We start from the raw sequence: 132,663 nt of genomic DNA, 5'->3' as shown, positions 1-132,663 counted from the left end.
TTTCCTGTTAACATTTTCTCTGTTACAGTCTTTTGCTACCCTTTTTGCTTCTCTCCAATCCACATCCAGGTAATGAATTGGCAACACAACTTCTTTGGGACACCCTTGAACCAGAGCAGAGATTAAGTAGGATACAATTTGATTTTTGTCAGGGCCCTTTCTCTCTTTATTTCCAGACCCAAATGGATGCATTTTCTTGCTCTCTTAGATGTTTCCCTCTGTGCTTGGTGATCTAGACCAAATATCTTCTCCACAATGTCATAATCTGCATATCAAGATCCACCATAACATATTATTCTATGTCAGAAAATAAAAGAATTGAAAAGATGTTGAAATTTCTATTACAAATTTTTTTAAAAAAAAGAAAGAAGAAACCAAAGTCCCTGTTTAATTATAATCAGAGGTTAGAAGGCTTTGAGAAAACTGTTAAAAGCCTGGACCTGGGCCCAATATTCTGAATGACTGGCAGTTGGGGAGTCATCGAAAGAGCCTCTTTTCCATTTCACAGATCTGTTGAATTTTTAATTTTTCTCAATTATCTCTGCAATGTATATTTAGAAATGAGATCTGCATTACTTGACAAACTTCTGCAGAATAATGGAGTTCCACTTCAGTGTTTTTATAATGCACAACTCATCATTGAAAAACTCCATGATCCTTCCCTACATCTTCACACCTGCTTCATATTCCCTTTCCTGACTTTTTCCACCTTGATAATCACTGGGTTGGCAAAGGATTTGGAAAGATTATCCATATTATGGACTAAGGTCAACCTTTTACAAGAGAACCAGGTGAACACTTAGATAGAGAGATAGGGTAGAGGTAGGGAAATGTTCAACAAACTTAGTGTCAAGGGCTCTGCCATGGGCTCTATAACCTTATGTGATTAATTGAACCTCAGTTGTTCATCAATAACCACTAATGTAGGGATAATTGCTATAATCTTTTTCTTTACTGACTGTTGCAGGATTGTTTGAGATTATATACAGAGAGGAATACATGTACGCTGTATAGAAGATAGACATATAATATATATATATGTGGAACATATATTATAACATGTAAAACCCTCCTGTATTCCTCAGAAGCTCAACATAAAGAAAAGTGCATCCTATAGACAGAAAGTTTCTTAATGTCTTATCATGAACCTTTATTCTAGAATTTTTATTGACAGAAAAAAGCAGCTAAAATAATTAACTGATTGCTCAATAAATGGGTTATTGTGAGCATAGATAAAACAATCACTAAGAAACCAACAAAATAACAGATGTTAGTTCTTATATATCAGTATTGCTCATGATCGTAAAGGGATGAAATCTCCCAATCAAAAGATACAGTTTGAGGCCAGCGCCGTGGCTCAATAGGCTAATCCTCCACCTTGCGGCGCCGGCACACCGGGTTCTAGTCCCGGTTGGGGCGCCGGATTCTGTCCCGGTTGCCCCTCTTCCAGGCCAGCTCTCTGCTGTGGCCAGGGAGTGCAGTGGAGGATGGTCCAGGTGCTTGGGCCCTGCACCCCATGGGAGACCAGGAAAAGCACCTGGATCCTGGCTCCTGGCTTTGGATCAGCGCGGTGCGCTGGCTGCAGCGGCAGCCATTGGAGGGTGAACCAACGGCAAAGGAAGACCTTTCTCTCTCTGTCTCTCTCTCTCACTGTCCACTCTGCCTGTCAAAAAAAAAAAAAAAAGATACAGTTTGGTCAAAATTGATTTAAAAAAAACACCAAGATCTAAATGTATGTCACCTGCAAGAAGTTAACTTCATAGGTAAGTATATGTAGGCTGAAAGTGAAGGGTTGGGAAAGACATACGAATCAAATGGAAATCAAAAATGAGAGGGAGTAGTAATACATGTATCAGATAAAATTGACTTTATATCAGAATGTACAGAGATAAAAGGAAGGATATTATATGTTAATAAGAGGATGAATTCAGCAAGAAGAAATATAAAAAAATATAAATAATAAATAAACATGTACTCAAGATAGGGCCAGATAAATGTGTAGAGCAAATATTATTATACCTAAAGAGAGAGATGGACTTCAATACAATCATAGTGAGGGGCAGAATACACATTCTCCTCATTAGCATTTCCAATATTTTCCAGGATAGATTAGGATACAAATCAAGTTTCAGAAAAATTTTTTAAAAGATTTACTAACTTGAAAGGCAGAGTTAGAGAGAGAGAGAGGGTGAGAGAGAGGGAGAGAGAGAGAAAGAGATTCTTCCATCAGCTGGTTCACTCCCCAAATAGCTGCAATGGCTGGGGCTAAGCCAGGCCAAAGCTAGCAGTAGGACCTTCTTCTAGGTCTTGCAAATGGGTGCAAGTTCTCAAATACTTGGGTCGTGCTATGCTGCCTTCCCAGGCGTGTATGTAGGGAACTGGAAGTGGATCAGCTGGGACTTGAACTGGTGCCCCATATGGGTTGCTGGCACTGCAGGCAACACTTAACCTGTTACACCATAGTGCTGATCCCATAAAAATTTGAAAAATACAAATCATACTGAAATTTTCTCATACCACAATGGAAAAAAATAAAACTAGAGAAAAACGAGTAGGAACAATAGAAAATTTACAAATTAATCAAAATTAAAAGATATGATCTTGAATGATCAATGGGTCATTGAATAAATTAAAAAAGAAATAATTTTTTTAAAAAATCAAATGAAAACAAAAGCACATTTACCAAAATTTGTGGGATACAGCCAAAGCAATAGTAAGAGGATTTTTATAGGAATAAGTACATACATTACAAGTAAAAAGAATTCAAATAAACAATCTAATGGAGCAACTAAAGAAATAGAAAAGCAAAAACAATCCAAACCCAAAATTGGCAGAAGGCAAGAAAAGTAAGAATCAGAGAAGAATTAAATGAAATTGAAATGGAAAAACAATACAAAAGATCAGCAAAATGAATGGCTTTATTTCCCTAAAAGATAAGCAAAATAGACAAATATTTAGCAAGACTAACAAAGAAGAAATGACAAAAACAGAAGTAAATAAAATTAGAGATGCCAAAGGAAACATTACAACTAATAGCACAGCAATACAGAGGGTCATAAGAAACTACTGTGAGCAGCTGTATTCTAAAAAACAAAAACAACTCAAATAAATGAATAAATTCATGGACACATAAAACCTATCAAGGTTAAATCATGAAGATATAGAAAAATCTAAATAGTTCAGCAACAAATAATTAGATTGAAGGAGTGATTAAATGTCTCCCATCAAATAAAATCTGAGTACTTCATACTTTTACAATTGAATTTTTTCTTTTGTTTTGTTTTCAGATCTTCCTTCTTCTGTTTCACTCCCCAGATAGCTGCAATGGCCAGGGCTGGACCAAGTCAAAGCCAGGAGGTAGAGCTATTTCTGGGTCTTTTATGTGAGTGTAGCACTTGGACTCTGCTGCTTTCTCAGGCTCATTAGCAGGTAACCAGATCAGAAGTGGAAATGCCAGGACTCAGATGGCACCCATATGAGATGCTGACATTGCAGGAGGCCTCGTAACCTGTTATGCCACAATGCCAGCACCTATGCCTAAATTCTACAATACATTTAAAGAGGAGTTAACTCCAATACTTCTCAAATGATTCCAAAATATTGAAAAATATGAAACTCTGCCAAATTCTTATGAGGCTAACATTATTCTGACACAAGCCAAAGACAACAAAAAATATAGACCCATATCCTTGAATAACATAGATGCAAAAATTCTCAACAAAATAATAGCAATCTGAATCCTACATTGTATAAAGAAAATCTTATATCACAATCAAATGGGGTTTATCCCAGAACTGCAAAGATAGTTCAATATTTGCAAATGAATGAATGTAATAAATTAGATCAACAGAATGAAGAACAAAAATCATATGATCGGCTGAATAGATGCAGAAAAAGCACCTAATGAGATGAATCCTGGGGTACTTTAGCAAGAGCTTCAAGATGGCAGAATAGGGAGGGAGCTCACTGATAGTCCAGGAAAAGATACTTAATAAAAGTGGAGATACTGTAGTCCCAGGAAAGAGTTAGGGAAAGACAAATCTGAGAGCCTTAAAAACAGAATCAGTGAGGTAGAAGAGAGAATATCAGACTTAGAATACGATACTAATCAAAATGCCAGATATCATTCTCAGATCTTGAAAAAATGATGCTGAAATTCATATGAAGGCACAGGAGACCTCTAACAGCTAAAGCAATCTTGTAGAACAAAAACAAAGCCGGAGGCATCACAATATAAGATTTCAGGATATACTACAGGGCAGTTATAATCAAAACAACATCGTACTGGTACAGAAACAGATGGTTAGACCGATGGAACAGAATAGAAACACCAGAAATCAATCCTAACTACTACAGCCAACTTACGTTTGATCAAGGATCTAAAACCAATTCCTGGAGCCAGGACAGTCTATTCAACAAATAATGCTGGGAAAATTGGATTTCCACGTGCAGAAGCATGAAGCAAGATGCCTACCATACACCTTACACAAAAATCCACTCAACATGGATTAAAGACTTAAATCTACGACCTGACACCATCAAATTATTAGAGATCCTCGGAGAAAACCTGAAGATATAGGCACAGGCAAAGACTTCTTGGAAAAAACATCGGAGGCACAGGCAGTCAAAGCCAAAATTAACAATTGGGATTGCATCAAATTGAGAAGTTTCTGTACTGCAAAACAAACAGTAAGGAAAGTGAAGAGGCAACTGATGGAATGGGAAAAAATATTTGCAAACTATGCAACTGATAAAGGTTTAATTACAAGAATCTACAAAGAGATCAAGAAACTCCACTACAAAAAAAAAAAAAAAAAACACCAACCCACTTAAGAGATGGGCCAAAACCTTGATAGACATTTTTCAAAAGAGGAAATCCAAATGGCCAACAGACACATGAAAAAAAGTTCAGTATCATTAGCAATCAGGGAAATGCAAATCAAAACCACAATGAGGTTTTACCTCACCCTGGTTAGAATGGCTCACATACAGAAATCTACCAACAACAGATGCTGGCGAAGATGTGGGGAAAAAGGGACACTAACCCACTGTTGGTGGGAATGCAAACTGGTCAAGCCACTATGGAAGTCAGTCTGGAGATTCCTCAGAAACCTGAATATAACCCTAACATACTGCCCAGTCATCCCACTCCTTGGAATGTAGCCAAAGGAAATTAAATTGGCAATCAAAAAAGCTGTCTGCACATTAATGTTTATTGCAGCTCAATTCACAATAGCTAAGACCTGGAATCAACCTACATGCCCATCAACAGAAGACTGGAAGAATAAATTATGGGATATGTACTCTATTGAATACTATACAATAGTAAAAAAATGAAATCCAGTCATTTGCAACAAAATGGAGGAATCTGGAAACATCATGCTGAGTGAAATGAGGGACAAATATCATATGTTCTCCCTGATCAGTGACAATTAACTGAGCACCTAAAAGGAAACCTGTTGAAGTGAAATGGACACTATGAGGAACAATGACTTGATCAGCCATGTCTTGCCTGTTGAGGAACAACTTACTACTTTATCCCTTTTAATATTTTTTTCTACTTAATACTACTGGTTGAACTCTTTAATCAACAGACAATTATTCTTAGGTGTTGAAATTTAACTGAAAAGTGATCCCTGTTAAATACGAGATTGGGTATAAGAGAGGGAGGAGATGTACAATTTAGGACATGCTCAATCGAACTTGCCCCAAATGGTAGAATTAGAAATGAGCCAGGGGATTACAATTCAATCATATCAAGGTGGCATGTACTAATGCCATCTCACTAGTCAAAGTTATCAGTTTCAGTTCATAACTGATCATAATGATAGGGTTAAGTGTCAAAGGGATTGCATAAACAAGACTAGTGTCTGCAAATAATAATTGATTGAATTAAAAAGGAGAGAATGATCCTACATGGGAAGCAGGATACACAGCAGACTCATAGAATGGCAGATATTCTGAACAGCACTCTGGGCTCAGAATCAGCCCTTAAGGCATTCGGATCTGGCTGAAGAGCCCATGAGAGTTTCTCAGGCATGGAAAGCCAAGACACTCTGGAAAACAAAAACAAAAACAAAAACAAAAACAAAAACAAAAAACAAAAACAAAAAAACCCTAAATGAAAGATCTCTGTGAGTGAGATCCCAGTGGAAAGAATGGGCCATCAAAGAAAGAGGTACCTTTCTCTGAAGGGAGGAGAAAACTTCCACTTTGACTATGGCCTTGACAAAATAAGATCAGGATTGGTGAACTCAAGAGGCTTCCATAGCCTTGGCAGCTCATGACAAGAGCTTCGGGTGTTTCCTGATGACATAAATAAGTTTCAATTGTTAAATCAACAACAGAAGTCACTGTGCACTTACTCCCCATGTAGGATCTTTGTCCTTAATATATTGTACTATTGAATTAGTGGTATAACTGGTACTCAGACAGTACTTTACTCTTTGTGTTTCTGTGTGGGTGCAAACTGTTTAAATCTGTACTTAGTATATACTAAATTTATCTTCTGCATATAAAGATAATTGAACATGAATCTTGATATGAATGGGATGGGAGGGAGATATGATGGGAAGGTTGTGGGTTGGAGGGAGGTTATGGGTGGAAACAGCCACTACAATCCAAAAGTTGTACTTCGGAAATTTATATTTATTAAATAAAAGTTAAAAAAAAGAATCCCAGGATTTTCCCTCCTGTGTGTTTTCGTTTTGCTTCTTCATGGTCGATGATGCCAGCTGAGGTTGTCAGTACAATGAAACAAAACTGGTGGGATGGAAGCTGATTATTCTGCCATTATTCTAGATCTTTCAACTGCACATCAAATCTGGGGCTGATCACTCCACACTTGTTTAACCTGCCGGTGAGGTTCACAATGATCTTTCCAGCACTGTGAACATCAATGATTTCGTATTCACCAGTGTAATCATGCTTCATCATCATAGCCAGAAACCTGATGATGACTTTGGAGCACGGCCTAATATAAAGAACCTGGTGTTTGCCTCTCTTCTTGACACTGTTGATGCTCTTGAGGGCATCGGCCAGGATGTTCATGTACACCATCGTGGTGGCATGAAAGATGGCGAATAGAGGATGGGAGGAGCGAGAGCATGGAGTTATGGGCGAAAAGGAAACTCTTATATACTGTTGTGGGAAGGTAAATTAGTATCGCCCCTATAGAAAACATTGTGAAAATTCCTTTAACAACCAGAAACAAAATTAGCATATAATTCATGAGTTATATAGACAGAGACATGAACACGTTGTATCAAAGAGATACCTACCCCACTATGTTTGTTTCAGCTATTTGCAATAACCAAGACCTGCAATCAACCAATGCATCAATTATCAAATGAATGGATATTGAAAATACACACATCCATAAAAAAGAATGAAATCTTGTCATTTGCAGAAAAATGGATAGAATGATAGATTAAGTGAAATAAGACAACATAGAAAGAAGAACACCACACATTCTTGCTCCTATGTAGGCACTGTAGAAAACCTCAACCAGAACACAAAATGTTGAATCTTAGAGAGGTGGAGAAGATAAAGTTTGGATAATGAGTACCAAATTTGAGTTAGACAAAAGGATAAATACCTAGTGTTACAAATCATAGTGAATAGACTATAGTTCACAATAATCTAGTAGTATTGTATGAACAAATAGAATATAGAAGCTCCAAGTTTCCAATTATAACATATTGTCAAAGAAGGTGGAAATATTGATTACCCTGATTTAATCAGCACATATGGTATACAGGCGTTAAAATCCCACAGTGTAGCCCATAAACATGATAGCTATTAATAATACTTTTCAAAATAAAAGTACTACTAAACTAAAATGAAAAAAAAAAGTATACATATGCACAATGGAATACTCCTCAACTTTGAAAAGGCAAGAAATCTCATCACTAGCAACGACACAGACTGGAGATGATTTTGTTAAATGAAATAAGCCAGGCTAAGAAAAACATGTGCTGTGTGATCTTATTTATATGTAGAATCTAAACAAGTCTAATTCATAGAAACAGACTGGTAGTTACCTCAGATTGAGGTTGGGGGATTAGGAAGATGTTGCTCAAAGCATGAAAAATTTCAGTTAGACAAGATGAATAATCTACTGAGATCTATTGTACATAATGGTAAATATAGTCTATAACAAGATGTTGCATAATTGATAATTGCTAAGAGAGTAGCTTTTTAAAGAAAATTTTTATTTAATAAATATAAATTTTGAAAATACAACTTTTGAATTATAGCGATTTTCCCCCCATAACCTCCCTCCCAGCCACAAATCATCCCATCTCCTACTCCCTCTCCCATTCCATTCTTCATCAAGATTCATTTTCAATTATCTTTATATATGGAAGATCAATTTAGTATATACTAAGTAACGATTTCAACAGTTTGCACCCACACAGATACACAAAGTATAAAGTACTGTTTGAGCAGTAGTTTTACTGTTAATTTTTACCATTAATTTGCATAGTACAACATATTAAGGACAGAGATCCTACATGAGGAGTAAGTGCACAATGACTCCCGCCGTTGATTTAACAATTGACACTCTTATCGATGACATCAGTAATCACCCAAGGCTCTTGTCATGAGCTGCCAAGGCTATGGAAGTAGATTTTAAGGGTAGTTACCACAAACAATAAGTATGTTTGGTAATGCACATGTTAGATAGCTTGATATACATATTTCAAAACACCCTGTGGTACACTGTAGGATATAATTTTATTTGTCAATTAAAATTAGAGATAAATGAAGGATACTCTGTATTGGAGGAGGATGGTAATAAGTCACTACTTCTGAGAGATTTTTCTAGGGTTGAGGGTGAAAATGGAAGGAGCAGACTCTAGTAAGCAAATATTCATGTAGTTGGTGTTGCTGCCAGCTTGTCAAACAATGGTAAAGTTGCTAAGAACATGGGCAGGATGACAGAATGTCTGGCACAATCCTACATAGACTGAAGAAAATGGATGAGAGATAGCAGTTGAAGATGTATGGGAACGACAAACTAGGCAAAGGAATGAGATAAATGCTGACAGAATAATAGTCATAGCTGAAAGTATTATCTGGGTATAGGGTGAAAACTTATATTCTGGGTCTGGAAGGAAAAGAGGAAAATGTTGCAAATGTATGTTGGTTTATGGGCTTGAGGACAGAAAGGTGTGGGATCAACATTTGCTCTTGGTTTCCTTGGTAAGCTCAGAGAAAGTCATCTGCAGGTGAGGGAGTAAGTTTGAAAAGCAAGTAGATTTTTAATAGTTGCTAAGAGAAATGGGAAGCAGATTAAAGAAATAGGAGTAGCATGTGAAAGCATGGACAAGACAAAAACCTCAAAATTTCTGGTAGCACCAATTCTATGGGCTAGTAGAACATCTCCTACAGTACAGAGTAGATTAGATACAAGGTAAGAGAATACAAATTGCAGGACTCACTCACTTATTGAGTAAATATTTCCTAAGCCTACTACATGTCATGTACTATTCTAGGTCCCGTGGGGGGGGGGGGGGGCAATGAACAGAGAAGTTAAAGTTCTATGATCCTGTAGAACTTACATTCTGAGGGGGAAATGCAATACATAAATAAGGCCTATGAGGCCGGTGCCACGGCTCACTAGGCTAATCCTCCGGTTGCGGCGCCAGCACACCAAGTTCTAGTCCCGGTTGGGGCGCCGGATTCTGTCCCGGTTGCCCCTCTTCCAGGCCAGCTCTCTGCTGTGGCCAGGGAGTGCAGTGGAGGATGGCCCAAGTGCTTGGGCCCTGCACCCCATGGGAGACCAGGATAAGTACCTGGCTCCTGCCTTCGGATCAGCGCAGTGCACCGGCCACAGCGCGCCAGCCGTGGCGGCCATTGGAGGGTGAACCAACGGCAAAGGAAGACCTTTCTCTCTGTCTCTCTCTCTCACTGTCCACTCTGCCTGTCAAAAAATAAAAAAAAATAAAATAAATAAGGCCTACGAATAAAATTATAGTATGCTACTGATAAGTACAGAGATCAGGGATAGGGAACAGAGATAGGAAGGACTGGTGGAAGAGGGATTGTCATTTTAAATTAAAAATTTATTTGCTCAATTTATTAAAGAGAGAGAGAGAGAGAAAGAAAGATTGAGTTCCCATCCATTGGTTCACTCTCCAAATGCTTACAATGGCTGGGGCTAAATATCCAGGAACTCAATCTAGTCCTCCCAAATGGATGATGGGACCCAATTATTTAACAATCCCTTACTGCCTCTCAGGGTGCACATTAGTTAGCAGAAAGCTAGAATCAGGAGTAGAACCAGGACTCAAATCTATGCAATGCAATATCGAATGTGGGAGTCCCAAGCTGTGACTTGATTGCTACACCTATGCTGGCCTTGGAGTTTTCATTTCAGAAAGACATTTTGGAAAGGCCTTTTTGAGGAGGCACCATTGGAAAGATACTTGAAAGAGCTAAGAAAAGGAATTATGTGGATATCTGTTAGAGTATATTCCAGGCATTGGGAAGAACCAATGCTAAGGTCCTAAAACAGGAATATGCCTGGTAAGAAACCCAATGACTGAAACAACACAAACAAGTGGTAAGGCAATATGAACTGGGGTCAGAGAGATAGTAAATCATGTAGCCCATGGCATTTCAATTGATTCTGTGCAGGAAGTTTCAGAGATGAGATATGAGACAAGGAGGTAGGGATAGAGGATGTTGGTGAAAGCTTGCTTCAAATAATCATTGACAAGTGAGAGAAGTGAGTCCAATATTAAGAAGATAAATTAGGAAACATATTAAGAATTGGAAGAGATCCAAAAGTAAGAAACACAGAGAAGGCAAGGAATAAAAGAATTTCAGTTAGAAGGTAGACTTTTCAATGGTAAGTACCATTCATTTAGCACTTGTGCTGAGTAATTTACGCTATCATTTAAATTTCTCATCCATCTAATGTTATGATAAATATTAAAATCCAAATTTTGCAGATGAAGAAATTGTAAGCCTAGATTAAACTACTTTTTTAAATACGGGATATGTATCAGTGGGAGAGCTAGGGTTTGAATTCCAGCAGTCTAACTCTTGTGCTTCTACTCACCTTTCTTTCCCAGTTTTATTGACATGTAATTGACAAAAAAAATTGCATGTATTTAAAATGTACACCTCAATGCTTTCATATACAATAAGTTGTGATTTATTCATCATAATCAAGCTAATGAATGTGTCCATCACCTTACATACTAAACATTTTCTTCTTTTCTACTTTTTCTTCTTTCTCTGTGCCTCAGTGATTGTACTTGAAATCTACCCTCTTAGAATGCTACAGAAGATTCATGTATGATAGAGATGGATACAGGTCCATGAAATTGGTTGTCACAAGGTCACTAAAGAAAGTAGGTGATGATATAGACAGTTCTTTTTAATAGTTTTGAGTGACTCAGTAGGTGGCAAGTAAGTGAGGACAGTAGTAATTAGATTGATGAGAAAAAGGAGATTATTGATAATGTGTTAATTCATTTTGCATTACTATAATGGAATATCTGTATTAATCTTGTTAGCTTAACAAAGAAAAAATGCTTATTTAGTTTTAGAGGTTCAATGGCCTGAATGTGGTGGTGGTTTGTTGCTTGCACAGTCCCTGAAACAGTTTGGGATGTCACATGACAAGAGACAGGGGCTGTGAGTATGTATGTTCTGATCTCTCTTCCTCTCATAAAGTCATCAGTATTCAATGGTGGACTCTCCATCCTGATGAGTTTATATAATCCTAATCATCTCCTAAAAGCCCTACTTCTAAATACTATACTCAGATTAAGTTCCACCTTTAATAAATCGCAACAGTGAATAAATTTCAATACATAATCCCTCACAGAACATGCTAACCTATATCCAACCCATAGCAGATAGTAGCACCAAGATGATGTCAAATTGAAGAACTGGAAGAGGCTTACACTAGTTTAAAGCCTGAGAGGAAGATGCCAAAAGAAAACAGTACAAGGAGAATAAAATCTGTTGAACGAAAATTGGAGCAGGTCAGAGGACAAGTTTAAAAGTTTGGAATTGGGAAATAGCCTTGGAAAGGAAGAATTTCATTTTACAGAAAAATAATTAAGGCATGAAAAGTAAATGGGCATCCAAGGTCATAAGAGCCAATTAAACAGTAGCCTGGGGGACCAGAGTCCAGGTTTTCTGATTGCCAAGACAGGGCTTTTCCTCCAGTCCACCCACTCACTCTTGCTGAATCATCGTCTGCTGGTTACTTATCCCCGATCCAAATGCAGTTATTGGAGTTAATGAATAAATACAGAACATCAAAACCCACTGTGAGTGCATAGCTCTACAGAAACACTGAAGACATGTTGACCTTTGAGTTTCCTTTACAATATCCCCCTCTGCCACACACACACACACACACACACACAGAGCTATTAGACATGGGGTACTGACTTTTCCTGATTAATAACTACCTTACAGATACTACAGGTGCCCACACTGATGCTGAGAATAGGCACAAATGGAGAGACTAAGGTCATCCTCAGGATATTTCTAGCCAAATTGGTCTCCATGGAAGCCTTGGAATCAAAATGGGATACAGATAGGTGATACGTCAGTGTGTAACTGGGTGTGATTTAGAGCAACTGTTACTGACATGACAGATTTTAGCAGGCAAACTCCTGAGAGCCTGCATTTTAGTTGCAGTGTAAGTAGGTGAAATGAATAATTGCTCAATTCTCTTGTGAATTTTCTATACCTTTCCAGTGATTATTGCAACCATAATTTGGATTATGCATATTTCAAGAGAGGCCTTGGATTTAAGAACCTATATTCTTGGAGGAATAATAATAGTAAACATATCACCTATGAATGCATAAGATTTGATGTAAATTATTTTTGATGATAATTTATAACTTAAATATTATATAAAAAGCATAGATTTTTAACTCTAGAGGAATGACATTGTTCTAACACTTAATATTATCTTGAGCAAACATTGAAATTCTTGATTAATATTTAACTAGAGAAGTTTACTCAGTTCAAGTAGAGAATTAGTTCAGGGTTCATACTGAAGTGTCTTGTTACTAGATTTCAGGCTCCAAGAAGAATCTCCCAAGGCCAAGGATATCAATTATAACAGAAAGTGGGAGCTAGCTGTACCTGACCTTCAGAGAATGTGGACAGGATATAAGTTTTTCATCTTCTTTTATCTTGCCAAAGAAATCTGGACAGAGAAGCAGTTTCAAAAACAAGTGGACCTAGCATCTTATTCCTCTAGGAATCATAGCATTTTAGAAGGTACTCGATTCAAAAGGTCCATTTTCCAAGGGCAATACTGTAGAAGCTTTGGTTGTTGTGAAGGCAGAAATGATAACTGTGTCACTCAATTCTATGAGGCAAATGCATTATGTTACTGTGATAAATTCTGTGAAAGGGAAAATTCTGATTGCTGTCCTGATTACAAGTCCTTTTGCCAAGAAGAGAAAGAATGGCTTCCTCACACACAGTCTTGGTATCCAGAAGGTAGGTTTGGGATGTGTTGGAACATTGTCCTACTTCATAAATACATGCCTGACAAACTCTCTCCTTCCCTTTCTTCTTCTCTCCTTCCCTTCCTCCCATCCTCTTCTCTTCTTCCTTCCTGCATCTTCCTCCTGCTCCTTCCCATCTTCCTCTTCTTCCTCCTTCTCCGTTCTCCTCTTGCTTTCAATGAAATGAAAATTATTATTGTGATTGCTAAGATAAATGTACTTGGATTATTAAAGTGTTTTGCTCAAATGTGAAGGTATCTGCTTGCATGTTAGGAAAGCTCTTATCTAATGACAGGAATGCTTGTCAGAGTCCAGTTTTGAATAATCAGCTTCTATAAGGATTATGTAAAATCCTTAAAATCCTCCCTTCTTCCCCTGTCCCTCCCTCCCACCCTTCTCCCTTCTTCCTAACTTCCTTCCTTCCTTCCTTCCTTCCTTCCTTCCTTCCTTCCACTCTCCCTCCCTCCCGCCCCCCTCCCTCCCTTCCTCCCTTCCTCCCTTCCTCCCTTCCATTTCTGGAGTGTAACCTCTTGAAATAAAGTCTTGAAAGTCACAAGCCTAATGATCTGCAAATTCATGTAATATTTTACTTGTGTCAGGAGGCTAAATGATCAGGGCCTGTGGGGCAGCAATGTCATTCAAACCAGGAAAAAAAGAACACAAAACCAGTCTCCTTCATTGACTAAGTATTACAAAATAGATTCTTTCATATGCATCGTTTTGTTGTGTTTTGTTAGTCTGGAATTTTAAAATTTATTTTTAAGAAAGGATTAATTCACAGAGTAGTTATAAAAATCTTAGGTTGAGTTCATAGATGCAAATGGCTCATAAGTAGAATGATAGCATTTATTCTATTGATCTAATTATAGAATTGGTATTGATTTTTAGCATTTGGTAAACCAAGTTTTGGAACAACAGAATAAAACCCCATGTATGCACTTCAGTGTGCCTCTATCTTTATCCCATTTCATCAAATCACCTCAGCATACATTCAGGGTTAATTACAGCTCTGTCACACAACTGTGAGTTGGTGATGGTGACTAGAAATTATAGTTAGAAAACAGCCTAGGTACATTAGGGACTTAGAATCTTTGTTTCAAAGCCCACATTTTATTTATTAATATTATTTGCTTTTTTATTTTTTTAAAACATTGTATTGAAATACATACCAAGAAATAGACATGTGTGTACAGAGAAATCAGGATATTTTGTTCTCTAATCACATAACCAACACCCAAATTAAGAACAAACATTACTAGTTTCAAATCACATTTAAAAATCCAGATAGATGGCTTTGCTGTCACTCCTCAAAATGTCATCTTGTTTGTAAAATTGAGGAAATGTTCTTTTTTTTTTTAACCTAGAAACCTTTTATTTAAGGTATACAAATTTCATCCTTTTTATATATAGAAATCTAGGAACATAGTGACTCTTACCACCCTACCCTCCCTCCTGCCCACACGCCCACCCTTCTTCCTCCTCTATCTCCTATTCCCATTCTTGTTTTAAAAAAGATCTATTTTCAATTAACTTTTCACTATAAGATTAAATCACATATTTATTATTTAAAATTTGCCACCTAGCTGGTATTTATTGCCTCCGTTTTCATTTCACCAATAAAAAAGCTCAGCAAACTTTTATCACATCCTATAAAGTGACGGATAACTGACTAGGCAAGGGAGATCGAGTCATTCATCAGTAATTATCATTGAGTAATCTCTGCCATGACAAGCATTATCTTCAGTGCCAAGGGAAACCATGGGGAGCAAATGACAAGGTTTTATTCTCGTGGAAATCACAATTGAGTTTGAAAAGCGCTGTCAAATATTTAAGAAGTCGTCTGTACATTGCAATTTGTGATGAGTTCTCTGAAGGAAACATTTAGTGTGTGGTGAGAATAGAACATGAATATGTAACATGTTAGATACCATTAGCTTGGTTGACAGGTTGAGGAGGGAAGACTTGAGGAATGAGGAGAAGAAAGATGAACTGGGGAAGAGTTAACAGAAGAGGCCTGCAGGCCTGCAAAGGAGGAAGCTGACAGGATCCGGGAACTAGAAACAGGTCATATCTAGAGAAAAATGAACAGCATGGGATGACATGTGATGAGATTTTCAAAAAGTAGGGGTTATATTATACTGAACATTACACACCAGGTTGGGGATTCAATAATTTATTTCAGTGTAACTTATTGTAAGAGGTTAAGTAGGAGCAGGGTTGGCTCTTTGGATGCATAACAGATATGTTCACAGTGGACGCCCCTCAGAAAAATTGATGCTTTGTTTAATGCTCTGCTGCTGGTATTCTGAAATTCTTAGTGATTTTCAAACAAAGGTCTCCACATTTTAATTTTCCATTTGCCCTGACAAATTATGCAGCTGGTGCTGAGTAGGGGGTTTAGATTTGCATTTTTTGAAGACCATGCTGAAAGCCAAGCTTAGCAGCAGGAAAAAATGAAAGTAGGGAAATAAAGCAGTCAAAAATTGCAGTAGTCTGGAATGTGTGCCTCAGGTTATTGTGGTGAATAACTAGCTTTTTCTCTTTCCAATCTCTCAGGGGTGAATACTTATTATAAAATGAATATCATGTGCTCAGATGGGAACAGCAAATTGCTATGAAAATTTCGATATGCTTATTGTCACTTTTCATATTTATTTTTTCATAGACCAGTAGCAAACACTTCTCAAGCCTGCACTGGTATGTAGACCACAATTTGTGTGGAACTAGAGGGTCAGAAAAGCTTGGAGTAGTTTTTCAACAGTGTAAACCTTGATGAGGTGAAAGCACAAACTTCCTAAGACATGCTCCTGCTTTAGAGGAACTTATAAAGGAGAAGGACCCGTAGGAGGTAATATTTGTAAGATGAGATAATAGCCAGGGGAGAAATGTACCCAGTGTAGTGGACCTTAGGACATTAGAACTTACTCCTACCAGAAAAATGAGTGTTAGAGTTCACAATGAGTGAACAGAGGTATGACTATTCCCAGATGAAAAGGCAACATGCACAGGGTAAGTTTGTAAGAAACTACATGTGGTGCAGAATCAGTAATTAGGTAGGTAGGAAAAAGAAATGAAGAAGGATTAAATCGGGGAAAGTCTTGAATGTCAGCGGAAGAGGCTTATGTGTTAGTGGCCTCATATTGTTATCTGGTCAATCTGAAGATATCATTTGTCTTACCCACATAGAAAGTAGGTTTCAAGAATTAAATCTTTTGGGTATTTTCCCCTTACTATCTCTGTGCAGAGAGGATTGAGTTAATTAAACTCTGTTTAGGGTACACTGTCATCATTGGACTACAAAGTTTTCCGTCTTGTTTCTAGATGAATTTCTTTGTCTCCTCTCCTCCCCTTTTCTCTCCCTTCTTTTCCCAAAACAAAATAAAATTACCTTTTAAATTCTTTTCCCACTAACCCTTCTGAAGAACATGCTATTTGTTGAACTTGATTGAATTGATATCTCAAATACTTTTATTTTTTGAAATTCTATAATTATTAAATTCTATAATAATTTAATCATCTATTATTTTTCACTTTATGTTTCTGTGTGGGAGCAAACTGTTGAAATCTTTACTTAATGTATGCTAAACTGATCTTCTGTATATAAAGAGAATCGAAAATGAATCCTCATGTGAATGGAAGGGGAGAGGGAGTGGGAAAGGGGAGGGTTGCTGGTGGGAGGGACGTTATGGGGGGGAAGCCATTGTAATCCATAAGCCGTACTTTGGAAATTTATATTCATTAAATAAAAGTTAAAAAAAAATCAATAATAATTTTATTTCTGTGTGATGTTAAAAACATTTTCAGAAGCGTGGCTTCTCATAATAGAGTAGTTTTACAAAAGTACTTGTAAAGCATTCAACTATTAATGTTTGCTCATAATTTCAACAGCTACTCTTACATTCTTTTGGAAGTTGACACTTTTATAAGAAGTGATAAGGTTTAAAACTTGTTAACTTATCTGTTACCACCATTTTATTGAGCATTGAGGATGATAGGAAAATAGCATCTTACATTCCTAAGGCCTTGGGAAACTTTTGATCTTTGTGATAAGGAGACTTAGGTATGGAAGTAACTTATAATTCACTATAGATAATATATAATGAAATGGAACATGCACATTCAGTGTAGACAACACTACAACCCTAGAGAGTTGAGTGTATTACAATGGTTAATATTAATTTAATAAATATCATATGCAAGATAAGTCTTATGAGATTGAAGTGTTAACATACCTTTATTTATTTATTTATTTATTTGACAGGCAGAGTGGACAGTGAGAGAGAGAGAGACAGAGAGAAAGGTCTTCCTTTGCCGTTGGTTCACCCTCCAATGGCCGCCATGGGTGGCGCGCTGCAGCCGGCGCACCGCGCTGATCCAAAGGCAGGAGCCAGGTGCTTCTCCTGGTCTCCCATGGGGTGCAGGGCCCAAGCACTTGGGCCATCCTCCACTGCACTCCCTGGCCACAGCAGAGAGCTGGCCTGGAAGAGGGGCAACCGGGACAGAATCCGGCACCCTGACTGGGACTAGAACCCGGTGTGCTGGTGCCGCAAGGTGGAGGTTTAGCCTATTGAGCCACAGTGCTGGCCAACACACATATTTTTAAACACATAGGGCTATTTTGCTTGGATTCAATTTGTCTTTAGAGAACAAGCTTCATTTCCCTTCCTGCTTCACCATTAATAGAATATAGCCCTTGTATTGATCCAGTTTGGTGCCTCATGTTAAAAAAATCATATTTAATCATATTTAGTGTCAATCAATTAAATTGAGAAATGGAAGTATGGTTCCTACATTTTATGGAGACTATTTAGACTGCAATGAACACCTCTATTCCTATCTGTTTGTCCAGAACATGATCATCTGGCCATGCCAACCAACAAGAGATGATGAGCACCAAAGTTTGTTTTCTTTTGCTTAGCTGTTTGACAATGTGCCTAGCTAAAATGAGTTTATTTTATAAAGAAAAAAAGTAAGGAATGATATTTGGAAAACCCCGAAGACTCAGCCAAATAATAAGAATGCAGAATCATTTAAAAAAACAATGGCTATCCAGCTATCTATATTCTAACTAAAGTTATTATTTTTGTTTGATGTTATCTTGAGTGTCAGTATTATAATATGAGATGAAGTACTTTTTCTGTGCTAAAATTTGTTTGAATATTTCCTATTTCAGACATATATTCTGTTCAGAAAAGTTGCTGCTTTTTCAATATCCATTCTTACTTGAGAGTTATAATTTTGCTAAGACTTTAATTTAGGGTCATATTTTAGTTAGAACTGTTTCCAGGTATAATTTTTACTCCATTCATTATGTAAGGAAGCAATTAATAATCTCATTTAGCAGCAAAAAGTTCACATTAGACTATAATTGCTTGCATAAGTGTAATTTTTTTCTTTCGTTTTATCAAACATTTTAAATTAGATGGTTGAAATGATAAGAATACTATGCAATATTGAGAAAGAGTACAGAATTATCTAAAATAGAAAGAGAATGGTATATTTTTACTAATTTTTTACATGTATAAATCAACTTCTTTCTACTTCTCAATGATTAAGTTGCATGGTATAGTCTAATTATTTTTATTCTGCCAGTTCTAAGTACCCTTTAAATCAATAACAACTCTATGTACATCATCTTTAGAATTTGAATATAAATATGTATCTTTGTATAAACTGGACATAGAATATATCAATAAATACCTTCCTTCTGTGATTCTTCCCTAGGTCTGATGATAACTTCCATTAACTGGAGAATTTCAAATGTTAGATACAGAAAGCTATTGAACAAGTTTGTAATGGATCCAGAGTAGATTTTTCTAGACATACTAATTGATACAGTAGATCTCAAGGGAAGATTCTGGGATACTAACTTTTGTGATTAGAACTAAGGTAATTTGATTATACAAAACTTGTATATTTGCACTGTTCAAAATATATCACAATCATTCACTCTTTCACAGCCTTATTAACAATTTTATACTGAAGATAAATCTTAGTCCAAGAACTGTCACATATAGTGATGGTTATAAAAATATTTATTGGCAAGGAGACACAAACCAATTCATACAACCTCTGTTTGCATCATAAAGTCTCAGGTCCCTGTGCTTTTAGGTATTTCCTATGTTGACATTGCATGGAAAATTTACTGGAGGCAAATATTATAATATTACAAAGCTAGGATGATATTATCCTTACAGAGCATATCTGTAAATGATAAATCCTCCTACCAGTGTCTAGACATGGGACAATGATCAATCCGAGGGCTACAGGTCTAGGACTACAGGTGTATGACTTTTATATATATATATATATATATATATATATAAGCAGTAGTGTAAAATGGTGGGGCATGATATTGAAATATTTTAGCTAATCTATATAAACCAAATCCTGCTAATTTCCAATGAATACTGTATGTATCCATTATGCTGATTACCAAGCCACTAATTTTTCCAGTAAAAACTCATTTCTGACATTCATTACACTAACTGTAGTGCTGAAAATATGGATAATGGAAACACTTGTAGCAGCTTCCCTGATGCCTGGAATGTAAGAACCAATACTATTGACCACCCCTGGGGTGTGGACTCCTGATTAGATTCAGTAAAAGCTTTTTCCTACAGTGAAATGTAGATCAGCATAGATGTTGAAAACACACTGTGATGAAAGTATTTTCAAATAAATTACAGACATAATATTATCATTTTTTCTCAAATCAATAACAGCAACTATTTTTCCCTCCAAATATTCTATTTGCCTCATTTCCTTTAAAGGATGTTAAAGTTAGAAAATTCCCTTTATGTCAACAATGATTAGATTTTTGTTGTTGTTGTTGATCAAGATGCCATATATGAAATAAATTTTGCTAACTTATTCTGGGGTGTTCAAACATATTTTACTGAGAAAATAAAACTGTCCAGCTAGAATTTTCTCATCTGATCAGCATCACTGTTTTTAACTTACTGCTATCTGCATTACTACAGCTACTTCTTTGATTCTCAATCTTTTAACTTCAACTTCTCTTGTCTTCTTAAGATCTTCACCCTTATACCTCTGTCCCTCTTAGTTTTTTTTCTCTTTCCTAGATTAATTTACAGGCATGTTTTGATGTCAAAAAAAAAAAAAAACACAACCTTTTAAAACTCTTCCCTTTGACTCCATCTTTAATCAGATCATCCCACTTCTTGTTTCCTTTAATGTTGAAACTTTGAAAAAGAAACTTCTTTTCTTTGCTTCCAAGCTTCTATCAGCCTATTCCAACAGGGTGTTAGGTCTCAGAAACTTTGCTGCAATATCTCTTGGCAGTGTTATTTAGAACTTCCATTTTTACCAAGCACAACATTCTAATGTCTGTTCACTTGTTCTTGACCTCTCATTATTGCTCTAACGTCGGATGACAATTTCACATGCATAAAACAATTTCTTCTGCTTTTTATGACACCAGGCTCTATTCACAGCTTCTTTCCAGGCCATTCTTCCTATTTTCCTCTTCTATTTAAATACAATTTTATTTATTTATTTTCATTGTATTTCAAAGGGGAGAGAGAGAGAGAGAGAGAGAGAATCTTCCATATGGTGGTTCACTCTCCAAATGCCCATAACAGACAGGGCTGGGCCAGGCTACAAACAGGATCTTGGCGCTCAATCCAGATCTCCCATCTGGGTGACAAGAACCTAAGTATTTGAGCCATCACCAGCTGTCTCCAGGGTGTACTTTACGAATCAGGAGTAGATCTGGGACTAGAACTAAGCACTGTCTTCATTGCTGTGCCAAATGTGCATCCCCTCAAGGTTTCTCTTCTGAATGTCTGTCATGTGGAATGTTTTAAAATCTGTCCTGAACCACTGTCTTTCCCACATACACCCTCTCCAAAAGGCATTTTATTTAGTCTCAGGTTTTAAAAAATATGTATGTAAATTTTTATCTTCCAAATCTATTCTTCATCCTTGACTTAACTCTGGACTTCCATAAACTACTGTCAACTTGACATCTCCATTAGGATATCTAATTTAGATTTAGTCTAAATATAAAATATACAGAATGGAACTCTTGATTTCTTTTTCCATAAGATTACGCTTCATGATGCCTCTGTTTTTCATGTCAAAATCTTAATGAAACATTCTTAATCCTCTGCTAACTTATTTTCCAAACTCAATTAGTGAACTAATTCCATTCACTTTAACTGCAAATTATATCCACCTCTCTGTCCCCTCCTCATTACAGTCATGTTAATACTTTCTTTTTCTGGGAACTCCTGCTCTTATCAGCACAATAGGAATGAGAAGGGATATATTTTGCGTAAGGTCATTTAGGTCATATTAGAAAGTTTAATATTCTAAATTTGATGATAAACAGCTTAAAGATTTTAAATAGAAAGCACATGATGTGTACTTTCAAATATTTTTCTCATTACTACTTGTGGAATAAGGATACATGGAGTTGGAAAGCAGAGGAGTAAATGAACGAGTGGGCTTTATTTAGACTGTAAGAAACCAATGTTTCATTGTGTTAGTCACCTTGACCAATGTCAAAAGCAACTGAGTAAGGTTTTTGTTCAAAAATCAATTCTAAAGTGGTAGTTCTAAACTGAAAGTAGTTTCTGATAGTTAACTCTGACTTGACACTGAAGAAAGATGACCAAGAAACAGAACTTTTGTTAACATTAGATTTAGTGTTAATGATTAGTGAAAGCGTAGTTATGGTATTCTCTTAACTTTGACATTCTTACTGGGAGTACAAGTTCTTTTGGACTTTTGTGATTTCCTATATGAGTAACATATAAAATATTAGCAATTAAACTAGCTTCCTTAGAATATTTTATCAACATATATTGTAAATGTTGACTATGAGATAGGTTTAAAAATGAGTTTTTTTTTTTTCTCTCCAACTCTCTATGAAAATGATCAATGAGGTATTTCCCTTGCCTTTGAGTGGAAAACTGGATTATTCTATGAATATTATATTGCTCCCAAGTAATAACAAATTTGACAAACATGGTGTTATTTAAGTTGTTAAGTGTAAAATCCTGTGTAATAATTAAAACTCTGTAATTCTCTTTCAATGCTGCATCTTTTTCCGGCTTAGGAATTAAGGTGATGCTGGCTTCATAGAAAGAGGATTCCCTCTTTTTCGATTGTTCTGAATAGTTTGAGAATAATTGGAGTTAGTTCTTCTTTAAATGTCTGGTAGAATTCAGCAGTGAATCCATCTGGTCCTGCACTTTTCTTTGTTGGGAAGGCCTTTATTACTGTTTAATTTCTGTCTCAGTTATGTGTCTGTTTATGTTTTCTATGTCTTCCTGGTTCAATTTAGGTAGGTTGCATGTGTCCAGGAATGTATCCATTTCTGATAGGTTTCCCTGTTTGCTGGCATACAATTCCTTGTAGTAATTTCTGATGATTCTTTTTATTTCTGTGGTGTCAGTTGTAACGTTTCCTTTTTCATCTCTGATTTTATTGGGTATTTTCTCTCTCTCTTTTTTTTTTTTTTAGTTAGTTGGGCCAATGGGGTGTCAATTTTGTTTATTTTTTCAAAAAACCAGCTCCTCATTTGGCTGATTTTTTGTAATGTTTTTTTGGATTCAATCCTGTTGATTTCTTCTCTGATTTTAGTTATTTCTCTTCTCCTACTAGATTTGTGTCTGGTTTGCTGCAGATTTTCTAGATCCTTGAGATGCATTGAAAGCTCATCTATTTGGTGCCTTTCCAATTTCTTGATGTAGGCACCTATTGATATAAACTTTCCTCTTAACACTGCTTTTGCTGTATCCCATAAGTTTTGGTATGTTGTGCTGTTATCCTCATTTACTTCCAGAAAATTTTTGATTTCTCTTTTAATTTCCTCTATGACCCATTGTTCATTCAGGAGCATGTTGTTCAATCTCCATGTGTTTGCATATGCTCTAGGGATTCCTAAATTGCTAATTTCCAACTTCATTCCTTTATGGTCTGAGAAGCTGCATGGTATGATTCTAATTCTTTTGAATTTGCTGAGACTTGCTTTATGGCCTAGTATATGGTCAATCCTAGAGAAGGTTCCATGTACTGCTGAGAAGAATGTAAATGCTTTCTGTGTAGGATGAAAAGTTCTGTAAATATCTGTTAGATCCATTTGGGCTATAGTGTTGTTTAAATCTACTGTCTCCTTGTTGATCTTCTGTCCTGTTGATCTGTCTATTTCTGAGAGTGGAGTATTGAAGTCCCCCAGTACTATTGTATTGGGGTCTAAGTCTCCCTTTAAGTCCGTTAATAAATCTTTTAGATAAACCGGTGCCCTGTAATTAGGTGCATATACATTGATAATCGTTATATCTTCCTGTTGAATTGATCCCTTAATCATTATATAGTGCCCCTCTTTGTCTCTCTTAACAGTTTTTGTGTTAAAGTTTATGTTGCCTGATGTTAATATGGCTACGCCTGCTCTTTTTTCATTTCTGTTGGCATGGTATATCTTTTCCAGCCTTTCACTTTCAACCTGTATGCATCTTTGTTGGAAAGATGTGTTTCTTATAAGCAGCAAATAGATGGGTTTTGCTCCTTAACCCAATCAGCCAATTGGTGTCTTTTAACTGGACAGTTCAGGCCATTAACGTTCAATGTGACTATTGATACGTAGTAACTTTGCCCTGCCATTTACCAAAGATATTTTCTAATATATGTTTTGAATTCCCTGTGATCTTTTGGTGTGAGGTTTCCTTCCTTTACCTTCTTTCATATTGATGACCGTGTTTCTGTGTTTCTGTGTGTAACACATCTTTAAGCATCTTTTACAGGGCTAGACAAGTGGTGACAAATTCTTTCAATTTCTGTTTGCTGTGAAAGGTTTTATTTCACCTTCATTCACAAATGAGACCTTTGCAGGATATAATATTCTGGGCTGGCAGTTTTTCTCTCTTAGTACCTGGGCTATGTCTCGCCATTCCCTCCTAGATTGTAGGGTTTCTGATGAGAAGTCAGCTGTGAGTCTAACTGGAGATCCTCAGAGAGTAATCTGACGTTTCTCTCTTGCACATTTTAGGATTTTTTCTTTGTGTTTCACTGCGGTGAGTTTAATTACAACATGTCGTGGTGAGGATCTCTTTTGGTCATGTTTATTAGGGGTTCTATGAGCTTCCTGTACTAGGATTTCTCCGTCCTTCTCCAAACCTGGGAAATTTAGATGCAAAAAATCCACAATAAAATTCTGGCCAATAGAATGCAGCAACACATCAGAAAGGTCATCCACTCAGACCAAGTGGAATTTATCCCTGGTATGCAGGGATGGTTCAATGTGTGCAAGACAACCAATGTGATACACCACATTAACAGACTGCAGAAGAAAAACCATATGATTATCTCAATAGATGCAGAGAAAGCATTTGATAAAATACAACACCCGTTCATGATGAAAACTCTAAGCAAACTAGGTATGGAAGGGACATTCCTCAATACAATCAAAGCAATCTATGAAAAACCCACAGCCAACATCCTATTGAATGGGGAAAAGTTGGAAGCATTTCCACTGAGATCTGGAACCAGACAGGGATGCCCACTCTCACCACTGCTATTCAACATAGTTCTGGAAGTTTTAACCAGAGCTATTAGGCAAGAAAAAGAAATTAAAGGGATACAAATTGGGAAGGAAGATGTCAAACTATCCCTCTTTGCAGATGATATGATTCTTTATTTAGGGGACCCAAAGAACTCTACTAAGAGACTATTGGAACTCATAGAAGAGTTTGGCAAAGTAGCAGGATATAAAATCAATGCACAAAAATCAGCAACCTTTGTATACACAAGCAATGCCACGGCTGAGAAAGAACTGCTAAGATCAATCCCATTCACAATAGCTACAAAAACAATCAAATACCTTGGAATAAACTTAACCAAAGAGTTAAAGATCTCTACGATGAAAATTACAAAACCTTAAAGAAAGAAATAGAAGAGGATACCAAAAAATGGAAAAATCTTCTATGCTCATGGATTGGAAGAATCAATATCATCAAAATGTCCATTCTCCCAAAAGCAATTTATAGATTCAATGCAGTACCAATCAAGATACTGCAGACCTTCTTCTCAGATCTAGAAAAAATGGTGCTGAAATTCATATGGAGACACAGGAGACCTCGAATAGCTAAAGCAATCTTGTAGAACAAAAACAAAGCCGGAGGCATCACAATACCAGATTTCAGGACATACTACAGGGCAGTTGTTATCAAAACAGCATGGTACTGGTACAGAAACAGATGAATAGACCAACGGAACAGAATAGAAACACCAGAAATTTATCCAAACATCTACAGCCAACGTTTATTTGATCAAGGATCCAAAACCAATCCCTGGAGTAAGGACAGTCTATTCAATAAATGGTGCTGGGAAAATTGGATTTCCATGTGCAGAATCATGAAGCAAGACCCCTTCCTTTCACCTTACACAAAAATTCATTCAACATGGATTAAAGACTTAAATCTACGACCTGACACCATCAAATTATTAGAGAGCATTGGAAAAACTCTGCAAGATATAGTTACTGGCAAAGACTTCTTGGAAAATAACCCAGAAGCACAGGCAGTCAAAGCCAAAATTAACATTTGTGATTGCATCAAATTGAGAAGTTTCTGTACTGCAAAAGAAACAGTCAGTAAAGTGAAGAGGCAACCAACAGAATGGGAAAAAATAATTGCCAACTATGCAACAGATAAAGGGTTGATAATCAGAATCTACAAAGAAATCAAGAAACAAACAACACACTTAAGAGATGGGCCAAGGACCTCAATAGACATTTTTCAAAAGAGGAAATCCAAATGGCCAACAGACACATGAAAAATGTTCAAGATCACTAGCAATCAGGGAAATGTAAATCAAAACCACAATGAGGTTTCACCTCACCCCAGGTAGAATGGCTCACATTCAGAAATCTACCAACAATAGATGCTGGAGAGCATGTGGGGAAAAAGGGACACTAACCCACTGTTGGTGGGAATGCAAATTGGTTAAGCCACTATGGAAGTCAGTCTGGAGATTCCTCAGAAACCTAAATATAACCCTACCATACAACCCAGCCATCCCACTCCTTGGAATTTACCCAAAGGAAATTAAATTGGCAATCAAAAAAGCTGTCTGCACATTAATGTTTATTGCAGCTCAATTCACAATAGCTAAGACCTGGAACCAACCCAAATGCCTATCAACAGTAGACTGGATAAAGAAATTATGGGACATGTACTCTATAGAATACTATACAGCAGTCAAAAACAATGAAAACTGGTCATTTGCAAGAAGATGGAGGAATCTGGAAAACATCATGCTGAGTGAATTAAGCCAGTCCCAAATGGACAAATATCATATGTTCTCCCTGATCGGTGACAACTAACTGAGCACCAAAGGGGAAACCTGTTGAAGTGAAATGGACACTATGAGAAACAGTGACTTGATCAGCTCTTGTCCTGACTGTTGATGTACAATGTAATAACTTTATCCATTTTAGTATTTTTTTTCTAGTACTATTGGTTGAACTCTGTAATTAACACACAATTATTCTTAGGAGTTTAAATTTTAACTGAAAAGTGATCCCTGTTAGGAATTTGGAAAACATTATGCTGAGTGAAATAAGCCAGTCCCAAAGGGACAAATATATGTTCTCCCTGATCCGTGACAACTAACCGAGCACCAAAAAGGAAACCTCTTAAAGTGAAATGAACACTATGAGAAACGGTGACTTTATCAGCCCTTGCCCTGACTGTCGATGAACAACTTAATGTGTTATCCCTCTTAGTGTTTTTTTATGTTTGTTCTACTTAATAGTTTTGGTTGAATACTGTAATCAATACACGGTTCTTCTTAAGTGTTGAAACTTAACTGAAAAGCGATCACTGTTAAATTTAAGAGTGGGAATAAGAGAGGGAAAAGGTGCAATTTGGGACATGCAAATGAATTTGGGACATGCACATGAATCTTGATGTGAATGGAAGTGGAGAGGGAGTGGGAAAGGAGAGGGTTGCAGGTGGGAGGGACGTTATGGGGGGGTAAACCATTGTAATCCATAAGCTGTACTTTGGAAATTTATATTCATTAAATAAAAGTTAAAAAAAGAATATTTGTCAAAGCAGATTATCCTAATTAAAAATAAAAATCTAGTATCTATAAGAATATTTGTATTTTCCATTTAAACTATTAAAACTGAGACTGTATTTCATTTAAAAAATAATTAAAACTCTGAAATTGAATTGAAGTTAAATCTTCTGCCTCTACTGAGTTTGCTGTATTAAGAACTTTGTGGTCAAGCGAGGGTGGTTTCATTTTCCTCTGTTACTGTAGAGTGCCAAAATTCCCTGGGAAAGGAATGAAAATATGCAAATACCTACAGCTTAAATAAAAAATTTAAATAGGAAATAAAGTATTTAATGAGGATGTGTACTTGTAAAATGCTTTCTATGAAATAATATCTTTTTCAAATCAAAGCATAGCTATTTCATAAATGGCTGTTTTGCCATTGCAGCTAGAAGCTAAAATAGGTACCCTGGAATGCTTTCTCAAGATATATTTTCCACTATGATTTTATGAATCAAATTTATAATTCATTTTATTTAATCAGAGTCATTGATGTCATCCATCAATAGTATGTTTCTTTCAAATAAAATTGAATTATCAAAGTAGAACCCCTTCTGATAATTCAATGTTAATTTAAAACTTTGTGTGGATTGCATTTTCAGAAGAGACTTAAATTGTAATCATGCTGTTATTTTTGTGATATTTTACCAATGTTTTTTTATACAATGATGACTAACTGTTACTCTGTTTTGAGTAGTACATATGATCTAGTAAATCACTTAGAAAGCAGTTTCAGTTAACATTTAAGAAATATTTGAATCTGGAAGACAAATGACTATGCTCTTACTGGTTGTGTGAATTATTCTTTTGATCCAAATTCTTAAGAAAAAAATAGAATTTATCTTTTCTTTGTTTCCCAAAGAAATTTTTATTTAATTAGGACAAATTTCATGAGTACAACTTTAGGAATATAGTGATTCTTCCCATCATACCCACCCTCCTATGCCCACTCCCACCCCACCTCCTGTCCTTCTCCCATTCCCTGTCCCATTTTCCCCACTTCTTGTCCCTCTATCATTCCCTGTCCCATTTTCCCCACTTCCCGTCCCTCTCCCATTCCTAGTCCCTTTTTCCATTAAGATTCATTTTCAATGAACTTCAGATACAGAAGACAAACTCTTTACTAAGTGAAGATTTCAACAATTTGTGCATACATATAAAAAACTGTTTGAGAACAAGTTTTACAGCTAATTCTCATAATACAACTCATTGAGGACAGAATTCCTGCATGGTAAGTAAGTACACAGTAACTTCCGTTTGTTAATTTAATAATTAATACTTTTATTTATGATGTCAGTGATCACCTGAGGCTCTTGACATGAGCTGTAGAGGCTATGGAAGCCTTTTGAATCCATAATCTCCGTCAGTATTTAGACAAGGCCATAAGCAAAGTTAAATTTCTCTCTTCCCTTCAAATAAAGTACCTCCTTCTTTGATGGCCACTTCTTTCCAGATCTCTCACAGAGATCTTTCATGTAGGACATTTTTTTTGCCACAGTGTCTTGGCTTTCCATGCCTGAAATGCACTCATGGGCTTTTCAGCCAGTCAGATGTCTTAAGAGCTGGGTCTGAGGTCAGAGTGCTATTTAAAGTGATTATTATTCTACGAGTCTGCTGTGTGAACTGCTTTCCATATTGGAACATTCTCTCCTTTTTATTCTATCTATTATTATTACCAGACACTTGATTCTATTAATATGATCTTTTTAACAGTTAATCCTCTCTGTATGATCATGTTAAACTTAATATGGTCACTGTAACACTTAAGATGGCATTTTTACCAACCAGTTTAATGTGATTTCAGTGGTAAGTTTTTAACTATACCCTTAGAAGAAAGTATGTAAGAATGTATGCAGAACTATACAGCTTTACAGTTACAAACTTTCTCCTTCTTCCCTTATCCCACATTTATTTTTTTACTGAGATCTATTTTTAATTGACTTTATACACATATGATTAACTCTATGTTAAGTAAAGAGTTCAACCAATGGTATGAAAAAGAAAAAAAAAACTGTTCCTCTACAGTCAAGAAAAGGGCCATTCAAGTCATTGCTTCTCAAAGTGTCAATTTCACTGCCACAGATTCCTTTAGGTGCTCTATTAGTTATCACAGATCAGGGAGAACATACAGTATTAGTCCCTTTGAGACTGGCTTATTTCAGTAAGTATGATGTTTTACAGATTCATCCATTTTGTTGCAAATTACTGGATTTCATTTTTATTGCTGTGTAGTATTCCATAGAGAACGTATACATACTTTTTTTTTTTATCCAGTTTTCAGTTGACAGGCATTTAGGTTGATTCCATGGCTTAGTTATTGTGAATTGAGATGCAATAAAATTGCAGGTGCAGATAAATCTTTTATTTGTTAATTACATTTCCCTTGTGTAAATTCCCAGAAGTGGATGGCTGGGTCATGTGGGAGGTCTATATTTAGATTTCTGAGGTATCTCCACACTGTCTCACACAGTGACTATACCTGTTTACATTCCAATCAACAGTGAATTAGGGCACTCTTTTCCCCACTTCTTTGCCAACAAATGTTGTTGGTAGTTTTCTGTATGTAAGCCATTCTAACTGGGGTGAGGTAAAATTTCATTGTGGTTATGATTTGCATTTTTCTGACAGATAGTGATCCTGAACACTTTTTCATGTGTCTGTTGGCCATTTGGATTTGCTCTTACAAAAAATGTCTGTTTAATTCCTTTGCCCATTTCTTAACCGGGTAGTTTGAATTGTTGTTGTGGAGTTTTTTGATCTCTTTGTATATTCTGGTTATTAATCATTTATCTGTTGCATAGTTTGCAAATAATTTCTCCCATTGTGTCAGTTGCCTCTTCACTTTCCTGACTGTTTCTTTTGCAAGACATAAGCTTCTCAACTTAATGTAATCCCATTTATTAATTTTGGCTTTGATTGTCTGTGCCTCTGAGGTCTTTTTCCAAGAACTCTTTGCCTGTGCCAATGTCTTGTGACATTTTCCCAATGTCCTCTAAAATTTTGATGGTATCAGGTCATAGATGTAGGTCTTTAATCCATTTTGAATGGATTTTTGTATAAGGTGTAAGGTAGGGGTCCTGCTTCATACTTCTGCATGTGGAAATCCAGTTTTCCCACCACCATTTGTTGAATAGACTATCCTTGTTCCAGGGATTGATTTTAGATTCTTTGTCCCATATAAGTTGGTTGTAGATGCTTGGATTAATTTCTGGAATTTCTAGTCTGTTCCATTGCTTTATCCATCTGTTTTTGTACCAGCATCAGGATGTTTGATTATAACTGCCTTGTAGTATGTCTTGAAATATGGTATTGTGATGCCTCTGGCTTTGTTTTTGTTGTATATGAGTGCTTTTAGCTATTTGAGGTCTCCTGTGTTTCCATATGAATTTAAACATCAAAGAGATCATTGACATCCTTGGTTAGATTTATTCCAAGGTCCACTGTGCATGCAGGAGCTTGTTGTTCAGTCTTCATGTGTTTGCATCTGTTCTAGAGATTCCTGAGTTGCTGATTTCCAGCTTAATTTTGTTGATTTGAGAAGATGCATGGTATGATTTAGATTGTTTTAAATTTGCTGAGACTTGTTTTATGGCCTAGTATGTGGTCAAATCAAGAGAAAGTTCTGTGCACTGTTGAGAAGAATGTGTATTCTGCAGCTATAGGATGAAAAGTTCTGTAGATATCCATTAGGTACATTTGGTCTATAATATCAATTAACTCTGCTGTTTCCTTGCTAATTTTCTCTGGTTGATTTGTTTATTGCTGATAGTGGAGTATTGAAATCTCCCATTACTATTGTATTTTAGTCTATGTCTCCCTTTAGATCTCTTAATATTTCTTTTAAATAGCCAAGTGCTCTGTAATTAGGTGCATATACATTTATAATAATTACATCTTGTTGAATTGATCCTTTAATCATTGTATAGCACCCTTCTTTATGTCTTTTAATAGTTATTGTGTTAAAGTCTAGTTTTTTTTTTTTTTTCTGATATTAGGATGGCTATACCAGCTCTTGTTTGGTTTCTGTTAGCATGTTATATCCTTTTCCATCCTTTCACTTTCAGTCTGTGTGCATCTTTGTTGGTGAGATGTATTTCTTGTAGGCAGAAAATAGATGAATTTTTTTTTAATCCATTCAGCCAGTCTGTGTCTTTTAACTGGAGGGTTGAGGACATTTACATTCAAGGTGACTATTGATAAGTAATGACTTTACCCTACCATTTTTCCATAAATATTCCTAATTTTTACTTTAAATTTCCTTTGCACTTTTTTCTGGAATATTTCCTTCCTTTCATCTTCACAATATAGTATTGAAATGTTATGTTTTTTGGGAACATCATATTGTCTTCCTTATTCTTGTTTCTTGAATTGGTGCATTTGTTATTCAGCATTTGTGGAGATACTTGTTGGTTCTTGTTGGTTTCTATGTTTGTTTTTTTTTTTGGCTGTGTCATTATTTATCTTTGGACTATGTCTGTGTGAATTAGTGGAGTGTCTGCTTTCAGGGAATACTTAAAGGTATGTGGTGGGTGTGGTCAAGGAACTCTGTTTAGTGCTCCCTAGTGAAGGGTGTGTCTGAGACTACACACTAAAGTTTGGGGTGGTAAATCTCTCTCTCTCTCTTTTTTAATCAAAAGGGAGGTTTGTTCTCGTCTATTGGCATAGACTTAGCTGAGCTTCTCTCCTCAAAGGAGACCCATTCCTGGGCACTAGCCCCAGTAGGTATATTATTCATCTTCTCTGTGTAGGCTCAGATTTCCAAGCTATGTATCCAGGGAGTCTCCCACAGTGACTGCCCAAACTCCCATCCACACCCTGAGTTCTCCCATGTAGCCTCAGATTTCACAGTCCTTGCACATGAGCTTCTCACAATGATGAGCACCCAGCCCCCATATCATTTCTCCCCACCAAATGGAGTCTCCATTTGACTGATTGCTGTGTGCAGACATGAGCTGACTCAGCTGTTTTACTTATGTCCAAAATGGTGCAAGCTCTCTATACTCTTGTTACAGGACACAGTTGCAGGCTGATTGGAGAGAGAAAATGTTCCCTTTCCTTTGTTTTTTTTTCTCCTCTTGCTTGGCAGGTACACTATCTCCCATGGGGTTCCAAGTGAGATTCCTTCTAGGCTCTTTCTGCAGCTTTTTCACCAGTGGCTTGGGCTGCTGCAGTCTGGTCTCACCTCACTCTCCAACTTGGTGCTGAGTCTATTGCTTGTTGATGTCCTGAGTTGTGCATGTCTTCGCCCTCCACATAGGTCCACTGTGTCCCTCAACTTGGTTAGTTGTCTCCCTAACTCTTCCCTGAGACTACACTGTTTCCACTTTTTTGAACTATCTTTTCCTAGGCTAGAGCAGAAAGCTCTTTCCCTATTCCACCATCTTAATCCCCTGAATTTATGTTTTCTTAAAAACAGAGGTATTAATATCACAAAATAAGGGATGTATGAAAATGGTTATAATGTGTGGGAAAAGAGGTATATTGTCATGAACATTGTGTGATTCAGTGAAGCAATATTTATAAGTGAAGCAATATTTATAACTATGTACTGAATGATATGTCCACAAATTTTTTATATTCAATGTATATATTAATTTCCACAAATAAGAAAAAATGTGATCTTCATCTTTCTGAGTCTGGCTTTTTTGACTAAGTTCCATCTATTTTGTTTTAAAGTCAGGATTTCATCTTTCTAGTGTTGAGCTATAGTCCATTAAGTATGTATACCACATTTTCTTTATCTAATCATCACTTGCTGTATATCTAGGATGATTCCATATTTTTGATATTGCAAATTGAGCTACTATAAACATGGGTATGATTTCACTTTTTGGATATATTCCCAGTAGTAGGATACCTAGGTTGTAGGTTAGATCTAATTATACTTTTCTGAGCTAGGAAGCTTCTGTACAGCAAAAGAATCAACAAAGTGAAGAGGATCCAATAGAATGGGAGAAAATATTTACAAACTATGCATCTGATAAAAGATTAATATCCAGAATATATACAGAGTTCAAGGAACTCAGCAATAACAAAACTAAACAACCCAGTTTATAAATGGGCAAATGATATAAGTAGATGTTCTTCCAAGGATAAAATATAAATGACCAACAGACATATGAAACGATACTCAAAATCACTAACCATCATGGAAATGCAAGTAAAAATTGCACTGAGGTATTACCTCACTCCAGTTAGAATGGCTTTCATCTAAAAATGAAAAAATAAATAAATAAAATCTGTAGGATTGTAGAGAAAGGTATCCTAATACACTGTTGGTGGGAATGCAAATTGGTACAACCATTATGGAAAACAGTATGCATATTCCTTAGAATTTATTGTTGTAAGATTAATTCAATGAAATGACTTTGTATTTTAATCTAAAACTATTAAGCTATTTACTTTAGTTATATGCAATAATTATATTCACTTACAAGATTTGATTAGTTCTTTGAAAGAGAAATACTATGATTGGTTTAAATACTGTTATATTACTCACCTATTTAAGCATATTAATTATATTTTAGTATAATAAGTCATTAATTCCTTCAGAATCTAGTTTTCATGTTTTACAAATCATCTATGTTGGAAATAATATGCAGGTAAGGACAAAAACTCATAGAACAAGCCAAGAATAATTTGATATATGAATGTTGACATAGATAGGATATGGATTTATATAAAATATCTTCACATATATGAAAAACTAACCATATTTTTATGCTAAACATTATGCTGATGCAATTTACTAGATGTATAATTTTCATTTGTTTTCCTGTTATGTTGACAGGTTGCATCAGAGATGGTCTACATTATGAAGAAGGATCAGTAATAAAAGAAAACTGCAATTCGTGGTAATGAACTTAAGTGACACAGAACTGAATTCTATTATCTGTGTATTTGTTCCTCAGTAAAAGCAATAATTCTGAAATAAAGCATATATTTGCATGCAAATATATAAGTACAAAATCACATGTCATATAACATCAAATATCTAATTTTTATAAGCATATTTAGTTTTAATGACTATTGAAAAATCTAATCATATCTTTATATTTTAAAAAATATTTCCCATATCATTTTGACTTACTTATTTATTTTTATGTATTTGAAAGGCAAAGAAACAGATATGGACAGAAAGAGGTTTTCCATCCACTGGTTTATTCACCAAATTCTAGCAACAGCAAGTGATGGGCCAGGCTGAAGCCAGGAACTTAGAACTCACTTTGGGTCTCCAGAGTAGATGACAGGGACCCAACTAGTTGAGTCATCACATACTGTCTTCCAGAGTATGCATTAACAGGAAGCTAGATCAGAAGTAGAGCCAGGACATAAACCAGGCACGCCCCAATATTGGATGTGTATATCCCAGTGGCATCCTAGCTGTTGTACAAAGACACTAATCCATCAATGTATGTTTTCTTGCTTCAATTTGGTGTTTTTGGTAATGGGCTTTCAACAAACAGTAGTCTTGCCTTAAGTATACATTTTTATTATAATTTTTTTGAGCAAAGCAACTTTATACAAAAAATGGGCTGCTTTAAAAGGATTAGTTTGAGAAAATTTTCAGGTAAAAGTTCACTGAATTTACTGTCCAAATTGTATTACATTTTAAAGCTTTAATGAATATGTGGTCATATAATTTATTAATTACCTAGAACAGAGGGTAAGAACATAAGAGGATATTTAAAGTATGTTTTATAATTTATTTTTAACAAGAATCAAATAGCCACATGGCTAATATTAATTAAGAAATTATATTTTATGCCTTAACAACGCATAAACCTTGTTCCTAATTTTGAAATATATACTCCATAAAGGCCAGGCCACTTCTTTTTTTTTTTTTGTATTTTTGCAGCACATGCTCAGGACAGCACTGGAAATGTTCCCAGCATGTATGCCTTGTTCTTCCAGAATTAATTGAACACATCAATAAAGGAGACTATGGGTGAGAGAAATCTTGCTTTCTAGGCATTTGGGCACCACTATTTACCATCAGGTTTCAAAAAATGTATACCCTGTTATTTATTTCTAAAAATAGTTATTATTTTAAAATAAAAGTGAGAGAGAAATGGGAAAAGAGAAAGGTTTACAACATCATAATGTACAAGAGTAAAGATTAAATAATTAAAATGCACAAAGAAAAAGGAAATATAGTCTTATGTCATCTAAGAAAGGACAGTATACATTGGGTAAGTATTTAGACAATACCAGGGAGTTGATTTACAGGAATTGGTTTATTCATGTTAATCTTTCTCTCTGCTGCTGCCTTGAACAAGCCAAATTTACATATTTGAGTATCCTGAATAGAATATGACCTTAAAAAACTGTAATTCTATCTTGACCCAAATAATAAGTGAAAGTTAAAATTTCGCTTATAGTTGAGTCAAAAAGCAAGTTGAGACACTTTGCTAGTAAGCTAAGGACAGGGATAGTTGGCAATAGACTTTGGAAATAACTCTTTGATGGCGCTCATATATATGATTAAATTAAGTGTTTTCTACACTTTCATTGAAGAACTGACAGTTGTTTTCTTTGCACAACTGAAATAAAGAGGGATAGGCTGGCTGCTCTCTGCCTCAGGTTTTCTTTACCACTATTGATCAAATCTCTATATATCCTTGATAACATTTTGCACCTTGGGAAAATATTTCACGTAAAAAGGTATGTTACAAGCAAATAGAAAAGTGATGTATTCCTGAGATTTTTTTTTTAAGAATAAATGTATTTCCTTCCACAGATAAGATGTTATGTTCCCCACAATGGGGACACTGAATTTCCCAAAGCATATTCTTGGAAGACATAAAATATAGAAAATCATATTAGTTGACACTAATATTTTTAAGCCCTTCTCAGTTCCTGTGTGTGCATGGGTGTGTTTAGTCAATATTTTAAGTGATAATCTGGTGACATCTTAAGTGTTTCTAGGGAAAACAAAATTTTCAGTGGTGAAGTGATATTTAAATCATTCAACAAACACAAACAGATGTGTCATTTTAAGAAACTTAAAAAAAAAATGATTCAAATGCTAAACCTAATTAGAGCACCCTCTTAAGAAACTTAATAGAGAAGTCTAACTTTCCACTGATTCAGAATATAAGAGAAACAAGCCTAACAGAATGTGTAAAGAAAATACACTGAAGATACAGAGGTTGTTGGGAATGCTGCCTTGTTGGAAGGAAGAACTTTCCATCATTTGCTTATTTGGGGCATGATGTAGGCTTACTTAGGAAGCATGGGTTATGCATTTTAATAGCAAACAGAAAAAATATGACTTTAAAAGAGTAAAAAGTGAAGTATAATTGAAGCAGAGGAAGCATTCTAAGACCCTGAAAAATTTAAATGAAAGAAATAAGCTAAAAATAAAAGGCATAAATTTGAAATTATTTGCCAGAGGAAAAATGGGAGAAAATTCCTGAATTTAAAGAAAGTTCTAATTATTTGGTCATTCTGTTCGAATTGTTCTCATGTATGAAAATAATATTTTGACATTAAATATTTAGTAAGCACTTATTGAAATAGTCTACCTATTTATACCTTGTTTACAACCTGCATTTTAAATATTTTTCCTTCTTCTTAGCAGTATTTTTAGATCCAAATTATGTTGACTTTATATTATTTTATGAATTATTTTATAATGCAGTTAATAGTAATAAAACATGTTTTGAACTTGTAATATTGTTCAGCACTCAAATAATTTCTGTGTTAAAGAAACTCACCCCCTTGTAGAAGACTCAACGTTTGTACCTTTACAACAGGCTTTTAAAGATTGGGCAGAATATAAATGTCAAATTAGTCACAGAAGTTCTAATTAGCTAGTTAGTGGAACCTAGGGAGGTTCATAATAGGCTCACATATCTGCTTTTGTGTAATAAATAATTCTAGAATTTAAAACAACTAGATTTTTATTTGCTTTAACAATTTGGAACCGACTCAGTTGAGGCTGTTTTGCTGGTCTCTTCCAGGGTTACTCATATGCCTATAGACTTCTGGAGCCTCACTGAGGTGAAATTATGTGAGATGGCCTTATTCTCATGTTTAGTGATTGGTGCCTCTATTAAATATCACTTAACTGGGCCATGATTCTCTAGCTCCTATAAAAACTGAGAGTATGCTAATAGGGCTCTGCCTTGAGACCTAAGACTGAAAAGTTACTCATCGGTCAATTCTGCTACATTTTACTGGGAACAGTGTTACCAGGCCAGCCCACATTCAAAGGGCAGAGAAAGAGAATCCACCACTCATGGAAGGAGCAACAAATAATTTGTGGTCTTTATTTTTCATTTGTTTAAACGTTTATTTTTGAGATGTTTATTGCTATTATTTGTTTGAAGTGTTTTTTGACAGGTTCTTTTTTACTTTTTATTTTTGATAACATTTTAAATTTGCATTGTAGTCAAAGGTTTAATGCCCCACTAAATAAAAAAAAAATAAACACTTTCATTTTATTTGAAAAGAGAGGTAGAGAGAGAGGGAGAGAGGTAGAGAGACAGAGATAGATAAAAGGTTTCCCTTTGCTGGTTCACTCCCTCAAACACCTGTAAGAGCCAGGGCTGAGCCATGCTGAAGCCAAGAGCCCAAAACTCAATCTAGGTTTCCCTGGTGGATGGTAAGGATCCAAGTTTCTGAGCCATCACTGGCTACTTCACAGGGTGTTCATTAGCAGGAAGCTAGATTGGAAGTGGAGCCAAAACTTTAACCCAGGAATTCCAATACGGAATTTGGGCATTCCAAGTGGTAACACAACCACTATACCACATGCCAGGATGATGTGGCTATTTTTAAGTTTATTTACTTGAAGGTAGTGTATCGTCTATCCCTTGGTTCATTCCCTAAATGCCTGCAACATTAAGGGCTAGTCCAGGCTAAAGTCAATAACCAGGAATTCCATCTAGATCTCCCATGTGGGTGACAGGAACTCAAGTACTAGCACTATCATCTACTGCCTCGGGCACATTAGCAGGAAATGGATCACGCAGCATGGAGGAGTTGAGATTCAAACCAAGTACTTCAATATGATGCAGGTGTCCCAAGTGGAAACTTAATCTGCTGTGGCACAATACCTCTTCCCTTTGTTTGAGGTTTAGAGAGCAAAAGGGGGGGTAGAGAGAAGGAGAGAGAGAGAAACTCCCATCTGCTGGTTATCCCCAAATGCTGAAATTGGGGGCCCAGGATGCAGTCAGAATCTCCTTTGTGGATACAAAGACTAAACTACTTGAACCATCACCTTTTGCCTTCTAGGGTCTGCATTAAAGCAAGAAACTGTAATCAGGAGTCAGGGTCAGGGCTTGAACCCAGGCACTCTGATGTGGGATGTGGGTGCCTTAACTGCTAGGCCATAGGCACACCCTCTAAAATAAAGCTTTGCTACTACACTCATGTTCTTAAAGATATTTAATGGTATCCAATTGCTTGTGGGATATAATTGTTCTCCTTAGCATAAATAATCATCTGGCCCAAATGCTTCTTTACTGTCCCACCTTTACACTCTTTATCTTCTGTATCTCTACCCCCTCATAATTTAGACATCTGACTAATATGCTATTCTCTATGTGTCACCCAATTCCTAACCTGCATGCTCTACTCAGTAGTTGCCCTTATTTTGAATCAATGTATTCTTCTTCCTATTCTAGCCATCAAATTCATTCTCATCCTTCCAGACTAAGCATTAAACTCACTGTTTGCAAAAGATGTGCCAACTCCTTCAGGCAGAGTTATGTTTGACTCCTCTAATCTAATCTAATCATGTTTTGACGTGTTGCTGATAAATGATACAAGCTCAATACATTTTTATCTTTGTAGTCGTGGTTAATGTACAGACTACTTGAGAGTAGAGAACTTTATTCATCTCTATGTTCCAGAGAATATGATACATAAATTAAGAAAGTTCAATAAATGGTAAGTTGTATTAAAAGGGAAGTGATGAGTCCAGCTCAAGGAGGATCGTGTGTAAGGTAATACCACCTTTCACACAATTTTGAGCATAACTCAAAATAAAGCATGCATTTTACTTTCTAATTCATACACATTCCCACACACAGAGCTACATATAATCAGTACTCACTCTCACTATTTGCAAGGAACTCTACTATTTCTGATTATTTCTCCTATTTCTACTTTATTTTTAAAAATACTTTAATACCCCTACTCTCTAATTCATTGACTCACAGATATCTCTGAATTGGTGTTTGAAAATTACTAATTTAGCGTACCAAAAATGCATTGTAGAATATAATTGTGCACAAGTCTGGTCCTGTTAGTTTCTGTAACACTGCAATGTCTAATATAGTCTAAGATTTCCTTACTAAAATTCCCTGGTTGATATAGATTGTATTTGAAAATTATAGCCAAGAGTTGCTGGAGATTTTATGAACAGATCTTATGAAAGAAAAGCATTAACTTGTCAGGCATATTATTGAAAATTGAGTTGTATTTTCAATCTTTCAGAAGAGCCTATCATATTATAAACAACTTTGATGATAAACAGAATAGGATGAAGTTTAGATTTGACTTAAGTACTGAAAATATATTGCTTTCCATTTGCAAAAAAGTCAAGTAAGTAAGATAAACTTACATTTATCTTTTTCACTTTAATCTACTATCAGCTCTTAAATTCATTTCTCAAATTTTAATGTTAAATGTTGAAAACAAGCTATCTTTTCCTTCCTGTGTTAAGAGCATAAAATGTGTCTCTAGGAACAGTTTTTAACCTAATTGGACATCAAGTATGTTCATATTATAATTAATAATTGAGACTACTCTGCATTTAACATAAATTAATATAAAATAAATGTTTGATGTCTAATTATCACTGATATAGAATCTGAAAGTATAACTGTTTTGTACTCAGTTTTTCATGGATACTTCTTTTTAACTGGTTAGCTTCCTTTCAAATCTAAATTATAAAGAAAAAGGATTTCCCTATTTAATCTACAGGTACATTTTTATATATTCAAGCTTCCTGTTTAAAGAAACTATATATGTCAGCCATATTGTCACTTAATGTTTTTCAGAGATATAAATATTCTACATGCTTAGTGTTGATCCACACTGATGTGGTCTTAGGTTTCTTTTGTGAACGGTTAAAATAATTGAAATGGATCTAATTTAGGATGAGTGTCTCATATTCATATTAGAACAGCCAATAATGCATCTATCTATCTATATGTATTATCTAATTTTCAGGAACAGTTGCTTTGTGAGATTTGCTGCTGCATAATTTCAGAAATATAAATAAAGGTATTTATGAAATGATATCTCATAACATATACATATTTTACTTCATTTGCAAGAAAGATGGACAGCACAGAACTACAGCCAATTCTGGGGAATGACTTTAGAAGAAGGTTTCAGATTTCGCCTTGGCACCTTGCCACCCAGCCCTGTGCTTCTGAGCATGAATGAAATGAGAGTAAGTGGTGTTCCTGATTCATGTATGTGAGGTGTTTGCATTGCTATATTCATGTATGTATGTTCAAAGGAATTTCAAAGAGCTAAAATAATGAGGTTTGAGCTTTCAGAGTCATGAAGTTAAAAATTTATTATATAAATGCTAAAATGTTTTCTCAAAGTGTTTGATATATCCCTCAAAATTTTATGTAGATTCAGTTTACCAATTATACATAACCTCACTGAAAGAATGAAAAACATCCATTTCCTTCATGAATGATTTCAAAGAAATATGTATTTGAGATTACTGGTAGTCTAGTGTAGTATTGCTTCAGCAAGTGATGATTTTTTTTAACTTTTATTTAATAAATATAAATTTCCAAAGTACAACTTTTGGATTACAGTGGCTTATCCCACGCATAACATTCCTCCCACCCACAACCATCCCATCTCTCACTCCCTCTCCCATCCCATTCATATCAAGATTCATTTTCAATTATCTATGTAGAAAAAATCAATTTAGTATATACTAAGTAAAGATTTCAGCAGTTTACACCCACACAGAAGACAAAGTGTAAAGTACTGTTTGAGTACTAGTTATAGCATTAATTCAGACAGTACAACATATTAAGGACAGAGATCCTACATGGGGAGTAAGTGCACAGTGACTCCTCTTGTTGATGTAACAATTAACACTCTTGTTTATGGCGTCAGTAGTCACCCGAGGCTCTTGTCATGAGTTTCCAAGGCTTTGGAAGCATTTTGAGTTTGCCGACTTTGATCTTATTTAGACAAGGTCATAGTCAAAGTGGAAGTTCTCTCCTCCCTTCAGAGAAAGGTACCTCCTTTTTTGATGTCCTGTTCTTTCCAATGGGATCTCACTCACAGAGATCTTTCATTTAGGTTTATTTATTTATTATTTATTTTTCATTTTTTTGCCAGAGTGTCTTGGCTTTCCATGCCTAAAATACTCTCATGGGCTCTTCAGCCAGATCCAAATGCCTTAAGGGCTGATTCTGAGGCCAGAGTGCTGCTTAGGACATCTGCCATTCTATGAGTCTGCTGTGTATCCCACTTTCCATGTTGTATCATTTTCTCCTTTTTAATTCTATCAGTTAGTATTAGCAGACACTAGTCTTGTTTAAGTGATCCCTTTGACTCTTAATCCTATCATTATGATCAGTTATGAACTGAAACTGATCACTTTGACTAGTGAGATGGCACTGGTACATGCCACCTTGATGGGATTGAATTGGAATCCCCTGACATGTTTCTTACTCTACCATTAGGGGTAGGTCCAAGTGAACATGTGCCGGCCTGTATGTCTCCTCCCTCTCTTATTCCTACACTTATATTTAACAGGGATCACTTTTCAGTTAAATTTAACACCTAAGAATAATTGTGTGTTAATTAAAGAGTTCATGCAAAAGTATTAAGTATAACAAAAAAAAGTACTAAAAAGGATAAAGTATTAAGTTTTTCCTCAACAGTCAGGACAAGAACTGGTCAAGTCATTGTTTCTCATAGGGTCCATTTCACTTCAACAGGTTTCCTTTTTGGTGCTCGGTTAATTGTCACAATTTGTATTCCTTTAATTTCTTTTTCTTGCCTAATAGCTCTGGTTAAAACTTCCAGAACTATGTTGAATAGCAGTGGTGAGAGTGGGCATCCCTGTCTGGTACCAGATCTCAGTGGAAATGCTTCCAACTTTTCCCCATTCAATAGGATGCTGGCTTTGGGTTTTTCATAAATTGCTTTGATTGTATTGAGGAATGTTCCTTCTATACCCAATTTGATTAGAGTTTTCATCATGAAATGGTGTTGTATTTTATCAAATGCTTTTCTGCATCTTTTGAGATAACCATATCGTTTTCTTCTGCAGTTTGTTAATGTGGTGTATCACATTGATTGATTTGCCAACATTGAACCATCCCTGCCTATCAGGGATAAATCCCACTTGGTCTGCATGGATGGTCTTTCTGATGTGTTGTTGCATTCTATTGGTGAGAATTTTATTGAGGATTTTTGCATCTTTATTCATCAGGGATATTGATCTGTAATTTTCTTTCAAACTGGATCTTTCTCTGGCTTAGGGATTAAGGTGATGGTGGTTTCATAGAAAGAATTTGGGAGGATTCCCTCTTTTTGATTGTTCTGTGTAGTTTGAGAAGAATTGGAGTTAGTTCTTCTTTAAATGTTTGGTAGAATTCAGCAGTGATTCCACCCAATCCTGGGCTTTTCTTTGTTGGGAGGGCCTTTATTACTGTTTAATTTCTGTCTCAGTTATGGGTCTGTTTAGGTTTTCCATGTCTTCCTGGTTCAATTTAGGTAGGTTGCATGTGTCCAGGAATGTATCCATTCCTGATAGATTTCCCTGTTTGCTGGCATACAAGTCCTTGTAGTAATTTCTGATGACTCTTTTTATTTCTGTGGTGTCTGTTGTTACATTCCCTTTTTCATCTCTGATTTTATTGATTTGGGTCTTTTCTTTTTTTAGTTAGTTGGGCCAATGGTGTGTCAATTTTGTTTATTTTTTTTCATCAAACCAGCTCTTCGTTTGGCTGATCTTTCATATTATTTTTTGCATTCAATCCTGTTGATGTCTACTCTGATTTTGATTATTTCTCTTCTCCTACTAGTTTTGGTTCTCATTTGCTGAAGTTTTTCTAGATCTTGAGATGCGTTGATAGCTCATTTTTTGGTGCCTTTTCAATTTCTTGATGTATGCACCTATTGCTATAAACTTTCCTCCTTTTTAAAAGATTTATTTATTTATTTGGTTTTTTTTTTTTTTTTTGGACCAACAGAATGGACAGTGAGAGAGAGATAGAGAGAAACACACTTTCCTGTTAACATTGCTTTTACTGTACCCCATAAGTTTTGTTTTTTTTTTTTCTTTTCTAACTAAACACAGGTATATTGTGAGTTCTCAAAATTATGTTTTGATGGCTCTTGATCCATTTCTACATGAGAATAAAATAAATACTGGTAATTTCAGACTTAGCACCCTGTGTAGGGTTTTTCTCAGGCATAGACACCTGCCAGTTGAGATGTTAGTTTGATTCAGGATAGGGCAGGACTCCAGGCTTTTAGAGTGTAGCCTTTCCAGTCTGCATGGAAGACATCAGGTCCCATCTGCCTGGAAGGTCTCAGTATCTTGAGACAGCAGGATTGTTGTTTGCTACTGAATGAATTGCAGACCCACAGGTCTCTCATTCTACGTTTAACATGAGCATCCCAGTTTTGTTTCTGAGAGATGCAATCAGCTGAATGTTTTTCAATTCTAATTCCAACAGCTAGGACTGCTAAATCATAACTGGTATCAGAGAAGTTTATAGTAACTGGCATATATTGAGTAGTTGCGGGTTAAGTAAACATGTTCGTGCTTTATTACATTTAATTCCCGCAGCAGCTTGATGTAGTGTGTACTGTCATTATTCACATTTGAAAAACAAGTAAATTGAGCTTGAGAGGTTAAGTCACACTGAGACTGAGAGAGGTTAAGAACAGCCATAAAATTAATTAAACTGCAGTTCTGGGATATCTAAATAGATCTGTCCCCCAACATGGTCCTCAGAGTTCCAGCAGAGTCAGTCAGCTTCAACCAAATCAGGTTCAGAACAGCAAGAAACCTTTTAATCTCTTAACCAGAATTAATTTTCTGAAATGCTCAGTTTAGATATATTTTTAGATCTTTCCTAAAATCTAAAAGATATAAAATCTTTAAAATTAGGACTCAGAGTTGTGGTTTTTGGTGATCTGTTTGATTGACTGAAAAAATATTTTTTCCTGGTGTCATCTATTTAATTTTTGATCTCATTTGGGAGAGGAGAAGGAGCAATATTGTTGAAAAAGTACCCCTTTATGATGATTGTGTATTTACTTTTATTAAGGGTTAGAGTGAACCAAACACTTTTTTTTTTAATGGAGCTACATACATTTTTGGAATTATTTCTAACACTTCCTTTTTAAACAAATTTTGCAGCTTGGAATATTTTATGTTCTAGAGAAAATGAGGTACATTTCTTTCCCACATCGCCACTCACTGTTGCATAGAAAAGGAAAATCCAATTCTAAATCATCTATTGGCTCCTGGGGATTTGTTTGCATAAAGGTCTCAGTGGTGATATTTAAATGAAAATTCTTAATGATTAGTACTTTAGGAGAATTTAAATTACCTAGTGCTATGAATTAATGTAATACTGTTGCCAAGTAATTCCAGGAAAGCAATAAAGAATATTCAGCTGAGCTGTAAGACTTCCATTACCCACTTTAAGGCAAGGAAACAGCTTCTTTTTTCCAGGGCACAGTAGCTTAAGGACTGAGGTTCTGAGTGTTAGAGTTGACTTGATAATGGACAGGTAGAAGAGAGTAAAAAATATAACAAGTACTTCTAGGATGATTGTGAGATCAATATGAACTGAGTTGTGCTGCCAGAAAAAGAGCTAAGAGATAAGTTAGTTTTTAGCCTGGTGACTACATACTAAATCTGCAATGATATTAAATTGCCCCCGAATATAGGAAAAATCAATTTTCTTTTTTATATATGCTTCTGGAGAGCTGACATTTCCCCCTTTCCTACACAAGATGGATTGTATGTTCTCTTAGGGTAGGCAATTGCCAACAGTGTTGTGCTTTCAGGGAAGTGGAGAAACTTCATTGCACCCCATCCCACTGACTCCCTTTCAGAGACCACACTGCCTGTATAAGAACTGAGACTCACATATAATACGTATGCTCCCTTTACTTGCCACAGAGCTGTGACACATTATCAAAGCTTCACAAAGTCGCTCTATCTTAGGACAACCCCAGACAACTTGTTTCCATCTTATTACTGGGACAAGGATATTCACTGTATCCTGTTTTCACTGACTTCTCTGAATATTGTATTAAATATTAACATTGGTTAAATGTTTTTCCCTTCTCCAAATTTTTTTAACATAATAATATAATGAGTGAATCCCAGATTCATAGCTAATTACGTTACCTTGTCTAGTTAAACCTCAATATTTGGTCCTGTAAAATATAGGTAACAACAAAACTCACATTGTAGGTTGCTTTGAAAATTGCAGAAATCCCTGAAATGTGTTTGATAAAGCTCAAATGCACTTCTAAATGCTAAATATAATTGTTAAAATCATATCTAATAAAAATAACTTCACAATTCAAAAATTAAAAAAAAAAAAGAATTGAGGCTCAAGAAGTTCCTTTCTGTGGTTGGGAAAGAGGAATATGAATTATCCCCAGTCCCTGGGCAAGCTCTTCTCCTTAGCTGCTTTCCTGGCCTAATCACTATAACCCTAATGTCTAGTGATCATGAATTAGAGAAATATCATAGATGCTATACAAAGATTTCCATAATTATATAAATGTGAACTCTGTTTAACCTTAATACAAACACATTTTGCCAAGTTTGATTAGTAATAATGAGGAATAAAATTAAGTTGATTTACGGAGGATAGGAAAAAGCAAAGTGGAGGATTTAGGAAGCTTTTCCTGACAGCAATCTTGCTCTTATATATATTTTTTTTGACAGGCAGAGTGGACAGTGAGAGAGGGAGACAGAGAGACAGAGAGAAAGGTCTTTCCTTTCTGTTGGTCCACCCCTCAATGGCCGCTGTGGCCGGCACGCTGCAGCCGGCGCACCGCACTGATCCGAAGCCAGGAGCCAGGTGCTTCTCCTGGTTTCCCATGCACTTGCAGGGCCCAAGGACTTGGGCCATCCTCCACTGCACTCCCGGGCCACAGCAGAGAGCTGGCCTGGAAGAGGGGCAACCGGGACAGAATCCGGCGCCCCGACCAGGACTAGAACCCAGTGTACCAGCGCTGCAGGCGGAGGATTAGCCTATTGAGCCATGGTGTGGTGACAGCAATCTTAAGTGAAGACTGACAGAAACACAGCTTGTTGTTCAGGTGAAAGCAGGGTGGGAAAAATAAAAGAACTGAAAAGGAAGTCTGAGAGGGATCCTCCCTAAACCATATGGTTTCTTGATGAGAATTTGAGTAGTGGGATCCCCTTTGGGGAGATACAATCCTGAGGACTCAAGGCTAAGTTAACAAAATTTCCTTTGGGATAATTAGAAAAAAAAAATTGCTTCTCTAGACAGAAGCAGCAATATGCCAAGAGAAAGGGTTTGGGTAGCATAGTACAGACAGGTTTCAGCCTCTACTTGGATTTTGAGCTGGGCTTTCTGATGAAGCTCACAATTTACAGAACTATGAGTTTCATCGATGGTAATAAGTCTGTGAATACCACATTATATCTCCCTTTGGTAGAGTCACACTGTTTTTTAATATATGAAATACATTCTGGGGGGCTGGTGCTATGGTGCAGCAGGTTAACACTCTGGCCTGAAGCGCTGGCATCTCATATGAGTGTTGGTTCGAGACCTGGCTGCTGCACTTCCAATCCAGCTCTCTGCTATGGCCTGGGAAAGCAGTAGAAGATGGCCCAAGTCCTTGGGCCCCTGCACCCACATGGGAGACCTGGAATAACCTCCTGGCTCCTGGCTTCGGATCAGCACAGCTCTGGCCTTTGTAGCCAATTAGGGAGTGAACCATCCGATGGAAGATCCCCTCTCCCTCTCCCTCTCCCCCTCCCTCTCCCTCTCCCTGTCCCTCCCCTTTCCTTTTCCTCTTCCTCTCCATCTCCCTCCTCCTTTTCCTCCCCCTCTCCCTCTCCCTCTCCTTCGACTTTCAAATAAATAAATAAATAAAACTTAAAAACATACATTGGGAACCCTGAAAGCTCTTCCACTGTTCTCTTGAATCAAATAAAAGCTGTACCTGACTGTTTTTCCAGAAATAATGTTCAGGTGCCTTTGAATTTGGAAGATTGCTCTAAGAAGTTTTGCTATGTTATATCCCAATATGAATATTGAAAATATTTTAAATGAAAATACAATTTTTATACTGGAATGTGGAAGTTGAGTTAATTTGAAACTTGGCTCAATGAAAACAAAATTTGTGGTTTTGTTATTGGTGATATCGATTCCCCCAGGGAAAATAACTAGTTCACCAAAGTTATTACCCATAAAATTATATCTTAAGTGAACTAATTTGGAAATTATTAAAATATTAAGAAGGCAGGTATAACACTTAAAACCTGTATTCATGGTATATTGAATGGCATATTACTGATATCAGTAAAAATGCTCAAAATATTCTTGAATCTACAATACAGTCAATAAACTAGCACATCGTTTTTTTTAAGATTTATTTTATTTATTTGAAAGACAGAGTTACATACAGAGAGGGGTAGAGACAGAGAAAAAAGTAATCCATCTGCTGGTTCACTCGCCAGATGGCTGCAACAGCTGGAGCTAAGCTGATCCGAAGCCAGGAGCCAGGAGATTCTTCCAGGTCTCCCACAGGGACGAGCACATCTTTGTTAGTCATTCAATATAAGTGATTTAGTTGACACTAAAACCAAAAATTTTATGAAATAATTATCTATGATTCATTGAGTTACATAAAATATATTATGTGTTATATAACTTTTGAAGCCACCAATCTTTGAGATAATAAATGAAACATTCAATCATCTAGATACTTATCATTAGCATTGACTAGATATATTTCTCTACCAACTAGTTATAATGGAATAGATTTATTAAATGATAGAAATTCCTGAGTCATGAAGAACACCTTTGAAAAAATCAAAAGTGAATATTTCCAAGTTTAATTTTTACTATTACTGAATTTTTTAATTTGAATGCTGTTTGAATAACCAACTAGCCAATTCCAATGACAAGTCACCTGTGAACACAGGAGCCTCTATAGAAATAACACTGACTATAAAAGTAAAAATCAGTTAATTTAGTTATGAATTTTGTTTAGTATTTAAAAATGACCATTTTCCCCCATGAGACTGAATTTTGACTTCCACAGACATGAACATAGGGCATATGATATCAGGCTTCCAAATCTAGTCAGTGGCTGGTGTCATGGTAAAGTCCATGAGGAAGTACACATTTCTCTCATCTCACCTGAGAACTTTCCATCTATGTGTAAAAAAGCCAAGGGTAGACTGGGAATCCAGTTGTTCTTGCTGCAACTGAATTAGGGATTTTAAAATTCAAAGAATATCAAAATATGTATTTATAACTCCTCAAATCTCTTTTCTCTTTCCTTCTCAGGGTGGATTCCAAACCCTTTGGTAAACTTTAGAAAAGTTGTGCAGGTCTCACCTATTATTCACCTGGCTCTTGTGTCAGAATAAATGGTTTATAACTCAAATCAGTTTTGGGGTTTTCAGTTTCATCTCTCTATGCTAGTCAAAGTGTGACGCCTAGCACTGTGATATAATTGAACATGAGTTGACCAGCACAGCAGGACTGAGTTGATCACGACAGGACAAATCTTCAGAAAGAAATGTGAAAATTTATTTTTTTTCTTTTCTATGAACAAATATTTTGTAGTTTTCAAAAATGGGTTCCTGAGGTGATTTACTGTGCACATGATCTCTGGCTTCCCTGCCTCTGTGTCTGTCTTGTTCATACCATGGTTCTTTCTGAAGTGTAGCCCATACAATACTTGTTCTTTGACCTGCTTCACTATAAAATGATATGAAATGAAATGAAATAAGATAAAATATTATGTCTTGGGCAAAATCATGAACGTTCAAAATCACAAAAACAATCTCCACTTTTTAGAGCCTCATGTATGTTGACAGTTTATAAAAAATTTTGAAATGAAAACAGATTCATTTAGTTTTTAAGCAGTGTTTTATCCCTCTTAGTATTTTTTTGTTTGTTCTCTTTGATTAATCAACTCCTCTAGTAATTACCTATTACATTCTTCAGAATTAGTGTTTTAAGGATCTCATTTTCAGAAATATAGTTCATCCATTTCCAGATGCACATTTTCTGTAGTTTTCAGCACCCCTAAAATTGAGATGCTTTTTTACATTTGATGTCTTCCTGGATTGAACAAAATATGTCATTGACCTAGCAGCTTTAATTACAATTATGTGTGCTGTGTTAGTTATGTTAGACTCAGCTGTGAATGATGAAAATCCAAAATGACACTGGCTTAAATATGAGATAAACTGATCTCTCCCCAGCACACCTAAGGGTCAGTGGTCCTACTCTGGAATTGCACCCTGTCCTGTTAGATATCCATGCTTCTTTTTTTAAGATTTATTTATTTATTTGAAAGGCAGAGTTACAGAGTCGCAGAGGCAGGGAGAGAGAAAGAGAGAGAGAGAGAAAGAGAGAGAGAGAGAGAGAGAAAGAAAGAGAGAGGTCTTCCATCCACTGGTTCACTCCCCAGATGGCCCTAACGGCCTGAGCTGCACCAATCTGAAGCCAGGAGCCAGGAGCCACTTCCAGGTCTCCCACGAGGGTACAGGGTGTCGCTCCCCCTCTTCATGGAGGAGCAACACAGGACCCTGCGCTGTTCTCTCGTCTGCTCGGCCCTCCCCGGGTTTGCTGCTGGTTCTTCCCGGGTTGGCTACTATCCCTTCCACCTCCGTGGAAGGGCAGTTCCCCCTGGCCACATTCCCCACTTCCGCAGGGGAGCGGCACACCGCCGGCCGGCTCTCTCGGGGGCTGCACAGGTGTTCCTTCAGATGTTCCTCTTAGATGTTCCCCATAGATGTTCCCCGTGCATGCCGTCTCTCTCCTCCTTTATAGTCCTCCTCCGCCAATCCCAACTCGGCTGCCCACACGCCGAGTACGCTGCTCTCCAATCAGGAGCAAGTCCTACAGTTTATTGGTTGAACTGGAGGCAGCTGTGCGGAAGCTGTTTACTTCTCTCCCAGCGCCATATTGTGGGAGAGCAGATGCATAGAATAAGTTCTAATTCCAGTAACTCAGTCCAGTCCAGGCTGCTCCCCACAGATCCCCCTTTCTTTTTATTTTTTGGCGTTGATACGCGCCTGTCTTCGGTGTCCCGCGGCACACACTCTGCTCTACTTGCTAGAGTTGCCACAGGCTCTTACAAGTCCTATCAATCAGGCAAACCGAATCCGGGTCCTCTCTTCACCATGTTGTGAGGAGGTTTTTAGGCGCTGATGCGTGCCTGTGTTCGGTGCCCTGCAGCGCATGCTCTGCTCTGCCTGCAGGGGCTTACAAGCCCTAACAATCAGGCAAACCGAATCCAAGCCTTCTAATTGTTGTATTGTGGGGAAGCCTTACTGATGTTAATTCGTGCCTGTCTTCGGTGACCTGCGGCGCATAAGCTGCTAGCTGCCCGCAGGTGCTCATCGCCTCACTTAATCAGGCAGACCGAATCCAAGCTTTCTCATTGCCATGTTGAGGGGAGGTCTTTCTATTTCTCTATTTCTCTATCTCCGGGCATTCCTATTTCTCCCATTTTACTTCTATCTTCCAGCATTCCTATTTCTCTCATCTTACTTCTAAACTTCTGTTTCTCTTATCCCTGCGGCTTCCCGGCGGCGCTCGCCCCGAGGCTGCTTCTCGGCACCTCGCCCTGCAGCAGCTTCTCGGCTCTGCGCGGCTTCCCGGCGCCTCGCCCCGCCGGCGGGTTCCCGGCTCTGCGCGCACGCTCCGCGGTCTCCACGCACTTTGCGCCCGCACCACGGCCTCGCACCAGCCCCGTGTTCCCCATCTATTCACGCCCTGTGCTCTCTCTGCACGCAGCGGCTTCCGCGAATGTTTCCGCCACCACCGGCATTCAGTCCAAGTTCCCCGGACTAATCAGACGGATCCCAATCTGGCTTACGTTTCAGCTTCTGGTTTCAACTTTTCGCCCCCTATTCCCGGGCTAACTTGAGAATCCCAAAGTGGCTTTCGTGTCCGCCTTGGCCTGCCCCCCGCGGCTTCAATTTCCCTAACACTTTTCTCTACCCGGTATGTTTCCCCAAGCTTTCCTCCAACAATACTCCTCCCTCATTTCTCCTGGCCTCTCCCCACAGTCCGCATCCGAGTCTGTTTGTTCTAGCTTTCACTTTCGCTTTCGACCTTAGAGATTTCTCCCAGCTTCCCCCCGTAGTCCGTATCTGAGTCTATGCCTAGGCTTTCAACAGCTTCCTCCGGCACCTCTTTTCGTCCGGCTTTTCCCTAGGCTGTTTGCTAGTCTCTCTCTCTGGTATTTTCCTGCTTCTTCCCGTTTCTTCCCTCCTAAGTTTGCTATCCGTCCTAGGTTTCCTATCCGAGCTAGGTTTCCTATCCGAGTCACGGCACCACTATGTCGCTCCCCCTCTTCGTGGAGGAGCAACACAGGACCCTGCGCTGTTCTTTCGTCTGCTCGGCCCTCCCCGGGTTTGCTGCTGGTTCTTCCCGGGTTGGCTACTATCCCTTCCACCTCCGTGGAAGGGCAGTTCCCCCTGGCCACATTCCCCACTTCCGCAGGGGAGCGGCACACCGCCGGCCGGCTCTCTCGGGGGCTGCACAGGTGTTCCTTCAGATGTTCCTCTTAGATGTTCCCCATAGATGTTCCCCGTGCATGCCGTCTCTCTCCTCCTTTATAGTCCTCCTCCGCCAATCCCAACTCGGCTGCCCACACGCCGAGTACGCTGCTCTCCAATCAGGAGCAAGTCCTACAGTTTATTGGTTGAACTGGAGGCAGCTGTGCGGAAGCTGTTTACTTCTCTCCCAGCACCATATTGTGGGAGAGCAGATGCATAGAATAAGTCCTAATTCCAGTAACTCAGTCCAGTCCAGGCTGCTCCCCACACAGGGGCCCAAAGAGTTGGGATATCTTGTACTGCTTTCTCAGGCCATAGCAGAGAGCTGGATCAGAAGTGGCTGAGCAGCCAATATTGAACCGGTGCCCATATGGGATGTCTACACTGCAGGCAGCAGCTATACCCGGTAAGCCATAGCACTGTCCCAGAACCATGCTTCTTGATGTTCCATTGCCAAGGCTTTCCAAAGTTATTTAATGGCTTAAGAAGACTGATATAGGTCCTTCTCTACGGCCCAAATTCCTGACAGCTGGGAAAGATAAAAGGTAAAAGAAAAATGTGTAAAAATCAAGTACCAATTGTTTCTTAAACTTTAAGTTCTCAGAAGTCATCAAAGGACAGGTCTACTTACATCCCATTGGCCATAACTTAGTGGAACAGACTGGGGCAAAGGGCAGGGCAGTAGGAGCAAAATGTAGTCATTCTGAGTCTCCATATGATAAGCTAGACATTGTGTCTTGATGAAGAAATGAGAGGAATGGAGAAGCTAGCACTTCCTTTAAATACTGACACAAGAAGTAGACTGTTTAAAATTATTCCATAATTAGAAATTAGAGAAATATCACTAGATAACTCTTCAAACTTAAAGCAGGAAGGGAAATTGTTAAATACAAGAAATTCATTTGGCCATTAGCAATAAGAAAATTAGCCTTTCTTCTCCAATATTAAATACCTCCTAATAAATGTCACAGTATTCATAGCTACTGACATAGATTGTGAAGGTCAAAAGAGAACTGTATTCTCTAGTGTTGTATTTCTGTAGGCTACTCTGATTTTATCCAAATTTAAATGATGGTAAGTGCAATTAGAGTGGAAGGGATCATTCCAGATTAGATATTATGTAGTTAGAGACTCAATAGTTATAATACATAGAATTTATACTGAGATTCTTGAGCAAATTGATAATTTTGTCTCAGGATGCACTGTTATTGCATTTCCATCACTCTTTCAAAATTTTAATTTGATCAAATGAAGGAATTATTGTAAAAAAAAAAAAGTCCAATATTTATCACTGGGTTTAATTCTTATATTCATAATATATTTAGCTTTTAATTTCCAAATGGAAATACTGTACCAGGGAGATTATTCATATTTAATTTCAAACTTAACTAAAACTTAGTTAGAAATCTAGTTTAATTATGATTGAAAATTTTTCAACTTCAAAATAATTAAAAATGAACATATGGAATTGTATGAATTTTTCTGAAAAATAACTTCTTATTTTATCTAAGTCACTGTCATTTGGAATTTCTGTTACTGTCATCTGGGCACCTTGATTCTTTTGCTTTATTAAACTATCCTTTGGAAAATAATAGAACAAAAAACAAAATAAATAAAATGCATAATTCATTAAGGCCACATTTCTATTAACAATTCCTAAAAGTTATTATATGATGCCTACCTCTGCTTATAAACTATAAAAAACACTCACAAGAGAATACTGCAATTATGGAATAATGGAATATAAAATATTTTCTGTGTTTATTGCATCAGATCATTTGCTATTGTGAGGCAAATGAAATTGTAGGGTAATAAATATGTGCCTGATGGACTGCCAATACTAGGGACTCATTTTCAAGAATAGCAATACAAACTAAGTGGTAAAATCTTGCAAAATTCATCTAATGAACTTCATGAATTGATCTTGCTGGTAAATATATTTTCAATAGAATGTCATTTTGCTTATTGTTTCTCTGTTCCTTTGTCTTATTGAGGCAATATATTTTTATGTTTAAAGACTATTTCATAAAATCAACAAATGCATGCTAGTATAATGACTTTTTCAAATATTTATTTATTTTATTTGAAATTCAGAGTTACATAGAGAGAGAATGAGAGGCAGAAAGAGAGAGAGAGCTCTTCCATCTGCTGGTTCACTCCCCAATTGGCCACAAGGGCCGGAGCTGTACTGATCCAAAGCCAGGAGCCAGGAGCTTACTCCAGGTCTCCCATGCAGGCACAGGGGCCGATAGGGTTGGGCCTTCTTCTACTGTTTTTCCAGGTCATAGCAGAGAGCTGGATGGGAAATGGAGCAGCTGGGACTCAAAATGACACCCATAGGGGATGCCAGAACTGGAGGAGACGGATTTACTGGTTATGCCGCAGTGCCAGCCCCACTAGAATAATTATTTAATTTAATGTGCCTACAAAGAAAAACTCATTTCTAAGAGATGGAATCTACCTGATAGGTACCTCATTATTCTGAGATTGAGGATCTTCCATGTGCAAAACACTTTTGTAAATTTCTTAAATGTGGAAATAAAATTCTGCATAACTCAATCCTTCTGAGATGTGCTTGAAGTAGTGTTTATATCTTACTGCTTTAACAGAGCAGAAAGGTATGTCTTAGCTAGGTTATTAAGCTGGAATTTTAATGTGATTACTGACACTCCACCTATTTCAGGAACCTTGAGAAAGCTTAGTGTTGTAAATGCTCAAATGCACACCAATAAGCCAATAATTGAATTGGAAGATATGAGTAGTATAAAGATATGTGTACTTCTATCCCAGTTAGAAAGATGTCTTTGGAAAGTGAGTACTTGGAAACTACTCAGAACAATAAATTTATTCTGCTCCAGTGCTGCGGTTCTGCAATGTGGTCCGTCTAATTGCACCAGAACCTGACTTTTATGATACTGTTCTCCAAGTTTTCATGCAGATACTCTACAGTGATATTGATATATCTAAGTAGCAATGTTTTTAGTAATGGAACAAGATGAATAACTTCTTATCAGGTGATAATGATTCTCTAAATAAAAACTGAACTCTCCTATTAATTTCAAATTTATAAATTGTTATGGATGCAAATCTTTCCAAGCAGATACATAATTTTAAAATTTTCCCTTGCTTCATACCTTAAAGCTATTATGAACTTGTCACAAGTCATTTTTTTATTACAAGATAGCAAATCAGTAGCTTGACTTGTTCAATGTACAATCATAAAATTTTTAAATTGGTAAAACTTATCTTTGTACAGACATTTTACTTCTGCTACAAAGTATTGTATCCTTATAGGTCTGATAACATAGGAAAATATTAGAAATAGAGGAAGGCATAAAGAAGTCTAAAACCTGTGACAATCCTAGGACTAAATGTTATTTAACTGAGAGATCTTAGCATGTCTTGTGAACTTTTAGAGCTCAATTGTCACTCAGAAGATAAGAGCCAATAACAGATTCCTTATTTATATCACACAGGTCTGTTATGAAGATAAAAAAAATGAATATTAAAACACTTTAAAAATTTAAAGCACTCTCAAATATGATTTATGTATGTGAACATGTATAAAAAGTGATGAGAAATTAGTAAATACATCCTTACTTGGTTCGAGTCTTGATTATTTTGGGAATTGGAAACCAACTGTCTTTCAAAAAGTTTAGGGGAAAAACAGGTTATTGTGTTGTAGGTTTTCTTAGAGAAATAAACAGAGCTAGTTTCATAACATTTAATTTCTCTTCTTGGAAAGATAGCAGCCAAAACTGACTGTGGAAATTTCACATGGGCTTTTAAGACATCATGGTATTATGCACTTGAGAATACACACTTCTTGAAGTCTTTTAACATTACATGATTTCAATAATATCAACCATTGAATTCTTGTTTCATTTGTTAAATTGTTGTGCTCCTTGTGGCTCCAAGTATGCCAATATATAGTTGCCACAAATGCATTTTTTAAATTAATTTAACTTCAGAATGACATACACTCTCCCTCTTTTTTCTTTTTAAAAAATTTTATTTTATTTATTTGAAAGAGTTAGAGGGAAAGGCAGAGACAGAGAGAGAGAGGTCTTCCATCCGATGGTTCACTCCCCAGACTGCGCCTATCTGAAACCAGGAGCCAGGAGCTTCTTCTGGGTCTCCCTTGTGGATGCAAGGACCCAAGCACTTGAGCCATCTTCTGCTGCTTTCCCAGGCCATAGCAGAGAGCTGTGTCAAAAGCGGAGCAGCCAGGACTAGAACCGGTACATATATGAGATGCCGGCGCTTCAGTCAAGGGCTTTAACCTGCTGTGCCACAGCGCCTGCCCCTACATACACTCTCCAACAAGGAAGGACACAAAAGTAAATATTCTCTATGAGGACAAATTGAAATAAAACCACATGATCTTTCACATGGATGTGCAAAACTCTGATTGTTGAATGAGAGAAGTGTTGACTGAAACCATTGCACTGTCCCATAACCTAGAGAAAGCTTTCTAGGTGGTGTTCTTTTGATTTTTTTAAATGTTATTGTTTCAATATTGAATTGCCACTTAGGACATAGAATTAAATAGGCATTCTAAATAACGGTATAAGGTTCAGAGTTATTAAAAATAATTATAAACACTATTAAAGGGCATGTCTTTTTTAAAAGATGGTTATCAGGACACATTTGAAAACATTTGACACATTTGTCTCTGCTTCCTCTTTAGGCTACTTTACCTGAAACAACTGATCTTCCAGAGTTTTTTATTGCTTCTTACAAATGGCCTGGATGGACTCATGGGCCATTGGATCAAAAAAATTGTGCTGCATCGTGGGCATTTTCCACTGCAAGTAATAAATTCATTTTAATTACTTCCTTATAAATGTTCCTTTTGACTCTAGAGCCTGAGAGTAATTAAAATGTTTTTAGAATTAAGATATTTGAATATTAATATGGTAAACTAAAATCTTATTTTTAGCAGAAAAAGCAACCTGGAGATTATATAAAATTAATTTTTATTCTAGAAATTTGTCTTATTTTTACCATGTAATTTTAAATAGAAGTCAATCAATCAAAAGGGGTACAAACTAAGGCTGCCATGATTTAGTTGTTATTTGAGAGTTAAGGCCAGATAATAAGAATATTAAGATTGCTCTATCCCTGTTCTATTATCTGTAATTCTAATAAGCATATACATGCCCCACATAATTCATTCATTCTTTTCTCTTTATAGGTTTTAAAAATGTTTAGTTGTTAAACTAACTTGATGGAAAGTAAGGCTTTATAACTCATTTGATAATGCTTCAAATGGTTTATTTTACTGTAAATAAATATAAGGAAATAGATAGGATTTTACTGTTTAGTGAAATAACTGAACTTTTAATAAGATCAGCTTCCAAATTAATGCCACTATTAATCCAAAGGTATAAAGAATCAATTCTGTTTATAGCTACTTTCATGTAAGTTTACCAGCCCAAAAAACGAATTCATCAGGCTCACCCTGAATTTTGTACTCCAAAATTATCCTCAAAGGAATGTTGGTTATATTTCAACAGTTAACATAATGATGATTGGATACTATCAAGATCTTAGAAAAATTATTCCCCAGGGTTTGTAGGCAATTCCAAAATAGTGCTCAAAAACAGTTTAAAGCCACTATGATCATTGTGAAATAGGTACTCAAGCTCTTTGAGAAGCCAGCTCTGAAGAGCAGCATTCCCGGAGATGGAAAAATGTTGATATCTTTGCCTAATTGTTTGTATATCAGGCCAATCATTCCAGAAATGTCTTTGCAGAACTATAATGTTGGCCCAGCTAACCTATGGGGTAGATACATCTGTTCATTCTACAATTACTGCATCTTATTCCTCCAGTATAAATGCTCTCTTGCTTTCTGGTATTTGTCCTTGCTGCATTAGGGATTAATATGGGGACTTTTCTGAGTCCAGTTTGACTTGAGGAGGAAGATATTTAATCAAATAAGTAATTTTTCATTTTATGCTCATGTGGTTAATGTGTTGTATCTCCTAGCTGATATACAAGAAATCGGCCTTAAATTTAAGTTAGAGTAGTATTTCTGAAGATGTGTAACAAAAGGCATTATTGGTGAAATACTGAGGTCAACCTGCTAAGCTGACTTGGACAGAGTTTGATGTCCCCAGATCACAGTCCCATAGGTATTATCAGCACAGGGCTCAGTCCTCTTCCCTAACTCACCAGAACATCAGCTTTCAATTCTTTCATGATTTCAAAGGACATAGCTTTATATCTCTGTATTCAGTAAATCAGGATAAATTGTGTGTGTGTGCATGCATGTGTGTGTATGCAAGGGCATGTGTGCTCAATTAAGAAAAAAACAAAGTAAGTTGCATTAAAGATATAGAAAATAATGTCAAAGGGTAGTTGGACAAAGAAAAATGGCATTTTAGAGAAATTAAAAGCTATAAAATAAAATAAAATAAAGACTCCAAATATACACATATTAAAAATAGTTATGCAACCAAATAAAATTTAGGATAGTTGTCAGAAGCTGAAGTGAGGGTGTTTGGAATGGTGGGAGTGATATGTGACACTGAGTAAATTTGGAGGCAGGGAAAAATAATCAGGGGAAATAATAAAGTGTGTCTCAGAGGTAATGCCCAATAAAAGTTTTCAAGAAGAGTGAAAAGCAATTGCCTGAACTGAGTCATTCGTAAATCTTCTGACCTTTTCTAAATATTTTGAGCAAATTTGCACCATGCCTTCATTGTGATTCAGAAATGTCTGTAAAAGAACAACACGTTGCATAACCTTAGGATTTAAAACAGTTATCCTTTAGTTGAAATCTACAGACTCATGGAGCTGGGAGAGCTCTCAGAGGTGACCTTTCTGAAGCACTGGGTTTTCTAAAGGTGATCCAAGTAGGTGAAGTAACTTTCCTAAGGCCAAAAAATAGAAGTATCAGAAATGTCCTGGGAATGTGACTTCAATTCCTTGACTACTATTTTCTCTACATCGTAAACATATTTTCTTAACAGAAGAACAATTAACCTAATATTTTTAAAAATTTATGTCCAACAGAAAAAACTTTTACTGAATATCAAACCATAAGAGAATTTTGTATTCTTTTATGAAATAAGAAATTATTTTCTTGAGAATATTAGAGTAAGTAGAAAATAATGCCACTTACCCCTGTGAGATATATCCTAGTACAATAATAGGCAATGAGAAGAAATTAGGAGGTTATAGATGAACACCTATTAAATATCTAAAATGTACCAGAAGTTTAACAATAGAATTGTACATATACTGTAGTCACACAAAAGCGTGAGTAGGGGAAGGTGGTTGGTGTAGCTGTCAAGACATTGCTTAATAGGCCCATATCCCATAGCAGATGGCCTGCATTCAGTCCTAACTTCAGTCTGTTTTAGCTTCCTGCTAATGTATACCCTGGGAGGCAGCAGGTGATGGCTCAAGTAGTTGATACTTGCCACCGAAGTGGAAGACTCTGATTTGGTTCAAGGTTTCTGGCTTCAACCTGGTCCAGCTTCAGCTGTTGTGGGCATTCGCAAGTGAAACCAGTGGATAGGAGCTCTGTCTGTCTCTGACAGTCTGCCTTTCAAATAAATTTTAAAGAAAGTCATACAGAAATTCATATATAAATTTATTAGTTTAAAATGAGTCATTTTTTGAAAAATTCTAAATTAGCACCGTGAGGAGTTCCACACACAATTTTGATGAGGAAAAACTGTAACTTCTATAGTAAAAAATGAATGGAAGAAGAAAAGACTTGTTTTTAATTTAAAAGTGAGTAAGATCAAGTACGGCAGTTAGCATTTTACATTATATACATACACCAAATGACCACATTGTATGTGAAATTATGAACAATGAAACAACAACAACAATAATAATAATAACAATAATATGTAGGAAGTTAAAAGGGGGCTAAAATGTGAAATACTAACTAACTTGATTTGACATTACTTGCTTTCAATTAGTTTCCCTAGTCTATTACTCTTAGTGCAAAACAATTTCTTGTTCTTTTACTTTTTATTTCATTGTAGTTTTACATTTACAAAACAACAGTAGAGAAATACAGAGTTCCCATATACCTTACAGCCTGATTTCCCTATTATTAACATCCCATATTAAATTTGGAAGCATATGATATATTTGTCACAACTACTGAGCCACACCCAATTTCTTGAAATTTTTTTAAATCCAAACTTTCGTGTTTTCTGTTCATCATTATAATTTTTAATAAAATAGTGCCTGTTACCTGGTAAGTGCTCAATAAATGTGTTAAAGGGGTGGAATGAACTAAGAATAACACTAATGATAGGGAATCTTTTAAATAAAAGAATAGAAAGTTCAATCATATAAGATTGATGTGTATAAGACTTACATTATTTACTAACAGCTATAATAGTAAGTAGTACTTATACTAACTAAATTATAAGTTATGTATGATGTTACATAAAACACATTATATAGTATTTCTATAATTATATTTATTTTTACATTAATATGTATGTAACTATAGTAATAGTTAATACTTATAGTTAGTCATAGCTATAACTAATAGTACATTTTCCTTGCTGTCTGTAAATGTCTTTATAAGGTGAATTTCATGTCTACTAAAACAAAATAAATACAAGGATTTGCAATCGTATTATGAACATAAAAGTGGGCTATGTAGGTTTTTGCTATTGAATAAGATAGATTCATATATAGCTGGATTAGCTTACATAGGGAATCCTATGTAGCTAAATTAGATATCAGTTTAAAAATCAAGGACTAAATTTACTCCAATATATCAGAATACCATGGATGATTTTCCAATTAATATCTCTGATACAATTTCCTGATTTCCCCAGCTTAGTCATATTCACTTAAAAGGACATATGACTATTTGCAAGACACTGCTATGGGTACAGGGAGTAGAAATGTAAGTTAACGTATGGTTCTTGCCCTCAAGGACCTTCCCTGGACAGATTTTATTTCTTAATTTAGAAGGCTAAAGAACACAAGAACATGAAATGAGAAACATCTTCAAAGTCAATAACACTTGTTCAATGGAGCAACATCAAAATAGGACAAAGATTATGTCTGACATTATAACACAGGTGAACTGAGTGGAGTGCATAGATATGCTAATAACATTTGGCCTTAATCTTAAATTATAAACAGTTTTAAGGACTAGTTTAGGGGTCTTACAAAATCAGCTATTATAAATATAATATCATGGATCATTTGAATATAAACCTATATTCTACTTGAAACAGGTGTGGCAGCTGACCGAATAGCAATTCAATCCAATGGTCGATACACAGCCAATCTATCTCCTCAGAATCTGATCTCTTGCTGTGCCAAGAACCGTCATGGATGCAACAGTGGGAGCATTGATAGGGCGTGGTGGTACCTGAGAAAACGTGGGTAAATAGCGCTCAACATGGGTTTCTAGGATTCTTATGAGTGCTACTTAGGGCTAGAATAAGGAAAAAGTTCATTTGAAGATTTAAAAAACTCTGAATCTGTCTGTCTATCTATCTATCAATTATGTATCTATATCTATTTACTACATCTAAAGCTTAAATATATATGTTATATTCAAATATTATATTTGATATCTATCATGAATAAAGTGATTGGAAATAATTATTGAGCAATATAAATTTATAGCTAAATTAATATGAATTTTATTTTTGAACCCCCAAATGAATATTTTCTTCTGTTGATCTAAGCCAAGTGATTCAACTGAGTCCCTAAAGAGGGAATAAAGTAATCAGTGCTGCTTATATCTCCATTGTGCCTTTCATAACTCGGGCTGATGAGTACGTAATGCCAAGTAAAACTTAGATTGAAACTAGGAAGAATAAAATAATGAAGTAATTTATGGTTACCTTATCACCAGTGTCACTAATTTTCCTCATCTGATTTGTAGAGGAATGACAGTTTGTGTTTCTTTACTCTCACGTAGAGTTATGGCACACAAGTTATCTTCTGTCTACTGTAAAAAAATTCTACTTAAGAGCTGAGTTATTCATCTAAGGAAACTGCAGCTGATAATCAGCGGTATAATATGTACTTCTCAGTTGTTCTTTTCTTATCCATTCATAATGTGTGTCTACTACAAACAGTTTCTTTGAAAGAGAGTAAGTGTTAGATATTGAATACATTTCTTTCATTTTTACATATATTTTGCCTAATATAATAGGTAGTTTCAATGGCAGTTAAGTGACTTCTGTTTTTTATGAGACTACAATAAAAATAAAATTTTATAGGAGCTTAAAAATAAATTTTCATTGAGACCAAACTAAGTCTTATTATATGAGTCTACTTGTACATTGTGAAATATCACATACTGGTAGCTTATGAGACAGACATTGAAGTTCTGTCATTTTGAAGTCCAGGATTAAGGGGTTGATGCACTTGGTTCCTGCTAAGGATCTTTATCCTGGCTTTCAGATGACCACACACAGTAGAAAGAGAACTCCAGTGTTTCTTCCTCTTCTTTTTTTTTTCTTTCCTTTTTTTTCTACTTTTATTTAATAAATATACACAGTTATTCTTAAGTGTTGAAAATTAACTGAAATGTGATCCCTGTTAAACACAAGAGTGGGTATAAGAGAGGGAAGAGATGTATAATTTGGGACATGCTCAAGCTGACTTGCCCCAAATGGTAGAGTTAGAAACATACCAGGGGATTCCAATTCAATCCCATCAAGGTGGCATGTGCCAATGCCATCTCACTATTCCAAGTGATCAATTTCAGTTCACAATTGATCATAATGAAAGGACTAAGAGTCAAAGGGAGCACATAAACAAGTCTAGTACCTGCTAACACTAACCGATGGAATAAATAAAGGGGAGAGTGATCCAACATGGGAAGTGAGATACTCAGCAGACTCATAGAATGGCAGATGTCCTAAATAGCACTCTGGCCTCAGAATCAGCCCTAAAGGCATTCGGATCTGGCTGAAAAGCCCATGAGAGTATTTCAGGTATGGAAAGCCAAGACACTCTGGCAAAAGATCTCTGTGAGTGAGATCCCAGTGGAAAGAACAGGTCTTCAAAGAAGGAGGTACCTTTCTCTGAAGGGAGGAGAGAACCTCCACTTTGACTATGACCTTGTCTAAACAAGATAAGAATTGGAGAACTCAGGGGGCTTCCATAGCCTTGGAAACTCATGACTGGAGCATAGGGAGATTACTGATGCCATAGACAGGAGTGTCAATTGGTAAAGTCAACAACAGGAGTCACTGTGCACTTACTCCTCATGTAGGATCTCTGTCCTTAATGTGCTGTGCATTGAGATTTAATGCTATAACGAGTACTCAAACAATATATTTCACTTTGTGTTTCTATGTGGGTGGAAACTGTTGAAATCTTTACTTAATGTGTACTAAACTGATCCTCTGTAAAAAAAAAAAAAAAAAAAAAAAAAAAAAGAAATTATCAACTCCCAACTTGACTCTCACTGGGATTAAACATGACAATAGGTCTGATCTGATTTCATCATCATTTAAAAAAAATCATCTATTATTTTTCGCTTTATGTTTCTGTGTGGGAGCAAACTGTTGAAATCCTTACTTAATGTATACTAAGCTGATCTTCTGTATATTAAGATAATCGAAAATGAATCTTGATGTGAATGGAAGGGGAGAGGGAGTGGGAAAGGGGAGGGTTGTGGGTGGGAGGGACGGTATGGCGGGGGGAGCCATTGTAATCCATAAATCGTACTTTGGAAATTTATATTCATTAAATAAAAGTTAAAATAAATAAATAAATAAATATAAATTTCCAAAGTACAACTTTTGAATTATAGTGGCTTTTCCCCCAATAAACTCCTTACCACCCACAACCATCATATCCCCCACTCCCTCTTCCATCCCATTCTTCATCACGATTTAATTATCTTTATATACAGAAGATCAGTTTAGTATATACTAAGTAAACATTTCAACAGTTTGCACCCACACAGACACACAAAGTATAGAGTACTGTTTGAGTAGTAGTTTTACCGTTAACTCACATAGTACTACACATTAAGGGCAGAGGTCCTACATGGGGAGTAGGTGAACAGTGACTCCTGTTGTTGAATTAACAATTGACACTCTTATTTATGATGTCAGTAATCACCCGAGGCTCTTGTCATGAGCTGCCAAGGCTATGGAAGTCTTTTGAGTTCACCAACGCCCATCTTATTTGGACAAGGCCATAGTCAAAGTGGAAGTTCTCTCCTCTTCTTATAAGGGCACTCATTACATCCATCTAGAGCCCATTTAAACCTAAATATCAGCCGGCGCCATGGCTCACTAGGTTAATCTTCCGCCAGCACACCAGGTTCTAGTCCTGGTTGGGGCGCTGGATTCTGTCCCGGTTGCCCCTCTTCCAGGCCAGCTCTGTGCTGTGGCCAGGGAGTGCAGTGGAGGATGGCCCAAGTGCTTGGGTCCTGCACCCCATGGGAGAGCAGGAGAAGTACCTGGCTCCTGCCATCGGATCAGCGCGGTGCGCCGGCCGCAGCGTGCCAGCCGTGGCGGCCATTGGAGGGTGAACCAACGGCAAAAGGAAGACCTTTCTCTCTCTCTCTCTCTCACTCTCCACTCTGCCTGTGGGGGAAAAAAAAAATCCTAATTATCTCCCAAAGCTCACCTCTAAATGCCATCACACTGGATGTCAGGTCTTCAAAACTAAATTTTAGAATGACACAATCTGTCATAGCATGCACCCTTTAATGCAAATATCATTCATTTAATTACCACAAGATGTTTTCTAAAGTTCCTTACTGCTGATATCTATATTCAATAAGACTAAGTTACACTTGGAGCCAGACAATTTGTCCTTTTCTATGGTTATTTTAAAAATCAGAAATCTAAAATACTTTTATTCTTTGTGTAATGTATTACATATAAGAATATATACCTTACTAACTTTTAGTATTCTATGAATATTAATATTAAAGTACTTTTCCACTGTATCATAAATTTATATGTGTAATAATTGGTGTATGAGAAGATATCTAATAGCAATTTAAAAAAAAAACCTGACAAAGCAAAAATAAATCTTATTCTAAACCTTACATGATTTATTAGAATATGCCATCTGGGAATAATAAAATTCATTATCTTTCTCATAGTCTTGTTCTTCCACATTATAATTATATATAAAAGCTGAAGTAGTCCTTTTGCTATAAATACTATGGAATACTTTATTTTGGGCACTTTTTTAATCTTCAAGATATATACTTCAATGCAATTGTTTATTAAATACGAATTGAAGAAAATATTTTAAAAATATAATGAAATAAGACAAGGGTTGGGAGAAATGTAATGCCATTGAGTTACTGTGATGGGATCAGTTGACATTTTAAATCATGTTTGCAAGTTATCAGAATAATTTATGAATGTTTAATTCAGTTAAATTGATTATAACCAAGGTATTACGGCATTTTTCTAAATATCACTGTTCCTTCTTTTCTTATTCTCCATAGGCTTGTATCCCATGCATGCTATCCACTTTTCAAGGACCAAAATATCAGCAACAATAGCTGCGCAATGACAAGTAAGGCTGATGGGCGGGGAAAACGTCATGCCACAAGACCATGCCCCAACAACATAGAAAAGTCTAACAGGATCTACCAATGTTCTCCTCCATACAGAGTCTCTTCCAATGTAAGTGTACATAACAAGACTCAGCAATGATTGCTTTCTCAAACATATATAGCCCTGCTGTTATTAAAATGATTAAACATTAAATTCTAAAATGAACATTCAAGTATAATTTTTGATAAATTGTCCATGAAAGACTTCCCGTTAAGGCATTATTTCTTTTATTATGAGGTTTAACTTAAATTCAAAATTTCCCATGAAATAAATGTTAAACTATGTTTTATGATGTATGTATGTATGTGTATAGCTGACAATTAAAAGCTAAGCCAAATTCTTGTTTACTAACTTTTTGGTAGTAGTATCTCATTTTATCAATCCTTTTGCCTTCATCTACAAAATAGGTGAAGTAAACATAGCTACATGGAAAAAATGTCTCTTTGGATTTCACTTTGTCCGGTTAACAGTCTAGGCTAATTTTACTCCATCATATTGGTGATTCCTAGGGCTTCTCATTTTTAAAACATCTGAATCTTCAGTGATACTCAATTACATTTAGAGTGCATTCTAGTACTCTTGCCATGACATACAGGCCTTTCCTGAGTTGGTTCTGATCTGCTGCTTTTACAGACTCAGTTCTTGCTCATTAGTCTTCAGATAAATGACTAGTTTCTCTTTCCCAGATACGGTATGCCTTTCTTAGCAAGGGGATGATTCTCCTGACTTAAATGATTATTCCCTAGTCAGCTTACATCTGGTGAAACAGCACAGGAATGCCAAGGCACAGCTCAAATCTTTAACTTCTCGGTGAAGTTTTCCATGACTTTTGGGAGAAATTGATTTCCCTTTTTGTTTGCATCCATGGCAATCTGTGCTTGTCTCTATAATCAGATTTATTATATAATAATGAAATTTGTTATGCCCTTGTCTACTGCAAGCAAAATTTAACATCTTGAGGATGGGGCAGAGTCAATACTTGTTTCTATCATAGTTTCTGCTTTGTACTTTGTACCACTGTGCTCAAAAAATTAATGAATGATTGAATTTCTTGCCTCCTGACTGAGTGCCTCATTACATATTGGATAGCAACATAAAAATATTTGACTTAAGCTACCAAGAAACCCCATAAAAAGTCTTTTGAGGTAGTTCTTATGATCAAAAGAATGCAGATAATGTCAATCTCACTGATTAAACATGATTTTAACATACCTTTGACTATTTTCTCTTTGTCACCATAGAAAGTTATTACCTCTGTACTACAAAATTATTTAGTGATAAAAGCCAATAAAACTATTGACTTTAGCAACTTCATTATTGTAATATTTCACCTGTAAGTATTTTAAAGCACACTTAAGAGTAAATTTCAGTTGGTCACGGAACTTTGGATTGTGTAACATCTAAATTGATTGTACAACAGCTAACATTGTATACCAAACAACAGGTTCAATATGTTCTGATGAAAAGAGTGATGTGCATTGATATTTTCTCTCCTAGGAAACCGAGATAATGAAGGAAATCATGCAAAATGGACCAGTTCAAGGTATGGTTTGGTGAAATATGCTTCGGTCTTACCCATTTCTTTAGTAAACAATGTTACATTGAGCTTTAAAAAGCGAAGTATATTAAATTTAATAAACTTAGAGAAAGAAAATGTTTACCTTCAGAGTATTCATAAGAATTCAATGGTTCTAAAATAAGTGCAATCACAGGACATATATTTATCTAATAACATTTTTAGCTGCCATTTTATTAAAAAGATAGATTCATTTATAAATTGAACTCTTAAATATTAATGACAAATTTAATTAAAGTCTGCTAAATCTGTCCAAAGTGATCAGGTTCCAACATGATCAAGTAGTCAAACATGAAATCGTAAATGATTAATTTGAAATAGAGTTCATTTTATTACTTCAATTATATTTAAGAATCATACATAATGTTACATATTTTTTACCTTCAGTGTAAAGGAATAGAAACAAACCTAGGATTGATAGTAGAAACAAAGAAGATATTTTCCTTTTTCCATCAGCTCAAAACAAATACAAAAAGCTGGTATGATTTTTATGTTTTACAAATGCTTTGAATTTGAAAAATTTTCTAAATGTGTTAATGGGAGCAGACCGACGGCAAATAATAAGATGATACAGTGAGTTGTCATACATTGACTTTTAGTTTTAAGATATCATCCTAGGGTACATGTAGTGTTTGATGTGTTTAGGCTACTGGTTGGAATGCGGCGTCCTATAATCGGAATGCCTAGGTTCAAGTCCTGACTCTGCTCCCAGTTCCAGCTTTCTGCTAATGCATTACCTGGAGGCAGCAGATTTGGCTCAGAATTGAGTTTCTTCTTGCTGGCTTTCGCCTGGCCTAGGCCTGGTTATTGTGGGCATTTGGGGAGTGAATCCATGGAAGGATGATTCTCTCTCTCTCTCATGATCGATGATTTTCAAATATGTTTTTTAATTTTAAAAAGATACAACTTTTCATTGTAGGTCTTTCTTTGATGCATTTGGAAGCCAGACATACATATCTACCCAATCCCCCTTCACACACACACACACACACACCTGCAGTGAGAGAGATTGATCCAGAGATCTCTCACCCACTCTCAAAGCCTGCAACAGCCAGAACTGGAACAGCGGCAACAGCTGACAATGGTAACTGAATCTAGGTTTTCCACGTTGATGACCGGAGCCCAACTGCTCATGCTGTCTCCTAGGGTTTATGTCAGGAAGTTACACACACTTGAATCCAGGCACTACAATTTGAGAAGAGGGGGAGTCTAAAGCAGTTCTTAACTGCCAGGTCAAAGACCTGCTCCTGATTCTAGTTTTTCTTGTGGAAAAATTGAACTTTATTTTTCACCATTGACAAAATAAGGATAAATTCACAAAGCATAGTCCCTACATGAACACTGCATTTCAATGCATGGAAACTATTCAGTGAGGGCTAAAATGTGAATTCAAGTTGTGAATACTTAAGAGTCCAGAATATTATTATCAATGCTTTTCCAAATGCTGACATAATTAATATTGGTTTAATATAGAGAAGAACCCATAACTCATTATTATGTTGGATGAATGATCATCATCACCTTCTTGCATTTATTGAGAAGCTAGAGATTGCACTAAACATTTCTGGATTTAATTCAAAAAATCCTGAGACCTTACAGAAAATCTGACACAAATGAAGATAAACTGTTTCTCCTTAGAGTTGTGTGATTTATTGGCTATTATAAGTAGGATAATTTATATTTAATTTATATTTAACTTCAATGTGGGCTTCATTAAGTGCTGCTTGTATGAAAAATTTGAACTCCAGAGTAAATGCAAAACTCCAACTTCGGCAACTGAGACTTAAATGACTTTGGGTGATTTAGTCAGCCCTTTCAAATCTTCAGATCATCGTACTACTGTCTCAAGTGTGTTTTTTTCTCTGTCTCCTTTTTTATTATTATTATTCTATCAATAGAAATTTGGACCTTGGTGTTTAAAGTTGAGATACTTTAGGTTTACTTTATGATCCTTAAATGTTCATAATTTCACATAAGGCATTAAAATAAATTTTGAATTAATTGTGATTGCTTTTTACCATGTTTTGTTAGTTAGCAGTATTTTTTAAAAGATTTACTTATTTATTTGAGTGTCAAAGTCACGCAAAGAGAGAAGGAGGCAGAGAGAGAGAGAGAGAGAGAGAAGTCTTTCATCTGCTGGTTCACTCCCCAGTTGGCCGCAACAGCTGGGGCTGTCCCAATCTGAAACCAGTAGCCAGGAGCCAGGAGCCAGGAGCTTCTTCTGTGTCTCCCATATGGGTGCAGGGGCCCAAGGAGTTGGGCCATCTTCCACTGCTTTCCCAGGTCATAGCAAAGAGCTGGATCTGAAGTGAAGCATCCAGGAGTCGAACGGGCATCCATATGGGATGCTGCTACTGCAGGTGGCAGCTTTACCATCTACGCCACAGCGCTGGGCCCCAGTTAGCAGTATTTTTAAACAATGAAAAATATATTTAATTTATGGTGCTTAGGGAAAAGTTGAATCTCAAGAACTGAGGAAATAAATAATTCCAGAGAAGAGAAAAACCACTAGAAATATCTTCACATTTAAGTGAATGAATGGAACACTGTCTGACTCTTCTTGCTATAGATGCAAACTGATTGTCTGTCTATTGTTGCTTGGCCTTACATACAGCATTTCTCCACTCATCACAAAAGAACATGTAAAAGGCAATAGAATGCTGAATAAATAACCCTGGATTCTTCTAAAATTTGCAGAATTAAACTTAGGTGATGCAAAGGGAAAGAAAGCAGAGATCTGCATAGGATATAGTAACATAAATTCTTATAATCCTTTGGGAATGTGTTGTAGAGCAGATAAAGAAGGTTTAACCTCTTTTGATAGTATTTGAACAGCATCAGAAAAGGCTTGGAACGTTAAAAATGAAATAAAACATGTGGAATCAAAAAGGGAGAGAACGATCTATCATGGGAAGCAGGATACACAGCAGACTCATAGAATGGCAGATGTCCTAAATAGGACTCTGGCCTCAGAATCAGCCCTTAAGGCATTTGGATCTGGCTGAAGAGCCCATAAGAGTATTGTAGGCATGGAAAGCCAAGACACTCTGGAAAAAAAAAAGACCTAAATGAAAGATCTCTGTGAGTGAGATCCCATTGGAAAGAACAGGACATCAAAGAAGGAGGTACCTTTCTCTGAAGGGAGGAGAGAACTTCTACTTTGACTATGACCTTGTCTAAATAAGATCAAAGTCGGCAAACCCAAAAGGCTTCCATAGCCTTGGCAACTCATGACTAGAGCCTAGGGAGATTTCTGACGCCATAAACAAGAATGTCAAATTGTTAAGTCAACAACAGGAATCACTGTGTACTTACTTCTCATGTGGGATCTGTCCTTAATATGTTGTCCAATGTGAAGTAATGATACAACTAGTACTGAAACAGTATTTTACAATTTGTGTTTCAGGGTGGGTGTGACCTGATGAAATCTTTACTTAATATATACTAAATTGATCTTCTGTATATAAAGATAATTGAAAATGAATCTTGATGTGAATGGGAGAGGGAGTGGCAGATGGGAGGGGTGCGAGTGGGAGGGAAATTATGAAGGGGGGAAAGCCATTGTAATCCATAAACTGCCATAAACTGTACTTTGGAAATTTATATTTACTACATAAAAAATAAAAATTTTTTAAAAAGTTATATTTAACTTTGAAGTATAAACTTCATTTTAGGGTCTATCAAATAATAGTGACATTAGTTCTTATTTTATTTAACAGGTATGGCAAGCTAAGATGGATGGGTATTTTATACAGTATCAAGTAATAGATTTCTGCTTCCTGTTAAATTTTTAATTCATGTCTTCTAATAGAGTAGCTTGAATGTTTCACCCTAAGTTCCCCAAGCCCTTCTGCAGAGAAGCACATAATAGTGCAAAGAAGTAATCTAAGTAAAGGAATGAAGAAGGGCTTTATAAAACATAAGGCCTTATTTGTAAAGAATACAGCTTTGACTTAGCTCTCCAGAGCTGAAAAGATGATATCTTCTCAGCGTATTTTTTGCCAAGGGTTTGCTTTTTATTCAAGCTCACCAATGAAAAGTTTATATTTACCTGTAAAGATTAATGGTAATTGCTTTAAGCCTGGCTTTTTAGGTTCACTCTTCTCTACTGGTTTAGTTGGGGTTCTCAGAGGCTGTGGTGAAGCATAAGGTTAATGGAGAAATATTAATCACTGCCCCAGTGTAGTGGGCTTTTGTCTAAAGAAGCTCAGTAACTGGTGCTAATACCTCTGTTGATTAATAAGACTATCTGATGTTTTAAAGGTGTAATGTGTACTTAAGTAATATTGTAAATAGTTAAATATGTTTTTATAAGGGAATGAGATAATATTGCAATGAATTAATTTAAATAGAAAAGAAAATGAGGTTGAATTGCACAATCCCTTCTTAGATTCAGCTCTTTCCAGTTCACTCATTATTTTTCTATGAGAGATTATGGATGTTCTATGGATAATTTTTAAAAACTGTTTTTTTTCTGTTCAATTTTATTTTAGCCATAATGCAAGTCCATGAGGATTTCTTCCATTATAAGACAGGAATATATAGACATGTTATCAGCACAAATGAAGAATCAGAAAAATATCGAAAACTTCAGACACATGCAGTCAAACTCACTGGGTAAGGCCATTTCTTAAAATCTTCACTTGATGCTTTTGGAAAATGAAACAGAATGTAAGAATTTGTAGTGCATGTAGATACTGAAAATTTCCTTTGCATGAGACATTCTAATACAAATTAAAAAATAACCTAAACTTTATACTACTTAGTCAATTTTTTAAAATCCATTAAAGACTAGTTCAATATTTTGGCAAGGATGATCATTTTCTTTTTTTTCCCTTACTTGTTAATATGTCCTTAAGAATCTATTCTAATCACAAGAGAAGCTCTTATTAAAATAAGTCAACATATGTCATAAGCAAGGGAATGGTACAAATCCAAATTATATAATGCTAGTAGGAGAATGTTTTGGAGGAATTGCAAATGGCAGAGATTAAACAGGAAGAGAGGATAAGGTCAACTTTAGTTCATTGTAAGATTATTTTATATTAATATGAAAATTATGGAAATTAATTGATAAAATTTGTAAGTGAAATGCATTCATTTATGTAAGAAGACATGAAACAAGTTCAACATTTGTTTAGTGGTTGCATTCCAAGAGTAAGAAATCCTGATCCAAATGCTACCAGATTAAAAAAAAAAAAAAAAATAAAAACAAACAAAAACAAAAAAAAATAGGAAGGCTGAAGGCATCACAAACCTCATTTTAAAGCATAGTACAGAGAAACCAAAACATACATCAAGGTAACAGAATAGAGAATCCAGAAATTAATACATATATATACAAAGGTATGAAGAACATACAACGGAGAAAGGATAGTCTTTTCAATACCTGGCGCTGGCAAAACTGTAGATACATATATACAAGAATGGAATTAGATCCCTACCTCTCACCATATATAAAAATCAGCTCAAGATGAATCAAAGACCTAAATATAATACTGGAAGACAGAGCGGAAACATTTTAAAACATTGTCATAGGCAATGGCTTCTTGAACAAGACAATAAAAGTGCACACAAAAAAAGAAAAGCTAGACAAATCAAACCCAGAAACTTCTTCACAGCAAAGTAAACAACAGAGTGAAGAGACATCCAAGAGAATGGGAGAAAATATTTGCAAGCTACTTATCAAAGGATTAGTATCTATAATATATTAGGCACTCAAAAAAAGTCAGCAGCAACAACGGCAAAAAACAACCTATCCAGTTAAAAAATGGACAAAGGACCTGAATAGACAAAAGTTCTCAAGAGAAGAAATACAAATGGCCAATAAATACATGAAAAATGCTCAATATCACTCACCATCAGGGAAATACAAATCAAAACCACAATGACTTATCTCCTCACCCATTAGAATGGCTATTACTAAGAAGATTGAAAATAATAAATGTTGGAGATGCTGTGAAAAAAGGGGAACTCTCATACACTGTTGTTGGGAATATAAATGAGTGCAGCTACTACAGAAAACAGTATGATGATGCTTTAAAAACTAGAAATAGAATAGCCATATGATGTAGCAATTCCATTATTGAGTATATATCCAAAAGATATACAATCACTGTATCAAAATAATACCTACCCTAGTATGTTTATTGCAACAGTATTCACAATAGGGAAGATAAAGAGTTAACCAAGGGTTCCATCATCATGGATAAAGAAAATGTAATATATATTATATATACTATCTATATATTATATATATTGTAATATATACATAGTAGAATATCATTCAACCAAAAAAAGGAATTATATCCTGTCATTTGCAAAATTGGTGGAACTGGAGGACACTGAGTCAGGTGAAATAAGCCAGACACCAGACGATACATACAACATGTAGTCTTTCATTTGTGGAAGCTAAGAAAGCCTCTATCTGAACACAAACTTCTGATTGCCAGAATCTGGGAAGTGTGGGGGCGATAGAATTTGAATAACTGTATCAGAGGATTAAGTTCCAAGTGTTACACAGTATGGCTATAGTGTTACAAAATAATTTGGCATATATTTTATGAACAAATACAAGAAAAGAGCTTCAAGCCTCCAATCCTAAAGAATTATTAAAGAAGAAGTGTTGGTTACCCTGATTTGATTAGTATACATTGCGTACATGTATTGAAATATCACAATGTAACACATAAATATGTAAAAAGTGAAAAAGCTACAGAAGTTCTAACAAAAATAAAATGTGATGCATACTCACTGGACTACTATTCAACTTTAGAAAGTAAATAAATCCACAAACTCTCCGCCATGAAGGACAATGTGGACAGAAGGTCAGTTTTCCCAGGGCCGCTTCAATCTCACTCTGAATGTAGCCAGTATTGCAAGGTCTTTCTCACAATATGTCACTGCAAGTGCCACAGAAAGCATTTTGTTATACTTTATCCATATCAAATCCTTATTCTCTCATCCAGCTTATCATGGTAAAAAAATAAAAACCACATTATTTGAATTGTGCATCATTGTCCTTGCACCTACAGCAAAGTGCTGCCTTGTCCTTAGTAATCTTTGAAACCTTTTTTAGTGAATTCTCAGGTATGCAGACAAGATATCGCATATGATGTCTTTAATCATCACTCCTCCTTTATTTTACATATTTTATTGTAAAGTTATTTCTTTGAATTTAAGATACAATTGACTTTATTATTTGTTTTGGATTTCAGGAGTAGAAAAATATATGTATATTAGAATTGAAAAATATATTTCATGTTAAGTAAGATGGTGAGAAGCTACAGATTAAAAAAATGTGTGTGTGTGTGTGTGTGTGCATTTCACCATTCAGAGATAACTTCTATTGAAATTTTGGAGAAAATATGGTCCCCAATTTCATGATGATTCAATTAGATTTATTGATGGTACAACAGTGTGAACATAATAAGCATTCAGTAGAAACCATCCTTTGAATTTTGAGCTTTGATCTTTTCCTGAGCTTGTGATATGAAGCATAATACTCTCTTGGCTGCTGGCAGTGGCAATGGGTGACAGCTCTTACTCAGCCATCACAGAAAACAACCCATATTCTACATTTGTTTATGTTGCTAAACTATAGTATTTTGTAGGTCAGGTGTAATGAATGCATTTTTGACTCACAGCATTTTCAGTTTATAATGACTTGATCTGGACATAACCCCACTGTAAGTTACAGAGCACCTTATTTTTATTTATCTCCTACTTATGTAACTATAGAGAGAGAAAATGAGAGAGAGAGAGAGAGAGAGAGAAAAGAAGGAGTTAAGGAGAGAAGAAAGGAGAGAGGGAGAGAAGGAGGGGGAGAAAGCAAAGGAAGGAAAAGGAGTTTGAAAGAAAATGAGATGCTGCTTTGTAAGTACTTAAAATTTTATTTAAAGGAAAATTTTGCTCACATGTTCATTAGCAGTTCATAAGAATGCCAGTTATTCAACATTCTTCAAGCACTAACTGTTTTCCTTTTCTATTATGACGGGTTTATTCTTCATATTTTAATTCTTCATCATCACTTTTCTTTAGAAGTGATAAGCGAGCTTCCTATCACCCTTTTCATGTTACATGAAAGAAGGTGATTGATTTAATAAAAAGAATGTATCATAAATGCATATATGTTCACTACTAAAATGAATAATCAAAAAAGACAGTGAAAAGAAACCTCAAATTATATTGACCCCCAAACCATTATTAACAGATTTGTTCACAAAAATGTCAAAAGCATGTCATGTGATTTTCTCTCTTTGTGTGTGTGTGTGTGTGTAAGTGTGTGTGTTCTCTCTGTTGAAGCAACATTAGAGACAAAAAATAGGACAATATAGGATGACATTTAAAATAATAGTTTTTAGATATTTTTACTTAAATTTAAGGAAATTAGTTTACCTCTTAAACACAAGAAATGCTAGTTTTAAACAGAAAACTTTAAAGTTAAGCAAACTATGTAAATGGTAAATATATGTATATTTATATGTATGGATATCTGTACATCTCTATACCCATATATGTTCAAAACAATTAGAAGTTAAAGTAATAATCCATTTTAACTACATATTTTGATATTTGTTGATTTTTGTTGATAGATAAGATGAGCAAACCTATCACTAATACTTCTTCCATCTTTCCCATACTCTCATATAAGTAACATGCTTTATTTCAATACAAATACTCATATTAATCAATTTTAATCCTTGAATTTATATATTCACTTTTAAATGTCCATATATAGCTTATCATTATTTATTTATTTATTTATTTGAAAGTCAGAGTTACACAGAGAGATTTGTAGAGGCAGCAAGAGAGGTCTTCCATTCGCTGGTTCACTCCCCAGTTAGCAACAACGGTCCAAGCTGTGCCGATCCAAAGCCAAGAGCCAGGAGTTTTTTTTTTTTTTTTCTGGGACTCCCATACAGGTGCAGCAGCCCAAGTCCTTGGGGCATCTTCTACTGTTTTCCCAGGCTATAGCAGAGAACTGGATTGGAAATGGGGCAGCTGGGAATTGAACCGGCGCCCATATGGGATACAGGCACTGCAAACAGGAGCTTTACCACAGCATCGACCCAGCCTAACATTTATAATACTATCACTAATTTATTCACCATTATATTTTGTGTGTTTTTCTCTGCTCTATCCAACCTATTCCTGAGCCTTTACTGTATTTGATATTGTTCTCTAATGTTTTGAGATGTTTTCAATTTTTTCTGTTTCTTTGTTTTCATTGCCTTTTAAAGTCATACCTACAATTTTTGTCTATGTCTGACTTTTTCAGTTTCCTCCAACAATTCATTTTGAGCTATACATTATTCATGTTTCTGTTTTCTGCATTCATTTTAGAAATTTAATCTCAAGTGTATGCATTTAACTCTTTAACTACCACTCCCTATCCAGTTCACAACCTCTACTTTTCAGACTCTTATGGTCCTTCACCCACTACATACTTTCAGTGAATTATTCTGTATCATTTAACTGTCCCCCTAATCTGAGATGCTCTTCCTAATTTGGTTAAAATTTCATGATGAGTCATAGTAACACTTTCCCATATACCCTGGACTCTCATGTCCCTGGCTAGATTTATCATAACAGCTTAATAAAATCTTTTTTTTTTTATTTTTATTTTTATTTTTATTTATTTTTATTTTTGACAGGCAGAGTGGACAGTGAGAGAGAGAGACATAGAGAGAAAGGTCTTCCTTTGCCGTTGGTTCACCCTCCAATGGCCGCCGCTGCAGCCGGCGCACCGCACTGATCCGATGGCAGGAGCCAGGATCCAGGTGCTTTTCCTGGTCTCCCATGGGGTGCAGGGCCCAAGCACCTGGGCCATCCTCCACTGCACTCCCTGGCCACAGCAGAGAGCTGGCCTGGAAGAGGGGCCACCGGGACAGAATCCGGCGCCCCAACCGGGACTAGAACCCGGTGTGCCGGCGCCGCAAGGTGGAGGATTAGCCTATTGAGCCACAGCGCCGGCTTAATAAAATCTTAACTCTGATTAAATTCAAAGTATCCTGTTTTGTACCTGTAGCAGAGAAATTATGATGATTTCAGTTTAATTTATAATGACAAATTTCCAGCAGTTATATAATAATATTGAACAATCATATTTTGGATTTACATTGTGTTTATTCTCTCATTGTCCAGGTAATTATACACCAATTTTTCCATTTTCCTTGAAAACCTACCTCCTCCTTCTTGTCCATAGCTGATAGCCTTGTGTTCTGTTTCCTCAAAAAAGATTGAAATAATCAGAGAGCTTTTCCAAGTATTAACTGCACTACCTATCATCAAGTACATTCTCATAATCTTTCTACTTTTTACATAATTGAACTACTAATGCTCCTATCTAAATCTCTCTTGTATTGTACACACTAACTCTTTGTATTCAAAAATCATGCAAAAGCAGTTTTACTTTCTCTTCTCTGCAATCAATTTTATTTTTACCACTCTACAAAAATGATATATCTCATCTTTTAAGGAAAAACAAACGTTCTTTTGTCTTGCTGACACTCACTTTATCCAACTCTTCCATTTTTTATTAAATCTCACCATTTTCTCATTACCCCTTTCTTCTTCACAAATACATTTATTTCAAGGTTGTCGATGCCCTTCACATTGCTGAATCCATTGGTCAGGTCACAAACTTATCCATTCACTCCACCTATAACTTTTTATTATCTGATATTTTTTCTTCTTTTTCTGTACCTACAGTTCTACATGTCTGTACCTCTAGCAGTATCATATCTGGGTCTTCTCTCACTTCTATTGTCACTCCTTCTGTGATGAGCTCATTTAGTTCCTAAGCTCATTCTGGCTTTAGGTGACATCTAAAATATGACATCAGCTGAATTTCTATCTCCTGCTGAGACCTCTCTCTTGAACTCCAGACTTATACATTCAGTGACCTTTTTGATCTCCTTATTAGTGGTGCAGATGCATCAAATTTTGAACTTGCAAAACTGAGGTCCTAAAATTCTGCTTTATCTTTACTGAACAGTATCAATTTATTTAACTTAGTTGAGGACAACTCCATCATCTATCCTCTGGCTGGAAGTATTGGAATCACTCTTTATTCTTTTTCTCACAACTCATTTTTCCTTTTTCTTGATTTTTACTTATTCATTTTATTTATCCAAGAAGGAGAGAAATAAAGAGCCCTACCTACCAACTGATTCTCCAAATGATGGAAATTGGTCAGGAGTAGGCCGGGAAGAACCTGGGGGCCAGAAGCTCAATTTTTATTTCCTTTTTGAGGGGGCAGGAACCCAAGGATTTGAGCCATCACAGCTTCTTCCCATGATGCACAATTGCTGGAAGCCAGAATCAGGAGCAGAGCCGGGACTGGAATTCAAGAACATCATCTGATATGCAGCTGTCCCAACTATAATCTTAACAACCAGGCCAAATGACTGCTCCACAGCTCACTTTTACTTTCAAAACTCTGTTGACCTTCTTCAATTTATATTTAGAATCCAGCCGCTTTTTACCACTTGAACTGCCACTACAACTATTTGAGCCCCCATTATGCATTATTTTGTACCTGAATTATTGAAGTCATCTCCAATAAATCTGGTATCTCCTTTACACTTTGGCAATCTATTCTTGATGTGGAAACTAAGGTTTTCCTTTGAAAGCTTTAGCCAGATTTTATTACACTTTGCTTGGAACTCTCAGTGTTTCCTATTTCCTTCAAAGTAAAACCAGGGTTCTTGCAGTAGCTTAAGGGGCCTGCATGATTGGAAGACTATCCAGTTTGCCTGTTTCCTCTTTTATCAACTTTCTTATCTCAACTTCTTTTCTGTGCCTTGTACTCCCTTCTCAGGAGATTAATTAATGTTTCAGGAAAACTTGCCTTATGTATCTTCTCTCTCCCTGAAATACTCTTCTCTAAGATGTCCAATTCCTTAGTTTCTAAGCCTGGGTAATCAGTATTCAGCTCTCCACTTTCAAGTATGGCCTCTTTGGCTGCCCTGTTTAATCTGTCACTTACTCTCTTCTCAGGCAGTTCTGATTCTCCTTTACCTGCTCTATTTATAAACATTTTTCATACACTTATTTTTAAAATATTTATTTATTTATTTTTCTTGTTTTGTTTTTACCTGGAAACCCTTTTTTAAGGTATAAAAACTTCATACATTTCATATATACAAATATAGGAACATAGTGCTTCTTCCCATCCTACCATCCCTCATACCCACACTCCCACTCTTCTTCCTCCTCCCTATCCTAATCCCATTCTTATTTTTTATTAAGATCTATTTTCAATTAACTTTATACACATATGATTAACGTTATGCTATGTAAAGAGTTCAACAATAGTATGATAAAAAGCTGTCCCTCAGCAGTCAAGACAAGGGCTGTTCAAAGTAATCACATCTCAAAATGTTAATTTAACTGCTAGAGATATGTTTAGTTATCACAGATCAAGGAGATCATATGGTATTTGTCATTTTGGGACTGACTGATTTCACTCATTGACTATAAGGTTTTCTAGTTGTATCCATTTTGTTGCAAACATCAAGATACTAATTTTTTTAGCACTGTGTACTATTCCATTGTGTACAGATCCCATAATTTCTTTATCCAGTCTTCAGTTGACAGATATCTGGGTTGATTCCATACCTTGGTTATTGTGAATTGAGCTACTATAAACATGGGTATAGAGATAACTCTTCAAATGATGATTTCATTTCCTTTGGGTTAATTCTCAGGAGTTGGATGGCTGGGTCATATGGTAGGTCTATATTCAGATTTCTGAGGTATCTCCATATCGTCTTCCACAGTGGCTGCACCAGTTTACATTCTCAAAAACAGTGGGCTGGAGTAACATTTTCCCCACATCCTTGCCAGCATTTGTTGTTTGTTAATTTCTATATGAAAGCCATTCTAACGAGGCTGAGATACTTTGCCCATCTCTTATCTGGATTGTTTGTTTTGTTCTTATGAGTTTCTTAAACTGTTTATATATTCTGGATGGGAATCCTTTATCAGTTGCATAGTTTGTAAATATTTTCTTCCCTTATGTCAGTTGCTGCTTCACTTTGCTCAATCTTTCTTTTGCACTGCAGAAGCTTTTCAATTTGATGTAATCCCATTTGTCAATTTTGGCTTTGATTGCTTGTGTTTCTGTGGTTTTCCCATGAAGACTTTGCCTATGCTAATGCCTTGCAAGGTTTCCCCAGTGTTCTATAATAATTTGATAGTGTCAGGTCATAGATTTAGGTCTTTGATCCATTTCAAATGGATTTCTGTGTGAGGTGTAAGGGGGAGGGGGCTTGCTTGATACTTCTGCATGTGGAGATCCGATTTTCCTGCACCATTTCATGAAGGGCCTGTCCTTGCTCCAAGGATTGATTTTACTTCTTTTATCAAATATACATTGGTTATAGATGTGTAGGTTGATTTCTGGCTTTTCTATCCTGTTACACTGGTCTATAAGTCTGATTTTGTGCCAGTACCAGGTTGTTTTGATTATAACTTCCCTGTAGTATGTCTTACAATCTGGTATTGTGATGCCTCCAGCTTTGTTTTTGTTGTTTAAGATTGCTTTCTCTATTTGAGGTGTCCTTTGTTGCCATATGAATTTCAGCATTGTTTTTCCAGATCTGAGAAGAATGTTATTGGTGTTTTGATTAAGATACCATTGAGAATGTAAGTGACTTCTAATAATATGGACATTTTGATGATGTTGATTCTTCCAATCTGTGATTCTGGAAGATTTTTCCATATTTTTTGTGTCTTCTTCTATTCCTTTCTTGAATGTTTTATAATTTTCATTATAGAAATATTTTATCTCCTTGTTTAAATTTATTCAAGGTGTTTAATTTTTTGTAGCTATTTGAATGGGATCAATCTTAGAATTTCTTTCTCAGCTGGAACATTGTCTGTGTATTAATTTTTCTCCTGCCTCATTAGCAAACTCTTTTATGAGTTCCAATAGTCTCTTAGTAGAGTCTTTTTGATCCCTTACATATAGAATCATGTCATCTGCAAATAGGGATCGTTTGACTTCCTTCTTCCCAGTTTGTATCCCTTTGATTTCTTTTTCTTATCTTCCGAGATCAGATGAGATTGGACATGTTCAGGGTGTATGGCCATAGACTTCTTTTTCTTACCTAATGGTTCTGGCAAAAACTCCCAGGATTATATTGAATAGTAATGGTGAGAGCAGGCATCCTTTTCTATTTCAGGATCTTAGTGAAAATGCTTCTAACTTTTCCCCATTCAATAAGATACTGACCATGGATTTGTCATAAATTGCCTTGATTATATTGAAGAATGTTCCCTCTATACTTGATTTACTTAAGATTTTCCTTATTAAAGGATGTTATATTTTATCAAATATTTTCTCTGCATATATTGAGATAATCATATGTTTTTATTATTTAGTATGTTAATTGATATATCACATTTATTGATTTGCAAATGTTGAACCATTCCTGCATACCATGGATAAATCCCACTTTGTCTGGGTAAATAATCTTTCTCATGTGTTGTCAGATTTGATTGGCTAGTATTTTGTTGAGGAGTATTACATCTATGTACATCAGAGAAATTTATCTATGTTTATTCATTTGTGTCAGAGTTACTGAGAGGAAGGAAAGACAGAGAGAGAGGTGTTACATCTGCTGTTTCATTCCCCCAAATGACTGCAAAAGCCAGATTTCGGCCAATCTGAAGCCAGGAGCCAGGGGCTTCCTCTGAGTCTCCCACCTGGTTGCAGGGGCCTAAACTCCTAAGCCATATTCTACTGCTTTCCAAGACAATAGCCAAAAGCTAGTTTGAAAGAGCAGCAGGGACCCAAACTTGCACCCATATAGGATGCTGACATTGTAGGCAGAGGCTGTACCTACCATATCACAGTGCCGACCCTGAGAGTTATCCCTTTCTAGTACAGTGTATGAGTTAATTAACTCTTTATATTGATTGCCTCTCTAGCCAACTAAAATGTCTCTTCATAACTACAAGTATCTATGTATTATTCAATGATATAGACAAGCCACCTACTGCAGTACTGATCTATCCTAATATTAATGCCTTTACTATCTAATGAATGATTTTTAGCTTATATTTTGGAATAGTTCTTCTTAGTTATTATTAGTCTTATCTTTAAATTAACAGTTATATGCTTAAAAAAACTGCAAAAGGAAAGGAAAGGCCTGCAAGACAACTCAGTTTTGATTCAAATTTGTAAATGTTCAATTCATGCCCACAAAATCAACCCTTTCTTTTATCCTGGGAGTTTTCCTTAGTTCATGACAGAGACTTTGATTTCTAAATCTTTTATAGGTATTTTTGCTGTCAAATTCTACTCTTCATTTTTTTCATCATTCATATTCAGCAATTCATATTCATATTCAGCCATTGCCCCTCGATTGCTTGTTTGGACTTCACCAACACGACTGCCTGTCAGGATGATTTCTTAGGCAGACTTTGACTGGGAAGTGCAGGAATGGACTGACATCTCATTGACATACCCTGCAATTAACCCTCATTATTAACATTTTAGAGAATATTCTAGATCATTCTTATATACTTTATTAAAAAATTCATTCAACAGTGTTTTATAGCTTCTTTTTTCTTTTTATTAACAATTTTTATTTATTTAAGTGAACAAATGTCATATATATCATATATACAGATATATAAAAGTAATATAGAACAATGGCCCCTGAGAAATGCAAAATAATGAGGGAAGGCCCAGAACTGCACCAGATCACTGCCAGGAGAGAAGTTACAGGCTCCAGGTCTGCAAAGGAATCCCACACAGATACTCGCTGTGTTGAGGACACAAAAAGGAGCTCAGAGAAACCAAGTAGGCTGGAATTTATAGAAAGAGTTGGGGGGCAGTGGGGACCGAGAGAGAATTAGGATAACCTTAGAGAAACCCCTTCAGTTTTTGGTTTGAGAACTGTTTTATGTGTCCACAGAAAGAAAAATTCAAACACCTAAGTCAGCGAAAGAACACTGGCAAGGAGAAAAATGAGCAACCACTGGAGCTTGCAGAAAGCTGGATAGTTCATATTTTCATCAACTAGAGTGAAGTCCTGGTAGGAGCTGGATAGAAGGTTGAGCACACAGAAGGGTGTTGTGTCAGTAATGAGCAAAATCAGTTTAGGCTGAAGGCTACTCTGAATCCATCCCAACAAACCTTAGATCCAAGCTCCAAAGGATCCAACTCATTGAGACTAAATATATGCCATCAGAAAAGTAACACCATGTATGAAATATAAAAGCATCCCTGCTAATTGGTGTTCAATTCACCAATTCACCATTGCCAGCATACAATGTACAATTACCACCACTCATGCAAAGCCAGCACCCATGACCCATAGTCAGGAGGAAAATCAGTCACTAGAAACAAACCAGGAGATGCCAGTTATGATGAAACTGGAGGAGAAGTGTGTGCAAAAGAAATAGTTATCTTGGAGTCGGTGTTTGGCTTTTTGGGCTAAAGTTGCCACTTACAACCCTGGCATCCCATATTAACAAAAGGAAGAAGCTTAGTGATACTCCTCACCCTACTCTCCTTATCCATGTTCCCACTCTTGCTTCTCCTTCCTTTCTTTTATTTTCTTTCAGTTTCCACAATCACATAATTTCAGTTTATTTTATAATCATGATTAACCCTCCACTAAGTCAATAATTCAATAAAAAAGGGAAACAGAAAAAAAAAAACCTACTGTTGCAGAACAGTAGAGACAAAGGCTATAAAATTAATCATACTCAAAATGTCAATTCCATTCATATACATTACATTATTTTGTACTATACTAGTTACCACAGATCAGTTATATTTTTTGGAAAGGCTTATTTTACTAAGTATAATGGTTTCCAGTAGCATGCATATTGTAGCAAATACAGGAATTCATACTTTTTATGGTTTAGTGGTAGTCCATAGTTTATATATGCCACAATTTCTTTATCCAGTCTTCAGTTGATGGATGCCTGGATTGATTCTATATCTTAGCTATTGTGAGTAGAGCTGCAATAAACATGATGGTACAGATAACTCTTTTATATACTGATTTTATTTCATTTGGGTAAATTTCCAGGAGTGGAATGCTGAGTCATATGGTAGACCTACTTTCAGCTTTCTGAGGTATCTTCACATTGTCTTACACAATGGCTGTACTAGTTTACATTCCCACCAATAGTGGATTAGGGTACCTTTTTCCCCATATCCTCACCAGCATTTGTTGAATTCTGTATGAAAGCCATTCTGTTGGGGCTGAGGTGAAAATTAATTGTGGTTTTGATTTGCATTTCCCTGATGGCTAGTGATCCTGAACATTTTTTATGTGTCTGTTGGCCATCTGGATTTTGTCTTTTGAAAAATGTCTGTTCAAATCCTTTGCCCATTTCTTGCCTGGGTTGTATGTTTTGTTGTGGAGTTTCTTAATATCTTTCTATTTTCTGGGTATTAATCCATTATCAGTTGCATAGTTTGTAAATATTTTCTCCCCTTTTGTCTGTTGCTGCTTCACTTTGCTCAGTCTTTCTTTTGTACTGCAGAAGCTTCTCAATGTAATCCCATTTGTCAATTTGGGCTTCAATTGCTTGTGCTTCTGGGGTCTTTCCCAAGAAGTCTTTGCCTATGCCAATGACTTGCAGCGTTTCCCCAGTGTTCTCTAACAATTTGATGATGTTGTCCTTTTTCTAAAGATTGATTTTAGCTCCTTCATCAAAGATACATCAGTTGTATAATTCATGGGTTGATTTCTGGCATTTCTATTCTGTTCCAATGGTCTATAAGTCTGTTTTTGTGCTAGTACCAGCCTATTTTGATTATAACTTCCCTATAGTATGTCTTGAAATCTGGTATTGTGAAGTGTCTGGCTTTGTTTTTGAATCAATAATAAAGACTCTCTCAACAAATAATAAGCCTGGGACACAATAGCTTCACTGCTTAATTCTATCAGACTTTCAAAGGAAAACTACTTTCAATTCTTCTCAAACAATTTAAAACAATTGGAAGGGAGGGAATCCTCCAATACTTCTTTTATGAAGCCAGCTTCACCTTAATTACAAAACTAGAAAAAGTTATAAAAAAAGAGAACTACAGACAAATAGCACTGATGAACATAACCCCAAAAATCCTCAACAAAATGCTAGCTAGCTGAATCCAACACATGAGAAAATCATTCATCCAGAACAACTAGGGTTTATCTCTGTTATGTGGGGATGGTTCAAAATACAGAAATCAATAAATGTGATATGTCACATTAACAAATTGAAGAATAAAAACCATATGGTTATCTTAATATATACACAGAGAAAACATTTGTTAAAATGCATTGTCCCATGATAAAAACCTTAAGCAAATTGAGTATTGAAGGAAAGTTTCTCAACACAATCAAGGCCCTATACGACAAACCCACAGCAAACATCGTGTTGAATGGGGAAAAATTGGAAGCATTTTCACTAAGATTCTGAACTAGACAAGGATATCCACTTTCACCTTGCTATTCAAGATGGTCCCGGAACTTTGACTAGAGCCATTAGGCAAGAAATAGAAATCAAAGGGATACAAATTGGAAAGGAGAAAGTTAAATTATCTCTGTTTGCAGATGACATGATTCTATAACAGGGGAAACAAAAGACTCCCCTAAGAGACTGTTGGAACACATAAGAGTTTGGTAACGTTACAGGATATAAAATTAATACACAAAATCAATAGCCTTTATGTACACAGACAAAGCTATGGCTGAAAAAAGCTTGTAAGTTTTCCCATGCACAATAGCTACAAAAATCTAAATACCTTGGAATAAATTTAATCAAGAAGATGAAAGATTTATATAATGAAATTTACAAAACACTAAAGAAAGAAATAGAAGACACAAAAAATGAAAAAAAAACTTTCATGTTTGTGGTTTGTAAGAATGAATATCATTAAAATGTATATATTGCCCAAAGCAATGTATAGATTCAATGTGACCCCAGTTGTAATACCAAATAGAATTCTTCTCTCAGATCCTGAAAAAACAATGCTAAAATTCATATGAAAACATGAGAGACCCCACAGATCTAAAGCAATCTCTTAGTTTTAAGGGGGATTTTCTCATATATAGTTCCTAAATTGGATGGGAAGGTTGTGGCGAGTGCTGTTTCTCTGCATTCACTCTTACTTTGATGCAGAATGAAAGAAGTTTTTCCATTATTGCTCAAAGTTGTGTTCTATAATTATAGATGTTTGCTTGATTCCTCAGAGGTAGAAAAATGGAATTGCAATTTCAGAATCAATTTTATTTTATTTTGTTTTATCATTCTTAATCGTGATTTTCTCAGGACAATAAATGGAATAAAAAATGCCTTTATGTTGTCGCTGCAACTGAATATCCAGCACTGCTAATTACATTTCCCATAAGTTCAAAAGTCCTGCTTTTTCCAAATGTCTTCCTATACAAATTGAAACATTTAATTATCACTTTTATCTTCTCCAGTGACATCTTTGATTTGGAAAAATTTTTCTATCAAATACTAGGTGATTAGGACAGTTTTTCTGTAACCCTAGAAACTTGGAAAATGCAAACACTGTCAGGGAGTCTCCTTCTTTTATTTAAACTGATAATATATCATCTTTGTTACCCACATAGTAATGCCAGTTATGCTTTATTCAACTCTCCTCCTATATTCATTCATGCTGAGTTTGAGTAAGATGTAATGTGCTCACATTCAATTACTCTGCAATTGTGCTTACTTTCTCCATAATCAGTGTATAAATTGTAGTAGTATGTGCACTTTTATAAACTCTCAGAAAATTTGGATCTTTATCAATGTATCTCACATATGTGACAATTAACAAGGGTAATACTGTTGATAGGCAAATTACTTTTAAAGAATATGTTGATTTTTCACAAATATGATAGGTCACCTGGGCACTGTTAGGTGCAATGAAGCAGGGGATTTTAATGCATTTCTCCATTAGTAGTTCCTGATTTGGTAATTACTGCTTTTAGTAGTAATTGATGCATCAGCGAATAAGCAAATAATCAGTTAGCTCAAGTAAGTTAATGTTGCTTGCCACAGAACTTAATATACTCCTACGAAACACCTCACAATATTGTGAGAACAATTACTACTTGCTACTCTTTCCATAGAAGGCAAGGCTATTAGACTTAACATACTCCAACAAACTTGAGCTTCTATAAAGTGTTTGGCATTGAGGAATACAAGGAAAATTAACACATAGAACTACTCTTAAAGGAGTTAGGAACTGAGGCAGACACATTCACAACTAACTAGTATAAAATGATAAAGACTATATATTTCCATAAAGCATAGGATCATAGTTGTTCATATGAGCCTCCCACATGGATGGCCAGATTCCAATCACTTGGGCCATCTTCTGCTGCCTTCTGAGGTGCATTAGTAGGGAGCTGAATCAGAAACAGAGCAGCCAGAACTGGACCCAGCAGTCTTAAATGGGATGCCAGCATTGCAGTTGGTGACTTAACATCCTATGACACAGCACTGTCCTCTGATTCTTTTTTATTTCTAAAGCATATGTCCAACTTTTGTATGGATACTATAGATATAACAATATTTAACTGAGTGAGAGATGGCATATATTTTTGAGATATGACATTATTCAGATGTTCTCACTAGCAATAAAATATTAAACTGATTAAACTACAAAACTCCGTTGATTGTAAGATGAATTTGAATTTACAAAATGTGAAAATGTGAGTGTCCTATACTCAACAATATTTTCATCCTAGCCAGGGTTCTGTGGAATATTGGTCTGTTCCACATTTCCATGGCTATCACAGTTCATCCTATTTTCCTGCCCACTGAAGGTTCTGAGTTTTCTTTAATGCTCAAGTCTGAAGTCACTAGTGCAGTGCATTCATTTATTTTTACCACTCATTCTCAGAAATCACTGGTGGAATGCAAGTGAATAATTTAGCAATATAGATTTTTAAAAATTTAAAAGAAATAATGTGGTAATCATTGACTCTTCTGCATATTCTTTTTTAAAACTTTTATCTAGTAAATATATTTTTCCAAAGTACAGTTTATGGATTACAACGGCTTCCCCCCACATAACTTCCCCACCTACCCATACCCCTCCCATCTCCCAATCCCTCTCCCCTTCCATTCACATCAAGATTCGTTTTCAATTATCTTTATATACAGAAGATCAATTTATTATACATTAAGTAAAGATTTCATCAGTTTGCACCCACACAGAACATAAAGTGAAAAATACTGAAACAGTACTAGTTATACCATTAATTCACATTGGACAACATATTAAGGACAGAGATCCCACATGAGGAGTAAGTACACAGTGATTCCTGTTGTTGAATTAACAATTTGACACTCTTGTTTATGGCGTCAGAAATCTCCCTAGGCTCTAGTCATGAGTTGCCAAGGCTATGGAAGCCTATTGAGTTCGCTGACTTTGATCTTATTTAGACAAGATCATAGTCAAAGTGGAAGTTCTCTCCTCCCTTCAGAGAAAGGTACCTCCTCCTTTGATGGCCCATTCTTTCTACTGGGATCTCACTTGCAGAGATCGTTCATTTAGGTGTGTGGTGTTTTTTTTTTTTTTTTTTTTTTTTTTTTTTTTTTTTTTTTTTTTTTTTTTTTGCCAGAGTGTTTTGGCTTTCCATGCCTAAAATACTCAAATGGGCTCTTCAGCCAGATCCGGATGCCTTAAGGGCTGATTCTGAGGCCAGAGTGCTGTTTAGGACATCTGCCATTCTATGAGTCTGCTGTGAATCCCACTTCCCATGTTGGATCGTTCTCTCCCTTTTTTATTGTATCAGTTAGTATTCGCAGACACTAGTCTTGTTTGTGTGATCGCTTTTACTCTTAGACCTATCAGTGTGATCAATTGTGAACGTAAATTGATCACTTAGACTAGTGAGATGGCATTGGTATATGTCACCTTGATGGGATTGTATTGGAATCCCCTGGCAGATTTCTAACTCCACCATTTGGGGCAAGTCCGATTGAGCATGTCCCAAATTGTACATCTTCTCCCTCTCTTATTCCCACTCTTATATTTAACAGGGATCACTTTTCAGTTAAATTTCAACACCTAAGAATAAATGTGTGTTAATTATAGAGTTCAACCAATAGTATTAACTAGAACAAAACAATACTAAAAGGGATAAAGTATTAAATTGTACATCAACAGTCAGGACAAGGGCTGATCAAGTCACTGTTTCTCATAGTGTCCATTTCACTTCAACAAGTTTCCTTTTTTGTGGTTGGTTAGTTCTGCATATTCTAATCCCAATTTGTGCATAAGAATTTTTTGAAGATCTAGTCATTGTATCAGCATAACAAATATATTTGTATCATAATAACAAAAATAATTTAAAGACTTTTTGTTACATTCAATAATGTTTTATGTGGAAGACCATTTTTGAGTACCTATATGTATCAGATGCTTTATGTGCTAGATATGCACCTATGAATAAAGTAGACACTGATCCTGATTCTCATAGCACTTAGATTCTGCTCACTGATAAATAAATTCTAGGTAAAAAATATTTTATAAAGATCCGATGTTGTAATACAAGACTTTTCTGTGTGTGTCTGTGGGTAAAAATGTATGAGCCTCTCTCTCTTAAAAATTGAATAATGATACAGAGAGTAAGTAGATAAGATTTTCAGAAATGAAGGCTGAAAGGAAAGTAATAATGAAAATAGTCAAAGAAAGATTAAAGTTAAACAAACTTTGATTTGTTCATAACATTATACACATCACTTAAACTATCACACTGTACCTGATATATACATATTAATTTTTAAACAGATTTATTTATTTGAGAGTCTGATATATATATATATATATATATATAGAGAGAGAGAGAGAGAGAAAGAGAGAGAGAGAGAGAGAGGAGAAATCAAGAGAGATATCTTCCATCTGCTGGTTCACTCTTCAAGTAGCTGCAATATCCAGGGCTTGGTGAGGTAGAACCAGGAGCCAAGAGCATCTTCCAGGTTTTGCACATGGGTACAGAAGCCTAAAGATTTGGACTATCTCCTGCTGCTTTCCCAGATCAATAGCAGGGGGCTGGATCAGAAGTGGAGCATCCAGGACTCAAATCGGTGCCCTAATAAAATGCTGCAGCTGCAGACTGCGGCCCAACAAACTTTGCACAGCACTGGCGCAGATATACATATAATTTTTACATGTTAATTTATGTATCAAATAATCAATTATAATAATCCATTTACCTATCTAGAGTGAAACATTCTTGTACCTTAAGAGCTTAAGAAACGTGTTTCAAAGTTAAATTTCTCATTTGTTTCCCATATTTTGTGTACATACACATTTTAATGATTCTAGGAATATTAGCAATTATTTAAGGCAATTACAAATGGTTTGACATAGTTTTAATGGGGCCAACATTTGTTTTTCCCTATTCATCCTTGTCCCCAAGAGTTTGGGAAGAACAACTGAATGCTAAGCCTGAATTTTCATGCTCTGTAATGTTTAACCTCTGGCAAATTGATAAATTATGAACAGCTGTTTTAATTAGAAGTTTTTAATGCACAGGGAAGTCTAAGACAATTGAATGAACACTTCTGTTTGCTTATCTAACAAATGCAAATAAATGTGAGATAATTAGTGTAGACAATGCAACAGCATTAAAGTGTCACAATGTATTTCAACAGCAAAATATATAGTTCCTGTTTTCAATTTTCTTTTTGGGAGGCATACTGTTTTCTAATTTTTTAAGACTTATTTTAATTATTTGAAAGGTAGAGTTACAGATGGAGAGAAAGAGACAGAGAGAGAGAATCTTCCATTCACTGGTTGACTTCTAAATGGCTGTAATAGCCGGGCTGGACGAGGCTGAAGCCAGGAGACTGGGTCTCCCACACAGGTCTTGGGGACAATGGAGTTAGGCCATCCTCCACTGCATTCTCAGGAACATTAGCAGGGAGCTCAATTGGAAGTGGTGCAGCTGAGACTCGAACTGGTGTCCATATGGGATGGGAAGTATCACAGAGGCTTTATTCATTATGCTGCAATACCATCCCTGGGAGCACCTGGGAGCACACTGTTTTGAATAACAGTATTTGCTGTAGCAAATAAATTTAAAGTTTTTAATAGTTCAAATATACCTGAATGAACAGAAAATAGTTTCTTTTTTTTTAAACTTCTATTTAATGAATATAAATTTCCAAAGTACAACTTTTGGATTATAGTGGCTTCCCCCCATAACGTCCCTCCCAACCGCAACCCTCCCCTTTCCCACTCCCTCTCCCCTTCCATTCACATCAAGATTCATTTTCAATTCTCTTTATATACAGAAGATCAATTTAGTGTATATTAAGTAAAGCTTTCAACAGTTTGCACCCACATAGAAACACAAAGTGAAAAATACTGTTTGAGTACTAGTTATAGCATTAAATCACAATGTACAGCACATTAAGGACAGAGATCCTACATGAGGAGTAAGTGCACAGTGACTCCTGTTGTTGACTTAACAAATTGACACTCTTGTTTATGGTGTCAGAAATCTCCCTAGGCTCTAGTCATGAGTTCCCAAGGCTATGAAAGCCTTTTGAGTTCACCAATCTGATCATATTTAGAGAAGTCATAGTCAAAGTGGAAGTTCTCTCCTCCCTTCAGAGAAAGGTACCTCCTCCTTTGATGGCCCATACTTTCCACTGGGATCTCACTCACAGAGATCTTTCATTTAGGTCATTTTTAAAATATTTTTGCCACAGTGTCTTGGCATTCCATGCCTGAGAAACTCTTACGGGCTTTTTAGCCAGATCTGAAATCTTTAAGGGCTGATTCTGAGGCCAGAATGGTGTTTAGGGCATCTGCCATTCTATGAGTCTGCTGTGTATCCTGCTTCCCATGTTGGATCGTTCTCTCCTTTTTAATTATATCAGTTATTATTAGCAGACACTAATCTTGTTTATGTGATCCCTTTCACTCTTAATCTTATCATTATAATCAATTATGAACTGAAACTGATCACTTGGACTACTGAGATGGCACTGGTACATGCCACCTTGATGGGATTGAATTAGAATCCCCTGGCATGTTTCTAACTCTACCATTTGGGGCAAGTTCTATTGAGAATGTTCCAAACTCTACGTCTCCTCCCTCTCTTATTCCCACTCTTAATTTAACAGGGATCACTTTTCAGTTAAGTTTCAACACTTAAGAATATAGACAACAGTTTCTTATTCACAGAACAGTTTAAAATGAGTGATCTTAAGTTATGTCCCTTCTCAAATTAGTTACAGGGTCTCAAAGCTATGTGTACTGGGTTGCTCTATCTTTATTTTGGATCACATGGTATGATGGACAATGAAGAAAAGCTTGTTGGGTATTTTACTGAATGGCCCATAACTCTATGCACATTCCTCTTTGGCTCCAACACATTCATTGGTTGCACTCAACCACAACAATGGCAGAAAATGTAAAATATCTGACAGAAACAGTTTGATATCAGACTCAATAAAGACATATTTTGGAGTAGAATTCCAAATTTGTTTAAGTTTTACAGGAGAAAGAAGGAATAACAGATACTCAAATTTTGAGTTTATAGAGCAGCCTTGCTCAATGTCTCTCCTAACATGTATTCATCATGTATTCTGTTTTTAGAAAATATATAATGAAATTTTTGAAGGTCATTCCTCTGCAAAATTGAATAGAAAAATAAACGTACTTGTTACTAACTATATCCATGACCAATGTAGCAGTACTGTTATACAACACAATCCTCATAATTACAAAATTATGATTACAAAATTATAATTACAAAATTACCTTGATGGGATTGACCAATTCACTTAACATCAAAATTGATATTCTATTTTATTATATACATTATATATTATATATAGTAAATTCTAGCATCAATATTCCTCAGTGTCTGGTCACTTCCTAGCTACTTTCATGTAATTGGTATACTTTCTATTTCAAAGAAAATTTCTTTAGTATAAAAATAAATGCATCTTTTTCCTGTTTAAAATTCTATTATCCCTTAACCACATATTTAACATAAACAAAAATTTTGCTTAATCTTTCAGTAAGAACTTTAAAAAAAAAACACATGTTATATGTCAAGTACTGTGCAGGCTTTAAGAATACCAACACCAATAAAATACTGCTTGGGTTCTCAAAATTGACAGAGAAAGAAATAGGAAGGAAAGACTGAAGCAGATGCTAACATTATGTCTTAAGAGTGAAGGTGAACAAAGGATAGAAATTTCTGTTGAAGCCAGCACCGTGGCTCACAGGGCTAATCCTCCGCCTGTGGCACCAGCACCCCGGGTTCTAGTCCCAGTTGGGGAGCCGGTTCTGTCCCAGTTGCTCCTCTTCCAGTCCAGCTCTCTGCTGTGGTCCGGAAAGGCAGTGGAGGATGGCCCAAGTGCTTGTGCCCTGCACCTGCATGGGAGACCAGCAGGAAGCACCTGGCTCCTGGCTTCAGACTGGCGTAGCGCGCTAGCCACAGTGGCCATTTGTGGGGTGAACCAACGGAAGGAAGACCTTTCTCTCTGTCTCTCTCTCTCACTGTCAAACTCTGCCTGTCAAAAAAAAAATAAACTTCTGTTGAATAGTTAAGATATATATTATTTGGGAATACACATGACCCCAGTTCTGGGGTCAGAGAAGGCTCAAAAGGAGGAGGTGGCACCTGCCGTGAAATCTAGTAGGGCAAGTAGATTGTACGAAAGGTATATGTAAAGGAAACATGTTCCTGGAAAAATGAGCAGCAAATGTGTAATCTCACAGTAAAATAGAATGTGACATTTTTAAATAATTTGAAGGAACTTATTTTGAGTAAAGAACAAGGAGAAATTGAGTAAAAAATGAGACCAAGATGTAGGAAAGCCAGAAGTGCATGCTTCTTTTTAATGAAGATAACTTACTTATTCTGGACCCTAGCCTGGCTCTGAATCCTATTTCTGTACTAATTTCCATGACTTTACAGAGGCATTGGATTACAATATAATTCCCCAAATCTCCATATGACATCTTCTACTCCATATCCTGTGAAATGATTGCCTTCTCAAAGAACTAATATAAGTTTTTCACATTTGCCAGCAATTCGGTTCACTATCCTAGTTTCTAGTTGTTTTGAGATGAGATTAATTTGAGATCAGAAACTGTCACCAAAGGAAAAAAAATGGAATTTTGGAAAAGCACAACACAAATGGCAGAAATGAATTAGTATTTGAGGAGGAAGAGGAATCTTTCTTTCTGTGACATATCCTGGTAGAAGTCAAGCTCTGGGAAATACATTTTGCTGACCTTTAAATGCTTGCATTCCATTAGTGCGAAGAGCCAACTAATGATATAATTTTGTAAGTGCTTTAATTTTGAAAAAGATGCTATGAAAGTTTACAAAAGCAAAGAAGAGGTGAACCTCTCTTGAAAGTGTGCAACTGCATTAGAGATAATATAATAAACAGTAGAGTGGGAAATGATCCTAGAATTTTGGGTGTGTACATTAATCATTCAATTACATATCCTTTACTACAAACTCTGTTTTCTTTCTCTTTGTTCATTGTTAAATTTTAGTTTTAATAATTTTGTTGTATTTGAGTCATAATGCTTTGTACATTGTCTTAGTCTGTTCTGGCTTCTGTAACAAAATACCCTCGATTGGATATCCTGAACAACAATTATTTCTCACAGTGTTGTAAGTTGAGGCTGGGGAGTCCAGAATGAAGGGAGTAGCATATTTGGTGCGTGATGAGGATCTGCTTCCTCGTTCATACATGTTTACCTTTTGGCCACACATCCTTACATGGATGGACAGTGCAGGAGAACTCCTTGGGCATTAATCTCATTTACCAGGCTGCAGCTTCATGACTTCAATCACCTCCCCAAAATGTTACATTGGGAATTAACATTTCAACATATATTTTGTGTGTGGGGGGGTGTTAAGCATTCCCTACTAAGTAAATTATCCCTTTATAGTACTGACTAAATTATTATTTGAACCATTTTTGTTGCCTCTCAGCATCTGTATCAGCACAAAAGTGGACAGAAGCCAGAGCCAGATACCAAGCTCAGGTAGGCTGATATGAGAACTAACATGTCTTAACCACGAAATAGTAGTTTCTGCAAGTCCTCTCTGCAACTCCTTTTAAATTACTTAACACTGTTCTAAATCCTCTCCAACCATGAACTCAACACTATTCTCCTAGTTTTAATACAAATAAAATATTCTTTAAAAAAGTATACAATTCAAAAAACATTTAAATTTTAAACTTTTTGATGATGTATTTATTTATTTGAAAGAGTTACAGAGACAGAAGGATAGACAGAGATCTTCCACCCATTGGTTCACTCTTCAGTTGGCCGCAACAGCCAAGGTGAGCCAGGATCCAGGAGTTTCATTTGTAATTCCCATGTGAGTGGCAGGGGCTCAAGCATATGGGCCATCTTCTGCTAGTTTTCCCAGGCCATTAGTAGAGGACTAGATCAAAAATAGAGCAGCTAAGACACTGGTCCACGTTTGGGATGCAGGCTTCAGAGGTAGAGACTTTACATGCTTGCCACATGCCAGTCCCACAAAATGCATTTTAAGAACAAGATTCTGATGTTCTGCCTGACAATTCTGCATTATATTTTTGTTTGCATCTTTTTTCATATGTATTTGTATGCTGTGTGTATAGAGATTTCTGTATGTATGTAGTGCTTGTGTAATTATTTTAGAATGTTGTTTTGTGGGATTGCAAAGGAGAATAAAGATATATATTGGAAGATACTAATATTTTTCTCTCTCCTCATCTTTGGTATGTTAAATATTTAGAATGTTTACTATTATGATGACAGAGGTATTGGCTTTCTGTTGCATAAAGGTTCTCTGCTTTTTAAGTATTCTCTTAAAAAGATAAAGAATCTGAAAATAAAATAAATTATAAGTGATATCCAAAAGCATTCAAATGCTAAATTAAAGAGAAGGATCAAAAGAAATTGGTATATTAAGTTGTGGCACCCATGTGTGAAGAAAAAAATAAGTAGTAATTGCAATATCAAAAGCAAGAAATCAAAACTGAAAATTTAAAAAAACAGAATAACAAAATATTTATTTCACCATAAATGTAGTCCTCAAAATGAACTCTTACATAAAATAAATAGTAAAACAAATATCAGGAAAGTTGTCATAAACTATTTGTTGAGGAAATAGTGTAACTACCCAAGCCTCTGATGTCTTGTTTTGAGGTACTCTGGAGTGTTTTCTGCGTATCATCAAATCACATTTCTATGTCTTTGTTTTAGTTTTCTGAACACTCTATTGTATTTCACACTAATCATAGGCTCAGGCAAAATATTTTCTATTGAAATTTTATCCTTTTTAAACCTTGTCTGGTTTCTTCTCTATTCGTTTGTATTACTTGCATTTTATTTGCCTTGCTACTCATATTTCTCCACCTGTTCTCTGCTCAAGTCTTCAGTCTATAAAAGCCAAATTTTTTTTTTCAATTCAAATGCAGTCTTTCATTGTGATGATATTGTCACATGCTTACCCCTCTATGAACAAGAAGTCTGTTCTGACTCTGTTGCCAACAGGCAGGGTTTTAGCTTGTTCTTAGCCTCACCCAGTACTTCTATGGCCTGGTACAACATCCAAGCTATCTTCTAATTTGAAGTTCAAGTTGATGTACACAGCTCCTAGCTCCGTTACCACGGTGTATTGATACTTCAACTAGAATTCTACTGCACTAACTTAGCTTATGATGCTCACTACAAGAAATCTTCAGGATCACATCCAACCATTACACTTTCTGTATGAGAATTATGTCACTCTAAATGTGATGCTTTACTGATTGTATTCTTATCATTACTATCTTGATGTTTTCTGGGAGTTACTAGAAGGCACTTAGGAGAAACATAAGTTTGGATAATGTTTTAGGCATACGATAAAATTTGTAGGCGGACAGGAAACTAATCATTCAGTTTAGCTACATTGAGTTAGGGATTTCTCGAAACATTCTAATGGAAATATCAAGTAGGAAATTATATATGTTTCTAAAATAAGATAACGAACATTTAAGGGTTCAAATGGAAGCCTTTAGCAATTACTAGAACTTAGGGGCAGACATTTGGTGCAGTAGTTAATATGCCGTTTGGGACATTATAATCCATATCTGAGTGTCTTGGTTCAAATTTGGATGATACTCACAATTACAGCTTCCAATGAACACCCTGGTAAGCAGTGGCTGATGCCAAATGGTTGGGTCCCTACAACCCATGTGAGAGGCACAGATTGATTTTCTCACTCCTGGCTTTAGCCTGGCCCCACTCCTGCTCTTGTAGGCATTTGGGAAGTCAACCAGAAGATGGCAGATATTTCTCTCTCTCTCTCTTTCTCTCCAAATAAGATTAAATAAATTTAAAAATCAGCATTCTGTTAATGCTACAGCCATAGGAGCAGATGATATCCAATGTGGAAAATACATAAATAAGAAAGGACAGCTGACCATTTGTGATGAACGATTTTTTAGCCGAGATCCCTGACTCATTAATTTGTAACCTCACAGAGATGTCCCTGGCACTAAGAAATTCTGCTGTGTTTTACTGAAATGCTCAATTGCCAAAACTGAAATGATTCCTCCAACATCTGTTGAGATTCCTATAGCTATTCAGGACGTGAAAACAATAATCAGTAGTGCTCAAATTGACAGCTTCATACAGTTCACAGTTAGGGTATCCCTTTGGAATGATTTGGTGTCTACTGTGGTATGGGTGATTGCTGTCGTTTTATAACAGATAGTAGACAAGCATGACACAATGGCTATAATGTTTAAACATCAATCTTTACTAGCTGACTATATTTATTTTAGTATTTGAGTATGCTTGAACCCTGTGTGACCACAGTAGCATCTGAATAAAATAAAATGCATCAAAGAATAAATATGAAAAGAGAGCTCAGGATCAAAACATGAAGATCCCAACAATTAAAGATCAAATAGAGAATGAGGGAGAGTGTTTCAAGAAGCCAGAAATGGTTAGTAGCATGGAATGTTGCTAAGAGGTGCAATAAAACATCTACCAAAGTATCCTTTAGACATGGTGATATAGAAATCTGCATAAATGGGCCGCCGCTGTGGCATAGTGGGCTAAGCTTCCATATGTGGCTCAGCATGTCATATGGCATGTGAGTTTACTTGGCATTCATATACTTCCATATGTGTGCATAAGAAATTTGATTAAAACAAAAACAATAATTTAGTTCAGATTACATAAATCTTGGAGAATTCTTATGACTTCTGAAAATATTTGAATATTATTGAAAAGTAAAAAAATGCAATAATTTAATAAATTTATAGGCTCTTCATGGTGATTCTCAATTGGACATTCAACAAATGTTACTAGACAATAATTGTATACCAGACACCCTGCTAAGTATTGGAGACACTAGTCGAATAATATGGAGCACTTCCAAAAATAAAATAAAATAAAATAAATAAAATAAAACTGTGATTCCCTGATCTGTTACAGCTGTCAATCACTTCAGGAAGCCAGTGAGAAGTCCTTTAAGACTGTTGGGATCTCTTGAATTGATCTGACTGACAGAATGCTAGAAATGGAGAGGTCCTGGGAATGCTGAACCCAATAAATAGTTCTTAATTTTCTTCTGACTTTCAGTGCTGATTATCAGTCCTGCCTGTCTATCAGTACTGAGTTCAATGCCAGGATAGTTTGTGTATCACTTGCTTTTTTTTTTCCCATGTTTGGCACTGACCTTCACTGATTATGAATCTTAAGAACTGACCAGCTCTGTCTTAATCTGTGACTGTTAGTAGTAGGAACTGGCTTATTTCAAAACAAAACAAAAGCAGAAAAACCAAAAACTTGATTTTTTTACTTAGGCAAAGACATCATAACTGTTTTATTTAGGTTTTTGAAAACTATTTGAAAGGTTCCAAGTTGGCAGAATAGGGAGGGAACTTACTGATAGTCCAGGAAAAGATAGTTTAATAAAAGTGGAGATAGTGTAGTCTCACGGAATTGTTAGGCAAAAAATGGTAGAGGAAACTCTTCCGTAATTAGAGGGACATGGTGGACTTACGTGGAGGGCACGGGGGCCCACAGCTCGGGAATCCAGAGCCTCCACACCAGTGTTGGAAAGTGAGGTGAGACAAAACTGCAGTAGAGCTGGCACCGTGGCTCAATAGGCTAATCCTCCACCTAGTGGCGCCAGCACACCGGGTTCTAGTCCTGGTTGGGGTGCCGGATTCTGTCCCAGTTGCCCCTCTTCCAGGCCAGCTCTCTGATGTGGCCAGGGAGTGCAGTGGAGGATGGCCCAAGTCCTTGGGCCCTGCACCCCATGGGAGACCAGGATAAGTACCTGGCTCCTGCCATTGGATCAGCGTGGTGCACTGGCCGCAGCGCGCTGGCCGCGGCAGCCATTGGAGGGTGAACCAAGGGCAAAGGAAGACCTTTTTCTCTGTCTCTCTCTCTCTCACTATCCACTCTGCCTATCAAAAACAAAACAAAACAAAACAAAACAAAACAAAACAAAAAAACTGCAGTAGCCCAAGACACTGAAGGAAAAGCCGCAGGAAGAGCCTAGAGGGAATGAGGCTTGAAGCCTTGTGGGGGAAAGTACACCAGCCTAACTAGAGGAGAGAAAAAATAAAAGTGACTGTACATATATAATTCTCTCTCTCCACTCACTTTACAAAGGCATATGAGACAATAGAGCAGGTGCCATTTTGGACATATGTAATAGCTGCACCAGCTCAGGGATGAGCAAGCAATCAGCTGAGCAGAAATACCTGACCCGTGGGGAGTAATAACCTAATGAGTGTGTGGAGCTTATGAACTGGGATTGTGGAAAAAAAATACTGAGGGAGTGTGGGAGAACTCACAGTGTGGCTGAGACATGAGTAGTCTCCTTGGGAGATTCCACAGCTTGGGTGGCACTGGCTACTCGGTGAGAGATACTGCAGGAGAATCTGAGCTTACACTGAGGACTGCACAGATCCTTTGTGTGGTCCTTTCAACAGAGCAGACGAATATTATACCCACTGGGGCTAGTGCTCAGGTACTGATCACCATTGAGGAGAAGAGCACAGCCTAGCAGAGTCACTTCCTTTCTGAGAGAGAGAGAGAGAGAGAGTGAGAGAGAGAGAGATTTACCAAACCAAACCTGGGTGTGTCACCTTAGGCATACCCTTAACCTTGAAAAAATGAACAGAGCTCTCTGGCCACACCCACCACATGCCTCTAGAGATTCACTGGAAACAGACAGTCCACTTATCAAGGGTCATAGTATAACAAGAAAAGCCACCACGGTGAGGGAAAAAAAAAGAAGAAACAAAGAACATCTCCACAATACTGAACAACAAACACAGAAACCGAGGAAACAAGAATAAGGAAGACATTATGATGCTCCCAAAAGAACATGACACTCCAATACAAGATTATTAAGAGGATGAGATAGGAGAAATGCAAAAAATGGACCTCAAAAAGTTTATGATAAGAATATTTAGAAGTATCAAAAACAAATGCATGAACTACAGAAATCCATGCAGGACGTGAAACAAAATCATTCTTGCGACAATAAAATCTTAAGGAGGAATCAAAATGAAATGAACAATTTAATAGAACATGAAATTGAGATATTAGAGAAAAATCAAAATGAAATGAAGAATTCAATGGGACAAATGACAAATGTATTTTATAGCCTCAAAAACAAAATCAGTGAGATAGAAGAGAGAATATTGGACTTAGAAGACAGATCATAGGAAAGTATACAGTGAAATCAAAGACAAGAAAAGGAAATTAGAAATCTAAAAATTGTTGGGGATCAACAGGATACTATTAAAAAAAAAACAACATTTTGGTTCTGGGAATTCCTGAAAGCATGGAGAGAGAGAAAGAATCAGAAGGCAATTTTAGTGAGATGCTAGCAGAAAACTTCCTGGATTTGGAGAAAGAAAGAGACATCCAAGTACAGGAAGCTCATAGAACTCCCAATAAAAGTGACCAGAAAAGATTCTCACCACGAACATTGTAATCAAACTCACCACAGTGAAACATGAAGAAAAGATTCTAAAATGTGCAAGAGAGAAATACCAGATTACTCTCAGAGGATCTCCAATTAGACTCACAGCAGACTTCTCATCAGAAACCCTACAGGCTAGAAGGGAATGGCGAGATATAGCCCAGGTACTAAGAGAGAAAAACTGCCAACCCAGAATATTATATCCTGCAAAGCTCTCATTTGTGAATGAAGGTGAAATAAAGACCTTTAATAGCAACCAGAAGTTGATTTGATTTGTCACCACTCGTCCAGCCCTGCAAAAGATGCTTAAAGGTGTTACACACAGAAACAAAGAAACACAGTCATCAATAAAAAAGAAGGTAAATGAAGAAAATCTCTCAGTAAAAGATCACAGGAATTTCAAATATATATTAGAAATATCTTTAGAAAAATGTCAGGGCAAAGTCACTATTTGTCAATGGTCACATTGAATGTAAATGGCCTCTACTCACCAAAGAAAAGACACAGACTGTCGGAATGGATTAAAAAACAAAACCCATCTATTTGCTGCTTGCAAGAAACACATCTTTCCAACAAAGGTGCATACAGGCTGAAAGAGAAAGGTTGGAAAAAGATATTCCATGCCAACAGAAACCAGAAAAGAGCTGGCATAGCCATCTTAATATCAGACAAAATAAACATTAACACAAAAACTGTTTTTTTTTTTAAAAAAAAGATTTATTTATTTATTTGAAAGTCAGAGTTACACAGAGAAAGGAGAGGCAGAGAGAAAGAGAGGTCTTCCATCCGATGGTTCACTCCCCAGATGGCCACAACGGCCAGAGCTGTGCCAATCTGAAGCCAGGAGCCAGGAGCTTCTTCCAGGTCTCCTACACGGGTGCAGGGGACAAGGATTTGGGCCATTTTCTACTGCTACCCCAGGCCATAGCAGAGAGCTGGATCAGAAGTGGAGCGGCTGAGTCTTGAACCGGCATCCATATGGGATGCTGGCACTTCAGGACAGGCCATTAACCCACTACAGCACAGTGCCAGCCCCCAACACAAAAACTGTCAAGAGAGACAAAGAGGGGCACTATGTAATGATTAAGGGATCAATACAACAAGAAGATGTAACTATTATAAACGTATATGCACTTAATTACAGGGCACAGGGTTATTTAATATATATGTTAAGAAATTTAAAGGAGATTTAGACTCCAATACAATAGTATTGGGGGACTTCAATAGTCCATTTTCAGCAATGGACAGATCAACAAGAAAGAAAAGCAACAAGGAAACAGCAGATTCAATAGATACTATAGATGAAATGGATGTAACAGATATCTACAGAACTTGTCACCCTACACTTAAAGAAGAAGCATTCTTCTCAGTAGTGCATGGAACTTACTCTAGGGTTGACCATATATTAGGCCGTAAAGCAAGTCTCAGCAAATTTAAAAGAATCATACGCATACCATGCATATTCTCAGACCACAGTGGAATGAAGCTAGAAATTAGCAACTCTGGAATCTCTAGAGCATATACAAACACATGCAGTTAAACAATATTCTCCTGAATGAAAAGTGGGTCATAGAAGAAATCAAAAGAGAAATCAAATACTTTCTGGAAGCAAATGAAGATAACAACACACCATATCAAAACTTATGGGATACAGCAAAAGCAATGTTAAGAGGAAATTCATAGCAATAGGTGTCTACATCAAGAAATTGGAAAGGGACCAAATAAATGAACTTTCAACACATCTCAAGGATCCAGAAAAAAACCAAACCTAGTAGGAGAAGAGAAATAATTCAAATCAGAAAAGAAATAAACAGAATTGAATAAAAAATTACAAAACATCTACCAGACATTTAAAGAAGAACTAACTGAAATTCTGCTCAATCTATTCAAAAGAATTGAAAGAGAGGGAATCCTTGCAAATTCTGCCTATGAAGCCAGCATCACCTTAATTCCTAAAACTGAAAACAATGCAGCAGAGAAAGAGAATTAAGGACCAATTTCCTGTTTTTTTTATTTATTTTTTTGAAAGGCAGAGTGGACAGTGAGAGAGAGAGAGAGAGAGAGAGAGAGAGAAAGGTCTTCCTTTGCCATTGGTTCACCCTCCAATGGCCGCTGCGGCCAGTGCACTGCAGCTGGTGCACCGTGCTGATCCGAAGCCAGGAGCCAGGTGCTTCTCCTGGTATCCCATGTGGGTGCAGGGCCCAAGGACTTGGGCCATCCTCCACTGCATTCCCAGGCCACAGCAGAGAGCTGGCCTGGAAGAGGGGCAACCAGGACAGAATCCGGTGCCCCAACCGGAACTAGAACCCGGTGTGCCGGTGCCGCAAGGCGGAGGATTAGCCTATTGAGCCGTGGCGCCGGCCATACAGACCAATTTCTCTGATGAACATAGATGCAAATATCTCAATAAAATTCTGCCCAATAGAATGCAACAACACATCAGAAAGATCATCCACCCAGAACAAGTGGGAATTATCCCTGGTATGCAGGGATGGTTTAATGTGCGCAAAACAATCAATGTGATACACCACATTAACAGACTGCAGAAGAAAAACCATATGATTATCTCAATAGACACCGAGAAAGCATTTGATAAAATACAACACCATGTCATGAAGAAAACAATAAGCAAATTGTATATGGAATAAACATTCCTCAATACAATCAAGGCAATTTATGAAAAACCCACAGCCAGCATCCTATTGAATGGGGAAAAGTTGGAAGCATTTTCACTGAAGTCTGGTACCAGACAGGGATGCCCACTCCCACCATTACTATTCAATATAGTTCTGAACGTTTTAGCCAGAGCCATTAGGCACGAAAAAGAAATTAAAAGGATACAAATTGGGAAGTAAGAAGTCAAACTATCCCTCTTTGCAGATGATATGATTCTTTATTTAGGGGATTCAAAGAACTCTACTAACAAACTATTGGAACTCATAGAAGATTTTGGCAAAGTAGCAGGATATAAAATCAATGCACAAAAATCATCAGCCTCTGTATACACAGACAATGCCATGGCTGAGAAAGAACTACTAAAATCAACCCTATTAACAATAGCTACAAAAATAATCAAATACCTTGGGAATAAAAGAGGGAGGAGATGTACAGTTTGGCACATGTTCAATCTGACTGAACTCTAATGGTAGAGTTAGAAACATGCTAGGGATTCCAAATCAACCCCTTCAAGGTGGCATGTAACAATGATATCTTACTAGTCAATGTGATCAGTTTAAGTTTGTAATTGATCATAATGATAGGATTAAGTGTCAAAGGGATCACATAAACAAGACTAGTGTCTGCTAATAACAACTGATATAATTAAAAAGGAGAGAACGATCCAACATGGGAAGCAGGATACACAGCAGACTCATAGAATGGCAGATGCCCTAAACACCATTCTGGCCTCAGAATCAGCCGTTAAAGATTTCAGATCTGGCTAAAAATCCCATAAGAGTTTCTCAGGCATGGAATGCCAAGACACTGTGGCAAAAATATTTTAAAAATGACCCAAATGAAAGATCTCTGTGAGTGAGATCCCAGCAGAAAGAATGGGCCATCAAAGAAGGAGGTACCTTTCTCTGAAGGAAGGAGAGAACTTCCATTTTGACTATGGCCATGTCTAAATATGATCAGACTTGGTGAACTCAAAAGGCTTCCATAGCTTTGGCAGCTCATGACAAGAGCCTCGGGTGATTACTGATGCCACAAATAAGAGTGTCAATTTTTAAATCAACAACGGGAGTCACTGTGCACCTATTCCCCATGTAGGATCTCTGCCCTTAATGTGTTGTGCTATGCGAATTAACAGTAAAGCTAGAACACAAACAGTACTTTATACTTTGTGTATCTGTTTGGGTGCAAACTGTTGAAATTTTTACTTAGTATATACCAAGTTGATCTACTGTATATAAAGATAATAGAAAATGAAACTTGATGAAGAATTGAATGGGAGAGGGAGTAGGAAATGGGATGTTTGAGGGTGGGAGGGACGTTATGTGGGGAAACGCTGCTATAATGCAAAAGTTGTACTTTTGAAATTTATATTTATGAAATAAAAGTTAAAAAAATTTGAGAGGCAGAGTGATACAGAGATAAAGAAAGTAAAAGCTTCTATCTGTTGTTTCATTCCCAAATGCATGTTATGGCCAGGGTTGGGGTGGGACTGGATCCAGGAGCCAAGAAGCCAATCCAAGCCTTTCACCTCTGTGGCACTAACCCAATTGCCTGAACCATCACTGCTGTTTCCCAAGGTCTGCATTGGTGAGAAGTGGGAGTCTTAACCACTAGGCTAACCAACTACTTTAGGAGAGGAGTTTTAAAAATAATTCTTAGCAATCTTCCTTGATATTCATAAATGGTCACAGGGGTTTACATTTTGCTTTGCTGTTAAGATGATTATTATTACTGCATCCATAGTGGAGTGTCTGGTTTCAAGCCAGAGCTCGGCTCCCTATTTCAGCTTTCTTTTTTTTTTTTTAACTTTTATTTAATGAATATAAATTTCCAAAGTACGGCTTACGGATTACAATGGCTTCCCCCCCATAACATCCCTCCCACCCGCAACCCTCCCCTTTCCCACTCCCTCTTCCCTTCCATTCACATGAGGATTCATTTTCGATTCTCTTTATATACAGAAGATCAGTTTAGCATACATTAAGTAAAGATTTCAACAGTTTGCTCCCACACAGAAACATAAAGCGAAAAATAATAAATGATTTTTTAAATGATGATGAAATCAGATCAGACTTATTGTCATGTTTAATCCCAGTGAGAGTCAAGTTGGGAATTGATAACTTCTTTTTTTTTTTTTTTTTTTTTTTTACAGAAGATCAGTTTAGTATACATTAAGTAAAGATTTCAACAGCTTGCACCCACATAGAAACACAAAGTGAAATATACTGTTTGAGTACTCGTTATAGCATTAAGTCTCAATGTACAGCACATTAAGGACAGAGATCCTACATGAGGAGTAAGTGCACAGTGACTCCTGTTGTTGACTTTACAAATCGACACTCCTGTTTATGGCATCAGTAATCTCCCTATGCACCAGTCATGAGTTTCCAAGGCTATGGAAGCCCATTGACTTCTCTGGCTCTTATCTTGTTTAGACAAGGTCATAGTCAAAGTGGAGGTTCTCTCCTCCCTTCAGAGAAAGGTACCTCCTTCTTTGAAGACCTGTTCTTTCCACTGGGATCTCACTCACAGAGATCTTTCATTTAGGTTTTTTTTTTTTTTTTTTTTTTTTTTTTTTTGCCAGAGTGTCTTGGCTTTCCATGCCTAAAATACTCTCATGGGCTTTTCAGCCAGATCGGAATGCCTTTAGGGCTGATTCTGAGGCCAGAGTGCTGTTTAGGACATCCGCCATTCTATGAGTCTGCTGAGTATCTCGCTTACCATGTTGGATCACTCTCCCCTTTATTTATTCTATCGGTTAGTATTAGCAGGTACTAGACTTGTTTATGTGCTCCCTTTGACTCTTAGTCCTTTCATTATGATCAATTGTGAACTGAAATTGATCACTTGGACTGGTGAGATGGCATTGGTACATGCCACCTTGATGGGATTAAATTGGAGTCCCCTGGTATGTTTCTAACTCTACCATTTGGGGCAAGTCAGCTTGAGCATGTCCCAAATTGTACATCTCTTCCCTCTCTTATTCCCACTCTTACGTTTAACAGGGATCACATTTCAGTTAAATGTCAACACTTAAGAATAACCGTGTATTAATTACAGAATTAAACCAGTCGTATTAAGTAGAACAGACAAAAAAAACTACTAAGAGGGATAATGTATTAAGTTGTTCATTAACAGTCAGGGTTATGCTGATCAAGTCACCATTTCTCATAGTGTCGATTTCACTTCAACAGGTTTCCTTTTTGGTGTTCAGTCAGTTGTCACCGATCAGGGAAAACATATGGTATTTGTCCCTTTGGGACTGGCCTATTTCACTCAGCATGATGTGTTCCAGATTCCTCCATTTTGTTGCAAATGACTGGATTTCGTTGTTTCTTACTGCGGTATAGTATTCTAAAGAGTACATATCCCATAATTTCTTTATCCAGTCTACCGTTGATGGGCATTTAGGTTGGTTCCAGGTCTTGGCTATTGTGAATTGTGCTGCAATAAACATTAGGGTGCTGACCGGTTTTTTGTTTGCCAATTTAAATTCCTTTGGGTAAATTCCAAGGAGTGGGATGGCTGGGTCGAACGGTAGGGTTATCTTCAGGTTTCTGAGGAATCTCCACACTGACTTCCATAGTGGCTTGACCAGTTTGCATTCCCACCAACAGTGGGTTAGTGCCCCTTTTTCCCCACATCCTCGCCAGCATCTGTTGTTGGTAGATTTCTGTATGTGAGCCATTCTAACCGGGGTGAGGTGAAACCTCATTGTGATTTTGATTTGCATTTCCCTGATTGCTAGTGATCTTGAACATTTTTTCATGTGTCTGTTGGCCATTTGGATTTCCTCTTTTGTAAAATGTCTATTGAGGTCCTTGGCCCATCTCTTAATTGGGTTGTTTGTTTTGTTTTTGTGGAGTTTCTTGATCTCTTTATAGATTCTGGTTATTAACCCTTTATCTGTTGCATAGTTTCAAATATTTTTTCCCATTCTGTCGGTTGTCTCTTCACTCTTCTGACTGTTTCTTTTGCAGTACAGAAACTTCTCAATTTGATGCAATCCCAATAGTTGATTTTGGCTTTGACTGCCTGTGCCTCTCAGGTCTTTTCCAGAAATTCTTTGCCTGTGCCAATGTCTTGAAGGGTTTCGCCAATGTTCTCTAATAACTTGATGGTGTCAGGTCGTAGATTTAGGTCTAGGTGGATTTTTGTGTAAGGTGTAAGGTAGGGGTCTTGCTTCATGATTCTGCACGTGGAAATCCAGTTTTCCCAGCACCATTTATTGAATAGACTGTCCTTGCTCCAGGAATTGGTTTTAGATACTTGATCAAATATAAGTTGGCTGTAGATATTTGGGTTGATTTCTGGTGTTTCAATTCTGCTCCATTGGTCTATCCATCTGTTTCTGTACCAGTACCATGCTGTTTTGATTACAACTGCCCTGTAGTATGTCCTGAAATCTGGTATTGTGATGCCTCCGGCTTTGTTTTTGTTGTACAAGATTGCTTTAGCTATTCGAGGTCTCTTGTTTTCTAATAATGCATACACTGGCAGACAGCAGGTGATGGCTCAAATAGGGAACCCTGCCACTCAAGTGGGAGACACTAGCTCCTGGCTTCAGCCTTGGCCATTGTGGGCATTTGAGGAGTGAACATACAGATGGGAAATCTCTGTGTGTCTCTCTGCCCATCTCAAAAAAAAAAAAAAAAAAAAAGGTGTTGCTTACAAAACTGTTGTGTGTGTATGTACTTATCGATGAGTGTGTGTGTGTGTGTGTGTATGTGATGCTTTTTTGGCTTTAAATCAACTGCAGTACTAATATTGAGTGTGAAGCAGTATTGTACAATATAAAGAACAAAGGCACTGGAATCAAGGTTAGTTTCTGTTCTTGCTGGGTGATCTGAAGACTGGTTATTTAAGACCTCTACATCTCAAATTTATTAGCTATTTCTTTGAGATTGTAACAATTTTCTCAGTGTTTTGTTGAAAGGATTAAAGGACAGTATGTCTACCACTTAGTTGACTGCTAACTTTATGATTTCTTTCATTTTTTTAAGTTAATGATTTCTTCAAATTTTTCTTTACTAATCTATTTTTCTAATTTAAAAACTATATATAATTTGGAGATGATTCTAATTATAGTATTAATGAATACTTATCTGTGATAAGATGTACATTTACATTTATTTATTCAATGCATTATTTTTATACAGCTTACTTTAAGAATGTAAGTAGCTGAGTAAAGATTATAAAGAAATGAGAAATGTGACTATACGATGGAACAACTAATTTCTTTGGTAAACATGATAAATTTTTCATGATTTTAGATAGCATGATTTTGTTTGTACTAAGAAAGCCATACAAGTGGTCGATGTTGGCCACCCACACTTTAACATTTTTGTAATTGAATTATTTGAGATCCCTGTGATTAGACATAATAAAATCCTAATTTGAAAACATCAAGAAAGTATGTAATTACATGAACAGATGGGTGGGTGGAAGAATCTTGAAATGTTAGGCAATCAGTTTTATAGTGAACTGAGGGCAATTGGTTATACAAATTTTGAGGTATTGCTTTAAAATTTTAATGAAATGGTTTTCAAGTGGTTCTAATGCCTGTGCATAGTTCAGATTTTATTGATTATAAAGGAATTTTTAAAGACTCTACTATTATGCTATCTTCCAGTGTTATACTAATTTTTGAGGAGTGATTTTATTTTTTTTAAGATTTTTTTTATTCGAAAGGCAGAGTTACAGATAGGCAGAGGGAGAGAGATAGAGAGAGAGAAAGAGAGAGAGAGAGAGGTCTTCCATCTGCTGGTTCACTCCCCAGATGGCTGCAATGGCTGTGCCGATCCAAAGCCAGAAGCCAGAATTTTCTTCTGGGTCTTCCACACGGGTGCAGGGGCCCAAGGACTTGGACCATCTTCCACTGCTTTCCCAGGCAATAACAGAGAGCTAAATCAGAAGCTGAGCAGCCAGGACTTGAACCAGCACACATATGGGATGCCAGCACTGTAGGTGGTGGTTTTATAGCGCCAGCCCCAATGATTTTGTCTATAATCTAATACACCTATGGCATATGTTTTCTTCAAAATTCTACATATTATAGAATTCAATTGAATATTCGGGAAACTCTATGTAAATGAATTTCCTGAGATTTGGAGGTAATGGAAGATGACATGAAGGATAAGAGGTAAAGTGGCTTGTACAAGACTTCAGTTTGTCAACCAGACTAAGTATTGATTGGCTGTCACTTGAACGAGACAGCACTGTAGAGTGATTACAACATATTCATATGCAGCACATGATACAAGGTTACCATTACAGAATCTAGGATCAAGATTTTATCCTATGCTCCAGAAATATGTTATCTATCAAAATTCTGATGAATGAATGAACTAAGAGGTTTTTTTAAAAAGGCATTAGTTTCTATGGCAATGTGTAATGTCTACTCTGCACAGAAGCATCTAGGATGTTAGTATTTCAATAAGCAAAAGAGGTCAGCCAAATCTATGCTACACTAAAAAGGAAATGGTCACAGAAAAACAAATTTTGCAAATGATGAATGCATATTACCTTTGATATTAAGTGACAACGTTGAATTATTTTGATCCTCAAAATAAATGCATTACATATTTTTCTTCTCCAGCCTCATCAGTGTAATAATTATGTTCATTATATTTCTGGATACAAATGAGACTGTTGGATGTGATGAATGCAAGTCTGATTAGCATATTCCTATAATGATCTAACTGTTCTGTCTGCCTCCAACATCATACTTTCCTATTTATCCTATTTATTAATCCATCTTCTTAACTCTCAAAACTTTTATGATTCCTCTATGAATGTATAAAGGCCCAATTCCTAAATTATGGTATGCTGTTCTCTCTCAGATATGCCCTATTTACCATTGAAAATTTCTATAAATTATTTAAGACCCATCATTATATTTCCTCCTCAACACAGTTAGCCATAATTCCAATCTCTCCTTCTAACTGTAGGTTTTTTTTTTTTTGAGAGACAAATCCATAGTCTTTAAAAAATGTATTTTATATTATTATTTAAGAAGGGGGAAGGTGGAGGGAGAGAGAAAGAAAAAGGGAGAGAGAAGCTGTTTCACTCCCCAAAATTCCACACTGGCCAGATCAGGCTTGCACCAAATCTAGGAGTCAGAATGCAAACCTCCCACAAAGATAGCAGGAACACAATTGTTTGAGTCATCACTGCTGCCTATCTTGGTTTTCATTAGTAGGAAGCTGGAATCATGAGGCAGAACTGGAATTCAAACCTAGTCATTCTGATGTGGGCTTCTGGTATCTTAAATGCTAGGTTAAATTTCCAACCCTAGTCCTAGTTGTTAACACTTCTGCTATTAATTGCTTCTTAGACAATTTGGTCAAAATTTAACCATATAATCTTTTTTCAGAATTTTTTATTTTATTTATTGAAAGGCAGAGTTACAGAGAGGCAGAGGCAGAGAGAGAGAGAGAGAGAGAGAGACAGAGACAGAGACAGAGAGAGACAGAGAGGTCTTCCATCTGCTGGTTCACTCCCCAGATGGTTGTTATGGCCAGAGCTGAACTGATCCAATGCCAGGAGCCAGGAGCTTCTTCTGGCTCTCCCAAATCAGTGCAGGGGCCCAAGGATTTGGGCCATCTTCTGCTGCTTTTCCTAGAAGATCCAACAGAGAGCTGGGTTGGAAATGGAGCAGCCGGGACTTGAACAGGAACTGCAGGCGGTGGCTTTACCCATTAAGCACAGTGCTGTCCCCCATATAATCTTTAAATCTCTTTGAGCCTTATTTTCTTAACTATGAAATAAAGACAGTGGGTTAGAGTCAGATGAGTTTTGTGTGCCATATCATCGTGGTTACTCAACCAGGTCATTAGCAGATATAGACAACATGCATGGATGAACACAGGTATTCATTAAAATTTTACTTATAAAAATAGGCATTAGATCAAATTTAGCCTGTGAGCCACAGTTGAACAAGACTTAGAGTACACTATTATTTCTGAGTCTTTTGCCAGTACTAAGCTTCTATGAGAAGTTAGAAAAGCGTTTTTGCCCCTGTCATCAATGAGCTAAAGTTTTCATTTAAAGTATCATTTCTTAAGTTACCACCTTTCTTAATTTTCATTAATAGTAATGGGTGGTTTTAGTCTTTGTTGTCTCTTTTATCACTACATTTCACATGGTTTTAAACATCTTAATACATATTCTATCCATACAGTAAACACAAAAGAGATGGTTCTTTCTGTTCTACAGCACAGCACTTTTACAAGGGCATAAACTGGACACAACCTTTCTTCTTTTTGTAGGTTAAATTACATGTCATAATTATACTTGCAGTATTTTTGATTTCTGATATTAAGATAGGACAGGATAAAGGACATACTAAGTGCTCTGTAGTATTGCTTAGACGTTTGGTTAACTTTAGGTACACATGCATGTATGATTTTTAATGCAAAAATAATCTTTCAGAAATATCCATCAGCTTCTAACTGATCTATGAAAAAATTTGTTGCTTCTTGGCAGAAATATCATTAAGAGTATCTGAGTCCAGATTTAGTGAATCCTGAGCCGATTGACATTTTAAGTAGATAATGAAAGGAGGGACAGGGAATATTCTCACTTTATTTTGCTTTTCCATGAGCCTGTTTCATTCATCTCTGATATAGCATGAATTGGCAATTTTGATAGCTCCCGTATCGTAGTCTACACTGCCACACTCGCCAGCATGCTCACATTTTAAAAATGAAGTTTCTAAGCATCTCTGAAAGAATATTCCTAAGGAATAAAAGCATGGATTTCTTTACTTAATATTTACTGCAGTTATCTTTAAAGTCTTAGTGTGAAGGAAACAGAGACTATCTGCAATGTTACTCTAACAGCAAAATCTTCTATCCAGTGTAATCATCTCATTTTTATTGACTTGAACCTCATTTGGTATCTTTATTCTTATATCTTATCTAACTTTCATTTCCTTAATAAAATGTATTTGCTCCTTGTTTGCTCCAAAATTCCTTGTTTGAATGGAGTGTACTGCATAAAATTTCTTTACAAGGCCACTACTTAGAGACTTCTTTTTTTTAATCTGTCTGGCTCTATATTCATTATTACAGGATTGGGCATCCCAGAAAAAATGAATTTGGAATTATTATTAGTCGACGGAGTACATGCTAACATCCTAGAAATAACACATTTTTAGGAGTATAAAGACATTTCTTTTTGGGTGATTCTTCTACAATGTGCTGTATATATCATTAACATAAAATAAATCATTTTTTCTTATTTTTGTAAATTCAGTTTCAGATGGATGTGAGTTTTTTTTTAAGGATTTTGACATGTTAGTCAGGAAACAATCTCATCAAATAAAATAAAACCTTTACTATGCAGAGTCTTTTAGGATTTCTTTTAACACTCAACTTTCCTTGGTTCTTGGGTGTATTGCCTATCAGAAATCCTGAAAGCCATGAATTTAATGATTAAATTAATTGCTGTCAGTAGAAGTACCCAAAAGAAAATGAAACAATTTTATAATTACAGACTTAGGCAATGATAAATCAACCTGATCATCAGGAAGATAGCTCTGTGTAACGCCAAATGCACCTACTTATTTAACATTGAAATTCTGGGGTTGACTGTTGACCTTTCCTTTTTTCTCCTCTTCTGTCCATATAGATCACCAACAAACTCCCTCACTTGTACTCCTAAGTAACTCTCAAAAAAAAGAAGAACTCTCAATTTGCATTCTCCTGTTCATTCCCCCACTGGTGCTCTTCAATTCTTTGGCTCAACAGACACCCATTTAGTGTCAACTGTTACAACCCCTATTTCAGGTGTTGGGGATACAATTGTAAAAGAATAAATAATGTTTGCTTTGCAAGTATTAACATTCCTACTCAGAATTCCATTACTTGTTTGTTTAAAATACATTCATGTTTGACTTCCCATCTTTCCTATACAAATATTGGAATTTTCCTTCTGAAAGACAATCTAAATTGTATCACATTTTATGTGAGTTTTAATACCTGACTCTGTAGAAATCTTATGGTCTTTCCATAAAGTCATTTCATGTTATGCAGAAGTATTATTTCTAGAATTATTTAAAAGTGAGCATATAAAAGGAATACTGAAGGATATTTGAATGACTTTCTAATTATCCACTTTGTAAACATCAAGCTTGGTAGCAAGGATTGCTCATTATAACCTGATCTCTTTGGCTTTGATCTCTTTATTTCCTGCCACTCCCATTGCTGTTTACTGGACCACATGCAGATCTTAGAATAGGCTGAGATGAGATTTTCCTCTCTGTTAACTTTGCCTTTAACTTCAACCTGAAATCCCGCATTACCATTTTAGTCTGAAAAATTCCTACTCACCTTTGTAAAGGAAGCTGTCTTTGGCTTGCTCAGTTAATTTCTTTCCCTGTAACCCATAGAAATTGATGACGTATTTTTAAATGACATTCAGAATTCAAATTATTTGCATTTTTGTTTAACATTCCCCAGTATCACTCACATTATTATTGTCTTTTTGAAGGCAAAAGATGTATCCCTGGGCTAACCAATAGTTATTGAAGAAATGGAGACACTAATGGATAAAATAATGAGATTCCGTGCTTCTCCTTAAATGAATATTTGTGGAAATATATATATATATATATAAAGTTATGTCTTCAACTTTATTATTTTCCATGTGTAATATAACCACCCTTGGATGCATGGACCCCAATGGCAAAATCTACCAAAACCTAGGGAGAAAAGAAAAAAGGTCATTATTAAAAATCTTATCCAAATTATTTATGTAGTCCATTAATTTTGTAACATAGACACAACCTCAAAAATAAGGTTTTAGGAAGTTTAGTGTTATTTATCACAGCTATCTGAAAATATATCTCTTTTAAAGTGAGCAGGCATAAATACATGCATAATCTTAGAAATACAAAATCTTGTCTCATTCTTTTGTGTATTTTAATATCTTACTCTGCAGAAATTTATGGAAAGACTTCATATTATATCAAAGGCTAGTATTTCTAGAATCAGCTAAAAGTAAGCATATAAGATACTTCCTGAAGGAAGAGCTTAAGTGATTATGTGCACTGAGTGAAAAACCTAACCGGAGACTGAGTAGGATGACATGAAAACTCAGGTGGTACCCAAGCATCACTGGAGAATGTGATACACAGGCTGAGAGCTGCTTCCCAAGTTTATTTCAAAACCGTTTTCCTAGGTGTCAGTACATTTTAAGAGGAAAGAAAAATAATAGTGTGTTTAAAACAAATAATTGAAACAATTTAACTTTATGAAGTAGAAAAAACTCAAAACAACAGTATGAAATGCAAATTAAGTGGAATTCCTTAAGGTAAGAAAAACCTGCATTAAGATCTCCCAAGCTTGTGAGCTTACTGTACAACTTGTAACTTATCAAGGTCATAGAAGAATCTCAGCAGAAGGTACTGGTCTGTGTATCAGAGATTTTTGAATAACCACTATATTCCTAGAGTTGTATTTATGAAATGTGTGTGGTTTGTATACCTTAAATAAAAGGTTTCTGGGGAAAAAATAAGAGGTATATGTGATGAGAATAAGAATGCAAAAAGTTAAGTTTGGATAATTTATGAATGCGATGTCCTCCATGATGTCAATGGATACACAAGAGAATATCTGTTAAAGCATATGCGTATTTCTCTAATTTTCAGCTTAGTAGTATAATGTTAACAAAAGTAAGGTACCACAATTCACATATTATGGACGCACATATATTAGGAAAAATGCCTTTTATGATTAAAAAGAGAGGAACTCTCTCCTGTAGGGGAGTGACTTGAATCATATTGCTTTGCACTAGTTGATTTTCACATATTGCTGTTCACATAAAGGTTTTAACCACACAAATTCGCTATGATACCACAGTCATTCGCTATGACTGATTTTTTTCCAGTCTCTCTAAGCTAGCATATTTAGAAACAACTCATGGGTCTTTTTCTTTACAATACCCAATTGCAATGCTACGGGATATTTGATTTTGATCTTAGATGCTGTTGAGAGGAAAAGGAGGAGAAAAAAGATAGCTGAAGGTCACAGTGCAAGTATTAGATCCTTTAACAGATGGACCTTGTTTGTCATTTGACACAGGACAACCAAACAATAACTTCTATGGTGTTGATTTTCAATGTGTGATATTTTCTTTCCATTTGACTTTAGCATAAAAGTTAATAACTTTTGTTGAAAATTTTCTTCAGTAGCATCCTCCTCTCTGAAACTATTTGGCTCAGCTGCCTTCCTTTTCTTTTCCTGTCTTACCTCTAATTGATGACCTGATTATTATGTTTTGCTGTCCCTTTGAGACAAAATAACAACCAGAATGCTGGTCTTCTCATTGAGCTTAAAATGACTGATGTTTTAAATAAGCACCTTAAAATATTAATGTAACTGCTGATTTGAATGCTAGGAACTTGCTCCATTGACAATGAAGTACATGGCAAGTAAATGAGCAGTTGAGAAGGCAATTAGCAATGATTTTTATTGGAAAAAGTGAAGAGACAGAAAGCTCTACCCGTGATAGACCAGGCAGATGTCTTTGTTCAATCTCCAAATAGCAGCAACAGCCAGAGCTGGGCCAAATCAAAGACAGTAGCCAAGTCTCCCATGTGGATGGCAGGCTTGTAAAGTAATAAAGCCATCTTCGTTGCCTCTCAGAGTGCAATTTACCAAAAAACTTGGATTAAAAACAGAGGTGGCAATCATTTCCAGCATTCCCATATGGGATGCAGGCATCCCAAGTGGTAGCTTAATCCACTGCTCCACTATTGTCTATATCAAGGCTTTGTTATTGGGTCAGCTCATCATGCCTAGATACCTCTTTCTTAATTGAGAGCTTTCTTGGGAGACTCTTTAGTGGTTTAAGCAGGACCTTCCCCAACTTCTCATTATACCTGACCAGATCTTGGATAGAGATTGCTTCCCTGCTGCCTCTGTCTTCTCAAGAGTCAAACGGTTTCCTACATTTTTCCTATTCAATCTTGGATTTTGTATTTTTTAAAAATATATTTTATTTATTTAAACATATTTTATCTATGTGAAAGGCACCATTACAGAGAGAGGGGGAGGAGGAGAGAGAGAGAGAGAGTGAGAGAACGAAAGAGTGAGCAAGAGAGAGAATCTTCCACCTGTAAGTTCACTTTAACCTAATTGGTAGTGGACCACCTGCAAAGAGATTTGATTGAGAGGTAAAAGCTCTCTGAATTGTTATAACAGCTTTTGTAGATGAATAGAAAATGAGTAGTGATTGTAGATGTGACCTATCGCTTGAAACAGGAGGTAATACCAATTGCATATTTGGGGGCACTTCTTGGGATTGCTGATTTTTTTTTCAATGGTGATAGCTTTTTAAATAAAAGTTACAAGGATGTAAATCCAGTTAAAAAACAACAAAATGACCTTAGAAGTTGAGCCCATCTCAACTGACATATTAATCTACTCAGAACATTTGGGACAGTATACCCTGTGTGCTGAAGAGAACACAGAGAGATGACAAGTGGTACAATCACCATTCTGAGCCTCTATTAGCATCAGGAGAAGGCAAAATTGTTCTTTAGAGATTTCCCACCATCCTGAATCACTTTTTCTTCCCTCACCCTCATGCCAAATGATCTAAATGCATTTGATATTTTCAATGCCCCAAGAACCCTATCAAACAATGGTCCTCTTTAGACAATATCTCCATGCTGTAGGCCTTTACTGCATTCTGTAGCCTATGAAAATCAGCCTCTGCGACTGATGTACTAGGAATTATATATTTTTTTTTGACAGGCAGAGTGGACAGTGAGAGAGAGAGACAGAGAGAAAGGTCTTCCTTTGCCGTTGGTTCACCCTCCAATGGCCGCCGCGGCCGGCGCGCTGCGGCCGGCACACCGCGCTGATCCGATGGCAAGAGCCAGGAGCCAGGTGCTTTTCCTGGTCTCCCATGGGGTGGAGGGCCCAAGCACCTGGGCCATCCTCCACTGCACTCCCTGGCCACAGCAGAGAGCTGGCCTGGAAGAGGGGCAACCGGGACAGAATCCGGCGCCCCGACCGGGACTAGAACCCGGTGTGCCAGCACCGCTAGGCGGAGGATTAGCCTAATGAGCCGCGGCGCCGGCCTAGGAATTATTTTGATAACAAATTTGTACTTGTCCTAGGAATCTCTGTGCTGTAAAGGCAGACCACATTCAGCTCTATTAAGGGATTTTGAATATTAGTTATAAGTTAATGGAGCAATATGTGGGCTAAATTGATGTTTTCACAGCCCATCAAATTACGTGTAGAGGGTACTCAATGTGTTTTCTATTTAAAGCAAATACTGTTGAGGATACACTGCAGTTGGGGGTTGTATAATTGTAAGGGGAAAGTCATATAATATGTTAAGAACAAGATTTCCTGGATTTCCTGGCTCATCATTTCCTACTGTATGTACTTGGACAGAACTCCATTACCTCAGTAGGTAGAATAAGCTCATAAAACCCCACCTCAATAGATTTAGTAAAGAGGAAAAGGGAAATGTAAGTTCAAGTTCCTTAGGGACTATTATGTACTACAATGAAAATGAACTTGTACTGGGACTATGGGATTTGGCTTCCATATGCGTTCAGATATGTGTATATAGCAATTCTATGTATTAGGCACCTTGGCACTTTATGAAATGTGTGCATGGACACTTTTATACAAATCACTTCATCTGCAACAATAATCTGTATTTTCATTGTGGTTTTTATTAGCAGCCTTGTAAAGGTTATGTATTTGTCATTTGAGGTGGGTATAAAAATGGGAATTATCATTAAGTATCTTAAAATTATCATTAAATTTTTATTTATTTTCATTTCATTTGATAAACAGAGAAACAGAGATAGAGAGATCTTCCATACACTAAGTTACTCCCTGAAAACTTACAACAGAAGTCAGGAGTCTGGAACTCTATGCAGGTCTCCTAAAGGGAACCATCACCTGCTGCCTTCCAGCGTGTACATTAGCAAGAAGCTGGAATTGGGAGCAGAGCTGAGACTCAAACCCAGGCACTCTAACATGGGAGATGGTGTCCCAAGTGGGGTCTTAACAGCTATACAAAATGCCTAACCCCTCTTTAACTGCTCTAAGACCTCTGTACTTCAGTTGTCCTAGGATCTTTCTTGTTTGGTCAATGAGTTTGATTTTGAGCCATCTAGATATAGATGAGTCTATTCTGTACACATAAAAAATGCAATGCAAAGAAAAAAAGTATAAGCACATTACTTTAAGGTGATGACATTTCTATTGTAAAATAGGGTGAGATGACTAAAAATTCAAAAAATATAGGGATGAAAATTTGCATGTTTTCAAGTGCAAATATTTTGATGCTAATATTTATTAATTATAGGTGGGGCACACTGAAAGGAGCACGAGGGCAGAAGGAAAAATTTTGGGTATGTAACTCCTTCCAGTTCTATCCTTACTGTGAACACTTTAGAGTCTTCTGTTTCTCTGCTCTCAGCTTTCTGTTATTTAGTCACATCCTAAGTCACCATAACATTAGCTATATTATTGTTTTCCTTCTCCAAGACTCATTATAGCCATTTCTAATATACTAATAGCTGTTTTCAATACCTATTATTTTAAATTATTTCAAATGTTCAAGAAGAATCAGTGTTTTCTTTTTTTCAAATTGATAATCAACAGAACAACTTTTTGTTCTATTATCATCTGGATGAAACTTAAGTAATGCTTCAACCTCCTTTGTATATGCAGACATGTCAATCAACTTGATATCTTTGTTGTATTCATATCATATTCATAGGTTTCCTAGGATTAAGGCCCTTTTTCATGCCAACTATAACATACTTATGTTATAAGAAGGAACCAATGTCTAATTTCAAAAATAATAGAAAATTATAGATAAGAAAGATTTTGAAGAATGGAACATATTATTTCAAATAATCAGTTAATTAAAATGAACTTAATCAGTTGTTCCAAGTCCTTTTATTTTAAACTTTTATTTTTTATAGAAATAGTGTAAAGTCTGAATGATCTTACTTCTGAAATTTAAATTTGAATGTATACAGTAGAGGGCATGATATAGCTAACAAACTAGATCTTAGGACTTGTTACCTTCAGAGGGACTTGGAAAAATTTCCCCATAGGGCACTCAGAAAAAACAGTCAGTGATGTATGTGGTCACAATTTACATTTGTCTTGTTGACATATAATGATATTATGCTTTTAAATATGATTCTTCTTTTTATTTAAACCAAGCATTTTCTTCATTAAAAAAATTGATGCAGCCAACAATTGATATTAATAGCAACCAATGATTTGAATAACTATGATTAAGTATCTGTGTTAGATACCTATTAAATGAATTTGAATGTTATTTCATCTTCCAACAAATTTATTTAGAGATGATAAGAAGTTATTTGACTAATGTATTTAACTTACATTGCTTTTTTAACCCACAGTACTAGATAGCTATTTGTTGAGCATGTGTGAATGAATGCGCAGAGGAAAGTGTTTTGTTATCCTGTCATCCTGAACTTGATCATTTCTATCATACAGCTCCATAGTGAGGGTACATGTAAACATATACAAACCCACATTCTCATATGCCCATACATGTCTGTTTATATACACTCTTTTATTATTTTAATTTCAACACATAGTACACATTTTATACTACTTTTATTAGAGTTATATTAATTCTTAGCATACTACTTATCAAAAATTTTCAAAAAAATATTTCATGGGCCCAGGAGCCATATTTCTTTGAGCTGTGACTCTTTAAGATAAATTATTAAGCTTAAGTGGTGGTAATGTAAAAATAATGCTGAATTTTTTAGATTTTGTGTGAATTTACTTTTCACAATCTTTCGATTGCACATGCTTTTTCAGAACTATTATTAACATATCCAGTCTGGTATTCCAAATAAGTAGACAACAGCAAGTAACTATTTCCACTAGAGGTTGCCATTATAAAAGACAATTTTTAGAAGAATTTTGGCAATGCATATCAAAGTCACAAAAATGAAAGTAGAAGTAGAACCTAGAAATTACTTTTTTTAGTTTTTTTTTCCATTTTTATTTGTTTTATATTTTATCTCTCACATATAAGGGAGAACATTCAATACTGGTCTTGCTGTGTCTGGCGTATTTCATTCAACATGGTATCCTCCAGTTCCATTTATTTTGCTCCAAATTACATTATTTCATTCTTTTTATAGCTTAGTAATATTCCATTGTGTGAAATTTATGACATTATATTAAATTGTACATTTTGATTGACTTTTTGTCTCCACTACATGTACACAAACATATATTCACATATACACATATGCATGCATATTCACCTTGTGCTAAAACCATATTTACCTTATCTATCAATGTATTCCAAGGACAAAATACAGTGACAGGTACACAGTCAAAACATAAATAATATCCATTGCATGAGTGAGTGAATAATTTTATGAATAAAAATATTCAAGTCACTAAAAAAAAACTCATTCTGTATAAAACTTAATAACAATTTGATTTAAAAATGAAATCTTTAAGTAAGTCAAACTGTTTTGTAAAGAATTATGAACGGTCAGATCAGGGTCAGAAGTAAAGAGTTTTTAATTGATACAGTCAGATCAACAGATTAACACACCAGTGTCACAACATGGATGATATTATAATAGCTAATGGAGGCCTGCACCACGGCTCACTAGGCCAATCCTCTGCCTGTGGCGCCGGTACCCTGGACTCTAGTCCTGGTTGGGGCGCAGGATTCTGTCCCGGTTGCTCCTCCTCCAGTCCAGCTCTCTGCTGTTGCCCGGGAAGGCAGTGGAGGATGGCCCAAGACCTTGGGCTGTGCACCCACATGGGAGACCAGGAGGAAGCACCTAGCTCCCGGCTTCGGTTCGGCGCAGTGTGCAGGCTGTAGCGGCCATTGGGGGGTGAACCAACAGAAGGAAGACCTTTCTCTCTCTCTCTCTCTCTCTCTCTCTCAGTCTCACTGTCTAACTCTGCCTGTCCAAAAAAAAAAAAAAAAAAAAAAAAAAAAAAACTAAATGTTCTACATAGGTAGTGGTTTATATCTAATAAATGAGGGACAAAGAAGAGAACAATGGATTTTCTCCAACTATACACAGGAGAAAGACAGGCAGATTCCTTTTTTCTTGAAATAAAAGAAAAAAACTATTCTATTTCATTAATGTGAGATGGAAAGGGTTCTGTGTTCTGAACCTAACTTTTAGGAATATAAAAATTTCTTTTCAGGGCCAAATAAACACCATATAATGTCTCTAAATGTTGGATTTCATGTCTTTTTGCACATGAATTCCAAGGGAGAAAATGTTCCTGTACTCTGGCACTTTGGAGCTTAATATTGGATCCTGTATTTGCTGTAGCTCTTTGACCCTCTTAGGGAGATGGGAGAAGTTCTACTATCTATTCAGATCAGATCAGTTAAGCAGGCCAGTGCTTAAGATCCAATTCTTTTGATGTGCGAATGCTGAAATACTTAAGAGAGAGGTGAATGTAATAATTTCTTATCTTTGTATTATTTCCTTTTGTGTGTATGTGTTTCAGAAGGCCAGGACATTTTGCATACACACTGAGAAATCCAGGGAAATGTTATTTCCCTATAATTATAATGGACGTTCCTAAATATACAGCACAGGTGTATTTTATAATAAATATAATAGAATGGCTTCAACTACTAAGTAAAATATAATAGATAGCAGCAAACCATAAATTTCACTGAGTATGTGGAAAAGAACAGAATTCCCCAAACTTGTGTTTTCGAATTGAATCCAAAGATGAGTTTCAAACCTGGGAACATTTGGTAGGTCTGAGGCCAGCTGAGGATTGGGTTTGTAATAGGTAGAGAAAAACTCAAGGAGAAAAAGAAATCCAGCTAGATTGGAATTTTAGAGGAACTTAAAACATATAGTCCTTTCTTCTCATGAGATATTTGGTGAGTGCTGGAATAGAGTGAGGAGCTAAGGGGGAGAGCTGGAAAGGCAGAGTAAATTCTTCTGTAGCAATGCAGGGCCTAGAACAAAATTCCAGATAAACAGACACAGACACAATAGATACAGTAGATACAACTCTGGACATATTGAAAGCAGGTGCAGACTTAAATAAATTCTTGACTACATTGAAGTGACAAATTCTTCATCATACCTCTCTGGAAAAATAGGGCTAGCTTTCTTTTCTGAAAAACAATGACAATCTCTATAATTATTACAAAAAATATCCAGCATATATTTTAAAAGTAAAAGACAAAAATGGTAAAAATGTGAGTAGTAATCTAGGGGAAACTTTTAGTAGAAGCAATAACAATAGATTATACTTTAGATGTGTGCCTTAAAATAATCGTCACAAAATTATAAAGGAAGATATGGACAAAAAAAGAATTTCAGTAGAGAATTTCAATGTACTTGCAACAATAATAGAACTTCTTGACAAAAACATAAGCAAATATGTTAATGATATCAATGAGACAAAGTTATCTTAAACTGGACACAAAATGAGCTTTATAAGAAAAAAATCAGACTAGGTTAAAATTAAAACAAATATTCAAAATATAACATTACGGGGCCGGCGCCATGGCGAACTAGGTTAATCCTCCGCCTGTGGCACCAGCATCCCATATGGGCACTGGGTTCTAGTCTCGGTTGCTCCTCTTCCAGACCAGCTCTCTGCTGTGGCATGGGAGGGCAGTGGAGGATGGCCCAAGTGCTTGGGCCCCTGCACCGGCATGGGAGACCAGGAAGAGGCACCTGGCGTCTGGCTTCACATCGGTGTAGCTCCGGCCATTGCGGCCATTTGGGGGGTGAACCATCGCATGGAACACCTTTCTCTCTGTCTCTCTCACTGTCTATAACTCTGTCAAATACATAAAAATAAAAATAAATCTTCAAAATATAACATTATAAGTTTTAAAAAGGCAAGCCACAGACTGTGAAAATAGCTGTTATCTATCTATCAATCTAGAAAAATACCTGGCAAGGAATCATATGTAAAATACATAAAAATTCTTAGAGATATATAAGAAGATAAAAAATTCAATAAAATATTGAACAAAATTATTGAAAAGGCACCTCAGAAAGAGAAACTCAACAGACATATTAAAATTGACCATGTTACTAGGAAATGCAAATTAAATTCACAATTAGATACCATTACATACAGACTGTATTGACTAAAGCTAAAAGGATTTATTAACAAAATGCAAGTGATGATATTAAGTAAGTGCAACTCTTATAGTACTCATAAATGTGTAGATGGAACAAATGTTCATACTTATCATATTTATTAAGAAGAAAATGGTAAAAATAAACTGTGAGATTCATATTCAATGAAAATACACAGTAATAAAATGAATGCATTGCTAATACATGCCACAACATGATTAATCACAGGGACAATATTTTGAGTGAAAGAAGTCAGACACAAAAGAGTACTGCATTTTTCCTATATCTACTATTATAAAGATCAATTACAGGAAAAAAAATGATGAGAGAGAAGATGGTGGATGTTGGTGGGAAAGGAATGTTGTAAACCTTCTGGAGATACTATAGGTGATTTTTAAGATTATATTTATATATGATATAGATTTAATAATTTTTATATTTTGTCATATTCACCTCATATGTAGATATTCTACAGATATACATACATACTATTTTCTTGAAAACAGGGATGTTACTATCACATAACTTGGAGTTAATAACAATGCTCTTTAATTGAGGACAGAAGGGTTTATTATTAGGTAGGTTATATATTTAGTGAAGACAAAATTTACATCAATCTATATGCCAAATAATATGACATCCACACATTTTAATACCCTGTATATATAATAAAGGAAGAAAAAAGAAAAGAATATTTCATCCAAATATGAGAGAAAATGTGATATTTGTCATTGGCTTATTTCACTTAGCTTAATGAAAATCTTGATCTAAGTGACATTACACAGGCATAAATTTCATAAACACATATGTAAATTCAATAAAGTGTACACACAATATTAATACACTTTTCCCATGTAACTAAATCATATATCTTCAGGGAAAAGATAAAATGTAACACTTCAGAAATTTCCTTCTCTATATTGCCACCTTGATAATTAAATACAGGCGAATCCAGGCATTTGGAGGAAGTAAACAAAATAGGTAAGGAAATGGAAGAAATAAGATTAAGAAGTATAAGACTGATACTCAAAATTCATATCCTGAAGTGCCATTATTAGTTTTAAGTTGCAAAGTCCATTCTTGATTATTTTGTTGTGTTTCTTGCTAACCTGTGGTTAACTCTTATTAGCACATATATTATGGGTTTGCTTATAAAAATCTTTACATGTCTTTCCTATATTTACCAAATATCTAAGAATGAAATTATGGGTTATAATCATTGTCATACATCCAAATGAATGTAGGTACAATGCTGTAAATCACGGCTTCAGGAACTTAAAATGTCAAGACCTTAAAGTTTCTAGAGCATAAAGCACTAATTTTCCTAAAAATGCATATTATTTGACTTCTTAGGCCTTGTTGGGGTGTTGGGGAGGAGGGAGAAAGGAGGGAGAGAGAGAAGGCAGAGAGAGTAGGAAATATGGAAATTGTAATTTAGTTTAATTGTTGCTAAAACTCTCATACACTTTTTGCTACCTTATGTTCAGTTCTTTGAAGTAGTGCATTGAAGTCATAATTTTAGACAAAGCTTTGAGAGTGCTCCTTTAAGGTATTAGGGCTGATTAAGGAGGCAAAGATCCAAATCTGAAAAAGAAATGTTGCTGATAATCAGCTATTGCTTAAAGCTAATGTTGTCATGACAATTTCTGATGTTGAGGGAATCTGCTCATCTCTTGTGTGACAGAAAACACTGAAAGCTCAATAGCATGCCACATGCCTGGGGATTATCAGTCTAGATCATGCCAGAGGAAACTTCTCGTTTTACAGCTCAGTGTAGGCTGAATGTGAGGCAAGAGTGGGAGCTGTGTGAAGTCTTCAATTAGCTGGACTTTTCTGCTGCAAGTTTCCTTGGTCTATTAACTTCCTTCTGTTGACCCTTTTGACCTTCCTGATACTCTGTGTGCACCACATTAAGGTTTTGGTTTCAGAATGCACTTACTCAAGCTTTAAATCCAGAACCCATTCTACACTTGCCCCAGGTTCCTAACAATCTCATATTTTGAAAAGCAAAAGAAACGATTACCTTCTGAATCCTGTTGATTTTATTTTCTGAAGATTTCTTGCTTTTTTTTACCTCTGTTCCCTGCCTTAGTTAAATTATCTAACTGAATTATTTTCTAGTCTCCCTGCCTCTTGTCTCTAGTCTCTTAAATCCACCTATCTCAGATTTTATGGAGTAACGTAATCAAAATACATTTGCCCTCCTTGCTTTCCTGTTAGATGCAACTTAGTGACTTGCTGTCATCTTTATTATTTTCTCTGTTTGGATGTTCTTCCCTTCCCTTCCAGCCTCAGAATTTATCCACTTGCTTCTGTCTTAAGATCTACTTATAATAATTTCATTGATTCATTTCACTACTTCATACTGCTTCTTGCTTTGATGTTTCTGCTTTCATCGTTTTCTTTTCCCTGAGTCTCTTTTCTTTAATTTATCTGAGGAATTCATGCTCAGGCTTTATATGACTGTCACGTGGCACCTCTTCCATAACATCTTTCCTGAAATATCTAAACAAGTGTGATGCCCCCATCTGCCTTCAATACACCTTGTGCAGGTCTCTACAATGGCACTGGGCTTGTGTTGGCCATTCTTTGTTAGACTGTAAATTCTCAGAACACAGAATAATATATTATTTATCCCTGGACTTCTAGTGCCCAGCACAGTCTGTTCCCATTGTAGACACTCTGAATCGATGGTTTGTGTGTCACCTTACCTTTGTACAATAGGGAATGTAGAAGAGTCACACCAATTCTGGCTGTTGACAATATGCACATATATTGCAGATTAATGTAGCTGAATCTTAACACATAATAATTTAGCTTATAAACAATATGGCTGTTACTTAGAAAATATTTAGGTTCTTAATAAGGAAGAGGGTCCTTCAAAAAGCTCACAGAAGAAGGAATTAAAAGAAAAAAATTGGTGCAAAAATTTTGGAAGTTCATGTAAACAATAATAAGTCCAAAGCATTTAAAGCTTGTGTTTTAATAGATAAGATTAAAAATGCTTAAGTAGGATTCTCAACTTTTTCACTTTTTGTTTTTCTGCAGATCGCTGCCAATTCCTGGGGAAAGTCATGGGGAGAAAATGGCTATTTTAGGATTCTTCGTGGAGTAAATGAGTCTGACATTGAAAAGTTGATTATTGCAGCTTGGGGCCAGCTGACAAGTTCAGATGAACCATAACATATTAAATTTCCATAAGGTCATGCATTTAAGCAACCCCTTAAGTTGAAGTTTAGCAACGTGAGTTTCTCTTGACAGTGTAGGAATTGTCTATTCACCCTGTTAATACAGTGTGCCTATTCTCATTTTACCCAGACTTTGTGCTTCTGCCTCCTTTCTAGTACTGAGGGTATGAAAACACTATTCAAGGACAGCAGCATGATTAAATGTCTTTAAAGTTCCCATGTTGTCTTTATTTTACGCTCATAATAATGCTTTCTTTGCTTGGAATTGTTCATAAATGGTGTAATGGCATCTTTCCTAAAATTCATAGCACTCTGTGGAAATGATATAATTTCTCTCTTTGACCAATGAGGACTTTAGGCAAAGTGTACTCATTGGTTTACCATCTTTATGATTTTCTTTTCAATCAGATAATACTTTCTTAATTCAAACCTTGCTTGAGTTTTGTTGAAAGTAGTGGAAATAGATTATTAATTATTTCTCTCATTAAGCTATTATTTTGTTTCTTTCATTTGCCTAAACCTAACATGTAGTCTGGTCACAAATGAAAAGTTAACTCTTACAGGAATTAAATACTCTTTATTGTGCCATGTAATGCCCTGTGGTATGGAAAAGATGTTAAGTAATGAAGAAGCTGAGAAGCTAACAATAGAAGCATGATCTTGATATACACAAATTCTTAATTTTGGAATCCAGTATATCTTGTGCAAAGTCTATTAAAATCAACTGCAAAACTGTATATGGAAAGATAACATATTTTCCACTGAAAACAGCAAAATCATGCCATGACTCAAAAAGAATAAATATACTTTTATCAAGCCATTTCACAGTTCCCTGCATGAGATTCTAAAAAGTTTGCTAAATTGGCTCTAATTTGCATCTAATTTTGATGTTAGTTCTCTATAGTCAGAGGAGCAAAAATAGCATCATAATAATGGCTGGGAAAGGATATAATCTTTTAATAATTCACTAGTATCTTAAATGGCAAGCTAGTAAATGAAGAAGTAAACCTGGTCAGTATGAGAGCACAGATAATTATAATTACAACATGAAGATAATGATGGCCTGAATTTCAAGGCACTCTGTCATCTTACTTTTCAGTATTGGGTCTTTTATGTTATGTCTAAAGATGTCCTGATTAGATAAGCCAGACAGACTGGAAATGTGGGGAAGCTGAGCACAGAGAGGTAAGGGTTGCTGTAATTGTTTTCTTCATTAATCATTGTGGCTTTATCAGGGAAGCAGCTATGCACTTGGTCTTCCCTAGAAAATATTCATGAGGGTGATTCAGTTTATGTGGATTGGCAGACATTCCCCTAGAGAGCTGATAATTAATTTGATTTTTCTCAGTTGGGGTTCCTCTAACACAGCCCTAAGACACGGTTTTTTGTATAAATACAGATAATCATTTGACTGTAAAGCACACACTGAGAAGTGAGTAAGGAATGAGATAGTGTAGCGAAGACAGACAGTAAAGGGTACATTTTCCTGCAAAACACACCTTGCACTGCTACTTCTCATCCCAGTGGAGACTGTTAATACATTCCTTATACTTAGGCCACCCAGGAAAGAAGTGTTCTTTGGTTGAGGGCTGCTCTTGGGGTCTGAGAATTCCCTGGTCTTTCAGAGTTGGCACAAGAATAAGAAAATACCTTCTAGTGTTCAGGGAAAAACCCATAAACAAAGAAAAGCACATTCTTGTAATTGGTACACTGAAATGGTGCACATGAAGCAACATGGGCAGGTCACAAACAGTGTCTGCTGTGGGTATTAAAATACTTTTAAAGCATCTGTTAGATATCGGTGACTGTTGAAGTAATAAATCATAGTGCACCCAAAGTGCCAGATGACTAATAACACTTTCAAAAGTGTTTATAGGGTTAAGTGGATCCATTCAACCAAAAGATTCTACAATTAATGTTCACGTTGTGGTTTATGATCCTAGATTTTGCTATTTTAAATTTTCTATTTTTCTAGGATGTAAATATAAGGATGTTTATTGTTGCATTGATAGTGATTATGGAAAATTATCAAATATTTTTTAAAAATTAAAATCAGGGATGGATTCATATTCAAAATTATCCTAAAATTATCCTAAATAATAAAAACTGAATACATAGAGGAAGAAAAAAGAAAGATTTTATCACTATAATAAATTCCATAGGAAAGCCTAGATTATGTTTATCCAGGAATTATAAACTAAAAGTTATAAAAAAGAAGACATTTGGGAATGAATTTTGCTAAGGGAAATATTATTCTTGAGGTTTGCTCAGTCAGTATCTTCCCTTGATTAGTGTTGTTTCTCATTTTTATTTCTTTAAAGAGATTGTTTGATCCTATTCATTGTAATGACTCAGGATCAGTTTTCAACAACCAGCGAGCAGAATATTCCTTAGCTACCCTAGAGGCCAAATAACTATTTGTAGAAAGGAACTCACTGATGTCCAGGTGTTCTCATTCTATACTATGACTTTTCATAGCCTGCAGGTGGATGCTGCTCACCTCAGCCTGGATTGAGTGATGCGAAGGGCCACACATTTAGTGCATGTCTCTCTAGAATTTCTGTTTCTGTTTATAAGGTGTGTTTGTTTCATGTTAATGGTGTATGAGGGAAGCATTGTTCACATGGAATATTTCATTCAATCAAGACAATGTGTCTCCAATTGGAAATTACTGTGAACACTAGCACTTGTTTTCTTCCTGTTCAGTTGGAAATTTGTGTCTTGGGTATGGGTTCCAATTTAAACTGGTTACTATACTCAGTACAAGAGTTTTTCTTGGAAAAAGAGTAAAATAATCTCCATATAGGACACTGAATTAAAGTTTTGTCTTTCCACTATGGTGGATGTTTCTTTTTCAGATACCATTAGGAAAGACCCATAAGGGAAAGGTGGGAAACATCTTGAAGATAGGGTTTATGACCTTTCCTGTTCACATTTGTGTCTTACTTGATTTTAAACAGTGAAAAGGCTTCCCCACCTTTAAATATGCATAGTTATTAATTCTCTTAAAATACATAAAATGTTAGTTTGGGCTCAAAGAATGAAAAGGCAGCTTCTCTAAGTGTTTCCAGCAGAAGGAGTAGTGGTGCCAAGAGGGAGTTGAGAAGGCAGTGGGGAGTATTGAGCCAACCCAGCGATGAGCAAATGTTGGAAGCTGATATCAACCGTTAACTAAAGGGGCAAAGTGAAGGCAAAGGTATTACTGGAGTCCAGGAGCTGGTGATATACCCACAGTAGCTATAAGCATGATTGGGCTGACCTTTTGGAGTTGGAGTTGTGAAGGGGCATGATGCTATCAAATTGCCACTGGAGGCAGAGAGGAAGTGGGAAGAGGAACTGAGGCCTCTCTCTCCCTCAGTTCCTCCACGATTTCAGCAACACCTCTCACTGGCTTGTCCTGCTGCAAGAGCACTGATATAAAAATCTGTGAAATGAAGCTTTCAGAGTTGACTGCCATCTTTTGCCTGGTGCAGAGGACAATAGAATAAAGGCAAGGAAGAAATCAGAGGACAAACCTAGAAAATAAATTTTGATTCATACCATATGAATATTAGAAATTAAGATTACATAGAGGAATAGATTATCAATAATGAATTAATCTAATGGACCCAGTCATATGCATATATATATATATACACACAAGCTATTTTAATGCTTGCTATATATATATATATATATCTTACCAAGTGTAATGCTTGCTATATATAAACATATTTTAGCTACTGTAATGCTTGCTATTACATGTTACTATTTTGCTTAAGGTCTTTTGACTTAAAGGGAACACATAAGCATAATTCAACATGTTTGTATAAAATTTGAATTGAAATATGTTTATTTTGATGTGAAAATATTTGAAATCCATGAAATTTTTTTATAAGACATATTTTTCATGAACTTTTGCAAGATCCTTTGTATTATGATCTATGCAGGAAAGAATTTTTCCCCACCATGATTCATAGTAGTTTCTGGAGTCTGTTGTTTTACCATTATTGCCCATCAGGAAAACTTTGATGATCTGATATCAAGACATTTTTTTTCCTTTGCTGTAGATTGGTTCCATTCTAAAAAAAGAAAGGAGGAAGTAAAAAGTAGGGTCCCAAAAGGTATTATTTGATGCAATGTTTCAAAAGAGAAAAGCATCCTTCAGTGCAGTGCAATTATACTAGAAAAGGGACTGATTAAGAATATAGACATTCCTTCTCTTCTTGCAGGAGGAAAACATCAGTTGAACACTGTCAATAACAGAACAGTTGAATGAATGGAAAACCTTCTCCACATACAGCTGTGAAAATGATTATACATCATTTTGATACCACATCTGACAGAAATCTTAAAAAATCACTGACAGGGAATGTGGGATTTCTCCTCAGAGACAATGTAGTAAGAACACCATTAGTTAGACAAAGAATGGTAATAACTCTTTCTACCATCCACCATCCCCTTTCAGTAACCTCTACCTTCAGTAAGACATGTAGTTTAGCTCAATGTCTCCAAGGTATGTTCTGTGGAAGATTTGTCTTCCAAGACAGTAAGGGGAGAGGTGTCCAGACACATTGAATTTAAGATACATCTTATATTCTTGGAATATACTTCACATAGTTTGTGGAATATGAAATAAAAAAAAGTTTATTTGGGGTCAAACATTTTTGAGATCCATGCACATTAAGGGTCTCGAAAGCACTGACCAAAATGCATATTTTGAAAAAACTATGCACAGATTTCATTTTTGTACTAAAATAAATATATCTTTTAATTCCATTTTCCATGTGTCCAGTTTTGAAATGTCCTCTCATTATCTACTTAAAATCCTCACAGTTTAGTTAGGCAGCCAGCAATAAAGTCTAGCTCCAGCTGGGTTTCTGTCCTTTCTTCAGCCTTGTATTCTGCGATGATCAATGTGTTCCATTAAATACAATGGCTCCATATACGACCACTAGCCTGTTTCTATTGAAAATTCATATTAAATCTTACACTATCCAGTCAATACTTATTTTATGCTTGTGATGTGTTAGTCACTGTGCTTGGTATTAGACATACAGCAGAGGACCAAAAGACAGACAGATCCTGCCTTATCTTAACTCCTAATTGACTTTCATAAAACACATTTTAGGAGGTAACAGTCTAAACACAGGAGGGAACACTTTTCTTTGTATGTAAATCATCTTAGGTGTCACTATCAGAGTGCAGCCTTGAGCTGGATGTATCTAGGGCTCAGCCAGTGTTCAATGTC

At 36.2% G+C, this 132,663-nt stretch overlaps 1 protein-coding gene and 1 pseudogene across 1 annotated transcript; one reads left to right on the top strand and one right to left on the bottom strand.

Moving 5' to 3' along the window:
- Positions 1-6,651: 6,651 nt before the first annotated feature.
- Positions 6,652-7,059, bottom strand: LOC100356977 (small ribosomal subunit protein uS8 pseudogene; annotated as a pseudogene).
- Positions 7,060-13,047: 5,988 nt separating this feature from the next.
- TINAG (tubulointerstitial nephritis antigen) lies at positions 13,048-127,649 on the top strand (the record flags this gene model as incomplete). The annotated part of the gene is given in 13 exon segments (NM_001082786.1): positions 13,048-13,491; positions 34,378-34,441; positions 35,446-35,535; positions 40,884-40,998; positions 57,038-57,081; positions 57,084-57,128; positions 57,130-57,161; positions 61,578-61,728; positions 65,786-65,966; positions 67,395-67,440; positions 71,967-72,090; positions 119,454-119,499; positions 127,294-127,649. Coding segments are annotated over 13 exon segments (1,422 nt in total). The 3' UTR covers positions 127,429-127,649.
- Between the last annotated feature and the right edge of the window lie 5,014 nt (positions 127,650-132,663).

This window comes from Oryctolagus cuniculus, chromosome 5, assembly GCF_051225735.1.
Source record: "Oryctolagus cuniculus isolate XC-2025 breed Fujian yellow rabbit chromosome 5, ASM5122573v1, whole genome shotgun sequence".
In the NCBI taxonomy this organism is placed as follows: domain Eukaryota; kingdom Metazoa; phylum Chordata; class Mammalia; order Lagomorpha; family Leporidae; genus Oryctolagus; species Oryctolagus cuniculus.
The sequence above is the reverse complement of the archived record's forward strand: the minus strand, read 5'-3'. Positions and strand labels throughout refer to the sequence as shown.